Source organism: Silene latifolia, chromosome 9 (genome assembly GCF_048544455.1).
Source record: "Silene latifolia isolate original U9 population chromosome 9, ASM4854445v1, whole genome shotgun sequence".
Lineage (NCBI taxonomy): Eukaryota > Viridiplantae > Streptophyta > Magnoliopsida > Caryophyllales > Caryophyllaceae > Silene > Silene latifolia.
In genome coordinates, this window is record NC_133534.1 from 220,694,324 (window position 1) to 220,828,846 (window position 134,523).

The following is a 134,523-nucleotide window of genomic DNA, read 5'->3' on the forward strand; positions in this document are numbered from 1 at the left end:
TTTCTTATTGCAACACATGAGACACGTCTATGCCCTAACATAGCATTGATGACCAAAACTATGCAAAAATTGCATAAACCCAACTCAAATAGGAAAAATTTGATAAAACTCCTCTTATTTCAACAAATGGTAACGTCTACACCGTAACAATGGCTCGATTTTCAAAGCCATGCAAAAAATGTGTAAACCCGACTCATCTTTGGAAAAACATCAGTTTGCCCTTTTTATTTAGCAACGGCTTTTTCTACCCCATTTAATGATGAGGAGGGGTGTTGCTTGCCTTTTTCTTTCCCTTATAACATATATACAACACGACTCACTATTTTTTTGATTTTTTTTATAACATTTTCACTTTTCTATTTTTTTTTTCCAAAACCACTTATTTAACTACAACGCCAAATTCACATCAAATTCCGATCCATGTGGACGTGCATGTCATCCACCATCACGACCCAAATCACCTCCTACAACACAACTACAAAAACCGACCAATTCTTGATTAAGGAAGGGTGGTTATGGGAATGTAGCTATTTCGGTGGGTTTGCCAAATGAAAAGGCTAAGCTCAAAGGGGGTGAATCAAAAAGGGAAACGATGTAGGGGAGAAAACAAGGCTATTTGGCTATGTGAGGTTCATAAAAAATGATTTTTGCTTCATATCATGTGCACAAAAATGTAATGCAATTTCACGGTCTAAGGACGATGCGACACACTTATGCGTAATAATGTGACACGCCTCGCGAGGAGACCTACTCTCGAACCTAGATGAGGGCGGGGTATGAATGTACCCACCCTAGGAGACTCTACCCTTACTTTTGAGTAGCTAAGTCGAGCCTAAAGTCTAGTCTACGGCCCTTGTTCTCACAAGATCGGTCCAAACTCATTGGTCAAGCCCGCCTCCCTCGGCTAACTAAGAGGCCACGGGTGCGAGTCACGAGGAGGGGAAAGGCACAATTGGACACAATAGTTCATCATGGGGGTACTTGGTTCCCTTCCTTGACCATGTTCTTTCTCAAAAATTTATATACAAACTCAATGCAACATGAAGGAAAAAACAACACATATTTACATGTGAACAAATGCAAGCAAGAAAAGGGAATAAACATAAGGTAAACATGCAACAATTTGAACTAATCCTAGCAGCACATCAACACCAACAATCCACAAGTTCCCCAAGGGAACATCCAAGGCACAAAATCTCATTCTCCTTCATATATACAAGATACAAAAAGAAAGAACGGAAAAGGAGTAAGAGATTAGAACGAGTTTACCAAGCGACTTCTAGCTCCTTTTTGCCTCAAATGGTCGATGTCTATGCCAAAGGTTAGCCAAACATATATATACAATGCAATATTTTTGAATTTTTCAGAAATTTTTCACTTTTTAGGCATTTTATCAAAATTATAAGCATTTACAAATATAAACAAATATTCACAAGAGTGGATATTTCCCTCCCCACACTTGAAATGTACATTGTCCTCAATGGACAAAAGCATAGGGAGTGAATACGAAAAAGAAAGGAACATATTTTTGAATTTTTGAATTTTCAAAAGAAAAATAACATATTTTTTTGGGATTTTTTGTTTTTGAAAAATTAAAAAGACATATTTTTGTTGATTTTTAATATATGAATTTCCTCCCCACACTTATTTATTTACATTACTTCCAAATGGAAATAAATGTGTGGAGGAAATTAAAATGAAAAGACATGTTTTTGGGTTTTTCTCATATTTTTTTTAGGCCCTCCCCACACTTATTTATAGACATGGGAGGGCAATGTAGTGAAATAAATTAACATGTTTTTGGTTGGTTTTAGTCATTTTTCAAATTTTTAGTTGGTTTTTATTTTGAAAATGCAATGCATGCTCTATTCTATATGCTATATTTAAATGACAATGCAAGGTATACTAAGTGAATGCAATGTATAAATGTGACAATATATTACATAATTGAAATCTAATGCAATCCTATATGAATGCAACTAAGTGAATTTCTAACTAGATGCATGCGAGAAATGAAACGTGAATGAGGGAATTTGGATTAAGGGAAGAGGTATACTTGTCAATTTGGATTGAAAGGGAGGGAGTGGAGACCTCATTACTAGGCTCTACTCATACTCTTCATCACCATCACCATCATCATTGCCATCATCATCACCATCATCATGACTCACCCCGAATTCGGACTCACGGATGAAATCGTCCGTGTTCAAAGGGGCATCCGAGCCAAACTCACTCATCCCCGAGCTCATGCCGACGAACATCCCCTTGTTTCCTCCGGCACCACTAGAACCTCCCTCAGTGAAGATGGAAGGGGCACCCCCGAACCACCTCGTGTCCTGCCCCTCCCCTTGAGTGGAAGGCGGGGTGGGGAAAACCGGGGCACTAAAATAGTCGGGCTGCAAATTAATGTCGCCGTAAACAATCCTCCCATCGTCCGGATGTCCGCCATCCGGGAATAAATAGTAAGAAGGGTGAAGGCCGGAGGGATGCTTGTATTGGTGCCTCATCATGTCATCATAAACCGGGAATTGACCAAGGGAATGGTCGTAGTAAATCCGGTCAAGTCTTTGTTGAAGCCCATGCCGCTCACTTGCGGCGGTTGCCATAGTAATCTTCATTTCCTCCATGAAGGAAATGAGGTCGTCATGGAGAGGGGGTGGTTGTTGTGGTTGGTGACTAGAGGACCCCTCCCCTTGTTGGAAGGGCCCGGCAACGAAAGGAGTAGACGGTGTGGCATACCGCAAGGTAGACCTTGCGGGAATGATAGGTCGGCCACGAGTATACCAAAGATTTGGGTTTTGTTGTTGGGGAATTGAGGGGTCTTCAAGGTTTTCAATTTCAAGCAAATAGTGCTCCGAGTTAGGCACCACTTTCATCTTGTCGGGGTTAGGAAGAGGGATAAAATTTCGGTCAACTCCGTCCACCCGAATTTGCCAATAGTCAAGGCCATCATCCGGGTTGGTCTTCAACCAATTGAGGTTGTGGTGGATATAATTCTTGAAAAACATCGTATCACCAATCATATATCGCATACCACTCAAGTTGACCCTCCTATTGAGCCTCTTTAGCAAATGGGTGATTAGTCCACCCACGACAATTGCCGTCGAAGAAGCCGGAGAGTTGCTAAGTCTTTGCAATGTAAGGGCCAAGTGGTGGGCAATGTCGATTTTGAAGGTAGTGGGGTTGGAACGAAGGTAAGAGCCGAGAATTTCCAATTCCTCCGTTCGGAAATTGTGATTTTCCTCACGGCCAAAAACAGTCCACCCCATAAACCGATGCCAAATCCGAATAGCCGCATTATGGACAGTGTTAGCGGCTCTCTTGACCCCCGGAACATCATCTAAACCCGTAATGGCCTTCCATAAGGCCCCATGGTCAAAGGTCTCGGGTGCCTTATGTGGAGGGCTTGTGTCAAGCCCGAAATGGGAAGCAAAGGTCGGGAGGGTCAAGGAGTAGTCCTTGTTCATCAATCGGAAATGCAAAAAGGCTACCTTTTGGGATTGACGATGCTTGTCAATACGAAGGGAGCTCAAAAACTCCCATGTTAGACGGGCATAGGTTTTCTCATGTATCCCGTACATCATTTTCATTCCTACCCCATCAAACAATTCAAGAGTAACTTGGTCTAGCCCTAACTCCCGCATGGATTGTCTATCAATAAATCGGGTTGGGGCAATGGGGCGTTTCTTGAATAAAACAAATTTACCTTTCATGGTGATTGAAGTGAATTGGACATCCGGGAAGTCGGGATCGGTGCTCATGTCGCTAGCCTCCGCCACCATTTCGGCTTGTTGAAGGGCCAAATCTCCCTTTCTCACTCTTTTCTTTGGGGCCATTTTGTTGTTTTGATGGTGGGTGAAGGGTTAGGAAGGAGGTTGTGGTGGTTGTTGGTGGTAGGGAGGTGGTAGGGGGTGGTGAGAGTGGTTGTAGGTGAGATTGAAGGAGGGGGATTGGGGTTAAGAGTGAGAGAAGAGGGAAGGAAAGATGTCGAAAAATGAGATGAAATGGGTGCTTTTTCGTGTAAATTAGAGCATCAGGGGGTTCCCAGCCGGTCAGAAGACCGGCCGCTGGTCACCCGGCTGGGAAAACAGGCTCTTTTTTTAAATTTACAGAAGACTCCCAGCCGGTCAGAAGACCGGCCGCCGGTCACCCGGCTGGGAGGTCACCCATTCTCCAAATTCGTCATATATGCGTCCCCAGCCGGTGGACCGGCTGCCGGCTGGGACTTCCCCTCCAAGTCAATTTGAAACAATTCCCATTATACGCATTCCCAGCCAGTGGGCCGGCTGCCGGCCAGCCGGCTGGGACAACTTTCCCTTGTCAAATTGAAGGATTTTCCTAATAAACGAGTTCCCAGCCGGTGGACCGGCTGCCGGGCTGCCGGCTGGGACAACTCATCCTTCAAAATGTCACATTTTAATTGAAGTTACAGGAACTTCCCAGCCGGTCAAAGGACCGGCTGCCGGTCACCCGGCTGGGAATACGTTCCATCACATTTTCTCCAATATGCCCCTATTCCATATCCCTTCATCTATTGGCCTCGACTTCCGTGTTTTCGACTTTCAAAACCGACTCATGACATCGGATAAAGGCCAATAGATGGTAAAACGCTTGTTCATCATACAAAATCCCAAATTCTTCAACAATTGTAACCGACATCAATCAAAATGACAAGTATCATCCGTCCAAAATTCCTCATTTTCTACCTAAATGCATGATATTTACATAATTGCATGGGTTGCCTCCCATGTAGCGCCCTTGTTTTATTTCATAGGCTCGACGGAGTCATGAATCACAATCAATTATGTGGAAGATGGGTATTGATGGAGCTTACATTCTTCATGATAGGGGTTCCGGCAATGTAATGCTTGAGCCTTTGCCCGTTTACTTTGAAAGCTTGATCTCCATCGGATATTTCAATTGCCCCATGGGGAAAAACTCGGACCACGGTGAAAGGTCCCGACCACTTCGACTTAAGCTTCCCCGCAAATAACTTGAACCGCGAGTTAAAGAGGAGAACCAACTCTCCCACCTCGAATTCTCTTCTCAAAATTTTCTTGTCATGAAACTTCTTAGTCTTCTCTTTGTAAATCCTTGAGCTCTCATAAGCCTCAAGTCTAAATTCTTCTAACTTATTGAGGTCAAAAAATCTTTTTTCTCCGGCACTCTTCAAGTCAAAGTTGAGAAGTCGGATTGCCCAATGTGCCTTGTGCTCCAACTCTACCGGCAAGTGGCAAGGCTTTCCGTACACCAACCGGAACGGTGAAGTTCCTATCGGTGTTTTGAAAGCGGTCCGGTAAGCCCATAATGCATCGTTAAGCTTAGTTGACCAATCCTTCCTTGACCGGCTCACGGTCTTCTCAAGAATCATCTTAATCTCACGGTTTGAGATTTCGGCTTGGCCGTTTGCTTGTGGGTGGTAGGAAAGACTACGCCTATGTTGCACCCCATGTTTCCTTAGAAGAGCATCAAGAGTCCTTTCCCGAAAATGAGTCCCACGATCACTAATCACAATTCTTGGGACCCCAAACCTTGGAAATATGATAGTTTCCATGGGTTTTGTCACCGACTTTGCATCACAAGTTTCCGTTGGGATAGCTTCAACCCATTTGCTCACATAATCCACCGCAACAAGTATGTACTCATATCCATTGGATGATGGAAAAGGACCTTGATAGTCAATTCCCCATACATCAAACAACTCAACCTCTAGAATGTAGTTCATTGGAATCTCGTGCCTCCTTGAAATATTGCCGCTTCGTTGACACTTATCACACCCCTTGACGTAGGTTGCCACATCATGAAATAGGGAAGGCCAACAGAAGCCGCATTGGAGCACCCTTACGGCGGTCTTTCTTGAAATACCATGCCCTCCACTTGGCATATCATGGCAATGTGAAATTATCGGCTTCACCTCTTCACTTGGAACGCACCTCCGAATTATCCCATCCGCACAAGATTTGTATAAACAAGGCTCATCCCAAAAATATTGCCTTAGATCATGAAAGAATTTCTTCTTCTTATGTGAGTCATAATCATATGGGATTATCCCGGAGACCAAATAATTCACTATATCCGCATACCACGGTGCTTCACCCAAACTTAGGGACAACAAGTGGTCATCGGGCAAGTGATAATTGATAGGAAGCCCATTGTCTACATTGAGGTTGATTAGCCGGGATAAATGGTCGGCCACCACATTTTCAACTCCTTTCTTATCCCTAATTTCCATGTCAAACTCTTGGAGAAGTAATATCCACCTAATCAACCGAGGTTTGGACTCTTTCTTGATGAGCAAGTGTCTCAAAGCAACATGATCGGTGAACACTATAACCTTAGCTCCCACCAAGTAGGTCCGGAACTTCTCCATAGCAAATACCACGGCCAAGAGATCCTTTTCCGTTGTTGAGTAATTTGTTTGAGCATCATCAAGAGTTTTGCCTGCATAATGAATTGCATGCACCTTTCCATCCTTCCTTTGGCCTAAAACCGCGCCCAAGGCATGATCGCTCGAATCGCACATTAACTCAAACGGCAAGCTCCAATCCGGAGGTTGTATGATTGGAGCACTTGTCAAAGCTTCTTTCAACCTATTAAAAGCATCAAGACATCGGTTAGAGAACACAAAAGGAGTATCTTTGGCTAACAACTCTGTCAAAGGTCTCGCAATCTTGGAGAAATCCTTGATGAAGCGGCGGTAAAAACCCGCATGTCCAAGGAAACTTCTCACCCCCTTGACATTGGTGGGAGGTGGGAGACTAGCAATGACCTCTATCTTAGCCTTATCAACTTCTATTCCACGGTTGGACACTATGTGTCCCAACACAACACCTTCTTGTACCATGAAGTGGCACTTCTCCCAATTAAGCACAAGGTGAGACTCTTGACACTTGGTCAAAATTTTCTCCAAATTTGTCAAACAACCTTCAAAACTTTTCCCAACTACCGAGAAATCATCCATGAAAACTTCCATTTCTTTTTCAACAAAATCGGAGAAAATTGACATCATAGCTCTTTGAAAGGTAGATGGAGCATTACATAGCCCAAATGGCATCCTCCTATATGCATAGGTGCCGAATGGGCAAGTAAAGGTGGTCTTTTCTTGGTCACTTGGATGGATAGGGATTTGGAAAAATCCCGAATAGCCATCCAAGAAGCAAAAATAGTTGTGTTGAGCTAATCTTTCTAGCATTTGATCCATGAACGGTAAGGGAAAGTGATCCTTCCGGGTGGATTTGTTCAACTTCCTATAGTCCACACACATTCTCCACCCGGTTACCGTCCTTGTAGGAATCAATTCATTCTTGTCATTTCGCACTACCGTCATCCCTCCTTTTTTGGGAACTACATGAACCGGGCTTACCCACCTACTATCCGAAATAGGATAGATAATGCCGGCGTCAAGTAGCTTAAGGACCTCTTTCCTTACAACCTCTTTCATTATGGGATTAAGCCTTCTTTGTGCCTCAATTGAGGATGCATCCTCATTTTCAAGTAAAATTTTGTGAGTGCACAAAGAGGGACTAATCCCCTTGAGGTCACCAATAGTGTACCCAAGGACACCCTTGAACCTTTTGAGCAAAGAAATTAGTTTTGAGGTTTGGGTGTCATCAAGTGCACTATTGATGATGACGGGAAAAGTGGAATTATCACCTAGAAATTCATATTTCAAAGAAGAGGGAAGAGGTTTAAGTTCAACCGTAGGAGGAGGCGTGGAACTCTCCTCCTTCTTACCGACTTCCAACACTTCAAACTTGGGAGCTTGTTCATGAATCGGAGCCGAATCCAACATCCATACATATGCAAGAGTCTCAACATCTTTGTCATCGACCTCATACCCACTAACAAGACAAGTCTCCAAAGGATCCATAGAGGAAGCTTTTGGGTCATGCTCCTCCATGGGATTCTCAATAATGTCTACAATGCAACAAGTGTCACCTAGAGATGGAGCTTCCATGGACTTGTGGAGTTCAAATTCCACTCTATCTTCACCCACTTGCAAAGATAGCTTGCCACTCTTTACATCGATCATAGCTCCGCCGGTGGCAAGACAACGTCGCCCCAAAATAATAGGCACATTGTAATCCTCGGGCATATCCATAACAAAGAAATCACATGGTATGACAAGCTTCCCAACAACCAAGGGTACATCTTCAATCACAACAATGGGAAATTTAACCGACCGATCGGCTAGTTGAAGTGAAACTCTAGTAGGTTTCAAATCTTCCAAATCAAGCCTCTTGAATATTGAAAGTGGCATGAGGCTCACACTAGCCCCCAAGTCACACAATGCTCTTTTAATAGCCACCCCTTGGATATAAAAAGGAATAGAGAAGCTACCCGGATCTTCTAGCTTGTTTGGAAGCTTGTTGGTGTGAGTAAGAATAGCACTACATTCCTTAGAGAGGTTGATGGTTTGCACCTCTCTATTCTTCTTCATCAAAGTGACAAGTTCCTTAAGAAACTTGCCATAAGATGGAATTTCGGTAATCATATCAAGGAAAGGGATAGTGACATTCATCCCCTTTAAGATCTCAACAAACTTCTCATATTTCTTTTCAAGCCTAGGCCTTGCAAGCCTTTGTGGAAAGGGTACCGGTGCTACATACTCCCTTGGTGGTGGAGTACATTCTTTGGCCTTAGTTGCAATAGGCTCATCTTGCTTTGGAGGGTCAACCATCTCCACCCCCTTAGACTTCTCCACCATAATCTCATCTTCTTCCACAACTTCAACCGGGTGCTCTTTCACTACTTCACTAGACACCCTCTTGTGGGGAAATATCCGTATAAAACCCCTTAAAAATAAGGACTATAACATAATTTATCATGTGATTAATGGTCATAAACGAAAAACAAGAGAAACGATAAAAGAATAAGAATCAACCTCGGGTCCTGTGTAAAATCGGCCTAAGAACAGAAATCAACGCAGATTTCCTCCTAATCGTTGCACCCAAGATCGTCTGAGACTATGCCCCTTGTGCTAGAAATTGCTCTCTGATTGCCTTGCAATATTGAGAGAGCTTTTGTGAGTTTTCTGATGTGAGATCTAGAATTTCAGAGAAAAAGACTCCAAAACCCTAATTTTTCTTCAACTGAGAAGGATTTTTTTTATCAAAAGGAGAGAAGGACTCTCCTTTTGTTCTATTCGGTCGACCGACCAGTTACTAAGGGAGGGAGTGGGCTTTCCACTTTCTCCTTATTTAACTCGTGGTCCGACTCGTTTTGCTAAATGTATATGACGGGTTTTAATTATAAATCGTCATCCGTTATCGGATATTAAAATATCGACTAGTAACATGAATCAGTCGACATATTAATACTTGTCCGACAATGACAATATTGTATAATTAATTAATTCAATATACATTAATTAAATATAACCGTTTATATTCAATTTACGAATTAACCGCTTAATTCACCTTAGCCAATATTATTTAATCCGTATTAAATAATTATCTCAACATCGCGTTTGACTAATTATTAGTCAAGAACTCCGACTAACCGCTTAGTCATATTAGGCATCAACATGATTGTATTTTCATACCGTCACATCTCTCAAACGTATCCTATAGGTGTGACTTTTAGGGACCAGTTGATCACCGCCATCTGTATGACAATAATGTCAAACTTATCTAGCAAGCCAACCGTTATTGATAAACGTGGACCAACTGATAATAATACAAAAGTATACCCTTTTGATCCTTTTAGAGATTTATATGTCATTGCACTAACTGTGGAGGACACCAGCCCCAACAAGCTCCCACTTGTCCGTACAAGTGTACGTGCAATAACGTTATCCGCACTAATCGGAGGACACGGCTCAACAAACTCCCACTTGTCCGTACAAGTGTATGTGCGATAACCGATTCTCATATCCATTAAAAATTTCTCCCACTCAATGTAAAACAATTTGCAGATCCGTATCCGCAAAGGTCGTATTTACAATCGATCTGTATCAAGAGTGGTTTCCCCGACTAGAGAGTAACTTAATTGATAAAACGAATCCGTATTCGAGCATGGCCATGCATTTCAGTTACAACTCCTCGAGTGGCCCTGAGAAAATCGAGTACCTGATAAAGGCTGAATATTTCCTTCAACTCGACTCCTGCCGATCTAAGCACGGTATGAAATGACCCAAAAAAATCTACTTGTCCCCCTGTTACGGATGACCGTGAGAAAGAAACCAAAGTCACCCAAAATCTGCATTAATCTCAAGAGACAGTCGATAGTCAAAAGAATCGACTCTTAGGATCACCATGGAGGTCCAATCCACGACCTGGCACCGAATGTTATAAAACATTTAGGACTCCACGTCGTTGTCACAATTGTGTCCTACGAGATATCCGTATAACTCGCCTCTGTGATTGGTCAGTCAACCGTTTGACTTATGGCTCGTTTGAACCCACCATCAACCAACGTCACAAAATAATTGCCAGAGTTATCAGCCCACGTGGGCAATTAAGGACCGAAATATAATGTTTGTTCAGTTCACTTTGTGGTGTTCAAAATTGTCGTACAATTCCACATGAAAAACAAAATATATAAATATCAAAACGATGATGTCGTATAGAGTACACGAGAAAATGAATCTAATCCATAAAAGAGTACTACAACTCAGGAACACGTTTAATTCCCATGGAATTAACATGCCCTTCATGCTTATCTTGTCGTAATGGTTTAGTGAGAGGATCTGCTATATTATCATCTCAGAGCAATCTTTTCTATCACTACCTCCTTTTGCTCCACGTAATCTCGGATTAGATGAGCTTTCCGTTGTACATGTCTAGACTTGTTGCTAGACTTAGGCTCCTTAGCCTGGAAGATGGCACCTCTATTGTCACAATAGATGGTGATCGGGTCATTCGAACTAGGCACTACCGATAGTCCTTGTAAGAATTGACGCATCCATATCGCTTCCTTTGCGGCTTCGTGAAGCGGCATAGTACTCGGACTCGGTCGTAGAATCTCTTTGTAACACTTTGTTTGGAACTCTTCCGGTGATTGCAGCGTGTAGATACCTCATTTCGCACCTCCCGCAAAACCACCGGTGATGATTGGGCCGCATGTTTGATACGCGGAACGATTTGTGACAGATTCGTAAGATTGTCGTTAAGTGATTGCTCAAATATTAATGTCTACCTCTTAGTTGTCATCTACGTCCCGATACGGTCGTTTTTGTGATAATTAGAGTACATTTGAGTCCAGGGCCTAAAACCGTCTCCATTTTTCGATAACCGTTAAAATCCCGAGTCGAATGTTGGAATGTTCCGGATATTTCTATTCCATATTTCATAAATTTTATCTTTTAGTAAACAATTTCCTGTAATATTCATATAAGATATTAAGGAAAATCGAATTATTTCCGTCCTACCATAACTCAAACACGGAGATCTTTCTTCTGCAGGAGGAAACCACTTGGGAACAGACGCAGCGGGTCTTTGCGCCTCTTCCAAGAGACGCATGTGGGCTGCTGCGCCTCTTCCCGTGCCCTTTCTCGCATGTTTCTCGTATCTTTTTCATATCTTTCCGAGATTCACTTCCAAAGAGTCTCCGAAACCCTAATTCCTTCACGTGATTAGTATAAATAGGAGCCTTCGCTCCTCATATTTCTCACGCGAGTGTCCACCCTTCTCTTCTCCCTTTGCATTCTAGACTTTGTTCTTACTTTTCGGCGTCTACGTGCTTGAACTTTCGACCACGTAAGCTCCGATCCTTCTGATTACCAGCCTCCCCATTGCATGACCGACCAATTTGACCAACTACACTAATAATCAACTTAATTAATTTAATCGTTTTCCTCTTACGAGGGCACTTTCTTTTGCATTCGCGTCGAGCATCACTAATCGATATCTTAGTCCTTCTCGTTTCGTCAACATGTAAGTCTGAGGGTGTAATCTCTCTCTTTTATTTATTGTATTTATTTTTGTAATCATCGTTGTAAGGTTTACGTCGAAAATACCATTAAAACCGATTTCTAAAACCGTGCTTTAAAACCTCTTTTTACGGATTTCCAGTAGATAACCGTCGAGAAAGGACGCAAAGAATCGCCGCGCCTCTTGAAGGAGCGCGATTCCGCCGCCTCTTCGTGAGGCCGCCGCATTCTCGCTTCCTTTCTTCTTCGTTCGTCCTATGTTGTTCATCAAATCCTTTTATTTGTTTCGTTTGTTTGTTAATTATAGCATATGATTCACATGTATATTTGCTATTCATCATTAACATGTTTAATTCGTCATAAATCCGACTTAAATCCCTAATAATAAAATATTTGCGGGTTTTCGTCATTAGATTCAATTCCGGGTTGTAGAGATTCAATTTGCTCATATTGAGTTTCTGGAATTCGTCTTTGATATAGTTTTATCTGTTTATTCATACGATCGTCGCGTATTCGTCATTAATCCATTGTATTTAACTTAGTTAATTGATTTAATTTGTTGGACTCATTAATATTTTTCACTTCTGTCATTATTCCATCTTATATTAATTCGTTTGCATCCGTCTCACTCATGCTTTACTGCTTTCATGACCCATTCATATGTTAAATAACATGCTAATCACTTCCATCCGAGTAAATATCATCAATCGATCATTAAATTCACCAATTAACATTAACGGCTTGCGATTACGGCTTCACGACTTAATCGAGCCACGGAACAGACGCAGCGTCTGCTGCGCCTATTCAAAGGACGCACTATTCGCTGCTTTGTTCTCGGCCGAGTTAATCTCGAACTCCGTTACGCTTTGACGTAGTTTAATTAGTTTACGCATTAATCTACTATTATCCGTAATATCACGCTAATTCCTGTTCGTTAATTTATTTGATTCTTTCTTTTATTCTTTTTCTCAAATTATCCGTTTTAGAGGTATTTTCGACATAAATCGCCTAATCCGTTGTAATTAATGTAATTTTCATTATTGTAATTTATAATTATTGTATTTCTTTTATTGCTTGTATGTTTTCACATGTAAATGAGCATTAAATCCAACCTCGACATTAATTGTTTGCTAATTAATTGTTAACCGACTTAGTCTAATTCTCACATGCTAGGATTAAAACTTGGATGTTGCATTGCATGCATACAATCGACGATATATCAAGTACGAATAACTTCCCTAATCATTAGTAGAGGCCGCTATCGAGGCGGGTGGGATTAGGTGTTCGATCAAAAGAGCTTCCTAATACGTACCCAAACCCCTTACTCCAGATCTCCGTGAGCACCCGTGTTTATTGGCATCCACGAGAGTCATTCTAGACATAGAATGCTAAGGGTAACGATTGCTTAGTGTTCATGTCTTTACTTTGTGTCTTGACATGACACGAGGTATTCGAACGGTTCCAATTTCCCATAAAAATTGGTGGCGACTCCATACAAAAATGCAAACGCTTGTTTCTCTTTTCCTACCCAAGCACCCCGTGGGCGCCCGCTGTCCCACGTTTGGCGACTCATTTGGGGATAATACACTTACGTGTAGCAAGGGTGAAACTTGAACAAGGTTAGGGAATAGTTTGTACAAGACAATTGTCGGTTTTCATAACTCGGTCTTCCTAGACCGTTTTATTCGGCCTTCCTAGGCCCAACCCAACCCATTCGACCAATCGTCCCGTCTAAACGGTCCTAATTCTTATTTGGGCCTAAGGATGGATAGCGATTGACGTCATCCATACCATGATGCTTACTCTTGTTTGTATCAAGGGCCTTCACTACTTGAGGAAATGGACTAGGAATCGGCCTTACTCTTGTTTGGCACGAGACTCTCCACAGACTTCGGGTTTGATGGTTCGGTATGGCAACCCACCTTTTAAACCAAGTCCCTTTTAAATGCACTTAGCATCCCGTTATAATGCTTGTATAAGTATGTATACCTTACGTGATCACCATTTCTAAACAAAACTATGACAATTTTTTCAAAAAAATCAAAACCCATTTTTTAAGCAAAATTTCGAAATGGGCTCTTAATTAGCGCAAAATCCGGTCAAAACTCTGTCCGTTTGTCGTGTCAAAATTCGGGTCACAAGCCCATTTCAAAACCTCACTTCGAGTCCACTCCTACAACTACACTATAGTTGACTAGGACACACATTTTCAAAGACCTTGTCTTTCTTCAAAACTCACTCGACACAAGTGGCACACACCCACTTCACGAGTCAAAGCATTTCTTCTTTTAGCAGCAAGTGTGTTAGAATGGTCGATCGTGTTTTGATTCGTCGCCGGTCTCTTATCCAGTTTTCAAGATGCCCGGATCAAGTGATGAAATGAACTTCAACCAACTTCAAAATGGTAATTATCGAATCCTAGCCGCGCTAGCCCAAATGCAAGCTACCCAAGAACAAACCTATGACCGCCTTGAGCTCATCGAAGGCCGTATCTATGCCGTAGAGGGAAGGTTGCCTCCTCTTGAAGATGAAGTACTACGTAACTCCGATGATGAATCTAGGGATGAGAATCCTCCCATAGGGATGATTTGTAGGCTGAGAAAAGACTCCAATACCTAGAGGAGCAATTGATGTACCTTAAGGGTGATGACATTTATAGGGAGAACAATCGCAAGTATGAGGCCGTCAATTCCAAATTGCCAACTAACTTTAGTATGACGGATATCCCTAAGTTCAAGGGACACGAGAACCCTTTGAACCACATCCGTGCCTTCAAGGATTACATGTCTATCAAAGGCATCAAACCCGAGATGTTCTTAAGGATCTTTCCTTCATCTCTTGATACCATCCCGAGACAATGGTTCTACTCTTTAGATCACAAGAAGGTCGCTACTTGGGAAGATGCCGCAATCGAGTTCTCTAAGCAATATGCGGATAATGCCGAGATCCAAGTCAACATGCGTACTCTAGAGGTTCTTACCCAAAATGACAAAGAAGGATTCACCGACTTCCTAAGTAGGTTGAGGAAAACTAGCACTCAACTAGTTGAACGCCCGGATGAGGCTACTCTTGTGGAAAAGTTTGTGGATAATCTCAAGCCCATCTATGCCAATCATTTGAGATATCAAAACATCAAGACTTTCAAGGACTTGACTGTACTAGGAACAAGGATTGAAGATGACATCCGTAAAGGACTCTTGTCCAAAACGGTAGGTCGAGGATATCAAGGGTCCACAAGTTGTTCATACGGCTCTACTAGCAAGACCGATGAAGTTAACCTTCTCGAGCCATCCAAGAAAACTACTCCACCAAGGAAATTCACAAACCTTGGGGACACTTACTCCAACGCTCTAAAAAGGTTAATGAAGCAAGGTAAACTCCAACCCATTGGACCTACTCCCGAACCCGAGAGGAAATCCAAGTTTTGGGACGAGAATTCGTACTGTGAATACCATAGGGGCAAAGGGCACGACACAGAAAAATGTTACAAGTTGAAAAACGTGCTTCAAGACATGATTGAAGATGGTCGATTGCCAATACCACCGGGAGGTAAGCCCAACAACACTCAGAATCCTCTTGGAGTTCTAGTGATCACAAGTGATGAATCTACCTTAGATTGCTCACACCTCATTTCTCCCATCGAAAATGAAATTCATGCAATCGAGAATGAAGGGCTCTACTCTACCATCTCCCCTGCCATTTCCGACTTCATCACATGGGAAAGGAGTGTAGATAGACAAGTTTGGGAATTAGAAAATGTGGTGACGACTCTACGAGATCCCAACGTAATACCCGAAGAACATGTGCCACTAATCTTCTCTCAAAACGCCACTATGCAAGAAATAATCACCGTGGTTGATAAACTAGTCGATCAAATCATACGACTAGAAGATGATATCATGAGAATGAGGGAACTAGCTGCAGTCAATGGGGTTTGGGCCGATGATGATGAGGACGAGTATCTCATTGAAAACTCCCTAGTCAAGGAAATAGTCCAAAATGGTGAAGACCAAGATGTGGATCACCTAACTCGTTCGGGTCGCCCATATCAAAGCACTACTCAAAATGGTCCAACCAACGTCATCACACCAAATGACAACGAAGATGACTCCACTGATCATTTTCTCAAGCAACTACAGAAAACAAAGGCTGGTCTTTCAGTCTGGCAATTAATAGCAAGCTCATTGCCACATCGCCAAGCTTTATTGCAAGCTCTAGCCAAGCTAAATGTGGCACATAACTCCACTCCTGAAGATGTAGTCAACTTGGTCTTCCAAGAATCACCGAAGCTAAGTAATCCCATTACTTTCTCAGACGAAGATTTGCCACCCTTTGGCGCTAGTCACAACCTTGCTCTATACATCACTGTCATTTGTCTAAAGAAGAATGTGCCAATGACCTTGGTGGATGATGGTTCATGATCAACGTCATACCCTCAAAACGGCATACAAGCTAGGCATGAAAGAGTCGGATTGGACCCCTACCAATCAAGGTGTGCGTGCATATGACGGTACGCGACGAAAAGTAGTAGGACTTGCTAACCTAACCATAGCCACAGGGCCAATCGAACGAAAGGTTAACTTCCAAATAGTGGACATTGAAGCTTCATTCAACATACTTCTGGGAAGGCCATGGATTCACGCTTCCAAAGCGGTAACATCCACCCTTCATCAAAAGATCAAGATCCCACTAAATGGCAAAGTAGTGACGATCACTTCGTCACCCATCAAGGCAATAATCGAAAAACAATCAAACAATCAAGTCCTTGCAGATCCCGTCTACGAACTTGGGGGCTTCCAAAGTGTGAGCGTCATAGAAAGTGAGTTGGCACCCTTATACTATAATCCCTACTCTAACTTGGTGGTCAACCACATACTCAAATCCCAGGGATACTTCCCTGGAATGCCCTTGAACCCTATTCGGAAGAATACCTTCGCACCATACAAGGAAGACAACTCAACAAGGATACCACTTGGGCTAGGGTACAAACCTACAAAAGAGGAGGTTCTCGAAATGCTTGCCCAAGTCCAAAACCGCAAGCATGTAGGAGTCCAAATGAGGCCCTATCTCCCCACTTTAAATGGGTACTTTGTTCAAGAAGGAAGTCTAGAACTCTTTCACGGATTTCCCGAGCCTTGGCATTATCTCGAGAGGAAGTTAGCCGGAATCGAGATCTTTCACGATTTCTACTTCATCCCTCCAGAAACAGTTCCTACCGTCAAGCACCTTGCTTGGACGAACAAGCTATTAGCCTATTGTTTGGAGAAGATCGATTCGTTAGAGCCGCGCAGGATGAGATCATTACCATGATACTTCAAGACGATCGCTTCAACCCCACCGCGTTGATCACAGAAACCAACACAAAACAGCAGAAAGGATGGAGAAAATCTATCAAATGGACCAACAATCAAGGAAGACTCTTCAAGCTCACCACTGGAGAAGGAGAGATGTTCAAAGGAGAACCAGAAGACGATGAGTTTGAGTCGGAGTCGGAGTCAGAGTCGGAGTCTAGAGAATTCATTAGAGAGTCTACTCCTGTCGTCATCCCCACTCCCTTCGTTTCTCCTAGCATAGCCTCGAGTAGTCACAGTAGTTCGGGAAATGCCCCAACCACTGTCCCTTTGCCGCCACTAACCATGGATCAGTTGGCTTCTTTGTTTCAACTTTACTCATATTTTAATATGAATAAATCGGTTCGCTTACTCTTTGTGTTATCTTGAGTGCAATTTCATTTACGATGATACCGAGGATGACCAAGACCCGGACTAATCAAAATACCTCCCTACGTAGCCAAAGAAATACTACAGGAAGGGGAAGGGGGACCAAGAATAGAAGACACCGAACCCATCAATGTAGGAACCGAACTAGAACCCCAAGAACTTAGGATAGGGACTACCCTGAGCTCTACCGAAAGGGCCGATTTCATAGATCTCCTAAATGAATTCAAAGATGTTTTCGCTTGGTCCTACAAAGATATGCCAGGGATCGACAGGGATATCGCTGAACATAGGATTCCGATTAAGCCGGGTTTCAAACCTGTGAAACAGAAGCTTCGACGAATGAGAACGGAATGGGCTCTAAAGATTAAGGAAGAAGTTGACAAGCAATTCAAAGCCGGGTTCATCAAAGTTTCCGAGTATTCTGACTGGGTAGCTAACATAGTACCCGTACCCAAAAAGGATGGGAGAATCCGCGTTTGCGTTGACTTTAGGGACTTAAACAAAGCAAGTCCAAAAGACGATTTCCCTCTACCTCACATCGACATATTGGTGGACAATACTGCAGACCACGCATTGCTGTCCTTCATGGATGGGTATGCGGGTTATAACCAGACCAAGATGGCCATGGAAGATATGCATAAGACCGCATTTGTCACCCAATGGGGAACCTACTGCTATACGGTAATGCCGTTCGGATTGATCAACGCCGGAGCTACATACCAACGCACCGCAACTACACTCTTACATGACATGATGCACAAAGAAGTTGAGGTATATGTAGACGACATGATTGTCAAATCCAAGGAAAGAGAAGGGCATATTGCGAACCCTCGCAAGTTCTTCGCACGGCTACAAAAGTACAACATGAGACTCAATCCTCAGAAATGCACATTCGGGGTAACATCTGGCAAACTCCTGGGATATGTCGTTAGTCAAAGAGGTATAGAAATAGATCCTTCCAAAATCAAAGCTCTGATCGAAATGCCACAACCTCAAACAGAAAAAGAAGTCAGAGGATTCCTAGGAAAGGTGCAATATATAAGTCGATTCATATCGAAACTTACGATGATTTGTGAGCCTATCTTCAAGAAACTCAAGAAAACAGACCACACCATGTGGGATGACGATTGTCAAAAAGCGTTCGATCGAATCAAGGAGATATTGGCTAAACCACCAGTGCTCATGCCACCACAACGAGATCAACCTCTTGGTTTATATCTCACAAGAATCAAACAATGACCATGAGTGCCATGCTGGCTCAAACTGTAGGAAGTGAAGAAAGAGCTATCTACTATCTTAGTAAGAAGTTCTTGGACTACGAGTGCAAATACTCGCAACTCGAAAAGACATGCCTCGCTCTTGTGTGGGCAACGAAGAAGCTACGCCATTACATGCTTAGCTACTCCGTCAAAATATACTCCAAAATGGATCCAGTCAAATACCTTTTCGAGAAACCCGTCCTCAACGGACGTCTAGCAAGATGGACCCTGATGCTCTCAGAATTCGACCTCAAATACGTGCCACTGAAAGTTATAAAAGGTCGCGCCGTCGCCGAATTCTTCGCAGAGAATCCCATCAATGACGCGCAAACAATAGATACTTGGTCATTTCCAGACGAGGATATACTCCAAACTGACATAGACTCCTGGGACCTGTACTTTGATGGAGCATCAAACTTAAGAGGATTTGGAATAGGGGTGTTGCTCATTTCTCCTGAAGGTGAGCATACACCGATCGCTGTCAAACTCGACTTCGAGGTGACAAACAATGCCGCAGAATACGAAGCTTGTCTCATTGGACTACAAGCGGCAGTGAGCTTAGGCATTAAAAACCTCCGAGTACATGGGGATTCATCACTGATCATCAACCAAGTTACAGGATCTTGGAAAATCCGAAGCGAAAGCCTCGCACCTTATCAGGCTAGAATAGACCAAGTCGCTCAATTCTTTGATCACGTAACCTACCTACACCTACCTCGGGAGGAAAATCAATTTGCAGACGCTCTTGCGAAACTTGCATCATTGATTAATATGCCAGATCACATGGTGGAAATGCCTTTGTGCATCGAACGACGGTCAGAGCCGGCTTATGTCCACCAAATCACCGATGAAGAGGAAATCACACAGGAACCATGGTTCCAAGCAATCCTGAATTTTAAGCTCAATGGTACATACCCACCAGATATGGACAAGAGGGGACAACGTGCTATACGCCTACTAGCTTCCCAATACATCCTCATGCAGGGAGAGTTATACAAAAGAACACCTCTTGGTGTAGTCCTACGTTGCCTCGATCATTCACAGGCACGAAAGGTGATGGAAGAAGTCCACGACGGAGAATGCGGTCCTCACATGAGTGGGCCTATGATGGCAAAGAAAATCACACGTTTGGGATACTATTGGACCACAATGGAATCCGATTGCATCAAATACGTAAGACATTGCCACAATTGCCAAATCTTCGGAAATGTGCAACATGTCCCTCCTTCATTACTCTATACAATGACATCTCCTTGGCCATTTTCTGCATGGGGAATTGACATAATCGGGAAGATAACCCCAGCCGGAACAGGAGATCACTATTTCATTCTAGTAGCAATCGACTATTTTACCAAATGGGTAGAAGCGGCTTCCTACACTGGTCTTACAGCTAAAAATGTGGCAAAGTTCATACAAAACAACATCATCTGTCGGTATGGATGCCCACATGAGATCATTAGCGATAATGGATCACATTTCCAAGCTGAGACCGAGCAATTGCTAGCCAAATACAAGATTAAGCATCACCACTCTTCGCCCTATAGACCACAGACTAACGGCGCGGTAGAGGCGGCAAACAAGAATGTTGTCACAATTCTCAAGAAAATGATCGACAACTATAGAGATTGGCCAAGCAAGATACCCTTTGCTTTATGGGGGTATCGTACATCTGTTAGGACGCCCACTGGGGCTACTCCTTTCTATTTGACCTACGACATGGAAGCCGTACAACCGGTCGAGCTAGAGATACCATCCTTGCGTATTTTACTCGAAAGTCAAATCCCATAAGCCGATTGGAAGAGGGATAGGTATGAAGAACTCATCCTCCTGGATGAACGTAGGCTACGCGCCTTGCATAATGTCCAAACATATCAAGCACGTATCAAACGGGCTTTCAACAAAAGAGTTAGGCCAAGGAACATCAAAGAAGGAGACTTAGTGCTCAAATCGGTTAGAGCTCTCTTACCAGTTGACCCACGGGGAAAATTCAAACCTAATTGGTCCGGACCATTTCTAGTCAAATCCATACTCCCAGGGGGTGCGGTAAGAATCACAGACCTAGACGGGAATGAATTTTCAAACCCAACAAACCTTGACCAACTGAAACGATACTATGCCTAGAATAGGAACAAAAAAAAAACGCGCCTCGCGTAACCCCACGTGTCGCTCTTGTGGCTCTAAATAAACGGCCCCTGGCCAAGCTGAAATAAGCTAAATGTCACTATGCTCTTGCATTTTGACAAATTTGTCATCCTCATATCATCAAATAAACTAAATTCGCACCTTCAGAGTAAGCAAAAGCTCATGCTTCTTTTCTAAGTTCATTACAAGCTCTTGCTCAGAACAATTATTCTTTTACATTTACTCGAACTACGCGCAAGGGTTTGATTTCGCTTTTTTAAGTGAATACGTAGGCAATCCTTCACGGGATTCAACCCATCATATCTAAAATGTAAATAGAAGGACATTTGCATTGCAATTGAAATTCAACAAGAATAATAAAAAGAAAATCACAACGGTTTCATAACCATTTAACCTTTTTTTTTTTCATTCATTTTTTTAATAATAATAGTACGCTACATAAAAAAAATAGAATAGGCTAGGATTCTAAAAACCCCACCTTTTTTATTACAACAATAATAATAGTAATCAAATAATAAATAAAGACTCGGGCTATTCCTCCATCTTCCCCTTGCCCTTGTCATTCTTGTCATACTTCTTGTCACGACCTCGAGCCGGACGCTCTTGCGCCACTTCAGACCTAATCACCAACGCTCTTTCTCGAGGCCTAGCTTTTCCATTTTTGCCAATCACCATTTCCGCGACAGGAGTAGTCTTCGGTTTCTTCGACGGATGAACAACTTGAAACCCGGCTTCTTCTTCTCCCTCTGTCAGATGGTTCTCCTTCTCTTTCTCTCCCTCACGCACCTTGTAGTCGATGGGCTCGCGCTTCCTCAATTTCTCGCGCTCTTCCGGAGTAGTAGCCTTTCTCCATCTCAGATAAGAATCCGACACCCATAAAGCATTGGCGGAGAAATTCAAGAACCACATGTTTCTTTGGGCCCATTTCATAGCCCACTCTCTTCGGCTCTCTGTAGTAAGCGCCATAGCAGTCTGCGGGACGGTATCAAGCCTAGGGATCGTCTGTTTCAGCCCAACTTGTCTCATCAGCCTCTCCGGGAAGATGCACACCATAAACTCCAATCCGGGAATGCGCACGGACCTAGTGGGATCCAAAGAAGACACTCCAGTGACGGACTTAAGGTGCCACCATGGCACGACCCACCTGATCAACGGGCCATCATCACTCTTCAGCTTGTTCTTCCAATAATCACAGACCCGGATGAAGTCCACCATGTACAACCGCGTCCTTATCGCAATCGAACGAGCATGATAGGAAAGCGCATGAACTGGGGGCTCGATCAATCGGAGCCGTTCCATAAGCCAAACCTACCAAAAGCAGTGTATTAGACATCAAAAAAAAAAAAAAAAAAAAAAAAAAAAAAAAAAAACCACAAAAAAGAAAAACAGCAAAAAAGAAGAAGAAGAAAAAAAAAGATGTCTTTTACCTGCAGAATGACGGGACTCCCCAAGAATGGCAGATCACGGTTGGATTTCCTATTATCCAAGCCCAAAATAATCTCTCCTAAGCATAAGCAAGCCGGGCTCCTGCGCAGCTCCATCTGCTCAACAAGGCCCAGAAGACGGGGATCACCTCTCAAGTCTTCATCAACATGCCCTTGGAAGACATATACATGCAACAAGCAAAAGCCAAACGCCCTCCGCCTAGCAACATGAGAAACGGTGGGGTCGGCCCTGTTGATGAATCGATCTATGAAGTCCAACATTCTCACACCTTTTGAGGTAACTAGACGGTCCACCTCAAGTCTAGTCAATCCGAGCAAATCTCTAAATTTGCTTTTGTACCCTTGAGAAGTGGAAGGAATGGCAGGCAAATGTTCGGGGTCCCATCCACCAATAGAAGCGATTTCTTCAGGAAAGGGGCAAATATCACCCCCGGGGAACACAAAAACATGGTAGTTCGGGTCCCAGTAGTCAAGGCAAGCATCCAAGAACGGTTTCACAACCTTGATGAGTTTCAAACTCAACAACGATCCAAAATTATAAGAGCCCATATCATGCTTCTCCATATTTGAAAACTCGTTGGTCCATTCCTTCAAGCGGATCTCCAAAGTATTCATGATGAAATTTTTTTGTGTTGTTTTGAGAATTTTATGTAAATAGACGAAGAAGAGACGAAAGATTTGTGTGAATAAAAGCTCTATCGACGTTTCTATTTATACTAATTGCTGTTTCCAAAAATCCGTCAGAATAGAACAGCTTGGGAACAGGCGCAGCACCTGCTGCGCCTCTTCAAAGGGACGCAGCTCATGCTGCGCCCCTTCCTCAGTTTCACTTCTGTGATTTCCCGCGTGGGATCTTTCCTAATTCCGTGACGAATAATTTCCTATTCCTACGGGTTATTATTTTGGTTAATACGGGAAGATTACCATATTTCAAGTTCCCTAATTCCGCGGGCACGCATTTCGAGACGACGTCGACATTTCGCCATTTTACCACATGTGCACATTTTCATTTTTAGGAAATAAATTTCATTTTCATTTTTTTTATTATTATTAATTTCATTTTCATTTTAGGAAATAATTTTCATTTTAATTTCAACTTGTATATATTGATTTCTATTTTTTAATTTCATTTCTACATTTCTAACTTATAAATTTCCTTTTTTCTTTTTTTTTTAGGGGGTAACCCTTCCTACCGTCCGGTCATTTTCGGCAAAATTTTTGCATTCTTTTGAGTCTCTCATTTTGCGCTAATCAAGGCCATATGTATATACAAATGTATGTTTTGCATGTTTTCTATGTAATTTTTGACAGCATGACGGCGTAAACCGTCATCTACCAAACCTGTTCGAAACTAACCTGCAGGTACAAGCAACACGATCCAACAGCAAAGGCGCTCAGGCCATCGTATATATACCAAATGAAGGAAATGTACAACAAACTGGGGGCTCGAGCCCCAAACAAAGTCCAAAATGTTCAAAATCAGTATACAAGTGTGCAAAATACGACAAAAGCTACACAAAACTACTGCTGGGCGCCCTCCAACTCTGCAACTCTCGCCACAAGAACGGCGATCTCGGCGTCCCGAACCTCGAGCTCCCTCAACAAGCGAGCCGTCTCCTCCCGTGACTGGGCTAACTCTCGCTCCAGCCCGCGGTCACCCTGTAAACAATAAATTGGCTCATGTCAATCGATTCGAGCAAAATTAGAAAAGTCAAAAATCAAAAATGAAATAGGCGTAAGGTTCATACCTGACGACCCCGACCGCCGACAAGTGCCTCGACGGCAGTAGCTCGCAGCCGGTTGGCCACCCTCCACAACGCCACAAACCGAGACGGCGCAACCTGTATTTTCAAAAAGAAATTCTCAACAATTGAACGAACTCAATCAAATGTGTTCTTACACAAAGGTTATACAAGTTTGAGCTCACCCTCCGAATCAGATGCTGCCAGTCATCCAGGCCAGCATCCGTCACAGCCACGTCAAAATCACGCAGCTCGGAGATCATCGTCCTCCCGGTCGCGTCAGTGTACTCGAGGGTCTCGGGGTACTCTGGGGGCTCGATGCTCGCCGCCTCGACCTCCTGCAAAGACAAATGATTCTCACTAATCGATGATCTTTCATCACGATTCTCAAAAAAAAAATCAAAACAAAATAAAAGATACTCACCACTACCGGCCAGTACGCCAACCTCCCGTAAAGGAACGCCGAGTAGTCCTCGCTAAGGAGAAGAAGGTCGTCACCACTGGCACCAGCCAGGTCCGCCTCCCTCTCAGCCTCAGAAGGCTCCCTGAACATCGTCCTGGGAGGATCGACGGGAACCGTCAACACGTCCCGCGAGCACTGACGAGCCAAACGCCGCCCAAGTACCACACAGACCCATCGACGTCCTCAACGGCCGGCTCGAGCTCCTAGGTCGAAGGACCTCAGCCACAAAAGGAGGCGCTCCAGCATACTCCGCCCAAGGTCTGGGCACCCACTATGACAAGGTAAAACAAGGATCATTCCCATGATCAACTAAAAGCGAATATAAGAAGCACGAGCAAATATAAGTGTGATACTCACGCTACTCAGCTGAAGAGCGTTCACGTCCCGCCGGTAGACGTTGTGAGAAGAACGCTTGCTCTTCGTTCGGCACATCACCCAATCCCTCACCACGGGATAGGCCCTCTCCAACGGCTCCGTCCTCTTGGGCGCGAGGCTCGGAAAGTAGGAGTACACCCACGCCTACAAAAGCAAAATAATCAATGACGATCTTTCGTGATTTGATAAAGAAAAGGAATTTACTTTGGTCCAAAGAAAGGTTCATACCTCCAGCAAGAGTCCAGGTCCGACAGCACTAGGAGAAGTCCCCTTCTCAATCAACTCCGGACGAACCATGGCCCTCAGGAAGCGGATGAGGACCGCAAAACCAGAAATGACCCGGCCCCAACGTCCTAGGGAACTCGGGTCGAAAGGAAGGGAAGAAGCTTCGTCGACGACCTCTCGCCCTTGTCTCCGAGGTAAATCGAAGACGGGAACCACCAAAGCCACGACGAGCCCTCGCTTAGCAGACGGGGAGGAGGAGCCGTCTCCCTCCCATCAATCATCACCGGCGCACGGGGTCTTCCCCGCAAAGTAGTCTCGAACATAAGAACGGGTATCAAACCCAAGATCAGAATGTGACCTTCGGCGACAAGTTCCACCGATCAATCTCCTCGCCTCGGCCGAGTCCGCCCTCATGGCAGTCTCCGGCCACACCACCTCCTCGGTCCCACACGGCAGACCAGAAATCATGTCGTAGTCCTGTTGGAATATGTGTCCTCCGACAATAATGCGATCACAACTGTTGATCATGATGATCACATGTTTAAATCTCATTATATGGAATACAATTGGGAAGTAATATTGTTACTGTCAACTGGTCAACATATATCGGTAATGATTGGCTGACTAGAGTTTGACATTACTGTCGTGTGACGGTGGTGATCAGTTGACCCCCTAGGTCATACCTAAAATGCAATACTCTTAATTGATTATTTAATTAATCGTATAATGTTGCGAGTTAATTAAATTACTTGAAAATTGACGGACGATTTTGGAAGTAAAATTTACGTATCATATTGAAATGTGATTAAATAAGATACGGTCTGAGTAATTGAATTGTATCATTACTCGGATGAAATAATTGTTTAATATAACAATTAAATTGAATGAATTGTTATAAATACAATCAGTTGTAATTTATAAATGGTAAAATATTTTGGCACAAGTAATTATAAAATTACTAAGTCGATTTTTGTATGTGACGTATTTTTATTAATACGTTGATTTTTAATATGTTAAAAATACATAACAAATTTATATCACATATGACATGTGACATATTGACAATTGACAAAAATAATATGGAATCCATATTATTTAGTGGGCCGAAAATTAGAGGGTTGTTGAGCTAATTATATGTTGATTGTAATTAGTGGAAGGCATGATGATTGCACTAGTCACTAGCCATGCAAGCCTATTGTTCATTGTGAAGAACAATTTTTCCATGCATTGGCTCCCCTAAAGCTCTCCTCTTACACGGTTTTGGGGAAGAAAAACCATCATTGTTTTTCTATAATTTTTACCTAATAATATACTAAGTGTAGTGTATTATTCATTCATTCTATCTATCATCCAAAATACAATTTTAGAGAGAATAAAAAATCCTCCTCTCTTTCTCTCTAAAAACCGAAATATTCAAAGTGTTAAAAATATTTTGGTTCAATTTTCTACTTGATTAATATTACACTAGTATTTGTAATATTAATTAATTTAAGAGAAAGCCTTGGGTATAAAGCTTAGGGAGAGATCTTACACTTAGATCTTGTTCATCCATAAGGGAAAGCTCAAGATCAAAAGAGAAAGGTGATCTCTTTTGTGCCCTAATAACCGAAAATCACCAATGTAAGGACATGATTTCTCCTCTATTTTATTATTGTTTGCATGCATAAAATCCGTATTTAATTTTATGACAAATTAATTTAGACATATGTGAGTATGTTAGTATGTATATGAATCTACATTTCCTTCAATCGGTATCAAGAGCCACGGTTGTTTGCATGCAAATCGGTTAAAAGTTTTTCCGAGTTATAAGAATAACAAATAAAACTTGTAAAATTTGTGTTATTATGATATACCACGAAATTAAACCATGCATGTTAATATTTCTGGTCCTAAAATGTTTTAGGATATTTTGGTTAATTTTTCGGATTTTTATTGTTCATAATTCACAATAATGGCATTTAAATGTGATTTTATGAGTAAAAATGTCATTTTTGGTCTAAAAATAGCTATACTTTGAATTTTCACTTGGTTTTTGGATATGTTTTCACATATATTATTTTGAGATAACCTGTAAATTTTCATAATTTTTGGACTTGTTATGCTCGAAAAATGAATTTTTCATTATTAAATTCGGATTTAGGTGAAAATAGGTTAATATGAGTTAAATTTCGAATCTGGTCATAGAAAATTAATATGTTGTCACATGAAATTTTACAAGATGTGTGTAAAATAATTGGCTATAAAGAAGTCTTTTTGCATGATTTATGAATTTTTGAAGAAAAATAGCATAAATAGTGACATTATTAGTGGAAAATTAATAAAACATGATCTATGACTTAGGAAAAACGTGTAATGTTGCATTTTATTATATTTTTCAGATATAAAATTGAAAAGTTAATAAAAATAATTTTTTCCATGTTTTTATGATTATTTTATTAAAAATCAATAAACCGCAACATTGTTTTTCGGGTAAATTTTCGAAATTTTTAACCTAAGATTTTGAACATTATGAGTGTCATGGAATTTTTTCCAGAATGTTCATGAGTTTAAATTTCAAATTTTGAATTTATTTGAAATTTTGTGATTTATTTGAGGTTTAATAGCTTATTTTGTAATTTTTGGTCCATTTATGAACAATTTTATAAAATATGGGTTAATTATGGTCAAATTATTAGTGAAGACTATATTTTGAGTCCTAAGAGGTTAGGGTAATTAACTTATGCATAAATATGAGTTTATGCATTTTTGTGATTATAAAATGTTGAAATCACGCAAATCCGTAAAAACCGAGTAATATACGATATTGGCTAATTAAAGGCGATTTAGCATAAATTGAGCATGTTCATACATAATATAATGCTGCATTTTCTTTATGATTGTCATAATTTTAATTTATGTAATTTTTGAATTATGTAATTTTACTTAGTATGGCCTTAAATTTTAATTGGTATTTCCCGAAATGTATGGGAATACCGATTCGGTTGTAATTTTTATTGTGATCTCGTATCACCGTTTTGTAATTTAATAGATTTATTTTATTTTAGTTACAAATGTATAATAGGAAATTATGTAATTTATTATGTAATTTTATTCATTAGGAGTTCCCAAAGACGGATTTCTTCAAGAATGGCGATACATAAAGACGGTGTTACTTCGAGATGCGTGCCACAACCGAAGTTCAAGGGACCAATGGAGTTGGTTTCCGAATATGTAATAGTTAAATAGTTTTTCTATTTTAGGAAAGGCCATACTAGGATTTATTTATTTTTATGCTTGCATTTTATTTTATGTCACATGCATCGCTAAATCGCCATAACTAAAACATGCATTTTATCTTATCGAGTTAATCGACCGTGTCAAATATAATTATCGTAGTTCACCGCTTTAGTTCACTTAAAACGTGATAGATAATAATTTGACATGACCTCTCGCTAAAACAATTAATTGAGACATAGCCTTACCAAAGAGTAGAAACCATGAAAACCTATTTCGTGGGGGAGTGCACTCGGCCACACCGGGTACAAACCTTGTTACGTAGGGGAAGTGGGTGATAAATGTCTATCCACCGAATTCATGTTGATGAGGGTTTCATCGGCCACACCGTGCCCAAGTTAATGTGGGTTTGGATCATGGACACATTTATTCGAAATTTGGATTGAACTCAACAAAAGTTTTTCGATAAGGGTTTTATCGGCCACACCGTCCCCTTGTTGAATGTGTTTTGGGCTATAGATAAATGTTAATGTAATATTATCGACCAAGAGTTCTAAAAGTAGAATCGATTAAAACGTTAATCCACCGAGTTATATTGATGAGGGTTTCATCGGCCACACCGTGCCCAAATTGATATGAATTTGGGTCTTGGAATCATTTATCTAGTTGGGTAGAGGTCACTAGAAAAATGCATGAAACTTGTTTAAATCATACATTTTTACGAGTATTATTAAAACGACAATTGTTTTACTCCTTATATTTTGTTTTGTAGACCACTTCTTTTTCATAACAAATGGCAACATCAACACCAACTCCTAATGCTACACCACTCGCTAGTTCGTCTTGGCTCCGATCCTTTATGGATCGATGTAAACTTGAAAAGAATGGGTCAAATTTCTCCGAATGGGATGCCCAACTCAAATTAGCCGCCGAAGGTGACGACAAGCTTCGTTACCTTACCGAGGCCTCTCCACCCGAACCCTCCACTAGGTCCACCGCGGCCACTAGGGAAGCATATGAGGCTTACCAAAAGGAGTCTGCCGCAATGAAAAATGTCTTAATATTTGCGATGGAGGCGGACCTCCAAAGGAGAGCCTTCAAAATGGGCAATGCTAATGAGATTTACTCCAAACTTGTGACCATGTTTTCACAAACTCCGCGGATCGTCCAATATGAGGCGGCGCGGCATTCTTTGATCTCGACTTCAAAGAGGGCCAAAAGGTTAGCCCTAATGTGCTCAAACTCATGGAGCTTGTCGAGACCTTGAAAATTCAAAAGGTTGAGATCCCCAAAGAACTCATCGTAGATAGGATTCTACACTCCTTGTCCAAAGTCAAGGCATATGTGCAATTCCGGGTGAATTTCAACATGCAAGACAAGGATGTGTCTCTTGAGGAGTTGCACAAGTTACTTGTGCAAGCCGAGAGGGACATGGGGTTAAATGTGAACCCTCCCAAGGATGTGCTTAACATGAGCACAAAGAGTAAGGGGAAGTTCAAGAAGAGTGGAAGGAAGGGTAAAAAGCAAGCTCCCACATTCACCAAAGCTAAGTCTTGTGAAGCTAGCACCTCCAAAGTCAAGAAGGGTCCTCTTGATAAATGCCATTATTGTAATGGCATGGGTCATTGGAAAAGAAATTGTTCCAAATACCTTGGTGATATCAAAGCTGGAAAGATCACTCCAGTAGGTAAATGACTAACCTTCTTTTATGTTTCTAAATTCAACTATGGTATTATGATGCAAAGTTGTGATAATGTATCTCCCTTTTATTGTAAATAGGGCCTCCACCAAGCAAAGACAAGGGAAAAGAAAAACAAGCATGAGAAACCATGGAGAAGCTAAGGATAGCTTTTATGGAGCTTTGTTTTTCATTGTCTTATTTTAAGTAATGTTTTGGATTTTAGAACTTTAAGTTTCCGTGTTCGACATGGAAAAGTATTTTGGATAATGGTTTGTATTTTGGATGATGGTGACTTGGTTTGCAACCCGAGTCACCCGTTTTTATCATTTATCCTTTATGTTCTAAAATTTCATCTATAAATGCTTGCGTTTTGAAACATAAGATTATTCACTTAAAGGTGATCTAATAGACAATTATAATGACGGGTTTCATTATATGTCCACATGCTTAAGGCTTGTGTATGATCATTTATAAAGTGATTTCGAGTCTATGAACTCTCTTAAAGGTGTGTCAATCACCAAGTACACATATGAAAACAATAACTATTAGTCTATCTATGAGATAGTTCTCCTTATACTTCAACATCATTAATTTGTGTCTCATATACTATCTTTGAATGTTTAGTGTATTTATTCTAAAGATAGAGTGGGAGAAAAATGAGGACACGACACACAAGGCAAGATAAAATTGTGTACTTGTGTAAATGAAGATCTATGCAAAAGAAAATGATTTGAATGAAGGTGTATCTATTTACATAGTATGCCGAATAGATTAGATCTATGGTTTCAAGTTAATTCTATAGGACTAAAGAGACCAAGTGTAGTAAACATAAAAGAATATTCTCAAGACAACTACACGAGGAGACCAAAAGAAAGTTTTGGAAGAAAAATGACTAATGTAAAGTCTTAACAAGCTTTTGACTAAGTTTATGAAACATTTGACCAATAGTTTCAACCTTGAGATTTACTTAAGAGCCTAAATGAATTAAAGTAACATCCTAGTAATAAGCGACATTTATGACTAGAGGTTACAAGATTTGATATACCGATATCCTCAATTGCTAAAAGTTAAACCATACAAATGTCATTGCTTAACCTCCCTATGAAATGGTTAAATCTCCTTCCAAAAGGGTATTTGCGAAGGACGTATTCTAGATATTGTTTATACTTGAATAATGACATTGCTACACATCATTATGACATGAGTGTGTTGGAGATTTAAAATCTTCCGAAAGGTTAAGATGAGACCACTTCAAAATAGGTATTTTGAAGGGATATGATGGGAACATATATGGTTCTATCTAAGTAACTTGGCAAATGCAATTCCTTATAAATTCCGATTGAGAAGTCGATTTCGAAACATGTGGAATTGAGTGGGAGTTAGGAAATTCTCATGTGATGACATGGAATTTAGTGGGAGCTATCATCCTTTGAATGTTTACAACTCATCACTCATTAAAGAATGACGAGCTAATACCTTCTTTCATAAAGAAGCTTTTGAGTTTTCAATTCTGGATGAAAATGGACAATGATGGATCCAATTACATCAAGGGATGTTGGATTAGTATTAAGAGATACACATCGTATCAACATTCACATAGGTTATTCATGTAGATGAAAATGGAATTGCCATTAGCAGTCATGGTCGTTCATTGAACCTATGAACGGTTGATCTCATGATTATTAGTAACTAATGTTTCCGCCATTAGAATAATCATGTACATGTCCAATTATGAATCATATGCATAAGAGCATGATGATGGATGGTAAGCCATAATAGAAACGTCATGTATTCTCAAGAAGAATCCGATGAGCGATTTCGGTGTTTGACGGAATACTCCATTATGTGATAAGAAGTTGCACATATTGTAGAAAATCCGAGCACATATGAGGATTTATGAGAATCCCAATTCTTTCAAGCCTTGAAAGAGAAATGAGAAGTTTTGAAAGATGCTTGGTTGAATAAGAGGTTATTCAAAAATAATCTTTCCTAGTTAAGCTAGGACTTGTGAGAAGTGCTAAGCTAAATAATCTTGTCAATTGTTACAAGATTCTACAAAACATATACCTAGTGCATTGTGTGTGGATGAAATACTTGATCAGTACAAGTTATATTATTCATCACAAATTCGTTCGTTATGTGATAGTCGATAAGAAAGTTCTTTCAAGTTAAAGAACCGAAACCAAGGTCGGGAACCTTGATGTGTACTTGGTGAGATTCATGCTATGAGAGAGAACATGAATGTGAAGGAAATTGCAAGTGCAAGAAGTTTGAACACATGGACACATGGGATGTTAAACTTCTATTGCAATCAATAAGTGTTTACACTGACAATATACATCACAAGGTTGTAATATGATATTGACTACCCGAGTGTGATGTCGACATTTGTCGTTTGAGTTATTATTAACTCACCTTGTACATTGTTATATCCAAACGGGTTGTGAAGACAATTGAACCCCGTTAAAGTGAACATGGATTAACATTGTTTTTGCCCATAGTTACTTATATGAGGTGACGTCTCGAAGTGACTAGAGTGTGATGCGATTGATGCCAAGTTCAAGTGCCATAGAGTCATGTGAGATGACTAGTCGATCACATAGGCAGACTGTTAGGAACATTTTGTCGGGCCTAATGACCGCTTATAGAGTTCTGGCCAATTTATATAGCCTGGTCGTGGCGAGAGCTACTATAGTATTCAAATGAGTCGATTCTTTTGACTAAAGACTATTCTCCTAAGATGGCACGGTTTCAGATTAACTTTGATTTGTGTTACTACGACCTTCGTAAATGGGGTCAAATGGGCATATTTTGGGTTATGATGGTGTGGCTAGTCGAAGGGAATGAGTGCGATAGGAATTGTCCACCCCTAGTCGGGGTTATAACAATATCTCGGGGCCACTCGAGGAGTAATGAACTGGAAATGCGTGGCCACGCTCGGAAAGTATCTATGATAGATAAGTCCGGTCAATCGCTTATTCTCCGGATCGAGGAAACCACTCTCGATGTGATCACTTGCAAGTACGACCTGAAAGACACCTTGCATTGAGTGGGAGATAGTAATAGGACAAGAGAATTGGTGACGCACACTTGTCGAGGACAAGTGGGAGATTGTTGGAATATGTGTCCTCCGACAATAATGCGATCACAATCGTTGATCATGATGATCACATGTTTAAATCTCATTATATGGAATACAATTGGGAAGTAATATTGTTCGTCAATGGTCAACATATATCGGTAATGATTGGTCGACTAGAGTTTGACATTACCGTCGTGTGACGGTGGTGATCAGTTGACCCCTAGGTCATACCTAAAGGGCAATACTCTTAATTGATTATTTAATTAATCGTATAATGTTGCGAGTTAATTAAATTACTTGAAAATTGACGGACGATTTTGGAAGTAAAATTTACGTATCATATTGAAATGTGATTAAATAAGATACGGTCTGAGTAATTGAATTGTATCATTACTCGGATGAAATAATTGTTTAATATAACAATTAAATTGAATGAATTGTTATAAATACAATCAGTTGTAATTTATAAATGGTAAAATATTTTGGCACAAGTAATTATAAAATTACTAAGTCGATTTTTGTATGTGACGTATTTTTATTAATACGTTGATTTTTAATATGTTAAAAATACATAACAAATTTATATCACATATGACATGTGACATATTGACAATTGACAAAAATAATATGGAATCCATATTATTTAGTGGGCCGAAAATTAGAGGGTTGTTGAGCTAATTATATGTTGATTGTAATTAGTGGAAGGCATGATGATTGCACTAGTCACTAGCCATGCAAGCCTATTGTTCATTGTGAAGAACAATTTTTCCATGCATTGGCTCCCCTAAAGCTCTCCTCTTACACGGTTTTGGGGAAGAAAAACCATCATTATTTTTCTATAATTTTTACCTAATAATATACTAAGTGTAGTGTATTATTCATTCATTCTATCTATCATCCAAAATACAATTTTAGAGAGAATAAAAAATCCTCCTCTCTTTCTCTCTAAAAACCGAAATATTCAAAGTGTTAAAAATATTTTGGTTCAATTTTCTACTTGATTAATATTATACTAGTATTTGTAATATTAATTAATTTAAGAGAAAGCCTTGGGTATAAAGCTTAGGGAGAGATCTTACACTTAGATCTTGTTCATCCATAAGGGAAAGCTCAAGATCAAAAGAGAAAGGTGATCTCTTTTGTGCCCTAATAACCGAAAATCACCAATGTAAGGACATGATTTCTCCTCTATTTTATTATTGTTTGCATGCATAAAATCCGTATTTAATTTTATGACAAATTAATTTAGACATATGTGAGTATGTTAGTATGTATATGAATCTACATTTCCTTCAAGTCCTCCAGAGTGACTCCCACCTCACCAAAAGGCATGTGAAATGTGGAAGTCGTATCCCAGAATCGGTCCAAGAAAGCACGGACCAGGCTAACGTTAGCCCGCAACTTCCTCTTCGCGATATCCCTCCAAACCTGAACCAAAGGACCGAACGCTCCGCGCTCGATCATAGCCCTTTCCTCCGCCGACAGCCGCTCGTAGTGCTCCATCGCTCTCGTGTAACCCGAGAACGACCTGATGTTCCCGGCCTCCTATTATGATTTAAAACAAAGCTATCTTTAGTTTTTGAATGAAATTTGAAAGAAATTTGGATAAAGAATGAAAGAGGATGGGTAATGAGTAGTGAATTCCTATTTACCAGACTCTTCACCGTCCTGTAGGACAGGTGACCCTCTGCAGCCCACACCAGGTGCCCGCTCTCCCAAGTCTCCCACGCGGAGCCCTCTCACCGACGACCTCCTCGTCCGACGTTGGTCTGCCTCGGGGCCTCCTCCTCCTCAACGGCCTCCTCCTCGTGAAGCTGCCCCCAGCAGCCATCACCGCGGTGCTGAAGGCTCGCTCTAAAGCCTCTTCGACAAAGAGCAGCGTCGATCTCTATGGGAGCTCTCCCAGAAGTAGAAGCCTCATCACCTGCAACATTAAAGCAAATTCAGGCCGCGTCACATGACGACAAGCCTTGGTTAAGGGATTTTCGAGCCTTCAACGCCCTGAAACCGCTCTTTTCTCGCCATCCTTGGCCATATTCCCACCTACCCGATCACTCATGTGGTAAATTGAGACAAGTCAAGCCTAATTCGAAGCCTAGTTCCGGGTTCGAGTCGAAATTTCGACAGCATTTCGCTATAATGGCGATTATGCCCTAAAAAGTGCCCTGAAAAAGCCGTCACAAACCAAAATTCCGAGATGGTAGGAAGTTTACCCATCATCCAAGGATCCCAAATATCAAGTTTCATCGCAAATGGGCAATCCTAAGGCTATTTTCGAAGCAATTTACGGTTTAGCTGTAAAACCGTCTCAAAATTCACTCAAAGGCTCAAAGCTTGATGAAAATTCGAAACAAATACATGGTTATGTTCCTAATATTACCTACTATCTGTTTCTAATGTCAATTTGACAAGGCAAATTCATTTGGGGGAAAAGCCCCAAATTTTCGATCGAATGGGTCATAAACCCTAGATTTTTCGGCTCAAAATTGGACAAATATAGACGATTAATGCAAGATTGAGACACATACCTCGATTAGTCATGTTTAATGCGAGCTTTCGGATCGAACCTTGGCGGAAATGGTGAATATTTGAGAGAGAAATGAGTGATTTGTGTTTCGAACAAATGAATACAAAGCCTCCTGATTTTCGCGTTTTTACGCAGGAAAATCAATTTGGGGAATAGACGCAGCAGGCGCTGCGCCTCTTCCAAGAGACGCAGCTCTTGCTGCGCCTCTTCCTTTTGTTCCCTCCATGCGGATTTTCAAAAATTCGTTATGAGTTCGTTATTTGTGGGCCCATCTTTGGTGCGCCTCTTCCCCGATGTTTTTTTATTCTTTTGGTCCGTTTGGCGATTTTCTCTCGTTCCGGCCCGCATTTCTAAGCCCGCAGCAAACTGTCACACGTTATTTATTCCGTCCAAGACCTTTTGCTTGTCGCAACGAATATTTATTCCTTCACAAAATTCGACACACCTTCATTATGTCTCCAGCGAGAGTAAGCGGATACACTTTCCCTCTCATGACAAGAAGAATAAACTCCCAATCATGTCTCCAGCGAGAGTAAGCGGACGTACTGTCCCTCTCAAGACGTGAGGATTGACATCTACCTAAGCAGATTTCCCCTCAGCAGTTCCCGCATGTGTCCTGCTACTCGCAATTATTTCCCGAAGACTCCCCAAACAGTTTTCTCCTCAGCAGTTCCCGCCTGTGTCCTACTACTCGCAATATTTCTTGTTTCCCCGCGGAGTGCGACAAAGGTGTCGTCCTCCAGAAGTTCCCAAACCAATAGAGTTCTTATACCCAAGCTTTAGTTATCTTTAAGTTGAACTTACTCTAGGCCTCCTTCCCGTCAATGCTTTCCTTTAGGGTCCCACACCCTAGTACCAATCCTTACTTATCTTTTAGGTCTTACCCTTAGCTCCTACGCACCGCCGGAAGCATCTCGAGAAGAAGTCTCAGGTATGGTCTCTTCTTATGGCTGGCGAGCCTCCTTACGTAGTCTAATGGACTTTAAACGACCCTCCCCGATAGTCGACAGACTCTAAAATGTTCCCGACGACAGTCCTTGGTTGACCCCTTGAGCCGCCTCGCGTCGCCATAGTCGTCAGGTTGTAATCTTCGATTGACCTGATGGCTATACTTTGACTTTCGCCTTGTCCAAGCCTCGGTCAAAGTGGGGCTCAGAGATACCTCATTTCGCACCTCCCGCAAACCACCCGGTGATGATTGGGCCACATGTTTGGTACGCGGAACGATTTGTGATGATTCGTAATATTGTCGTCAAGTGATTGCTCAAATATTAATGTCTACCTCTTAGTTGTCATCTACGTCCCGATACGGTCGTTTTGACAGTAATTAGAGTACATTCGGAGTCCGGGCCTAAAACCGTCTCCATTTTCTGATAACCGTTAAAATCCCGAGTCAGAATGTTCTGGAATGTTCCGGATATTTCTATTCCATATTTCATAAATTTTATCTTTTAGTAAACAATTTCCCGTAATATTCATATAAGATATTAAGGAAAATCGAATTATTTCTGTCCTACCATAACTCAAACACGGAGATCTTTCTTCTGCAGGAGAAAACCACTTGGGAACAGACGCAGCAGGTGTTGTGCCTCTTCCAAGAGACGCAGTGGCTGATGCGCCTCTTCCCAGGCCCTTTTCTGCATGTTTCTCGTATCTTTTTCATATCTTTCCGAGATTCACTTCCAAAGAGTCTCCGAAACCCTAATTCCTTCACGTGATTAGTATAAATAGGAGCCTTCGCTCCTCATATTTCTCACGCGAGTGTCCTCCCTTCTCTTCTCCCTTTGCATTCTAGACTTTGTTCTTACTTTTCGGCGTCTACGTGCTTGAACTTTCGACCACGTAAGCTCGGATCCTTCTGAGTACCAGCCTCCCCGTTGCATGACCGACCAATTTGACCAACTACACTAATAATCAACTTAATTAATTTAATCGTTTTCCTCTTACGAGGGCACTTTCTTTTGCATTCGCGTCGAGCATCACTAACCGATATCTTAGTCCTTCTCGTTTCGTCAACATGTAAGTCTGAGGGTGTAATCTCTCTCTTTTATTTATTGTATTTATTTTTGTAATCATCGTTGTAAGGTTTACGTCGAAAATACCATTAAAACCGATTTCTAAAACCGTGCTTTAAAACCTCTTTTTACGGATTTCCAGTAGATAACCGTCGAGAAAGGACGCAGCAACTGTTGCGCCTCTTCGAAGGAGCGCAGTTCCTGCTGCGCCTCTTCGTGAGGCTGCCGCAGTTCCTGCTTCCTTTCTTCTTCGTTCGTCCTCTGTTGTTCGTCAAATCCTTTTATTTGTTTCGTTTGTTTGTTAATTCTAGCATATGATTCACATGTATATTTGCTATTCATCATTAACATGTTTAGTCATAAATCCGACTTAAATCCCTAATAATCCAATATTTGCGGGTTTTCGTCATTAGATTCAATTCCGGGTTGTAGAGATTCAATTTGCTCGTATTGAGTTTCTGGAATTCGTCTTTGATATAGTTTTCATCTGTTTATTCATACGATCGTCGCGTATTCGTCATTAATCCATTGTATTTAACTTAGTTAATTGATTTAATTTGTTGGACTCATTAATATTTTTCACTTCTGTCATTATTCCATCTTATATTAATTCGTTTGCATCCGTCTCACTCATGCTTTACTGCTTTCATGACCCATTCATATGTTAAATAACATGCTAATCACTTCCATCCGAGTAAATATCATCAATCGATCATTAAATTCACCAATTAACATTAACGGCTTGCGATTACGGCTTCACAACCAGAACTGAGCCACGGAAGCAGACGCGCGGCGTCTCACGCGCTTATTCAAAGGACGCACTCTGCTGCGCGCTGTTCTCGGCCGAGTTCGTCTCTCAACTCCATTTCTGCCTTGACGTAGTTTAATTAGTTTACGCATTAATCTACTATTATCCGTAATATCACGCTAATTCCTGTTCGTTAATTTATTTGATTCTTTCTTTTATTCTTTTTCTCAAATTATCCGTTTTAGAAATATTTTCGACATAAATCGCCTAATCCGTTGTAATTAATGTAATTTTCATTATTGTAATTTATAATTATTGTATTTCTTTTATTGCTTGTATGTTTTCACATGTAAATGAGCATTAAATCCAACCTCGACATTAATTGTTTGCTAATTAATTGTTAACTGACTTAGTCTAATTCTCACATGCTAGGATTAAAACTTGGATGTTGCATTGCATGCATACAATCGACGATATATCAAGTACGAATAACTTCCCTAATCATTAGTAGAGGCCGCTATCGAGGCGGGCGGGATTAGGTGTTCGATCAAAAGAGCTTCCTAATACGTACCCTCACCCCTTACTCCAGATCTCCGTGAGCACCCGTGTTCATTGGCATCCACGAGAGTCATTCTAGACATAGAATGCTAAGGGTAACGATTGCTTAGTGTTCATGTCTTTACTTTGTGTCTTGACATGACACGAGGTATTCGAACGGTTCCAATTTCCCATAAAAATTGGTGGCGACTCCATACAAAAATGCAAACGCTTGTTTCTCTTTTCCTACCCAAGCGCCCCCGTGGGCGGCCCGCTGTCCACACAGTGCCATTAAGAGTAAAAACGAATCCAGACTGAGATTTCGAGTCATCTCGATCCGTTTGGAAGCTAGCATCTCACAGAATCGGTTGCGCATAGCTTTTGATCGCCTCCATAAGTCAATGCCCAATCTTTAGTCCTCCGTAGGTACTTAAGAATGTTCTTGTGACCATCCAATGTGATTCACCCGGATGTTGGAATCGACTCGTCATACTCAATGCATATGCCACGTCCGGACGTGTGCATATCATGGCATACATGATTGATCCTATAGCCGAAGCATAAGGAATCCGGGTCATGCGCTCTATCTCTTCCGGTGTCTCGGTGCCCGAGACTTGCTCAAATGCACCCCCGGAGCCATAGGAAGAAACCCCTTTTTGGAGTTAGTCATGCTGAATCTCTCTAGAATCTTGTCTATATAAGACTCCTGACTTAGATATAACATCCAACGTGATCTATCTCGATAGATACGGATGCCCAAAATTCTTTGTGCCTGACCCAGATCTTTCATCTGGAAATGGTTCTTCAACCATACTTTTACCGAAGTTAAGAGAGGTATGTCATTCCCAATCGGAGTATGTCATCAACATACAATATTAGGAAGACAATCTTGCTCCCACTCGACTTGATATATAGACATGGTTCCTCGACCGATCGAGTAAATCCATTCTCTTTTATCACTTGGTCGAAACGATGATTCCAACTCCGAGAAGCTTGCTTAAGTCCATAAATGGAACGCTTAAGCTTGCACACTTTCTTAGGATGTTCGGGATCGATGAAACCTTCGGGTTGTACCATGTACAACTCTTCCTCCAAATAACCGTTTAAGAAGGCGGTTTTCACATCCATCCGCCAAATTTCATAGTCATGAAAAGCGGCAATCGCTAAGATAATCCGAATGGAACGCGGCATGACTACGGGTGCAAAAATTTCATCGTAGGGCAAACCTGGCACTTGGGTGAAACCTTTAGCAACTAGTCGTGCTTTATAGATATCTTGTTGACCTTCCACAGAATGCTTTATCTTGTAAAGCCATTTGCATTGAAGGGGACGAACCTTAGCAGGTAAGTCAACAAGATCCCATACGTTGTTCTCATACATGGAGTCTATCTCGGATTGCATGGCCTCAAGCCATAGCTTTGAGTCGGAACTAGTCATGGCACCTTTATAGGTTGCGGGTTCACTACTCGTTAAGAGCAGAATGTCATCTATGTCATGTTCCTCGACCATACCTATGTATCTGTCCAGAGGAATAGAGACTCTACCCGACCTCCTAGGTTCCTCAGAATACTAACCGCAGCCGGGATTGAAGGAACTGGTTCCTCCAATGGTTGCTCGGCATTTGGTTCTGGAATCTCCCGATTCGAAGGTTCTATTACTCCTCGCGTTCTCGAGAAACTCCTTCTCTAAGAATGTCGCACTAGCCGCAACAAATACACGTTGTTCGGTTGGCGAATAGAAGTAATGACCAAATGTTCCTTTAGGATAACCTATAAAGTACGTCTTGACCGATCGCGGGCCGAGCTTATCCTCGTGTCTCCACTTGACATAAGCCTCGCAACCCCAAACCCGTATAAAGGACAAGTTAGGGACCGTTCCCTTCCATAGTTCATATGGAGTCTTGTCAACGGCTTTAGACGGACTTCGATTTAAGTATTAGAGCAGTGACAGTAAGAGCATAACCCCATAATGAATCGTGCAATACGGTGTGACTCATCATGGATCGAACCATATCAAGTAGTGTTCGATTTATCCGTTCGGACACACCATTCAACTGAGGTGTTCCAGGTGGAGTTAACTGCAAGACAATCCCACAGTCCTTAAGGTGTTGATCAAACTCGTGTGAAAGATACTCGCCACCACGATCTGATCGTAGTGTTTTAATCTTTCTACCCAGTTGGTTTCAGACCGATTCTCGGTATTCTTTGAATTTCTCAAAGGACTCACTTTTATGCTTCATTAAGTAGACATAGCCATATCTACTTAAATCGTCCGTGAAAGTGATGAAATACCTATAGCCTTCTCGTGCGGTGATTGACATAGGTCCACACACATCCGTATGTGTGAGTCCTAATAGGTCAGCAGCGCGCATTCCAACACCTTTGAAGGAAATTCGAGTCATCTTACCAATGAGACATGATTCACACGTGCCAAATGATTCAAAATCAAAGGCCGAGATAGCTCCATTCTGTATGAGCTGTTTAACGCGTTTCTCATTAATGTGTCCCATACGGCAGTGCCATAGATAAGTTTAATCTTTGTTACCAACCTTTAACTTCTTATTCATTACGTGCAATATTTCGGTGGTCTGATCTAAAACATAAATTCCATTCATGGAGACTGCCTTGCCATAAATCATATCGTGTAACGAGAAAACACAGCTATTATTCTCTATTACAAATGAAAAACCAAGTTTGTCAAGTGCATAAACTGAAATAATGTTTTTAGATAGACTGGGTACATAATAGCAATTATATAAAAATAACTCAAATCCGCTAGGAAGCCGGATCACATATGTTCCCCTCGAGACGGCAGCCACTCGTGCTCCATTCCCCACACGCAGGTCCACCTCACCCTTTACGAGGGGTTCGATGTTTCGGAGCCCCCGCACATGATTGCACTGAGATGAGAACCACAACCAAGTATCTAGTACCCAAGTTCCGTAACTTGCGTGGTTAATCTCAATCATATGAATAAAAGAAGAAGAAGTAGACATACCAACAGAGTAACGCGACCGCTTTTATGTCCTCACGGTATATTGTGACATGTACGCCTCCAATGCCCAGTCTTGTGGCAATGATGGCATTCCATGTTACCGTCCTTGCTCTTTGTCGCGCCTAGTGAGGTGCTCGACTCACCAGGCCCACTCTTACCCGATCCCGACTTCTTAAACTTGCCTTACCCTCGCTAGGTCTCGCCCGAGCTTTGCCCTTACCCTTGCCCTTGTTTGACACAACGAGAACATCCCGTTTCAGGCTCCCACTAAACTTCATGTCCTTCTCGGTCTGTACGAGAAGGGAGTGTAGTGCATGAGGACTTTTCTTCAAATCATTCATATAGTAATTGGCTCTAAAGAGCGCAAAACCATCGTGGAGTGAATGAAGCATGCGGTCAATCACAATGTTCTCACTGATCTTACAATCAAGTGCCTCTAGTTTCTCGACATTCTCAATCATGCTAAGAATGTGTGGGCTAACCGGTTGGCCCTTCTGGAGTTTCGCCTCAAAGAAGCGCCAGGTGTGCTCATAGGTCACGATTCTCGGTGCTTTCGAGAATTCCTTAGTGAGCGTGGTGAAAATCTTGTTTGCACCTTGGGCTATGAAGCGTTTCTGCAAATTGGATTCCATTGCAAAAATGAGTACGTTCTTTATCGCACCCGCTTCCATGACGAAATCGCTATACGTGGCGATCTCGTTAGCTCCAGCCGTGGGGCCGGGGTTTGGCGGGATGGGCTCTATCGATATTTGAGCTTCCGTCAAGCAACGGCAGCATTCCGTAATGCCGCCTCCCGGTCCGCGAAGTTTGATCCATCATTCTTGATCGAGTAGACCGATTCATCCGATTCATGAAGATCGAAGCCAGGACTCACGGTCCAATGTGGCACTTGGCATTGGGTCATCCGTACGGCCAGCCATTTTGTTATTAGCAGTTTAAATGATCGTGTTCTTCACTGAAAAAGAAGGAAAAACAAAACGAAATAAGCAACTCATCGAGGTGATTTAAGTCTATTTAAAATTCATTTTAACGTGTAGACTCATTGCACTTGTATAATCGATCTACCTCAAGAATTATACAAATGATCCCAAGACTCAATTTCCGTAAATTGATAAGCCAACTGTTTGGCTAGTTCTACCGTTAGAACTCTTGGTCGATAGATTTCCGTAAATCCTATCTTTAGTCCACCATAATCACAGGATCGTACGAGTGACCATAGTGTTGAGAAAAAATAGGTCAATCAGTTCCAACTTACCCGACGTAGAAGGGGTCATATTATGCCTACCGACGAAGAAGGGATTCATTGGAGTTTGACCTATAAAGACTATTCTCAATTTTTGGTTATACGAGGAAGATCCCATCAACTTAGTTTTAATTCATTTTAAGTGAACGAAAATCTAGCATTACGTGAATGAATTAACTTAGGTGATGGCTTATTAAGATCGTGTGACATCTGTATGTCATAGAAAACTAACGCGTAACCTCTATATGAGTCAGTTTTCATGCAAGTATTAGGTGGTTTGGTTTTAGGCGGAATATGATGCAAACTATCGTTACGATGAAAAACATAAAAAAAAATGCAAAACGTAAATAAAAGTCCTATGTGGCCTATCCTAGCAAAATTAACATAATACAACTTTGGAATCCACCGTTGGACCCGAGAAGCTTGTCTTGATGTTCCATCTTGGTCCATGCAGCGGGAGTGAGCATCCGATCTCCATCTTTGGTCTTCTCAAAATTACAATTTAAAATTTACATTCTAAAAAAACTGTAATTACAAGGAAAAATCCAAAACGGAGATGCGAGATCTCAAAATACAACCAAGACCGTGTTCCATCATTACGGTAACACGTTCTACTAAGGTCACACTAAGTTACAACCGTTTGTAAAATTAAATACGTAATAAAAACATTCATGGCATTCAAAAGTAACGATAAATAAAAGATGCATCAACTAAAACAAAATTTATTCGTGACATAATTCCGTAATTATGTTAAATTTATCCGAACCACCTTTTAACGATTAAAATTATGTGACAAAACCGCTTTTATCCACTTAATCTTAATCCATTACAATTCGTTACTTTAAACCGCTTTAAAATAACTAAATGGTACATGTGTGAACCGTTTCACAATCAAGCGAGTGTACAGAATCCGTATAATGTACATTTTATGCCCAAAAGAAAAATTAAAACACAAAAAAATTAATTTTTCAGCGCTGCCAAAACACATTTCCTCGATCGAGACACTAAAGTCCTCGATCGAAGAACAAAAATGCTCGATCGGCTGATACTGCCAGTCGATCGAGTGGACTTTTAAAAGTAACGTTGTTCGATCGAGTACGAGGACTTCTCGATCGAACAGTTAGAGTTTTAAAAATGGACGATCAAGTACTGCGAGTACTCGATTGAGTAAAACAACACAGAATAGCTCTCGATCGAGTAGTATTACGCTCGATCGAGAGCAAAACAATTCTGAAACATTAAAACCCTCGTGAAATCGATTTGACAAAATAAAACCAATTGCAATTTTGACCTAATTCGCATAAAATTAAATCTACAATTGACAAAACCTTAACATATTGCTATAATGACCGTTTATAATAACAATATGCAAAAACAAATCGAAAACAAAACCAATCGATCGAGACACTACAGTCCTCGATCGACTGATCAGATCGGTCGAAAGACTGTTTACAACAGCACAGAAAATCAGACGTGAACAACATATCACGGTTTTCAAGGCAAAATTATCGATTCAAATCGTTTTATGAAAATCACGATGAAAAATTTACGTGGCCTCGCTCTGATACCACTTGTGGAGAAATATCCGTATAAAACCCCTTAAAAATAAGGACTATAACGTAATTTATCATGTGATTAATGGTCATAAACGAAAAATAAGAGAAACGATAAAAGAATAAGAATCAACCTCGGGTCCTGTGTAAAATCGGCCTAAGAACAGAAATCAACGCAGATTTCCTCCTAATCGTTGCACCCAAGATCGTCTGAGACTATGCCCCTTGTGCTAGAAATTGCTCTCTGATTGCCTTGCAATATTGAGAGAGCTTTTGTGAGTTTTCTGATGTGAGATCTAGAATTTCAGAGAAAAAGACTCCAAAACCCTAATTTTTCTTCAACTGAGAAGGATTTTTTTTATCAAAAGGAGAGAAGAACTCTCCTTTTGTTCTATTCGGTCGACCGACTGGTTACTAAGGGAAGGAGTGGGCTTTCCACTTTCTCCTTATTTAAGTCGTGGTCCAACTCGTTTTGCTAAATGTATATGACGGGTTTTAATTATAAATCGTCATCCGTTATCGGATATTAAAATATCGACTAGTAACATGAATCAGTCGACATATTAATACTTGTCCGACAATGACAATATTGTATAATTAATTAATTCAATATACATTAATTAAATATAACCGTTTATATTCAATTTACGAATTAACCGCTTAATTCACCTTAGCCAGTATTATTTAATCCGTATTAAATAATTATCTCAACATCGCGTTTGACTAATTATTAGTCAGTAACTCCGACTAACCGCTTAGTCATATTAGGCATCAACATGACTGTATTTTCATACCGTCACATCTCTCAAACGTATCCTATAGGTGTGACTTTTAGGGACCAGTTGATCACCGCCATCTGTATGACAATAACGTCAAACTTATCTAGCAAGCCAAGCGTTATTGATAAACGTGGACTAACTGATAATAATACAAAAGTATACCCTTTTGATCCTTTTAGAGATTTATATGTCATTGCACTAACTGTGGAGGACACCAGCCCCAACAAGCTCCCACTTGTCCGTACAAGTGTACGTGCAAAAACGTTATCCGCACTAACTGGAGGACACCGGCTCCAACACCTCTTCCTCTTCCATTTAGGAGATTTCTCAACCTCTTCCAATTGCTTCCCACTCCTCAAAAATACCGCATTCACCTCCCTTGGGTTAATCGTATTACCCGGAAACTTCCCCGGATTTTGAGCCAATTGACTCAATTGTTGGGAAATTTGGGCTACATGAGTTTCCGTAGCCTTTTGGGATGCTCGTATTTCATCATTAACCCGGTTTTGTGCGGTAATGTGGTTATCAAGCTTTGAGTCGGATTTTTGATTTGCAATAACCAATTGTTCAAAGGCTTGTTCCCAAAATGGTTTTGTTGGGGTTTGGAAGTTTTGGTTTTGTTGTTGGAAATTTTGGTTTTGTTGTTGATTGAAGTTTTGTCCCTTGAAACCCCCAAATGGTTGTTGGTGTTGGGTGACAAATTGTTTCCCTTGGAAACCGGGTGGAATTTGTCTTTGGAATTGAGAGTTTTGATTGAACCTTTGTTGTTGTTGAGGTTGGGAAGTGGTTGGATTTTGAATGTTTTGTGAAGTATAGGATAAGAAAGGGTGAGTTCTTTTTCCATTGACAAATTGGTTGTTGTTACTATTGTTGAACCCTTGCCTTGCACTTGAGGATTCCCAAATTCCATTTGCTTGCTCATAGCATTCCTCTTGGAGGGGTGAAATCAAAGGACACCCAATGGGAGTATGCCCTTGTTCTCCACACAACTCACAAGATAAGACTTGTCTCATATCGGAGCTTGGTGGTTTTGAATTTAGCAAAGCAACTTGTTGGGTGAGTTCATCTAGCATACCCTTAACCTCCACATTCAAAACCGAATTAGAATCTTTGCTCTTGCCCTTTCTCATTTGCCTATCACTTCCCCATTCCATAGTTCTTGAGGCCATCTCCTCAATTAGTTCCTTTGCCGCTTTATGCCCCAAAATGTCTAAGGCACCTTTCCCCGATCCCGCATCCAATGAAAGCCTAAGGTCTTGAGTCAACCCTTTGTAAAAATTGTTCACTAGCTCGGCCTCGGAGATGCCATGGTGAGGGCATAACCGTTGGAGCTTCTTATACCGTTCCCATGCCTCATATAAGGTCTCATCCTCTTCTTGAGTAAAGCTTTGTAGTTCACTCTTGACTTTGGCCGTTCTTGATGGTGGGAAATATTTGTTTAAAAATGCCGAAGCCAACTCATCCCATGTTTTGAAGGAATCCGGGTCACAATTCTTCAACCAATCCTTGGCCGAACCCCTAAGAGAACGGGGGAACAACCTAAGGCGAACCGCGTCATCGGAGACTCCATTTGACTTGTACATATCACAATTTTCAAGGAAATCATTTAGATGATCATTTGGGTTCTCCAAAGAACCTCCTCCAAATTGGTTGTCTTGAACAAGGTTGAGCAATGCATTTTTAATCTCAAAGTTATTAGCTTGAATTCGTGGCCTTTGGATGCTTGGATTGACTATGTGCTTAGGAGTCATAGTCTCTCATATCGGAACCGGATCACCCATGGTGTTAGGTTCTTCTTCTAAAACCCCAAAAGGATTTTCAAACACTTCGGTAGCTTCTTGGTGATTAACTTCTTCAATAGGTGGTGTATCAAGTAAACCCCTTCTTCTTAATGAATTAAGTCTTCTTGCCGTGGCTTCAATTTCGCGGTCATGTTGATATGTTGGTTGACCTCTTCTTCGTCGCCTACTCATGCAAAAGACCTAAGCACTTGAAAGAAAGGATTAGTAACAAAGGACTTAGTCTAAACTAGAACAAAAACGATTAATATCAAGCCGTACTCCCCGGCAACGGCGCCAAAAACTTGATGGTATCAAGTTATACCTCGCAAGTGCACGATTTTATCGTTGTACACTCTAGAGGGTCGATCCCACAAGGAGTAAGGGTGATTACTAATTGTCTATATTCTTGAGCTTAGCTAAGTCGATATAAAACAAGAGGGTGGTAACAAACTAGCACTAAACTAACAAATTTAAAGACTATAAACTAGACAAGATAAGAACAAGCTAAAAGATAAAGGATAGATCAAATAAAGAGAAGGGCTAGAACTCGGTTCGACCATGAATATGAGTAATTCCACATACTAATCGTCTCGGCTAAACAAAAGGGGTAGGTAGGTAAGGGGGAGATGGCTCTAATTCGCCTAAGACCTTCCTCTCGGGTTCGAAATAGAACACTAGCTACCCCGACTAACCCCCCTCTCGGGTTCGAAAGCCGGTATCCCTAACTCAAAACCCGACAACCCCAAGAACATGCATTTTCCCAAGGAGGTCAAGTAAATGGTCAAGGTCATTAAACCCTCATCGTATTCCGGGTCATCCCACTCCCTCTCTCGAGGGTCGATTTCAAACACTAATCTAGAGGCACCCTCCCTCGGTTCTCCCTTTCGGTCTCAACCTTAGTCGGTGACAAGGGTCGGTTCCCAAATATCCAACTAACGACCTAACCAACTCTCGTTGGTGGGCAAGGGTCAAAAGTCGACAATACCCAAGGACCAAACCTTAAACATGCAATTCCTCTAAACTACCCTCACCAATTTCCCTCAACTAATTAGCCTTAGTGATAATTAATTAGTGAAATTACCCATACCGAGTCAAACCGAGTCCTAGAAGGAGACTACTCACTAATCATGTTGTTAAAGGCAAAATAAACAATAAAGATGGAGTCTTTAAACATAAACATGGGTGGAAGATGAATTCTACTTCTAAACATGCAACAACCCAACAATAATTATGAAGAAAGGTGATTTAATCTAATAACAAGGTTTAGTAAACTAAAAGACACAATCTTTAACCCAATCCACTCAAAGATTGAATCTTTGAGTGTAAATAACAAGGATGAGCAAAAGAAAGAGAATCAAAGAGAAGATGAACAATGAAAAGATGAACAATGGTGAAAACAAGAACAATCGAACAACAAAGATGCAAATTTAACATAAACAATCAAACAAACTTGAAGGAAAAACAAATGTAAACAAATGAAAATAGGGAGAGAAATAATACCAATCAAATAGCAAGAAAGGAATTAGGATAGAAAAATAAAGAAGGAGGAACCTTCAATCTTCTTACAACCCAACTCCAATTACTAATTAATTGAAGAACTTGTCTAATTAAGGAATGATTAACTAAAAGATTAACAAGGTTTGAAGCTTTGAAAGGGAAATAAATTCAGATCTGGGAATGTGTGTACAAATGGTTAAGGGAGGGGGTATATATAGTTTCCACCAAGATTAGGGTAGGATTCGAAATGGGCTTCAAAACACGACTTTGCACTCCCGGTCGGTCAACCGGCCGCCGGTCCTCTGGCCGGCTGGGAGGTTCCTGGAAGTTGAATTAACATTTTGAAGTCATCAGGTATGCTTGGCCGGTCAACCGGCTGCCGGTCCCTGACCGGCTGGGGCACCTTTGACTTGGAACTTGACTTTTAGCCTTTGGGGGAACTCCCAGCCGGCTGGCCGGCTGCCGGTCTTTTGACCGGTTGGGAGATTCCTGTATCTTTCTTCAAAAATTTGTGTTTTCAGCTTGAACGTTCTCCCAGCCGGCTGGCCGGCTGCCGGGCCACCGGCTGGGAATACCTCTTTGCTTGGTTTCAGCTTCAGTTTTATATATCTGCACTCCCAGCCGGCTGCCGGCCTACCGGCTGGGGATGCTTCCTCAGCTTCATTTCCTTCTACTTCCAATGCATAGCCAAGTCAACCCGTCTTCCTTGCTTCGTTTCACCCGTTCCCGCCTCAATTTCTGCAAGTAGGCCAAAATGTCATAGTAAAGGGAATCGGGACACAAAACACGAGAAAGGACGGTCAAAACCGACTCAAATGGAGTCGGTTGGCATGAAAATAGAGGGGAAAAAGGCGTAAATGGATCCTATATCATACGCAATTGAAGGGATTTGTTTGCTTGCTTGAGGACAAGCAAGAGGTTAGCTTGGGGGAGTTTGATGTGTTTAATTTATATATGATTTCTCTCTCTATTTTAGCTCGGGTTTATTTGATTATTTTACTTTTATAAGTGTATTTTTGAGCTAATTCCGTGTTCTAGGTGTTTTGGTTGTATTCGTTGCATTTTGTAGGAAATGAAGCATTCAGTAGCTTTTTCCCGTCAAATTAGCAATCACCAAAGTTCACGAGGCTAATGGAAGCAAGACTTGACCATAGAGGGGTGTTTTGGGACAAATTGGAAATCCCGAGCTTGAACAAACCAACTTTGGTTGGTATACAAGTGAAGAAGTGAAGCCCAAATAAAGTTAGGAGCAAGCTTAGGATTCTCTATTGCAATTAGTCGAGGAAATTAAGAAGTATTAAGGTGGGTTCTTAGGATTCCTTATGCTAATTAATCGAGACTTTAAGAGAAAACTTGGATTCCCACGATCCCGATCGGGATGACCCCTATTTATGACATTTACGTTTTGCACCTCTAAATCTTATTCAAGGGGTGTTGGATCCGTCATTTAGGACACACTTTTACACTTCACGACACAATTTTTCAGTTATTAGAATAGTTTGAGATCTCATTTTTAGCTTTCTTTAGTTGTTACAAATATTTCCTTTAAGCATTTGAAGTTATAATACAAGTTGCATTTCAAGTTATTTGGGTTTTATCTTGTTCTTCATCTCCACATTCCATTTCCATCGTTTCGGTAATCTTATTTCTAGTACTCGTTTTGTTAATTTCCCTTATCATTTTCATTACTGTTAGTTCGTTAATTCATCATTTGCTAATCGTTATTCCGCCTATTTGATTATTTTGTTATTATCATTATAATCATGTTTATTATATCATATGTTATTAGCTTAGTTTTTAATATGTGTGAGTAGTTCATTAGTCTAGGGATTAGAAGGGCCATGCATAAATAGTAATTACAATCGTTGAAATAGGATGTGTGGACGTGGGCCCACGGGGTCGCTTGGGAACAAGCGTTTGCATTTGTGGAGTCGCCACCAAATTATTGTGGAAAATTAGAAACCGTTCGAATACCTCGTGTCATGTCAAGACACAAAGTAATGACATAGACACTAAGAACTCGTCACCCTTAGCATTCTATGTCTAGAATGACTCTCGTGGATGCCAATCAACACGGATGTTCACAGAGATCTGGAATAAGGGGTGAGGGTACGTATTAGGAAGCTCTTTTGATCGAACACCTAATCCCGCCCGTCTCGACAGCGGCCTCTACTAATGATTAGGGAAAATAATTTATATTTGATATGTCGTCGATATATGCATGCAATGCAACATCCAATAAATTAATCCTAACATGTGAGAATTAACTAAGTCGGTGAACACATAATTAATACTCATTAAAGTCGAATTAGAGTTTAGATTAATTACATGTGAAAACAAGTAAATAAATCATCCATAACAAATACAATAAATAATAAAATTTATAATAAATGAAATAATACAATAAATTACAACGGGTTCATTGATTTACGTCGAAAATATATTTAAAACGGATAATTTGAGAAAAAGAAAGGAAAATAAATTAGGTTAGAAAATAAACATATTAGTAGTGATAATACGATTAATAGTTGATTAATACGTAAACTAATAAACTAGGTCAAAGCAACAACGGAAGTTCAGAGACAGAACTCAACCCGGAACAGGCGCAGCAGAGCTGCGTCCTTTGGAAGAGGCGCAGTGGTCACTGCGTCTGTTCCTGAGGTGAGTTCTGACTGTGAAGCCGGAACTGCATATGCATGGACTAAAACGGGAAGACAGACCAACACCAAAACCACTCAGAACAATGAGACAACAATCCAATAGGCGGGGGGAGGGGCGAGGGGCGAGGGAGATGGGAACGCCATATCAGATGGTCTGACCCATAAACATAGAACACATCAAAGGACCTCACTAAGATTCGATCGTGAAGCCTAGGGAGGTGGGGGAAGGGGTGGGGGAAACACCTCGCTAGTTGCATGCACGGACAAAGGAAAACCAAGAAGATGATCCCTTCCCGAGACGCATGCTTGGAGACTGACAATCCAGGAAGACGAGGACAAAGGGAGTGATTGGAAGGCAAACTCACACTCCGATCAAACTTTAAAACAAGAAAATCGATCACAGAATCAAGGTGAAAGCCGGAAAATTCCAGATTAGAGCAATTAAATCATAAAAACTGGGTAAAATTAGTTAAAATGAGATATGAAAATAGTGGTCATCGGAGATAGGCCACATGACGACCCAAACTCCGGCGACCTGAGCAGGTATACTTAGGGATCAGTGGGAGGAAGGTTGAGAATGGTGGGACAAGTTATATATTTTGGGTTTTTTTAGAGAGAAGTTGGAGAAATTTTTGTATAGAGAGAAGTAGATTTATAAATAAATAAATATATATCAGAGTCTATTTTAGACTGCGTTAAAGTGCAGTACCATACATCCGATGTACTACTACCAATTTTATTGTTTTTGAGCATTATATTAAAGTTTTTGATTTTTTTTTAAAATTACTCCCTCCTATTCTAAATAACTCTCCCTATTTCCATTTTCGTCTATTCACAATACTCTCCCTATTTTCTTATTTTGCAAACATTTATATTTATTTTAATTACCTCACCCCACAACAATATCCCCACAATACTCATACTTTATCTTATTTTAATCACTTTACCCCACAACAATCCTTATTTTAATCATTTTACCTCATAACAATACTTATTTTAATCACATAATACCTTCCCTCTCTCCAATCTCATACCCCACTCCAATACTTTATCATATAATATTCCCCTCCCTTAATTCTCGTGTCCTCCATAAAAGGAGAGAGTTATGTAGAATAGGAGGGAGTATGAGTTTTACAATAAAGTTTTTGAGTTCATTTAGTTAAAAATAAAACTCAAAAAATTACAACAAAACTCAAAAACATTACATATAAGTCTAGTTAAATTTGAGTTTTGACGGGAAAAAAAAATTAAAATCTAACTTATAAATTATAATAAACTCATAAAAAATACACAAATACTCAAAAACAAATAAAATTTGAGGTCATAAGCTCAGAAAAAATACACATATGCTCAACAACAAATAAATCTGATATATGTTCCTTTTTCTCTTGGTTTCATTGATAACTTGGGAATGCATCTTCATTGTGTGGCAAATATAATGTGATTTTTGTTAAGAAGTAGAGTATTACCTAAGCATGTATGAATTATATGATGAGGCTTATTAGTTATTAATACCATGCTAACACAATTAGTACTATGATATCGATATTTGATGGCGTGCATGCTCGGATTAAATGGTAAATCATACTACTAAATCTCTCATTAACCTGGGCGAAATTTAACCTTTATAAGAAGACACTTGTATTGTTCAATCCAATAACGTTATCTTTAAAATCCCATGGGAAGCGATCATTCGAAGGCGCCACGAGAAAAACGACCACCACCACACGATTCATTCTCCATCCTCCAAGAAAGATGGTGCGACTCCATTTTCGGGGGACAACAACCCACCAGAGGGCGGTTAGGCGAGTTTGTAGCTGATACAAGGGGAACAGCCGCATGTCGGAATACACATCTCTCAAATGACTTGAGCTTTTTTGGTGAACGAGCAACGGCATGTCGGAATACACATTTCTCAAATGACTTCAGCTTTTTAAATGAAAGAGCAGCCGCATGTCCGAATACACGTCTCTCCAATGACCTTAGCTTTTTTAATGAAAGTGCATCACATCGCTCAAATGACCTCGGCTTTTGTAACGAAGGCATGCACCAAACTTTTGTTAATTCAATGGTATCACATCATAGACGATTACATGATAGTCTTCCAAAACAACATATGAGACGTCCTACCCAGAGACAACCCACGGTTATGCGTGGTAAGCAGTCACAAATGATCAATAGGGGCAAAGTGACAGAGACGGAGTGCACAATATGTCAAGAAATGGTGAAGAAAGGTGTTGCAGTAAAAGCGTTAAGTTGCGGTCATGTGTTTCATACCAGTTGTATTGAACCTTGGCTTGCTGAGAAGAATACATGCCCTATGTGCCGCACTTGGGTGACTAATAATTGTTGAATTATTCAACATTAGAAAATTGCACAAATTTCTGGTTGTGTTTGACAGTAACTTTTCAGTTAATAAGCAAGAGTATAATAAACTTCAACTGCTTTTGCTTTGCGTCTTTAGAGTCTATGCAACATTGTTTTTTTTTTTTTCCAAAAGGGAATTTATGCAAGCTACTACAATAACATAAAATTCAGCAGCTTCATCATTGAATAATTTCATAACAAGGATCAGACGATCTTACAATAAGTGGGTGATGTTATCTTAATTTACCTGCACTTCTATTTTCATTAGCCTTGTAAAGGCCATAATTATGGAAAAACACTACTGCAACGATCTACTTACTACCAACACAACTACTTACTGCGAGAACACAACTTAACAACGGACTAATTGCTTTCTCAGGGCAGAATTTTGTTGCAAAAACCGATACTATAGTCCAGGCATTCACCAGCAAGCTCTTCAACTACCAGCCACCGCCAGATTTATCATCCCCACCACGATCTCCACCTCCCCAGCCCTTCCCGCCGCCACTGGTTCCACCACCTCCGCTGCCACCATCTCCCCATCCCCCACTCCCACTACCACTACCCAATCCACCTCCGTCATTGTTTTTGTTACCCCAGCTGCCACCACCACCACTACCTCCTTTACTACCACTATCTCCCCAACCCACGCTGGCACTGGTTCCACTTCCACCTCCTCCACTATTGATATTACCCAAAATGCTGTTGCCGCCACCCCCAACATCACTACCTCCGCTGCTACCACTAGCTCCCCAACCTCCACTGCCATTACCTGTTCCACCTGGACCTCCTGCATTGCTTTTGTTACCCCAACTTCCACCCCCACTACCTCCCGAATCCCCACTGCCACTACCAGTTTCACCAAATCCTGCATTGTTCTTATTACTCCAACTGCCATTACCACCACCACCGCCTCCACTGCCATTACCTCCCCAACCCTTACCACCACTACTGGTTCCGCCTCCATCACCCTTCTTATCACCCCAACTACTGCCACCACCCCTCCCACTATCCCCCCAACCCCCACCGCCATTACCAGTCCCACCTCCACTCCTATTACCCCAACTGCCACCACCACTAGCACTGCCTTCTCCACTGCCACGAGTTCCCCAACCCCCACCGCCACTAGAGATTCCACCCCCTCCGCCTTCTGCACTGTTTTTATTACCACCATCACCATTACCTCCGCCGCCTCCCCCAGCTCCCCATCCTCCACCACTGCCACCACTTTTCCAACTGGTATTCCCTTCTTTGTTATCAGCGCTCCACTTTGAACCACCATACCCAGAATCTTGCTGATCAGGATAGCCACTATCTCTGTCACCACCACTGTATGAGTCTCTTCCACGTCCACGCCCACGTCCGCGCCCGCGTCCGCGCCCACGCCCACCATCATATTGACCTTCAAGAAAAAAAAATGTCAGTCATGTATCAAGCACAAGAAATAAACAACAAAGCAATCATTATTGAAGCATCAACTGAATTTATGCTTCATTTTCTAGGGGTGGAAATTTGTTGAGAATGTGTTTGTCCCTAAACTATGATCAGCCCATATTTGATATTTCCAACATCTAAAAGAGTTAATCAAGAGTTGGAAATTAAAAGGAAAACCAATGTTGTTATTACCCCACCTTCAGCATCGTTGCTAGTACCCCAACTTCCAGCACCATTACCTCCTTTGCTGCTGCTATCTCCCCAACCCCCACCTCCACCTCCACCACCGTTTTTATTACCCCAACTGCCACCACCTCCGCCGCTACTAGCTCCCCAACCACTACCGGTTCCACCATCTCCACCTTGTGCATTGTTTTTATTTCCCCAACTATCACCCCCACCGCCGCTGCTACCAATGCCCCAACCCCCACCGCCGCCACTAGTTCCACCGCCACCACCCCTCCAACTTGTATTCCCCTCTTTGTTATCGGAGTTCCACTTCGAACCACCATAGCCAGAATCTTGCTGATCAGGATAGCCACTATCTCTGTCACCACCACTGTGTGAGTCTCTTCCACGTCCACGTCCACGTCCGCGTCCGCGCCCGCGCCCACCTTCATATTGACCTTCAAGTAAAGAGATGTCAAACATGTATCACACACAAGAATGAAAAACAAAGAAACCATGCATTATGGAAGCATCAACTGATATATGCTTCATCCTCCCAAAAAAGAAACCGGGGTGGAGAATTATTAAGAGTGCTTTTGTCCCTAAACTATAGTCAGACCATATTTCCAACATCTAAGAGAATTCTGAAAACCAAAAGTATGAACTGATGTAATCTAATGCCTCAGAAAGTAAAAAAGAAAACCAGTGTTGTTATTACCCCACCTTCAGCATTGTTGTTAGTACCCCAACTGCCACCGCTGCTAGCTCCCCAACCCCCACCGGTTCCCCCTCCATCTCCTCCACCGTTTTTATTACCCCAACTGCCACCACCACCACTACCACCTCCTCCACTGCTACTAGCTCCCCACCCCCCACCGCCACCCTCAGCATTGTTGTTAGTACCCCAACTGCCACCGCTGCTAGCTCCCCAACCCCCACCGGTTCCCCCTCCATCTCCTCCACCGTTTTTATTACCCCAACTGCCACCACCACCACTACCACCTCCTCCACTGCTACTAGTTCCCCACCCCCCACCGCCACTACCTGTTCCACCACCTTCACCTTCTGCATTGTTTTTCTTACCCCAAGTATCACCACCGCCGCCGCCAGAACCCCAACCCGCACTGCCACCACTAGTTCCACCTCCACCGCTTCCCCAACTGGTATTCCCTTCTTTGTTATCAGAGCTCCACTTTGAACCACCATAGCCAGAATCTTGTTGATCAGAATAGCCACCATCTCTGTCACCACCATTATTGGAGTCTCTTCCGCGACCACGACCGCGACCGCGTCCACGACCACGCCCACGTCCACCTTCATATTGACCTTGGGGAAAAAAAGAGATGTTAATTGCGTTTCAAACACAATACTGAACAACAAAGCAATCATAATAGAAACAGCAACTGAATAAATGTTTTTATTTCTCTTAACAAAGGAGACCGGGGGTGGAGAATTGTTAAGAGTGCTTTTATCCCCAAACAATTGTCAGTCCATATTTCCAATACCTAAGGGGGCATTTGGTTTGGCAAAGGGAAAGGGAATGGAATCACCAAAGGGAAACAAGGGGTAAGGAATCAAATTCCCTTTGATTAAAAACATTGTTTGGTTTAAAACTCAATAGAAAGCTTTAGTGCATAAGCCCATCCCAACCCACCCAGTGCCTCCACTCCCATCACAAAAATTACCAAAACCAACCACGTTGGCTCTCGTTCCTCAGACCTCAGGCCACCCAACTTGCACCATCCTCGGCTCCCATCCCCACCCTTGAAACACCTTTCCCCACCCCCTAAAAGGCTAAAACACCATATATGAAGTCAATTCCGAGTTGTTTGGTTCGCCGGCAGTATGAAGGTCTATGGTCGGATAGATGGTGATGAGCAGTGTTCTGGAGATGGTGGTGCATGGAGTTCGGTAAGTAGAGTACTTAAAAATTCAGTAGGTGGTGGGGATGGGCTGATGGAGGTGTCGCCGGCATCGGTTGTGGGTTGTCGGCGTGTATGGTAGTAGAAGGGCAGCAATGCTGCGCTTTATGTGGTCGCAGCAGGTGTCGGAGTGGGATAGCGACAATGATGGTGGTGCGTATGTTAGGAGGTGATATGGATGAATGGGGAAAGGGAATGGATGTACAGGGATTGGGGGGTAAGGGAAAGATTGATTTCCTTAAACAAACACTAACAAAGGGAACCCTTTCCTTTCCTTACACTCCCAATCTCCCATACCAAACGCCCCCTAAAAGAATTCTGAAATACGAAGTATGAACTGATGTAAGAATCTAATGCCTGGGAAAGTAAAAGGAAAAACAGTGTTGTTACCCCCACCTTCAGCATTGTTGTTAGTACCCCAACTGCCACCGCCACTACCTCCTTTGCTGCCGCTATCTCCCCAACCCCCACCGGTTCCACCTCCATCTCCTCCACCGTTGTTATTACCCCAACTGCCACCACCACCACTACCTCCTCCGCTGCTACTTGCTCCCCACACCCCACCGCCACTACCTGTTCCACCACCTTCACCTTCTGCATTGTTTTTCTTACCCCAACTGTTACCACTGCCGCCACCGCCACCACCAGCTCCCCAACCCCCACTGCCACCACTGGTTCCACCTCCACCGCTTCCCCAACTTGTATTCCCTTCTTTGTTATCAGAGCTCCACTTTGAACCACCATAGCCAGAATCTTGTTGATTAGAATAGCCACCATCTCTGTCATCACCATTATTGGAGTCTCTTCCGCGACCGCGACCGCGTCCGCGACCACGCCCACGTCCACGTCCACCTTCATATTGATCTTGGGGAAAAAAAGAGATGTCAATTGTGTTTCAAACACAATACCGAACAAAGCAATCATTATAGAAGCAGCAAGTTAATAAATATTTTTATGTTCCAAGTTCTAACAAAGGAGACCAGGGATGGAGAATTGTTAAGAGTGATGGATAGTCAGTCCATATTTCCAATACCTAAAAGAATTATGAAATCCACAGTATAAACTATAAAACTATGAACTGATGTAAGAATCTAACGCCTCGGAAAGTAAAAAGAACAGTGTTGTTACCCCACCTTCAGCATTGTTGTTAGTACCCCAACTGCCACCGCCACTACCTCCTTTACTGCCGCTATCTCCCCAACCCCCACCGGTTCCACCTCCATCTCCTCCACCGTTGTTATTACCCCAACTGCCACCACCACCACTACCTCCTCCGCTGCTACTAGCTCCCCACCCCCCACCGCCACTACCGGTTCCACCGCCTTCACCTTCCGCATTGTTTTTCTTACTCCAACTGTCACCCCCACCACCGCCGCCACCATCGCCAGCTCCCCAACCCCCACCGCCACCACTAGTTCCACCTCCACCGCTTCCCCAGCTGGTATTCCCTTCTTTGTTATCAGAGCTCCACTTTGAACCACCATAGCCAGAATCTTGTTGATCAGAATAGCCACCATCTCTGTCACCACCATTATTAGAATCTCTTCCACGTCCGCGTCCGCGTCCACGCCCGCGTCCGCGCCCACGTCCACCTTCATATTGACCTTGAGGGAAAATAGAGATGTCAGTTGTGTTTCAAACACAATACTAGCAACAAAGCAATCATTATGGAAGCAGCAACTGAATAAATGTTTTTTATCTTCTAAAAATGAGACCCGGTGTGGAGAATTACTGAGACCGCTTGTCCCTGAATTATGGTCAGTGCATATTTCCAACATCTAAAAGGGTTCTGAAATCCATAGTATGAACTGATGTTGAAATCTAATGGCACCGAAAGTAAAAGGATAACGAATGTTCACAGGTTTATCAAACCATTCGTTAGTCGTGAAAGTAAAAGCAAAGCAAATGCATCTATCTACAAAGAAATTAGAAAGAAATCCAGAGAAAGTCAGTCATACTTAATCCACGGTGATTACCTGTCCTACCCCCACCATCATTACCACCAGAGCCACTCCATCCACCAGATGCCGCAGCTGACTGTGACTCATGGATGGGATCATTAATGTGCTGTTGAAAATATGCCATTAGCCTATTAACATCCTCAAATATCTGTTTGCGGAATTTTAATCCCTTGGGGTATAGACCAATATACTCATGATGCGGATTGGAACTTCGTATGTACGTGAGAATAAGAGCACCAGGATGCTCGTGAGAAATCCCAAAGGAATAAGCAATCTTCATTGGGTTTTCCAATTTTTCAGCCCTAAGGATCTCATCAATTTCTGCTTTTGTCCCCATCTTGAATTTCCGATAATTCAGAACTGCCTTCAGATGTCCAACTAATGGATCGACGTAACGATGCATAACCTGCAAACCCATAAGCAAATGTAACGAGACCACTTCACAGTAAAAATCCAGTCCTTATTGAAGAAAAACAACGTGCAAGAATATTCCATCATCGCCAGCTATTCAACAAAAATGAGATGCATCATCTCCAGAGGGAGACGTGAGAAGAATTGATTGCCATAAATACACAATACAAACCTCATCCAAATCTTCGAAAGTGTCCTCTCCAATTTTCAGAGTTTTCCCAATGCGAAGCAAGCTTGCGATATCTTTGTGGTCTTTCCCGCCCTCAAGTATATCCTTGTGAGCATATACACCATCATGGATCTTAAGAGTTAGTGTCAAATAAGATGGGCCTCGAGAACTTGGGCGAATCAGGCTCTCGCCAGGATCCTTGCCGGCTAAAAACTGTACATCGAGCAAGTGGAGGGTGATAAGCACTAGCAATGAAACTAAAAAAGGGATACATTTAGATTTGATTCCATATGCAGAATTACTGTCCCAAAAGCAAATAACATAAAAATGGACAACTTAACAGCCATATCTGAAAGTGCATCTTAAAATTGAACATGAACATCAGAACATCTTTATAAAGAACTTGGAAAGATAATCAAGTGGTCGATTGAATGGCAAACACTTTATTTTGTAACCCAGATATCCGAAACGGCAAACCAACAGAAAATGGGAGGGGTCAACCATATAAAAGTTCGTTATATGCATTTCTACCTCCATTGCTTCATCAGCTGTGATATTCCGAAAGTGAGGATGAACAATCATCCTTGACTTGAAATGTTTCCTTGCAAGCTCCTTCTCTCTACGAGCCTTTTCTTGCTCACTTCGTAAGCTGCTCTGGTCTTCATGATAGTAAGGATCCAGGGTTTCTGTACTTTGTTGCCTCTTTCTCATATCCTGCTCTCTGCAGGTTAGAAACACCTGATATCTGTCTTTCAGGATTGACTTGATTTTACAAGTAAGAACATCCCCTTCGTGCAACTTCTCAGTCAAATCAGAATCCCCACAATCATCCGAATAGTCTTCCCTAGTGAGCATACCAGATAATCCTAATTCAATGGAGCAAATTGCCCTCTGTGCTTGCACCCTGCGAACAGTAGCTTTGACAATACGCCCTTCACCAAGACTACCATCATTTTCACCAGAAATCAAATGAAACTCATCATCTTGGCTAAGCTCTTCATATGGCTTACGCCAGTCTTGAAACCCTTGAATCATCTCCAGTTTTATGCCATGCAAGGTCTCAATCTTAGACATGCGATCAGAATCTTTAGCATATTCATCAACACTAAAAGATACTAGAGCACTTGGTCTGTCCCTAAGATTTTCAATTGTCATCTCAAATGCATCATCATCATCTTCCAGATTGTCATCACCAGCAATTGCCTTGTATATGTCTTTTGCCATTTCTTGTGCGAGAGAATAGGACTCCGGATGTATTCTTGTATCATCCAAGATATCAACAAATTGGTTGGCACTAACAGCTGAACCACTGCGTCTAATACGCAAGAAACCGGCAGCGCTAATGAATACCTGTCTTCCAAGTCCATGACTAGTCAGCAAGTCTTTTCGTGTCACAATTGCCCCGGCCCTGACCAATGACCTATGTAAGGAAGCTGCTTTCCTGGGCCCAAGACCCGAGATGAATTTCAGTGGGGCAAACAGCCATTCATGATTTGCAGCCAAATTTAGATCAAGGCCCACCTGATTAGTAACATCAACCATTATCTGTTCCACCATCTCATATTTCTCATCAGCATTCAGAAAGATCTCAAGAGGACTAAATTTCCATGACAAAATTTCCTTTTCTGTACCACAAAGTGCAGCAACCATAGCTAATGGATTCTGAATATAGCGTCCCAAAGCAACTGCTCTTTTCACAATGCCTGAGAAAAAATAATAAATAGGTGACTCCAACTTATGAAGAGTAAAACAAAAAGTAGTTCACATTATCGATCTGCTATATATACCTTGCTGACCAGGGATCTGTTCAGACGATGCATGAGAATTTTCATATACACGAGGCAAAGATTCATCTCCATAGAGAACACTCAGCCCGTCCATGTCATGACCCATATCTCTAGGATTTTCTTCAACCATCTTAAAAACAATCTAAGAGAAGATAAGTATGAAACAGGTTAGTGAAAATTACCCAGCTAACAAAAACAGAACAATCAATCAATTGATAGTAATATTTTCATCACTAGACATTGCAGACAGCTTCATTTTTCATGGATCACAAAAGCATGAAGTTACCTAGCAAACCTAACAATATCCTTAGCTTTAACACAAGAGCAACAATATAAACACAACAAAGCCTTCTTATATGATTTGACATAGGACGATATCATCAATGTGAGGTGGTAAAACAAGAAGAAGAAAAAACACCAGTAAATCACATCAAGATTGGCTGACAAAATGATTGTCAACAAAGGAAAGCGAAGGACAAAGAACATATTGACCAAATGTGAAGAAAAGAACCAAGGTAACGAAAACCCAAAAAGAAAAGTAGTTGAAAAATAATGGGAAAGATAACAAATAAGAAATTCAAGTGAACCAAAAAAAATTAAACAAATATGTCACTAGCCATTGAACAAGGTATCAAGCAACGACCCCCATCAACCTTTTTACCTCCTTATCTCCAAGACTCCAACCATAACTCTTTAGTTTCCAACCTTCACATATTTAATCCACCCAATATCTAGCGCCTTCTTGTCCCACATAGAAATGTCATCTTCCTTTCTTTAATACTGGTGCCTTTTGCATCCCTTCTACCTTGTATATACCGTTTATACTTCCTCCATTTCATGGTTTTCTTCCCATTTACTTTTTCATGGTCTCCACTGCGCCACTTTGACCATATATATTTGTATTATATATTAGGAGTTTTTTTTATTAGTGTATTATTTTGTGAAAGCTTTTTCCTTAATATAAATGTAAATATTTTAGTATCATATCATAATATATTTTAATGTATTGACGATCCAAGTATTGCAACTTTGACCTCTAAAAGCAAATGGGAAGAAAATCATGAAATGGAGGGAGTAAAATTTATTGCCCCTACATTTCTAGGTTATAACATTCTTGCTTTGCTCACCTACTTGTTCCACCAACAGTTCCAAAGGTGGCATGCTTCCTACAAATTTTCCTACAATTATATTAATATCCATGCTACTGAACAAAATACAGGTTATGGCCATATTAGCTAAGCATTTACGTTGTTTTTTCCGTTAACTTTCACCACTTGATCATAGAATCTACTCATGGCCTTCGCTACCTAGAAAATAATCTGCCAGGAAGCCAAGTCTCATGTCTGACAGATATCCATGTTACTCTCACTAGGGATCACCTTCTAATCCCTTCAGCTCTGACAGTAATCCTTACTAATTAGATTCGATGTGACTGGTAATAATTCTACTCCTATATACACCAAGGGTGTCATTTTTTGGGTGAAAAAGCCATACACCCATGCGAAATTTTGGACACCACTTTGTGCTTTATTCTTCTTCCAAATTGAGTGCCCTCAGAACCACCTTGACTAGAGCTCCCATGTCGAATGAGATCATAGCCAAACACGCAATAAGTTAGGAAAAAAATAATTAGTCATCATTTCACAAGCCTTACATATAAAAACCTCAAAGAATTCTAAGACAATGAAATGCCAAAAAGCCATTCCGTCAAATGAAAGCAAAATAGATCTCCAACCCTTCCATAGTTCCATGCGACTGGCTATGGTGGATACAAAAGAAATTTTTTTCTGGTGGGCCCTTTTAAGGATGTTAAAAAACATAACTTGGTTATTTTTAGTTCAAAGAGCACCCAAATGGACAAAAATACATAAGAAAATAACCAGACACCAAATAATGTACATCTGCTCTATGAACTATTGGACTGTTTATAACATTCAAAGACCGTGTAATCATACTTAGACAACAAGGCATAAATGGCAAGGAGAAGCACTAACTAATCTTCCCAATCTACATACTCCTTAGAACTAGGTCACAATTTTACAAGCAGTTAAGCAAAACATACCTCATAAATATTTTCCTTCAGCCTGGTGCAGGAAAAGTTCGTAGCACCCAAGACCACCACCTCAGGTTGGTGTTCTGTCATAAACCTCAAAAGATTTTGCTGGTCATGTTTTTTACGCTGCTGATCAGTGACATTTTGAGACTTCAAGCTTATCGATCCAGCCTCTAGTACATCAACGATCTCTCCAAATGTATCCAACATCACAAACGTGGTTGTTGGTTTTCCTGGGCCCCAACAACAAGCCATGACCCTTGGAGCCACCTCACCATCTGACCTAATCTCACTCTCCTTGCGCCGATATGGAGCCACAGATACTTTATCCCACAACCGTTTGCCATATTCCATTAGCAACCAGTTCTTTGACCTGCTGGTCAACAGCAATCTTGCTTCCTTTTCAAGTGCAGGCAGTATAATTTTTAAAATAGCATCTTCTAATATTAGCTTCCTCTGTTCATCCCACAGTTGATTAGAGCTGCTCTTACCACAGCTAAGGTACTTCTCCTGAGAGTCGGTCATCAATTTACTAAGGATTTCATCTGGCAGTTTTATAGTGACTTGCAGAAGCTTTTCTGCTTCTGCCTTTTGTATAAGGAGCCATTGTGCATCCTCGAATTTGTTCAATGGTTTGTTGCGTAACCATTTCACACCTGCAAACTGATGGAAAACATCTATGACAGTGTTCCCATTAGTTGTAGGACATGTTGACACCACCGCATTGTCAAAGTATACACTCCGAAAATGTTTTTTCACACGAGGCTCGCAACTTATCTCAACTGCTACCTGAAATAGTCACAATCTAATTAAAATACAGCAGAAAGTGAAATTCAGTAAGACACATACAAATTTTTCAAATACATACCATGTGCCTTGCACCTTTTAACACACTTTGAGGTGAGTCAAACTCAGCACAGGTAAAATTTGAAGCCACTTCTTCTGGTGTTTCCTTCAAATCATCTGATTCATCCCCTTTCTGTAGGTTAAAAATATAGTCAAAGGAGCGTAACCAAAATCCAAATGACATATTTACCAATAATGAAACTCACCGTTGCAACTAAAGAGATCTGCAATCCAAACTGCTCAGAACTACAGCCAAACTTGCTGGCAACCTCCCATAAACCAGCTTTATTGCACACACCATAATGGGATTTTCGCTTCGGTATTTTAAATTTCCCCTCATCCACTCCGGCCTCACCAGGAGAAAAATGCAAATTAAACTTTGAGTCAACATCATCAACTTCTCTTTCAGATTCTGCTTGATCCAGCATATCAACAATTGACACAAAGAGTTGCTTGTTCAAACTGAGTCTAGTGTCATCATATATTCTGCGAGATTCTTCCTCAAACCTCTTATTGTAGTAGGCCAAAAGAGCGTTCTTTCGCTTTTGAAGAAGAAGCCATTTTGTATCCAACTCTCGGACAGCCCAAAGCACCTGCAGAACCAATTTTTAAATTTACTCCAGCATGATAAATGCGTAAGAACTACAATAATAGGGTATATTTACAAATTGCATATTACCTTGTGCCACTTCAAAGAAGGTTTCTCACGATTAACATAATCACCCGTTTCAGGGTCCTTCAATAAACTCGAAATGTTTTCCTTGCGGTACATAGCAATGAAAGGGAGCTACAAGACCAAAACGACAAGGGTAAGCCATCAACTGATACAAGAAGAAACTAAAGTACAGAAAAGCCACTACTCACATCAAGCTTCTGAACATGAATGAAGTTCAGAAAATTGCTAATATGATCCTCCAACTCTTCAATCTCTTGTTCCCCAAGCGCAGGCATCTTAACAAGTACAGCAGATTCCAGCTGCTTCCTAATCCATGTGGCCTCTGCTTTAATGTCACCAACATCTAAGGAAGGAGGACCAGTACTCCTTTCAGACATCTGTCAAATAAGAAAGAACAGGTTTCATGCAATTTGGTGGTTGGAAAGGAATCTGAATCAAAAATAATGACCTCATTAAACAAGGTTAAAGCAAGTTCACGGATGCAAGTATGTAACTAACCTGGATTCTCTCTGGTATATCATTTTCCCTGATTTGATCATCAGTCTCGGTCATATATTTCTTTATGAGGAGTGACGGCTCAAACTCATCTTCAAGCCTTCTTTCACCAGTCTCATCGTATCTCCTACCTCGGTCACGGTTTTCTCGCCGCTGATTAAGAAGATCCTCAACATCTCCAAAGATCTCATGGGCTTCCTGAATACCAGATGATGAAACTCCAGTTGCTTGTCCAGACTTCTTAACAATCTGGCGCCTAAATGTCACTCAGTGAAAGTCAAACACAATACGGTCAAAGACAAATACAGGCAATAAAAAGTACTCCCTTGGTCCCAACCATTTGTTTACCTTTGATTAAAATACTCCTCACAAAGAGAAATAAATGATTGAGATGGAGGGGTAGAAAATAATCTCATACCTCACGGAGGGGCCCGTCTCGTCTATATCTTCCACAATAAAATCTGCCATATCATCCTCATCATCCATATTGCCATCATCCTCATCATCATCACAAAACCCAGAATGCTCCACCTCAGGTTCCCCTTTGACTTTCTTCAATCTCTTAAACTTGTTTTCCTGTTAAAATCCAAAACCACATTCAGCAGGAGGGGGAAAACAGAGAGAGGTGAAGATACATACTGCATTACCCATCCAAATGGTAAAGTACAACACAATAAAACTTGCACTCACAGCTTCACGTGAAACAGGAATATTGGCTTCCTGGAGTAGTAATAAATCATCCTCGTCAAGTTGAAAATCCCTGAAATGAGTTAAAGAAGCTTTTGAGTGATTAGTAGAGATTTAATAAAATATTGGAAGTAAACATTCACTGAGAATCAACAACTTCTTTCTCTTCTTCTTTTTACGCCTCGCTCCATCATCAGCCCTATCTTCTACAGGATCTTCTTCATCCTCTTCATCCACATCGTCAACAATAAAATCATCCTTCTCATACTCATCCAGTCCTGCCAGAAAAAACTTAAGAACGTTGTCTCAACTCAAAGAATTTGGAGTCAACAACATACAATGATAAACAATACATCAAAGCTCGATCAAAAATAACACCAAAGGTTCCGTAAAATGCATTACCAAAACATTAAAGAAACATATATCACCTTTGTACAGGCATCATCATATATGCTTGAAAGAACGCTCAAATCACTCTCCAACACTACCATTATCATTTTCACAATGAAGCTTACAGCAACATCGGTTCCAGATAAATGCAATACGAAAAAAAGTACTTGCATGCATCAGTGCATCACCTATACTTTGAATGCTCCCTCTAACAAAAGTTATACCACATTGAAATATAAGAAAGTTTTCACCTTGCCACTCAATTCATGGGAATTCGAGCGTCACAGTCATTTTCCATCACAAATTCTTCAAAAAAAAAACATAAAACATAAACAAACACCAAGAAAATCAAAACACCACAAAAACTAATCATAATAAACCGAAAAGGCGACAACTTGGAATTCATCAAAACGTACAAAAGAAAAACCCAAAAAAAACAAGGGAAATAAACATACCGTCTTCATCATCGTCCTCTCGCTCAACATCTTGGTCCTCAAAATCAGCTGTAAATAATAATACAAAAATAAAATATGCGGATTATTCGTATAATCGAAGAATGCAATTTAGTAGGGTTTTGACAAGGGCGAAAAACATGCAAAAAAGGGGGAAATAGATGGAAAATGCGGAAATGTATTACCTTCATCTTCGGAAACTACAGCTTTTCTGGCCATTGTTAGTGCGGTAGGGTTACAGAAAGAAACCCTAGAAAATGAGTGGGGAAAATGAGGAAATTGATCGAAATTAAGGAGAGAAGTGAGAGAGTACAGGTTTGAGAAATGCAAGAGAGAAGGTGAGTGAGAACTAATATAGAGTGGAGCAGCAAACAATGTGTGTTTTCGCCTTTTCAGGTTTCATTTTTTCTTTTCCTTGTTTTATTCACCTACGGACGGACAAAGGATGGTTTGTGAATAAACAAACCTAATTGCTCTTTTACAAACACGTATTCGTCATTTTAGAGTGACGTATACCATTTCGTCTTACATATGATCCAAATAGAGGAGAGAGGGAAGCACATGAGGGTACCCTCACCTTATCCGGTTATCCCCTATCCATTTTGTAAGTGGCATTATCCGTCACGTGTTCCGACCCGTCTTCAGCAAGACTAATTATTGCTCTTTTATAGTCAAAAACTTTACTCTTATCTAACCATAATTTTTCTATATCCTATCCTTCTAAAAAATAAGAAAATTAAATTCCTTCTTTACTCTTCCTTCTAAAATTAATCAAATTTTAAACAAATTAATCAATTATAGATTTCTAGTTCAATTCATAATTCTAACTTCATTGACTGTGCATCAATTTTTTTTTTTTTACCAAATTAAGATGATTAAATTAAATTAGGGTTTATGAAATTAGGGATTATGAAGATTGAGGTTTATGGGGAGGATTGAGTGTAATACCCAGTTTTATCGAGAGTGATAAAAGACCTTCGGGAATGGTGAGAGGACCCTTGGGCTTGACGAGAGTGTTACTCGTGAGTAGAGTAGTAAGTGGTGTTAGATCGAGTGCATAGGACTCAACCGAGTATGAGTGAAAGGCCCATTGGTCTTGACGAGAGTGTTACTCGTGAGGGCTTACTTGGATTGAGGGTAAACGAGGGGGAATGAGTAGGGGAGTGATATGTGAGGTGCATTTTTCATGTTTAGTATGAGAGTAACTATTCACCTCCCGAATCTATTACCCCCACGAAAGGGTAATACATTACCACCCTCCCCACTGGGTAATGACTAAGGGAGTAAAACATCTCATCGGTAATCATTACTCTTATATGTCAAACCTATTGTCAAAGAACTCATTACCCCTGTAATTAATTTCCCCAGTAATTATCACCCAAATTAAATTTACCCCCTGATTATTCCATGGATTCCAGGCAAGCCCTCAGTAGAGTAGTGAGTGGTATTAGATCGAGTGCATAGGACTCAGCCGAGTATGAGTGATACTCGACCGAGTAGGTGGCACTCAGCCGAGTATAGGTTATACTCGACCGAGTGTACGGACACACTCGACAGAGTGGAGTGGTTCAGCAGACGTTATAAATAAGAAGTCGGGATTTGTTTGCAGCCAACCCTTTCATTTCTCTCCCCCCTCTCTCTAAAAACCTAAAATCACAACCAGATCTCTTGAAACCTTTCCTAGCCTCCTTCAATGGTGTTGAGCATGGAATTGAAGATCTTGCACTTTTTCCCCACCTATGTTGACCCAACTCATCTTGTAAGTCAAAATTTCACCTTTTCTTTTTTCTTTTAGTCAAACCCTAATAATTCGGGGTTTTGTGAATTTATTAATTAGCTAATTATAATTAGTATTATAGGTAATTAAGGGTTAATAATAAAGAGGTTTCACTTATTATAAAGATTATAGAAGGTATTGTAATGGTAATTAATTGTTATATTTATGTAGGGAGTGATGTGTAGAAGACGGATTCGTACTTGTCTCGAGTTGCTTACGAAGTTTGCTAAAAGGTAGGGTTTTCCCTACTCGGCTTCGATAATATGTGTGATAATTGTTGGTAGTCTCATATTATTGTTGTAATTGCATTATAGTGGATAATTGTCATTAGTCTAACATTATTATTGGAATTGCATTATAACATGATAATGAGTAATGGTACCTTAAAGCATTGGAGTAATTGTCGATACACATGTCCATGGCATACTTGGCATATTATGATGCATATTGGTTATATGTGATTATGGTGGTGGAGTTGTGGTCGTGTTGTGGAGTTGAAGAGACGTAGGGCGGTTCAGGACACCGTCTTACACTTGGGCTAGTAACACTCACCAGCTCGATCAAGTGACTCAAAACAGAAGTTACACTAAACTCCCAACAACACTCGACCAACAACACTCGGGCTAGTAACACTCACTCGTTTGATTGCCTCACCATACTCGACCGAGTGACACTGTGAAGAAATATGGAGTATTACAATGGTTGTGTGGGACATCCTACGATGATGTGAAACACTTTATTTCCAATTTTGTTTTTTGAAAAAAAAAATAACAGTTTTAGGTAGAGGTGAGCAAACCCGTATAACATCGGCTATATGGTTTTAAAAACCACGAAATTCTTTATACAGATCCGATACGGTTTAACCATACATACGGTTTTCGGGTACCCGAAAAAACCGTGTATCCAGAGACCAGAATCCGTATATACATATCCGGTTTGTTTGTTTAGTGGTCAATTCATTTTGGGATTCTCCTGTATCTCCTCCGCCCTAACCCAACTTCATCCCCCACCTCACCCCATCACCATCCCCAAACTTACCCACCAAGGCCAGCACCCACCACGATTTGTCAGCCACCTTCAAAGACCAACCATCTCCGACAAGTTGGATCATTATGACACCCACCTGCACCTACCTCTTGTGACTCACGTCCCACAACATATGTGAAGAAGGTATTGGTGGTTGTCGGAAGCAACAGAGGAGGACGCGCGCGAAAAAGATGGATGTGGTAGTAGGAGGAAGTAGATGTAGGTCAAAGCTTTGACTAAATCTTGATTAAGAAGGTTGGTTGGTGGTGGTGGGATAAGGTAGGTGTTTGAGGCTGAGTTGGATGTAGTCGCTAAGGCTATGTTTTGATTGAGTGATTTGGAGGAAAAAGAAAGGGAGGGGGAATAAGGGATTTAAAATCCTTTGTTGGATAGGAAATGAGGGTGGAGGGAAATTGACCTCCTCCAAGCCTAATCAAAATCTTTCTACAATAGGTAAGATTTGGAGAAACACCCACATCCCATTCCCCATCTCCTTCCCTTCTCTCCCTTTCCCTTCCCTCCTTCCCCTTCCTCTCCCTTTTCCTCCACTTTTGTTATCCACACCCATCCTAAGGGTAAGGGTGTTGAAGGTGGGCTGGGCCTGAAAGGTGGTGGCTATGAATGGTTATGGGAGATGTTGGCCGGCGCTGGACTGGTCTGAGAAAGTATGACGGAGTTTTTGTAATTTCGGAAACTAGTAAGAATAAGTTGATAAAAAAATAGCAAAAACTTATTAGAAAAGGAACGTGGAAAGTAAAACTTTGCATTTTTTTAAAATAAAGAAAAAGATTTAAACCGTGTTAAAAACCGTACATATACTTTAATTTTGCCGGACCCAGATACAGTACATTTTTAACGTATACCAAAAATTCATATCGTGTATACGAAATTTATGTATTTCAAACTGTATATCGTATTATATTCGTATTATATAATTATATTGTACTCCATCCAAGTTTTTTTAATCTTCCCTTTCTCTAATATATGCGAGGAGTATTTTATTAAAAGGGTAAGATTTTAACCTACTCCTATGTAGGTGGGTCTGAGGTTTATCCAGTGAGCTAAAAATAGAGCTCCAGCGGCTACCACAATAAACGCAAATTATTGTTTCAAATGGTCACTGCGTCTAAAGTACGGAATATAACCACAATAGTACTACTACTTTTATAGTTTATGATAACATGTTTTTCCAATAGTGATCACATTTAGGTGTAAAATAGTCAAAATCCCGTTTTATTATTTCTGACCAAAATAGCCCGTCTGAAACAAAACCAACCTGCACAATAAAATAACATTGTTTATTTGATCATCTGAAAAATAACCGTGTTGATACCAAATACATTCAACAAACTACGCAAAACAAGCATAATAAATCAACCATAACACAAAAAACAAATCATTCAAGAGAAGAATCAATATTGTTGACAGAACGGGAAAAGACGAGAATATCGTCAAGATTCCTAGTAGTGTTACTCTCCTTATCGTCGCTTACGACCGCCTCGTGAATAAGCTGCTTAACGGTGGAATCTAATGCCCCTACGGTGATTTGAGCCTTTGCTTTGTCGTCAACACTTCCTCCTTTCGCCATTGTCTTATCCTTTCTCTCTTTAGTCGCCTCCATATATCTTGTGTTTGTCAATTTAAGGTGCTACTCAACTCCAACTCCTAGCTCCTACACTATTGCTTTTATATGGCAATTAATTAATACGGAGTATAAGATAAGATGTATTTCCTCAAAAAAGGATGATATGGCAATACAAAGGCTTGCTACGTGTTGTAAAGGCCTAGTCATAGCTTTACGTGTTAAGCAATTGTATGATCACAAATTCTCATTATAGACGGACACTATCCGTCTATACGTATAGACGGATACCATTTCTCCTCACAAAATGCCCATTTGCCATAAAGTGGGAAGCACATGGGGGGTGCCCCACCTTGTCCCCTTACCCATTTTATTAGAGGTCTTTACCCGTCAATACGCCCCACCCGTCTATACCAAGACCTATTGTTGTATGATTAATGATCCTTTTTCATTTCCGGAAAAGAAATATAGCTTATTACATTTTTAATGGTTCAGATTTAATTCTGAATTAACCGAGTGGTTGTAAATAAACTAAAAAAGAAAAGGTTAACGAGTGAAAATATACTCCCTCCAATTCACAATAAACCTCCCTATTTCCTTTTTCGGTTATTCACAATAACCTCCCTATTTCATTTTTTGGTAAGTGTTTATGTGGTCCAAATTTAATTATATGGTGGGTAGTGTATTTGTGTGGTCCAAATTTAATTATATGGTGGGGTAATGTGTTTTCTTAATTTTTGTGACAAAATGAAATTAGAGGTTTATTGTGAATTGGAGGGAGTATAATACTCCTTATAGACAAAAAAAGAAAGGAAAATGGTCTTCTTCCTAGTTGTGTGTACCTTGTTCATCTGTGCAAAATGAGACCGAACAAAATCTCGCCCATTAGTACAACTTACAAAGTACTCCCTCCTATTCTAGATAAACCTCCCTATTTATGAGGGGCACTAAAATTAAGGAGATGGATTAAAATAAGGTAAAGTATTGTAGTGGGGTTTGGTAATTGGAGAGAGGGAAGGTAATGTGGGGTATTATTGTGGGTGGGGTGATTAAAATAAGTATTGTTGTGTGGTAAGTTGATTAAAATAAGTATTGTTGTGGGGTGAGGTGGGGTATTGTTGTGGGGGTAATGTGATTAAAATAAGTATAAAACTTTACTAAATAAGGAAATAGGGAAGGTATTGTGAATAGATGAAAAAGGAAAGAGGGAAGTTTATGTAGAATAGGAGGGAGTATTAAATTATCGTTTTTGCTAAATCCCATGTATTAAACTAGTTTTTAACCCGTGAAATTCACGGGTCTGCTTTTAACCTTTTAAATTTATATATTTAATTATAACTAACATATATAATGATTTGGTTTAGGGTAAATTGATAACTTATACCTACTATAAAACATTTTTTTTTTCAAATCTTATACCTAAGATAAGACTCTTTCAAAACTTATACAGAAAATCCTCATTTTCTTTATACTAAATAACGAATCTCAAATAAAGACATGAATTGACGGTTTTATCCTTAGTAATTCACCCATTACCACCCTTCCCCCAAAAAATTAATCCTTAATCTCTAACATCTACCACATCCACTTAACAGCCATCACAACGACCCACCTCATCTCCCTGACATCACCACCACCACTACTAAACTATAACCACAATTGCCCTCCCGTCGGCGGGTCGTCCTAAGGGCACCCCCTGAAAAACTCACATATAATTCACAACCTAGAAAACCCAAATCTACCCCACCCACCTACACACAAAACCGTGCAAATTGACAACCCCCACCGCCATCGTAGCACCGTCACAACCCTCCCATATTGCGTATGGAAGAAATGAGCATTTTCGATATAAGTTTTGAAAGGAAATTAGTAAGAGCCATCAAATATTGTGATCTTTTATAAATTAAAAAACATAATAAAGACTTAACCAATAGATGTTAAGTCACTATTCAAAAAGTCTGAAAGTTGAGTTAAAACTTAAATTTAATTTAATTTACTTAAGAGATACCCCTCTGTCCAAGTAAATAATTTACACCTATTTTATTCTGTGAGAGAAAAATAAAGTAGGTGTAAATTATCAATTATTGACGGGGACAGAGAGAATATACATATATGAAAACATATAAGTAAATACACAAAATAAATGAGGTGATAAATAATTTGTACAAAAGAAAAAAAAATGAAAATTAGCAAAGAAAAGAAACCCACACATAAAAAAGGAAGAGGCACACAATGGATGGAACAAACGTTTAACATAAGAAAAGTGAAGAGAGTGATTTTCGGTATAAGTAATTTATATTGGTATTTGAGAAGCGTTTTTGTTTAAGGGAATTAGTTGGGATTTTAGGATAATCTTCCATGATTTTACCATGTAACATTAATTTTGGAAGGAATCGCCATGATTTTATTTTGTTACATTTTGAACATGGAATATTCTATTTTAATTCCATATGTCATATTCTGTTTTCTTTACTCTAACTACTCTAATATCATGACACGTCATACCGAGAGAAAAATTTGAGACGCCATGTCAGTGAATTGGCAACTGCATTAGAGAAATATATGATTCTACGTACTTTGTCCTATTATCCCACTCCTACCCTTCCTCTTAAAAGAATGAAGAAATCTCTCATTTCACTCAAAACTGGTTATTCGTTAATAATTTTACCATTATAGATCTTAATTCGACATATCACAAGTAATGAAATGATTTAGTCCAATTTATCAACAATTTTATCCATACACTCGGTTTTTAATCGATTGATTAATTTTTTATATAAAAAAGGCTTTTACAATTAGGGATTTTTTTTTGGCGATTCGTCGTTGGTGGTCGTCGGTTTGGTTGAGCCGGATGGTTGTTGGTCTGGACGGGTTCGGGTGGTCGTCGAAGATGTAGTCCGGTGCGGTGGCTACCGATTCTGACGGTTAGTGTAAGGCAGTTGGTGAAAGGATGTTCGGCCGTCGACGCGGGGTGAGGGAGCGGGCATGTGGTGGTTCGCGTCGAGAAGAGCAGGGGGTAGGTGTTGCTAGGGGTGGTAGGGAGCGGGGAAGTGATGGACGGTTGGAGGGGAGGGGTAGTCGGGAGAAGAAGGAGATGGGGATGGAGAATTGTTACATATGGGTTTATTTTATTTTTTTGGTTTTTGTTTGTCTCTCTTTCTCTCTAGGTAAGGTGAGAAATGGGGGGAGGGGGTTTATTTTGGAATAAGGCGGAAAAAAGCGCGGTATTTAGTGAAATTGTGCGCGGGATTTAACAACTCCCAATTATTGAAATATATTTGAAATTATTCTTATAAAAATTAGAATTAGAAAGTGTAAGGTTCATATACCTATTATTAGACTCTTCTAATAGTGAACTAATTAACTTCTTGATTTGTGTTCTTTAGATCTAGTGCATGCATAACAAAATAAGAGGTTAAATAAGAAAACAATGTCCCTTACATCGTTATATTCGGATTTGTGGGCACAAGTAACATTAATTTTGGAAGGAATCGCCATGATTTTATTTTGTTTCATTTTGAACATGGAATATTCTATTTTAATTCCATATGTCATATTCTGTTTTCTTTACTCTAACTACTCTAATATCATGACACGTCATACCGAGAGAAAAATTTGAGATGCCATGTCAGCGAATTGGCAACTGCATTAGAGAAATATATGATTCTACGTACTTTGTCCTATTATTCCACTCCTACCCTTCCTCTTAAAAGAATGAAGAAATCTCTCCTTTCACTCAAAACTGGTTATTCGTTAATAATTTTACCATTATAGATCTTAATTCGACATATCACCAGTAATGAAATGATTTAGTCCAATTTATCAATAATTTTATCCATACACTCAGTTTTTAATCGATTGATTAATTTTTTATATAAAAAAGGCTTTTACAATTAGGGATTTTTTTTTGGCGATTCGTCGTTGGTGGTCGTCGGTTTGGTTGAGCCGGATGGTTGTTGGTATGGACGGGGTCGGGTGGTCGTCGAAGATGTAGTCCGGTGCGGTGGCTACCGATTCGACGGTTAGTTAGTGTAGGGCGAGTTGGTGAAAGGATGTTCGGCCGTCGTCGCGGGGTGAGGAGCGGGCAAGTGGTGGTTCGCGTCGGGAAGAGCAGGGGGTAGGTGTTGCTAGGGGTGGTAGGGAGCGGGGAAGTGATGGACGGTTGGAGGGGAGGGGTAGTCAGGAGAAGAAGGAGATGGGGATGGAGAATTGTTACATATGGGTTTATTTTATTTTTTTGGTTTTTGTTTGTCCCTCTTTCTCTCTAGGTAAGGTGATAAATGGGGGGAGGGGGTTTATTTTGGAATAAGGCGGAAAAAAGCGCGGTATTTAGTGAAATTGTGCGCGGGATTTAACAACTCCCAATTATTGAAATATATTTGAAATTATTCTTATAAAAATTAGAATTAGAAAGTGTAAGGTTCATATACCTATTATTAGACTCTTCTAATAGTGAACTAATTAACTTCTTGATTTGTGTTCTTTAGATCTAGTGCATGCATAACAAAATAAGAGGTTAAATAAGAAAACAATGTCCCTTACATCGTTATATTCGGATTTGTGGGCACAAGTAACATTAATTTTGGAAGGAATCGCCATGATTTTATTTTGAATCATTTTGAACATGGAATATTCTATTTTAATTCCATATGTCATATTCTGTTTTCTTTACTCTAACTACTCTAATATCATGACACGTCATACCGAGAGAAAAATTTGAGATGCCATGTCAGCGAATTGGCAACTGCATTAGAGAAATATATGATTCTACGTACTTTGTCCTATTATTCCACTCCTACCCTTCCTCTTAAAAGAATGAAGAAATCTCTCCTTTCACTCAAAACTGGTTATTCGTTAATAATTTTACCATTATAGATCTTAATTCGACATATCACAAGTAATGAAATGATTTAGTCCAATTTATCAATAATTTTATCCATACACTCAGTTTTTAATCGATTGATTAATTTTTTATATAAAAAAGGCTTTTACAATTAGGGATTTTTTTTTGGCGATTCGTTGTTGGTGGTCGTCGGTTTGGTTGAGCCGGATGGTTGTTGGTCTGGACGGGGTCGGGTGGTCGTCGAAGATGTAGTCCGGTGCGGTGGCTACCGATTCTGACGGTTAGTGTAGGGCAGTTGGTGAAAGGATGTTCGGCCGTCGACGCGGGGTGAGGGAGCGGGCAAGTGGTGGTTCGCGTCGGGAAGAGCAGGGGGTAGGTGTTGCTAGGGGTGGTAGGGAGCGGGGAAGTGATGGACGGTTGGAGGGGAGGGGTAGTCAGGAGAAGAAGGAGATGGGGATGGAGAATTGTTACATATGGGTTTATTTTATTTTTTTGGTTTTTGTTTGTCCCTCTTTCTCTCTAGGTAAGGTGATAAATGGGGGGAGGGGGTTTATTTTGGAATAAGGCGGAAAAAAGCGCGGTATTTAGTGAAATTGTGCGCGGGATTTAACAACTCTCAATTATTGAAATATATTTGAAATTATTCTTATAAAAATTAGAATTAGAAAGTGTAAGGTTCATATACCTATTATTAGACTCTTCTAATAGTGAACTAATTAACTTCTTGATTTGTGTTCTTTAGATCTATTGCATGCATAACAAAATAAGAGGTTAAATAAGAAAACAATGTCCCTTACATCGTTATATTCAGAATTATCTACCGTAGATACCTTCCGAGCGTGGCCACGCATTTTCAGTTCACTACTCCTCGAGTGGCCTTGAGATTTCAAACAACCTTGACAAGGGGATGTACAATTTCTATCGCACTATTCCCTTTGTTCAGCCACAGCTCATCCCAAATATACCCATTTGACCTCAGTTACGACAGTCGTAGAGCATAAATCAAAGCCAATCAGAAATTTGTGCCAACTTGGGCGAATAGTCTCTAGTCAAAAGAATCGACTCATAAGAATACTATATCAGCTCTTGCCACGACCAAGCTTTATGAATTACCAGAACTTTATAAGCGGTCACTGCCCGACAGAGTGTCCCATACAGTCTGCCTATGTGATCGACTAGTCATCCCATATGACTCTATGACACTTGAACTTGCCATCAATCGCATCACACTCTAGTTACTTCGAGACGTCACCCCCTTCAAGTAACCAGAGGCATATACTATGTCAATCCAGTTCACTTTAATGGGGTTCAATTTGTCTCAACAACCCATTTGGATATAATAGAGTAATGGGTGAGTTTAATAAAACTCAAACGATAAATGCGATTATCATATATGAATAGTCAATACACTATTACTACTTCATATCTTATAATCTTTAGTGTACCTTTTACACTTGTTGAAATGCAATAAAAGTTTGGCAAGTGGATATACCATATATCCATAAATTCCAACTTTATTAGTTGTTATTTCCTTCTATTCAATGTTATTTCTAATAACATGAATTTTATCTAAGTATATGTCTAGTCTTCTAACTAGACTTGGCCTCTTTAACTTGAAAGATACTCCCACTGTTATCACATAACTTGTGATAAAGTCATTTGCGGAGGGATTCACTCTTATTCCCTATGTTGACCACTTTATCACAATTCACTTAGATTCCTTTTGCAGAATTTGCAATGGTCGAAACTAAAACACTTTTCCAGTCTCTTCCTCCTAAGTCAATAAAAATAGTCTAGGATTTCGATAAATCCCTTTCGGTTTGGAAACTGAAGTTTGTGCAACCCTTTAACACACAACTTAGTTTATCATCCAAACATATGAACGAATCCTCAATTCTTCTCAAGAATCTCAAAGGATGTTCTTTAAGGCTTTCACAAGACCATCTTATGAATTAACTTGTTATTGACTTATTATGCTCCAAGCATATGATTCATCACGGCGTGTACATTTAATAGCATACATGATCGTTCTAATGGCGGAAACATTAGCAATCGATTTCATGTGATCAACAACTTAATAGGTTCAGTGAACGACTATGACTCTCTCATAGCAATTCCACTTTCATCAACATGAATAACCTATTCAACCTTGTTAATATTAAACAGATATGAAAGATCTTATCACCATAAGACTCTCGATTCTATGCCAATATTCTCTCACATAGCTTCAGAAATCTAGAATACATCGCACCTTTTCCTAGTCTCCCAATCACTCTTTCACAGAAGAGAGAATTGGTACATTATTCTCAATAAGTAATACTCCCTCCTATTCCGAATAACTGTCCCATTTGTCATTTCCGTCTATTCACATAACTGTCCCATTTGCCATATTTGGACATGTTTTTTGACTTTCCTACCCTTGGCTCTTTTCTTTATTTACCACCCAACCACCCCTAAACCATCATATTCAATAGTTTTCATTATTTAACTCATATATTCTTACCCCTATACAATACTTTTCATTATTTTAACTCCATTTCTTAATTTTCGTGCCATTATCCAAATGGGACAGTTATTCGGAATAGGAGGGAGTATGTTATAAACATATAAGACATAAGAAAAATAATATTGGCTCTCACTTAACTTCATGTATATGATTCTTCAACAATGTGAATGAAATCATTCTCAATTATCACATGAACAAAAAATATAATCCTTTAATGCTTGCTTAAGACCATTTTGGGATCACTTAACAAAGCTACGCATAGTATGTTAGAATTTTTATATCTTTATCTAAGGTTTTGTGTTCCATACACATCCTTTTCTAAATTCCCATTTTAGAAAAGCGAATTTTTAGTATCATTTGTCATTCTTCATCAAAATGAAATGTGACGATTCCTAACATAATTTATCTTGATCAACATCTTCATGTCAATCTATGCATTTAGGTACTCTAAAATTCTATTTACTTTTAAGGAGACCCTCGCCTTAAAGTAAATCTACTCTTGAGTTACAATTTTTGGATTGTAATGTTATGGCTCGTTTGTAACAAGGTCGATTTGGGACAAGGTCATAATACCATTACTTTTGAATAGCAATATTTTAACAATAAGACATGTGTGCTACACTCCCACTCTATCTTTATAGATTATAATTCCATTACTTTCAAAAAGTAACACATTAACTATAAGACATATTTGTAACGATCTAATCTACTCCCACTCTATCTCTTAGAAATACATTTATCTTCTTAAGAGATAGCTTTGTGAGTTACAAACATATATGGTGCGGTATTAGATTTTTTTTTAGACTGTCGTATTTGCACATAAAAGACCAGCTCTATCATGGCAGTTTGATTCATGTCATATACGAGTCTGGTCCATGTCATATGTTAAATAGACTCTCTATTTTAGGTATCTCCTCGGTTGACCATTCGTTTTTAATAACGTGTCCGTTTTAGATTGCAAATTCCAAAAATTGAGTTCGATAACTCAAACCGACTCATATTAGTTTGATCTTATGGGTAGTGACACTAGGTCATAATCCATATTTAATAAATCAAATTCATTACTTAGATCTTTGCCACTACGATCGGATCGTAATGCTTTAGTACTTTGTTCAATTGGTTCTCTACTTCATTTAGAAATTCTTCAATTTATCAAATGCTTCACTTTTATATTAGATTAAGTAAACATACCCATATATACTTAAATCATCGGTAAAAGTGACTAAGTAGTCATAATTTCTCCTTTGCGGTGATGCTCATTAGACCACATACATCGGCATGTATTAGTCCCAACAAATTACTTGCTTGTGTCCCTTTACCACTAAAAGGAGTACGAATCATATTGCAAAGGAGACAAGATTCGCATATTCCATATGATTGAAAATCAAATGGTTCAATAAATCTAGTCAACACTAGCTTTTTAATGCGTTTCTTATTGATGGGACCTAATCGACAATATCAAATGTATAAAACATCTGGATTACTTGTTTGAGTCTTTTGGATCGTATTGTGTAGATATCTTTGCTTGATTTGGAAGTGTCTAAAACATGTATATCATTAAGATAAGTGACTTGGCTCACAGCCATGTTTATTTTCAACAAAATACAACGATTGTTTTTGATGGCGAAATATGAATCCTTCCATGTCTAACATGAAATAATGTTTTAGACAAAATGGGTACATAATCACCATTATGTAGATGCAATTTAAAAATACTTAGCTAAGGCAATCACAAGGGTTTCCTTTGAAATGGCGGCTACTCTAGTTCCATTTGCGAATTGGAGATCCATGTTACCCTCGCTAAGTGCTTCCACACTACTTAACTCTAACTGGAGTGATAAGTCCAGCTTTGATATCTCCTAAATACTTGGGGCAATTTCACTTCCAATGGCCCATGACATTACAATAATGACATTCTTCGTAAGATTGGGCACCCTTCTTGGTCTTGGTTGTGGTAGTCTCAATCCATTTCCAATTCATTATTATGTTTGGATTTCTCACCCATCTTTGCCTTCCCTTTAATTATACCATTACTCCTTTCAGTTGCAAGAACATTCTTGCTAGAACTCCCACTGAATTTCTCCTTGTTTCTCCAAACAAGGATGCCTTGGGATTAGTGAGATTTTCTTCACAAGATTCTCTTACCAAAGAGGTAGGCATTAATATTGGAATGGGAGGTGTGGAAGTGGTAATGTAGCAAAGATTTCCATCCTGACCAATGCCAAAGCATAATTCTCTAATCGTATCATTGTCATACTCGGAGCACTTTTTATCGAATGATTGGAGCCATGAATTAATGGTGATTGGTGTAAGAGTATTAGATGAATCCATTGCGTATAAATAACTACAAAAATGGAAATGAAGGAAATAATTAACATCTATCGTTTTAATAATACTTGTAAACATTTTAAACAAGTTTTAAGCATTTATATAGTGACCTCTACCCAACTATTATAAATGATCCCGAGATCCAAATTCATATCAATTCGGGCACGGTGAGCCGATTCATCCCTTATCAATATAATTCGGTGGATTAACTCTTTAATCGATTCTACTTCTAGAATTCTCGGTCGATAAAATTACTTTAATATTTATCTTTAGCCCGGAACACATGCGACTACGGTCACGAATACTTCCGTTGAGCTCAATCCAAATTTTGATGTAATAACATTTTATTACCCACTTACCCAACGTAAAAAGTTTAGCACCCCGGTGAGCCGAGCCTACTTCCTTATGAAATTGGGACTCATGGTTTCTATTATTTGGTAAGGCCAATTCTCAATTATTATTTAATGAGAGGTCTTGTCAATTTATTATCTATCACGTTTTAAGTGAACTAAAGTGGTGAACTACATAATTATAATTGACACGGTCGGTGACTCGATATGATATGCATGTGTTGTTATGGCGATTTGGCAATGCATGCAACATATTAAAATAAATGCAAAGCAATAATAATAAATTCCTAGTATGGCCTTCCTAAAATATAAAATCAAATAATCTATTACATATTCGGAAACCAACTCCTTCGATCCCTTGAATATTCAAGTGACACGCCTCCCAAGAACACCATCTTCGTCGGAACGTCTTTCCGAATGGCACCGTCTTTGAAGAAATCCCATGATTACAAATAATAATAAAAATACAAAGCTATTCCTATTATACATTTGTAATATGAAAAACTAGTAAAAATAAAAGTGATACGAGATCACATTAAATTACAACCGTGTCAATATTCCCTTTCATTACGGGTAATATCGATTAAAACTAAGGCCATACTAAGATAAAATTACATAATTCAAAATTATATAAATAAAAAGACATTCAACAATTTAAATATGCAGAATTATAATATGTATCTATCATGCCAAATTATGTGCCAAATCGCCCTATTTAACTTATATCAATTATATAACCCGGTTTTATGGAAATGCGTGATAATAACTTATTAAAATCACAAATCAATACTTAAATCAAATTTAAGCTCAAGTTAATTATCCTAACACTCCTAGGACTCAAAAATTAGTCATCACTCAATTGTTGACAATAATTCAACTTGATTTAATTTTATCCTCATTTTTTACCTTAAAATCATAACATTTATGAAATAAATCCAAATTAAATTACAATAATTTCAAAATTTGAATTTTAAAATTTTTGAACATTCTGGAATATTTCCATGACACTCATAATATCAAAAATCATGGTTAAAATTTTCGAATTAATTCCGAGAAAATATTGTTGCAATTTATCGGTTTTATCTCACAAAATATCTAAAGTATAGAAAAATTAATCCAATTAATTTTAGAATTTTATATATGATAAGTGTGATATTTATTCAACCTACAATAATTTTCTCATGCCATGTAATTCGTTTTAGCCATTTATGCTAAAATAGTCATTATTTATGTCATTTTTACTCTAAAAATTCATACATCATGCAAAATGAAATTATTTCATTTCAAAATTTACATACAGAGTGTAAATCATGCAGGTGATAACATACTAAAATCTCATGGCCCAATTCGAAGTTTAACTATATTTAACCATTTTACCTCTTTTTAATCCATTTTTATCTCATAAAAATCATAAATCATGCAATATTAATCAAATTAATACGAGATTTTACATAAAATAAGTAAAATATGCATGTGAGGTCATATAAAAGTTTCAAGGTCAGAAACTAAGTTTAACCATTTTTAGTCATTTAACCTCCATTTATGCCATTTTTGTCTCATAAAAATCATAAATAATGAAATATTAATCACATTAATATGAAATTTTACATAAAATACATAAAATATTCATGTGAGGTCATACTAAAAAAATCACGGCCAGTAGTTAGATTTAACTATTTTTAGTGAATAAAAGTTTATTTTACTCATAAAAATGTAATAAAATCACTAAAAATCATTAAAATGAGCAATAAATTACTATAAATCATACAAATGACCTAAAAACATTTTAGGACCAGAATATATAACATGCATCATGATTTCGTGAATTACTCTTATAAATCACAAATTTTTAGTTTTATATGTTAACATTTTAACTCAGAAAAACAATAATCGGTTATGCATGCAACATCCTATGCTCTGATACCAATTGTAAGGTTCATATACCTATTATTAGACTCTTCTAATAAGGAACTAATTAACTTCTTAATTTGTGTTCTTTAGATCTAGTGCATGCATAACAAAATAATAGGTTAAATAAGAAAACAATGTCCCTTACATCGTTATATTCGGATTTGTGGGCACAAGTTAGATCTCCTACCTTCACTTGTTCTTGAACTATGATGAGTATTAGGATAATCCCTCAAAATCTCAATGTAGAGATCTTCCTCTTGATTGCACCCAAGATTAGCCCTTATCACTACTAAATAATATTTACTAGATATTTATTTAGTAGTTTACCTTAAAATTGATTACTAATACTCATATATTACATTAACAATATTAGTAATATCATTGAACAATTTAGATTATCATTTCTCAAGTTTTAGAGAAAGATGAACTATGTGAGAGAGGTGTATGCATGTGAATAAAAGGAATATGTATAAGTTGAATGAATAGAGAAAAATCCTCTAATGTAAAGGAGGGTGTACCGGTTTTGGGAGGATGGAAGACCAATGTATGGTATTTTACTTTTTCCTTTTGTTCTTATCTAAACCTTAGGCATGTAAGGCTAGGTAAGTAGTGTCATAATGATGTTATTTTAGCTTATTAAAATAAATCATCCACCATCCTCTAAACCCTCTACATTTCGGTCCATATACATAAAATGGACTACCATTTTATTTTGTCAATTTGTCATTTGTTAAACAATATGTCATATGTAGTATCTTACATGTTATTAATTAATTTAATGCATATTTATCAAATAAATATCATTTTATAAATTAATTAAATTACATACAACAAATTGACTAGTGATTCTTGATCACATAAATAAAATGGGTCATATAATTATAATTCACAACATATTGCAATTATAATTAACCATTCATTCTTATCTCAATTGTTTCACAAACAATAATCGATTTTAGTAATAAAGTATTTTTATTACTAAAATAAATCTTATTTAATCCCATTACAATAAGAAATAAATATTCTCTCTCACAAATGAATTGTTCAATTTTAAGGAATTGATTAACTTATATCGTCATACAGTTAATCAACTTTACTGATTAGGGCATCATCCTTTATGTGTGACCTTAAGGGATCAACTGATCACCACCGTCAAACGACAGTAATGTCTAACTCTAGTAAGCTGATCATTACTGATAAATGTTGATCAGTTGACTATATAAATGAATCATCCCTTACGTATTCTTAATATGATATTTAAACATGTGATCGCACTATTATTGAGGACACATACTCCAACAGAAAGCGCGGTAATTTAGGATGAACTTTGAATAAATAAACTAAAAAGAAGATAATAAAATTAGGAGGAAGGGAATATAGAGTAATATCTACTTACCTAGTGAATTGTTATCTATTTTATTTTGTAAGAAGATTGAAAAAAAAATATCAAAATTGACCAACAAAATAAAGAAAGCGAGTTTACTTGCACATACTGACCCACTTGTCTAATACTTATCCAAAATAAAAATAGATAACAAATAAATAATATTTCGTACTCCTTAAAATAGAAATAGATAAGAACTCAATGGGAGAGAGTAAATACTTGAAATGTCCTAAAAAAGTGGGATAAAAATCATTGTCAAACCTTGAGAGTAGAGTTGTTCATGGGCCGTCCCGTCCATTGAACCCGGTCCATCCCACCCGCTAAAAAAATGGGTACGAATAAGGCATTTTAAAAAAATTGCAAAGGCCCGACCCATTAACCCATCCTAAACCCGGTAACCCGCTTGTCCCCGGGCCAAAAAAATTAACGTGAGCCCGGCCCATATTGTAATATTATCCTTTTCTGGTCCTTGAGTACTCGGTCGAGTGGGCAGTACTTGATCAAGTATGTGTCTTGTACGTTTTAGGCAGGCTACTGCCTTGGGTGTACTCGGCCGAGTTAGGTGACACTCGGTCGAGTAGAGCGTACTCGGTCGAGTGGCCGGTCTGGAGTCGTTTTATCGAGAGGTTTTGATTAGAATGATTAAGGAGTATATATTAAACGCTTTCGTCGTTATTAACATTTCATAATCATTTTTACAACCTAATTCACTCCTTAATCACTCTAATCAACTATCAAGCAAGGATCTATCATTTCGGTGTTCGTATTTCGTAGTTCGCGCGTCTATCAGTTTGTAAGTCCTAGATTTCTACCTTTTTTCTTTAAGTCGATTTTGTTGCAAACTCTAGATTGGGTTGGTCTTTGGGAAATGGTTAATTAGTGATGGTTGTGATTAGTATTGTTTGTTTATCATTGTTAGGTGACGATTTCGTAGAGGAGCAGTTCTAGCTCGCTTGATTGTTATTTTTCGCATTTGCGGATAAGGTAAGGTTTCCCTACCAGTCCTTTGTATGATTGTTTTCCATTGATGTGATGATTGTATGATTTCTATTGTGATAGTATTAAGGTGACTTGGTATTGTTGGCATTATTGGTGTTGATTGTGAAATCATTGTCGAGAGATGGTCTTCACCCCCATGTTTGCCCCTTGTGGCTCCCCTCACAAGGGAGATGTGCACATTAATGATCTGAGATCGCTCGTTGCGATGAGCAGGGCTTAGGTGGCAAGGCTGCGGTCTTCCACTGGCGGTGTAGGTACCTGTTGCGATGGGTTACCTAGGGGTGCAATTCAGATAATGTACTTGAAGGTTGGAGATGGTATTGTTACAGGATTGAATTGGATGGTTTATTGTTGTTTTTGTAATGTTTTATTGTGCAGTTGACTGGCCCCTTTTCATTGTTGCAAAACCTGCGGTGATCCATTGGGGGATGGTGAGCAGATGTCTAGCATGTTTTGGTTGATTGAGCTTATCGCGGGATGGATGGGAGGATCGCCGAGTCTAGCTAGCTTCCGCTGCTGTGTCAACATTAGATGATCACTTTTTATTGGATTTGTATTTTTAGTTTTGGATTTTTGGTAATTTGGTTTGTAATCGACTAAACATCTATTTACTTTAACTTAACGTTTTTTTATGGTCTATTTGATATACCTTGCCTTGGGCAACCGAGATGATAACACTTCCATTTGCTAAGGTAGGCCTTGGTAGATAAGAGGTGTTACACATATCCAGCCCAAGCCCGCATATGACCACCTCTACTTGAGAGGTAGTGAAAAAGTTAAAACAAATATATAAATATCGGAAGACAAGGGGTCAAGGACGATGCAAGTCATGCAACAATAAACTCTTGAAATCCAAAGAAACAACACAAATTGAATAGAATGTTCAATGTTGTTGAGAAAATTTTTACACTTAGCTTTATGTTAATTACGATAGTGTAGTTGTTTTTTCATGGACAAAGATTACTCTTTTATGAATTTCAATACTTTACACTCCCTAAAAAAAAAAAAATAAACAAACTCACCCTAATTGCCCTCCTCAAAAATTTATCAAATCCGTCAAATTATTTAATCATGGAGGCTAATTCTCATGTTGATCAAGTAATAATTATAATTTATTAACCCTGTTATATCAAATTAGGGAGATTAAATTAATTAAGATTAATAAAATTAGGGTTTGAATAAATTATCGTAATTGAAAAGTACATGTCGGTACGGGAAAATTGGTTCAATTATCATTTCTCTTCAACTGTACTACGTACCTTGCCAATTCAATCTTATTACTCTTTCCAGAAATTAGAATCAATTTACACTTTTTATGTTTGTCTTTTGCACTTTTTTTTATTAGGTAAGAAAACTAGGTTGATCCTCTAGGGTTAGGACCAACCTATCTCATCCTTTCAAATGAGGGAGGTAAGTTGAAGCCATCGGCTATCAAACCACCTCGAAAGAGTTGGACATGAATGTCTAATAGAAGCCATGAAGTCAGCAACCTTGTTGGCTTCACGAAAGCAATGTTTAATTATCACTTCATCGAAAAAATGAAGGTCTAATTTCACATCCTTGATAATACTAGAAATTTCCCAAGGAATTTGCCAAGTACCTCGAATCGAGTTAATAACACATAAATTATCACCCTCCACAATTAAATTTGAGATTCCTAAGTATTTAACTGCTAAAATACCTTCTTTTAAGGCGAAAGCTTCCGCAACAAGAATACTATTGGATCCGCACTTTTTTGCTCCCAACAAAACGACTTTAGCATTGTGACCTCTTATAGAATATACTAATGCGGCTTTATTACCTTCTATTCTCGATCCGTCAAAATTTAGTTTTGGGAAACCGTTTCTATGTTTTTCCCACCAAATTTCTTCCTTACTAGAGTTGTTTCTAGCCGACTCTTCTATCTCGGGATTGTTGAGATCCTTAAATCTAGTCACATTCCAGGTCTTAGTGCTATTATTACATAAAGTAATAAGTTTGATGATACTTAAGTTAACATTATTAAAAATAATATCATTTCTATGAAAGCATGCATTCCACCAAATAAAAATAATTTTAATGAAATCATCTTTTGGAATTAAATCTTTGAGATAATTAAGTTTCGTTAGAAAATTTTGACTTGTAATATTATCATATTTTGACAAAAACTCGTTGAAACTAATAATGTTCAGGTCTTGGATGTCAGACCTAATCAAGGGACATTCGTAAAAGAAATGATCTTTGTTTTTAATAAGATTGTTGCACAGAACACAATGAGGTGGGACATCAATATGACTCTTGAGAAGTCTACTTTTCGTTGGAAGGCCGTCAACACAGGCTTTCCAAAGAAAAAATTTCAATTTTGGAGGAATATTCAATTTCCAAATCTACTGAAATTCACATTTGTCAAGAGCTTGATTGAACAAACCTTGCGCTAACCAAGTTGCTATTTTGGTAGAGAAATTTCCATCTACGGACAACCCCCAAATGAGGGTATCTGGAATATCATTATGTGGCAGTTGAATGTTAGTAATCTGATTAACAATATCGTTATTCACTAAGCTGGACAATTTACAAACATCTCATTATTTGTCAGAAGTTATGAAATCTTTAACCAAAAGATTAGGATCACGGTTACTATCATCATCAACCATACTACTTGTAAGTGGGTGTGAAAAAACCCAATTATCAGACCAAAACTTAATGTTGCTACCATTACCTACTTGCCATCTTAGTCCTTTTCTAAAGAGATTTCGAAGACTCATAAGCTTACGCCATTGCCAAGAAGATACTGAGTTTGGCTTATGGTCAAAAAGTGAACAATTTCTCAAATATTTTTTAGTTATCACTTTGACCCATATATTTTCCTTATCCATAAGAATTTTCCATAAGAGTTTCATTTGGAGAGCTTTGTTAGCTGCTTCTCAGACGTTTTTATTCCTAGTCCACCCAAAGATTTCGGTAAACAAACTTTTTGCCAACCAATTAAATTAGGGGATCGTTGAGAAGGATTCTTGTTCCAGAGAAAATCTCTATTAATCTTGTCCAATCTTTTATGGATTGACGAGGGAAGAAGGAAGTTTTGCATTTGAAAAGTTCCTTTTGAGGCTAAATTTGCATTGATCAGAACTAGTCTACCTGCTTGTGATAAAGAATTCGTTTTCCATTTTGACTAGTCTTTTGCACTTTGCTACTACGGAGTATTGTTTTCACCTCTTTCTTCAATGTTTACGCCTTTCTTTGCTGAATTGTCAAAAAATTGTCCGGTGCAATAGAGTATCAGTTATATTGTTTGCAGCGGTACATTTCGGTGGATTAAAGGCAATATTATTCCGGTGGTTTGGGTGTTACGGTGGCTAGTCCGACTGGTATTTGGTTGGAGTGAGTAGTTGGGAGATTTATTGGATTGAAATGATGAAATCAAAGGGAAAATAGGGGTGTAGAAATGATAGGGTATAACGGTCATTCATATTCATAATTGAGGAAATCATGTCCATGAAAAAATATAACCCTTACCATAGTGAATAATAATGAAAGCAAAAATATAAATAAAAAACACAAGAATATTTTGATAAAGCGAAAAATTTAAAGAATTAAAAATTGTGGGATTAGGGATCCAACTCTTCCATTATAAATTTGTAATAATCTCTCTCCATCCAGGTTAATAGTTTAATTCCATTTTTTTTTTACTACCTAATGTTTTTCTTAGGTAATAGAGATATATCGTAATGAAAATAACAATTTTCTCAAAAATCATGAAGTAAAACAAAATTTCAGTTTTTATAATTTAAAAGTATTATATTTTTACATTTAAAATTATAAATTCTTATTTTTGTTTTTAAAAATAAAAATAAAACGCAAGTTATTTAAGTTTTTCAAGTATGAGAAAATGAATTTCTCGTGAGGTTTTGACAAGGGGCTTAATTTTACATTTTTAGAACTCATGGGGTCTAATTAGTACAATCCAAATTTGAAGGGTTTAATTTCACGGTTAGCCAAAGTAATGAGGCTAGATTACCACTTTAAGTGCATTAAAACATTTGAAATATCTTATACTCCCTCCTATTCATTCATTTTGTCCCTCTTTCCTTATCAAAGCTAGTCGGATTTTTGTCCCTCTTTCCTTTTTTGGTAACTTTTGTGTGGTCCAAATTTAATTACATGTGGGGTAGAGTGGAATAGAGTGTTTTGTGTGGTCCAAAATCATTTTCTTAATTTTTGTGCAAAATAGAAGGGGGACAAAATGAATAAATAGGAGGGAGTATTCACTTTGATGTGATAATTCCCCCAACTAAAGAGAGAATAACTCAACAAATTTCAGATATTTTCTTGTCAAAAAGAGAGTGCATTTAACCTATGCAAGCATCACACATTCATACTTGCTCCGATCGAAGTAAAACCACCCAAAAGAAATCAAGGATCTTAAAGAAGCTGAAGTAGCAAGATTTCATCACAAATCTTAGCAAATATATGTCTATATCTATATATACGTTTCCTTGATGACGAAACTATAAGCAGACTAGCTTGAGAATGTGAGCGAGCATCGTAGTCGTAGAGGTGCGCTTTCGATTCGCCATTCTTTTAAACATTTGGTCACACACTTCATAGACAAAGCAGCGGCGTCCGGGGGCTGTGGAAACTGTTGCACAAGAGAGAAGAGAAAAATAAATTCACCTGCATTTTTAATCAAACTACATTTCTAGTATTGCGGATTATTAAGGTGTGGGGGTTTAGATGTCGAATTCACGAACAATCATAGTAAGTAGGGTGTCTTATAGCAAAGACAGTAAGATTTGCATTCAGAACTCCACAACCTGTGGCCTGTGGGGTCTAATTAGACAATTCCGTCATACCTGCAACATGTTCTTCTATGAACTGATCCAGCTCTCCACCAGTTGACAGCCGAGTCTTGAGTTCATTACAAGATGTCATTGTTAGGCCAATGCTAACATTGTGTAAGCATCAAAATAAGAAAATGGTAGAAAGAAAAAAAAGGAGGAAAAACTCACCACAAAAACCTTAGTCTTATCGTTAAGATCGGTAGCAATATAATCCATCAGAGTCCTCAACTCAATTGCCTCTTCTCCAGCAAGACAGCCTAAAGAGTAAAGGCACAAACAATCTTTAAAGACCATCACACGACAAAAGGGGGGGAAAAAGGATTCAGAGGAATAAGAAGCACTTGTATTTGCTTGGTAATGGACCATTTGATTTTGAGTCAATCGATGTCCACTTTGAGCATTGATTTCATTAAATGCAAGTAGACTTTGTCATGTTTCATTTACCAAATCAAAATCGATCAAACCGACAATTGTTTGATCACCAAAGTCAAATGAGAACAAAATAAATTGGATGGAAAGAGTATTATGTACTTTATAAGTGTCTTGAATCTTGATTGAATTATTTAGCTTGCATTGTGCAATATAAAAAAGATGGGCCTACAAAACTTTAGTAGACTCACCTATGATATGGGCAACACCCGAAAAGTTAGCCATCACTTGTGCTATATCACCTACTCGGCTCCATCTGTCATCATCGTTGTTGCTACTAAACATAGCAGGTAACATGTCTTGAAGCCTCTCTTCGATACAGTGACCCAAAATTCAGCTGCTTTTGGGATGATTTTAAACCATCCTTCAGCTGGGAACTTGACATAAACAGCTTCGATATTACCGTCACTATTAAGGGGGCTCCCGAAAACTTCCTTCAGAACCTGTTACAAGATTTAGTCCATATTTAACTTTAGTAGTTAACTTATTCTTTGACAGTTCTTTTCTCCAAGTATGAGTTAGTACTACGACATAAAAATCGTCATTTTTATTTATCAAAACAATGATTATTATATTACTGTTTCTAAAAAGTCCCGACAATTTCATATTTTCAGATACAAATTTGGCACCATTTGACCATCATCTCATATACAAAACATTCAAGGAAACCAACTGAAATAGTTAAATAAGTTAGTACAGGAAGGTTTAAACACTAACAGTCCGTAGAAAGCAAAGATAGTTATGAGGGGGACACCGATTGCAGGATAACTCGCAAATCGACAGAGTAAACAATTAAACATACACAAGCATAGTTCATACTACAAGATCAAATGAATAGACAAAAAAAATGGCCCAACTAAAAAACCAATGGCAGGATATGGCAGAATCTCCATTATATTCCTCTGACTGTGATCCTCTTTCATGAAAGCATTCAGTGACAACTGACAACTATATGGTTGTGGGAGTAAAAAGGCAAACATATTTGAGCTATGGGCGGCTGGGCGCGGAATCAAAAATACAAAAGTTCACACAACAACGTTCGGGGTAGTAGCCCAAGTAAAAAAAACCAATGGCATGAGCTAGTGTCTCTAAGATATGTGACCTGCGCTCTTTATAGTCCCTCACTGCTACACTTGTAAAATAGCTAGCCAAACAATTTACTGAGCATATACATACTATAGAAGTCAAGGAAGGTATGTTGTTGGATATGATAGTATCCTGAAGTATTATATGTGATACAAATAATAAACCTTACCCCAGGGATGTCATCCTCTTGGAGATTTGGTAGCTCTTCGATGATTAAGATTACTGGATGAGCTCGACTGACCTTCAAAGTGAGAATAGTAAGGTAAGATATTTTGAACAATGTGGGAATAGCTCTAGTCATATTTGTTCAAATTATATAGCGTTGTTTAAGTTAATGAACAAAATAAAGTAGGAGCGGGATGCATCAAATAAAGTAATACACATCTTACCTTTATGTTACACAACTTATTGCAAACTTCATGAATCAATGGCCTCCAAGGACCACTGGATACTGAAACGATAGAGCGAGCAGGTCAAACAAGGATTAAAGGTGAATACGCAAATTCAACCTCACACAGAGGCAAAGTTCCCATTCTTTAGAGTAGTGGTTGTAAAGGAGCTTTGTTCGACACTCAAACACATACGTTAGATAACTAGTAGAGTAATTCTAGACATACCTGCAACGTGTTCTTCGATGAATTCATCCAGTTCTCCACCACAGCATATCCGAGTCTACACAATTGAGATATGCAAATGTAAATTCTAGAGCTAAGATGATGCGATTAAACACATGCCAAGTAGGAAAAGGGACAAGCTTACCACAAATGCATAAGTTTGATTGCAACTCACAGAGGTTGAAATATAATCGGACAAAGCCCTCAAACCCATGGCTTCTTCACCGGCCAAACAGCCTGATCTCACACAAATTAGGAGAAGTGTCGAAAAATTAAAACAGTCTTGATGATGGGCAGCAAAATGGCATAAGAAAACGAACCTACAACACGGGTATCAGGTGGAAAATTAGTCATGACCTGCACCATATCTGGTACCAGGCACCAAGTTTCATGATCGAGTCTTTGTCCAAAGATTGAAGGTAGAACATTTTGAAGCTCCTCTTGTGTCACATTGACCCAAAAAATCACCGCTTTTAGGTTAATTTTGAACCACCCTTTAACCGGGAAATTGACATATACCTCTCCAATTTTGCCATTCCGAAAAGAGGACTCTGAAAAGTTGTTTGAAACTCGTGGCATGCGTAAATACAATCAAAACATTACATTGAGGCATCCTCCATACCAAAGGGAAATTTTCATATTGATGCGCTGTCCAACACCATTAATACCTCAAGGGCTCTCGCAAATGGCGGGATAAAGGGGGCTATTATATGCAATTTTGTTAAGTTGTGTATATGAATTGTAGTCTTACTTACAGGGCCATAGACAGTAGCGTAATTCTGAGGGTGGACAGCAAGCACAGGATAAGTCTGTTGAACCAAATGTGAAGATTACATTAGAAAACACACATGTTTGTTACCAAAACTGATTAATTAACAAACCCAGACACTTGTTATCGAAATTGACTAGAAAACTGATCCAGGATAAGTCTTAGTGTCTTACTTTGATAGTTGATTGGGTTTCAATCGTAAGCTTAAAATTTAGATGGAATTTCAAAGCCGCAACGGGGTTTCGAGCAAAGGGTGTATTTGCATATTAAACCATTGATGAACATAATTTAAATGACATACACATACCTCATCATGGATCTATCATCTATGCACATAATTTTGACAAATTACATCAGAAACCCTAGTAAGTTTGATAAATATTTCATCCTCCCAGCTTCAAGGATACAAGAATGAAATTAAAAGGTAACAATATATACGGAAGATGATAAATCTATGTAACGAGTATCAAAATCCATGGATTTTTGCAAATATTTGCAGAAACCAATTGGTGTTTGGGACCCATGGCAGTAACAGATTTTGACAAACTAGCGTTTTGAACCATTATATATTTATATGTCACGAGTCACGAGTCACGAGTCACGAGTCATCTCACATCGGGTTTGAGTTGGGACAAATAAGGTTTGATTAACCTCAGGTTGGACCAAAAAAAGTCCTTTCAAAAAATACTCCCATAAGAAATTGATTAATACAAGTATACGAACCGTATCAAGAAAACCCGATGCCTTGGCAACGTGACGGATTTTGATGACGAGTATACTACTAAAGGTTTATGGGCATCCAAAAGGGTAATGTCAAGAATCATTAGTAAATATAGTGACGAGTAATTATTATTGACAATAACGCAAAATCAGCAGGGAATAATTATGTTACTCGTTCGTTGATTATTTTGTTACCATTATTCATTAACATCGTCATGGCTCATATATAGTAAGCATGAATACATGATACGTAACATAGAAGCACAGCAAAATGTCGAAATTTTCGATCAATTACATCATAAAGAAAATCCGAAGCTTGTATTGTAAATAATAATGTCATAATCTTGAAAAAAACAAAACTAGTTTAAAATAATGGGAAAAGCATTAAAGGTAAAAGAGAGCGTCACCCCAGGAAGATCATCTTGTTGATGATTTGGTAAGTTTTCAATCATGAAAATGAAAGGACGAGGAGCTGCAGAAATATCCACATTATTATTGTTATTGTTGAGTCTCTCCGCCATTTTCAACTGCTAGAGTAGACACTAGAGAGATGAAAAATGCAACAAATGTGTATACAATTGTATCAACTGATTATGGAATAATATTGGAGTATCAGTATATAAGTTGGCTACAATTAAACGGTTTTCATCATTACCAAGAATTTGTTAGTTATAGTCCTTATAGGTCAACACCATGTAGCTCTACGCTTCCATTTTATACAAATTTGTTACATTTTGTATTCTCATTGTTTCTTCTCCTCTCCATTTCTTTTTACAATTGGTCTCCCTTGTGACGGGTTACCATTTGTGGCGGATATTTTGTGAGTTAAAATGGTAACAAAATGGGTTAGTGGAGAAAGGGGACCACATGAATAGTGTTGCAGAGAGAGAAAAAGTGGGTACTTTGTGAGGTAAAATGGTATCCGTCACTCAAGAGTGACGGATATGTGCCGTCACAAACAAGAATTTGTGTTCTTTTTATTTCGTGACTATATTTTATTTCGGGAAAATTTATCAATTAATTGTTTAACTAGTTTTGTACCCGCGAAAATCGCGGACTTGTTCTATTTGTCCCATTTATTTGCTTTTTTTGACGTCCATCTTTAACTAAAATATAAAATATTTGTTTTTATCGCGAATAAGCTATAAACCAAACATTTGTAAATATTTACTTCTTTTACATTATTTTTCATGATCATAGTAATATAGATAGAAGTTTTAATTTGAATTTTATTTCTATATTTTAATACATGTTAATATTATTCATGAATATTTTGTAGTCAACAATTTATTGTAGCTAATTTTATAACTATAAATGTTTGTTTAAATTTTTTACAAATTTGTTATTTTTATGTATTTATGATGTACGTCATAAATAATTAAGCTAAAAACGGCTGCGTCGTTAGGTCGATAAAGAAAGCACTCCAAGATCGTGGTTACATATCTAATAGGTTTTTTAAGAAAGTTAAATAGATACTATTAATTTAACACTTCCTCAAAATATATACTTTTATCAAAAATATATATGTAAAATAGAGAATCTCGCCGATGATGAATGGTGATGCTTTGTAAGCCAACTAAAAGAGTAAAAAATATATTTTCGTTTTTCACATTTTGATCCAAACAGTTAATCTCCACTTTTTAATAGACTCCTCACAATCAATAATCTGCAAATTGAGATAGTTAAAATTAAAGTTAAAATTAAAATTAAATAAGCATCATCTTAATTACAAAATTAACTATACAACTTATTAAACGTTTAAAATTTTAAAATCTTAAAAGATAGAAATATGGAGTCTTTTAAGAAGACTATGAATGTTTGAATCACATGCACATATACATCTTATTTTTCACATTTTAATGAGTGTGCTAATTACAATATTTAAGATGGTTTTGAAATAAATCAAAAGTAACAATATGAGAAATTGTGAAGTTTTATAATCCAAGTTATTGGATTTTTCATTTACCACATATAAGACCTTTTAGCTACTATCTTTATTACTAATGAGGAATTATATGGATAAATTTTATGATTTAAAATTTAAATAATGAGAGTAAATTCTTAATTTATTTTTGTAATTTAGTACATAATCTTATGATTTCCACTAAAAAATATTATTAGTAGCTTTATAATCCAAATTATTAAACTTTTTTATTTACTACATATAAGACATTTTAACTACTATCTCTATGGTTAATGAAGAGTTAGATGGACAAATTGTACGATTTAAATGATGAGAGTAAATTGTTAATTAATTTTTATAATTTAAATCATAATCGGTATTATGATTTCCATCAAAAAAATATTAGTAAATCTTATGAATAATTTTAATAAATAAGTCTGATGTAGCCTTAATATTAACCAATATAAAAATGACATGTGAATTAAAATTAGATGTTTTAAGTAGCCTTTTAACTATATTGTATTTTTTTTTTTTTTTTACAAAAACAGAGTTATAAAAAAACAATTTACTAAGATCCTCTAAATTCGAATTAAAACTAAAAATATTTTGTTTTTATATCAAGTGAGACAATTACGTATCAAATAAGTTTTAATATCATTAGAACATGGTTCAAGGACGGATATCAAGTTTTTGTTCAACTAAATCCTTCTGTTGCCTACACATTTCCCATGTAGTTTTTTTTAACACACTATGTTAATATTATGAGAAGACAAAGAAAGCATCACCTACAAAAATAGAATAAGAAACAAACATACATTTAACGATAATTTAATTAATCTTGTAAGAAGGTTTACATAAAGATAGTATAAAATAAATCTACCACAAAGCGATATTAGTGGATAAATTACAAAAAACTGTGCATTTTACAATAAGCTTATATAAATTACACAAATAAAACTCGTAGAACATACCTTATATATAACGTAATTAACTGCACAATCCAACTTTGCAATAATAAGAAAATTGTACCATTCCATCTGCAAAAATAAATCAAGGCGAGAATACAAATTGACATCAATAAAAGTTATTTAAACAATACAAAATAAAACACAAAACTTATGTATGATATAACTTTATTTTTTTCACAAATGCAAATGATTAATAAAAATTATATGCAATGGAAAGTTTCAATAACATATGAATATGCCAAAAGGATAGAAAAAGAGGGTAAAAAATAAAAGTACTTATTTTAAAGACTTTACTTATATTATCTTAGCATCAAATAAGGAGTTAAACTTTAGGGGGAGAAAGGAATCATCAAAAAGGAAAAGGAAGAGCTAAAGAGAAAATGAAGAGTTAGAGATGAATAATGGGTCATAAACGTGATAATAAGTATTCTATCTTAATTCTATGAATGAATATTATTAATTAGTCACATATTATCAAATGAAAGTTTCTTAGTGATTCTACGCTGTCGCATATCTTATACATATGCTCAAGGTAGCCTTTTTATATTATTGTATAGATATGACATGTAGATTATGGTAATTTAGCATGCCTTTAAGTTAGATATATAGATTTTGTATTTAGATTATAGAGTTATTGATTTTACATACATAAATATATAGCAAGGAGAAATATAATGTAAAAGGTTTGCATGAGAGTGGTTTATAAATTATCTTATGAAATTATATTTATAGATTATTATTATTAAATCCACTTTGCATGAGAGTGATTTAAAAATTATCCTATGAAATTAAAATTATCTAAATTTAGTTTTTTACCATTAATATGAGAGTAACTTTTAAATGTGGAATTGATAATATTTTTTTTCATGTGCACTACTATGCTAGTATTCCCACGTAGACTATATTTTGCCACGTCACAATTAATTGTTGTCATGTCACATTTGTCTACGTGGCGTTTAATGTCTAACCTTTTAATAATATTTATTTATAGATGGAGAAATAAAAAATAATGATTTTAATTCGTTTTATTAGAGAAAATAGAAGGAAATGGAGAGGAAAGAACACATACTCTAAATACTTGAAACAAACCATAATTTCTATACAATCTAATTAAAAGGATACCTAGAACAATAATTTTAGATGTGACATGACAAATTTTAATTTATTACTCTCTCCGTCCAATAACTAAATGACAAGTGGAACAAATTGAATAAGAATGATCAAATTACTCATCAAGTTCATTCTTAAAATAGAAAAGACAACAAATGACTGAGACACCCAAAAATGGAAAAGGGCAACAAATGACCGGGACAGAGGGAGTATTATATAACATTAATTTAATTCACTTATTTTCCTCCAAAAATCCATCCATCCGGCCTCCATTAACTTGAAACTTAATTAAATCAAAATACTTTTTCTACAATAAAAATAAAAATATGCATTAACAATAAGTTATTAATTTCAAGATATTTCATGCATACGGAGTATTATTATATGTATTCGGAATAAAAAAATGGATACAAAAGAAATTAAGAACGAAAAAGAATAAATTATGTTAAAAACAAGAATAATTTTGTATTATCACTCATCCTTAATTCCCCATTGGTCATGTGAAATGTGCTTTGAAGACCAAACATTTCATCCGCTCTCGTTTTATTGTGCTTTGAAAACCAATATAGTTGAACTTCATATAAATTTTGGATCTTAAAGGTGCTACATTCCTACTTAAGCCTAAACTCTTTAGTTTGTTTGCATGTTGATTTCTCCTTATTATTCATAGTTTTTATAGTATAAAGCTACAAAATTAAAAATTTAATTTTTAGTTTATGCATTAAATAAAAAAACTTAACCTTCATAGTTATGAGGTCAAATAACCAACTCCGGTTGTTTCCTTACTAATCTCTTAATTACGTGATTAGTATTTGTAATCAGCTTATAAGATGATTAATTTGCTTACATGTATTTTTTTATTGACAATATGACATATAGGTAGTACGTATATATGTACTTGAATTGAACAAGCTAATATGAAATGTGTTGTACATTCATTAAAGTAGTTTGATTTACATTGTCAAGTCAAGTTCGTCCAATTTTAAGATTTCGACAGATTTGCACTGCAGCATGTGATTAGTCACAACTCACAATAAGTGTCTGGTTTGAAACGTGATGTAGAATATTCGGTTATCCTACAGAGAAATTAAATACAATGGAAAATGTATTTTTACGATTTGATATTGAATCGACAGAAGGGTGACAAAAAAACACTAAGTTTAGTGTCAAATATTGTTATCTTCTTTAATTTCAAGTTAACATAATTGTATCACGATCAAAAACATAGTTGTTGCATTTAGTTAAAGCAACAGGAAGTAGAAGACATGTATGATTTCAGCAGAACAAAGTAGTTGAGAGCATTCAAGTTGTTTCAATGTAATTTTGATATATTGAGTTGAGTTTGCACGAGATGCACAGACAAGTACATATATCCCTGGACTCTTGCTTGGGGGACCAGTGGACAAAGCAAGGAGCTTGAACCAAAGGACAAACCTAGGACTAAAAGTAGTTGACTCTATACAATTTACAACCACTACTTTATGAGCAAAAGTAATAATAAATTAAGTAGGATATTTTGTATGATCTTTTCTACACTCCCCCTCAAGATGTGAGTGGAAGCCAGCTGAAACTCCCATCTTGGATAGTAAATAGTTATGTTGAGAGACAGTGCAGGACTTAGTAAGTACATCTGCGACTTGATCTTTAGTGTTGACATAGGATGTGGTTAGAAGACCTTGTTGTATCTTCTCGCAAATAAAATGACAGTCTACCTCAATGTGTTTAGTTCGTTCATGGTACACTGGGTTTGCTGCAATTGCAAGAGCAGCCCGATTATCACATTTGAGGTGTGCTGGACCAAAATGCTGTAATCCCAGATCCTGCAGTAACTGAAACAACCAGGTGACCTCACATGTGGTCATAGCTATAGCCCTATACTCAGCTTCAGCTGATGAACGAGAGACCAAAGTCTGTTTCTTGGATTTCCAAGAGATGGGAGAATTCCCAAGGAGGACACAGAACCCTGTGATTGACCTTCTGCTAAAAGCACAAGAAGCCCAGTCTGAATCACAGTATGCTGTTAGTTGAGCGGCAGAGTTGCTGGCAAAGAGAACACCCTGACCAGGAGCAGATTTTAGATACCTCAGAACCCTCTTGGCAGCTTGCATATGATCAGAGGTGGGGTTCTAAAGGAATTGGCTCAGAAGGTCATGTAAACTTCTTCTACTAGATCTCCGTGAAGAAAAGCATTAGCCACGTCCATTTGACAAGTTGACCAATTATTCATAGACACAATAGCCAAGAGTGCTCTCACTGTTGACATTTTGGCCACTAGGGCAAACGTTTCATCATAGTTTATTCCAGGCATTTGCCTGAAACCCTGAACAACAAGTCTAGCCTTGTGTCTCTCCACAGATCCATCAGGATTATGCTTGGTTTTAAAGATCCATTTACAGCCAATGGCTTTTCTCCCCTTTGGGAGCTGTATGAGAGTCCATGTGTTGTTATCATGGAGAGCTTGCAGTTCAAGATTCATGGCTTGGACCCACTTGTGTTCTTGGACAGCTTCTTGGAATGTTGCAGGGTCAGGACAACTAATCTCAGTTGTGGCATGACCTGCAAAGGGTGCATTCAGATGTAGTTACACCACATTTGCAATGCTGGTAGGAGCCATGACAGGGTTGTTAATGATGTAGTCCTTGGCCCATTCTGGTGCTCTTCTGTCTCTGCTTGGTCTGGTGTTAGTGACCTGAGGTTCAATTTCAGGAGCATCAGGATGTGTGTCATGATCAGTTGCGGAAGGAGTGTTGAGTTGAGTTTTAGAACTGAGATAATCAAGAGGAGCTGAGGTTTCAACCATGTTTGAAGGGATTTGAGGTTGGTATTCATCTGTTTGCAGGGTTGGAATAAATTGAGAGAAATTCTTGATCTTCCAAGGAAAAACTGCTTCAAAGAATTTCACATCCCTAGAGACAAAGACAGTCTTCTTGATGATGTCATAAACCCTATATCCTTTTTGGGACAGTGGATATCCAAGGAATACACAGGGAATGCCTCTGGGTAAGAACTTATCCTTGTCTCTTGTAGGGTTGTGTACCATTGTGAGGCAACCAAATACTTTCATCGTCTCATAATTTGGAGCTTTCTTTAGTAGAACTTCATAGGGAGACTTGTTGTTCAGTATAACAGTAGGTAGTCTATTTATTATATAGGCTGCAGTTAGGACACAGTCACCTCAGAAGGACAATAGGAGTCCTGAACTGAATCTTATGGCTTTGCTTATCTCAAGGAGATGCCTATGTTTCCTTTCAACAATCCCATTTTGCTGTGGAGTATCAATGCAACTGGTCTGTTGCCAAATTCCTTTGGACAATATGAACTTTTTGTTGTCCCCTTCTATGAGTTCAAGAGCATTATCATATCTTAAGACTTTGATACTTTTATCAAATTGTTTCTTGGTGAATTTGTAGAACTGAACTAGTAGAGGAGCTACTTCAGACTTGTGTTTCATAAGATAGACCCAAGTGGCCCTAGAATGATCATCAGCAAGAGTTAGAAAATACTTATGTTTATTCCTGGTTTCCTTTATGTAAGGTCCCCATACATCAACATGAATAAGGTCAAATATGGCAGCGGCTTTGTCCTTTATTATGGGAAATAGAAGTCTAGTTTGTTTTGCCATTGAACATGTGATACAAATTTGCCTAGATTTTTGTTTGACAAGATGTGAAATGCTAGAGATGTGCTGCAATTTGTCATCAGCAGCATGTCCTAGTCTTAGGTGTCAAACATCATGAGATTTATCATTAATAGAGGGTAAAGTAGTACAATTGTCATCAGGTGCATTACAAGGATTGAAAATTATGCCACCTGAAGACTGACCTTGATCCAAGTCTAGACTAGGAAGAGTAACATTACATGAAACAGGATTGTGAATCCTGACTAAACCATTAGCAGACTTAGGGTGTGGTTTAGTAACTTTATTTAGTAAATAATAAACACCCTTGTTTCCTCTTCCAAGCCCCCTAATCTTCCTGGTATGAGAGCCCTGTATAACACACAGATTTTCATAAAAAACCACATAGCAGTGTTCATCCCTTGTTAATCTTTGAACAAACAACAGATTATGTCTGAAAGCAGGTACAAAGCACACATTATTTAGAATGATTCCATTATCAAATTTGTATGTCCCTATGTGGGAGACAGTAGTTGTTTCTCCATTTGGCAAGTTTATCTTTGGTTTGTTTTTTAGTTCCCTTTTATTTTCAAGTGAGTTTAGATTAGATATCATATGATCTGATGCTCCAGAGTCTACTATCCATTCATGAGTGGATTTGGTTACATGGTTACAGGTCAAAGGAGTCATACCTGCAAAGTTTACCTCCATCTCATCCTCAGTTTCTGGATAGTTTCTAGTCCCTTTCCCTTTCTGGCTGTTCATCAATTGCTCAAACTGTTGAGTGGTTAAAGTGATAGATCCACGCATTCCTTCATCACCCACTACAATATTTGCTGTCCTCCCATGCCTGGGATGTGAGTGTTGTTTTCCCTTATGCATTCCTGCTTTGTACCCTTTGCTGCCAGACCCTTGTTGAGCTGCTCTGAGTTTATAAGATTGAGATTTCTCTGGGAACCTTTTTGAAACTGGGTGATCATCAGGATACCCAATTATTTTCCAGCACTTTTCCTTGATATGGCCCTTTCTTGGGCAGATTGGACAGGTAGGTGTTATCTCAGGTTTCTTTTGTTCACCATAAAAAGCCAAGTTGTCACTTTCCACCTTCTCAAGGCACTTGTAGTTCCTCCTTTGTGCCTCCTCATGTTGGAAGATAGCAGCAGCTTCATCCACATAGGGAAGAGGGGACATCATCAACACATGGCTCCTCATGGTAGCATAAGAATGATTCAGGCCATTCAAGAACTGAAAGAGTTTTCTTTCATCTTGCTCCTTGTGCTGAGCAGTTAGCCAGGTATTGATCTCAGCTGTGACTTGGGTCACAGGTGGCCAGTCAGTCATGATTTCAAGACTTTGCCACAATATTCTGAGTTCAGTGAAGTACTCACTGATGGACTTGTCTCCCTGAGTGAGATCATCCAGATATTTATTTAGCTTGAATTTCCTAGCACCATTGCTGACAAAGAACTGGGTTTGCAAGTAATCCCAGATTTCCTTTGCTATTTTGACATACATTACAGATCTCTTGATCTGTTTCTCAACATTGTGCATGATCCAAGTGATTAGGAGGGAGTTGCAGGTGTCCCAAGCAGCTTCCTTCAGAGGATCATTCACATGCCTTTTTACCACTCCAGTTGTAACACCCCGGTCCAAACCGGGTCGGGAGCGGTTACTTATGATAGCTCACCAGGCTGTGTACATGACCCACAGATCAACACGGGTCCTTTATAGCGCATTTTGTCCTCACTCATGCGCATCCCGGAAACCTTCCCAGGAGGTCACTCATCCTAAGACTACTCCCAGCCAAGCACGCTTAACTTTGGAGTTCTTTCGCATGGATGACCATAAAAGAAAGTGCACTTTGTTGATATGAGTAGTACTTCTAATCCATTTAAGCACTAGTCATTTAAGCACTGGACCTCTTCAATTACCATGGGGTATTACACCAGTCAGGAATCCTAGCTTCCTCTTGGTGTAGATGGCAATTTCCATCTGCCTCTTCCATTCCAGGTAGTTTTCAATACCAGAAAGCTTGGTATCAACTACCACAGGATGGGTACTCTCAGCTAGGTGAAGGTAAAGAGGATCAGTGGGATCCATGACAAATGGGGCATTGGACGAAGTTGGAGTTGTGTTGGTGGTATTTGTTTCAGTTGCACTAGTTGTTAGTGTAGTGTTGTTGAGACTCATCATTTTTTGTATGAAGAAATCTGTGTAAGAATAAAAATTGAAGAGAGGATGGTTGTGTGTTTTTGCTTGAAGTAAGCAGATCTTTAAATAGGTAAAGATTCGTACATAGTTGGTTGAACCTCAGTAAATGCTCGTCCTTAGTATGGTTATCAGTCTCCTCATTCCTGAGGCTCTGATACCATGTTGCATTTAGTTAAAGCCACATGAAGTAGAAGACACGTATGATTTCAGCAGAACAAAGTAGTTGAGAGCATTCAAGTTGTTTCAATGTGATTTTGATATATTGAGTTGAGTTTGCACGAGATGCACAGACAAGTACATATATCCCTGGACTCTTGCTTGGGGGACCAGTGGACAAAGCAAGGAGCTTGAACCAAAGGACAAACCTAGGACTAAAAGTAGTTGACTCTATACAATTTACAACCAGGCCACTACTTTATGAGCAAAAGTAATAATAAATTAAGTAGGATCTTTTGTATGATCTTTTCTACAATAGTCAAATGTCACAAAGTGGTAGTTCATGTCAGTCCACACTGCATTACATAGTGAATTATCTTGAACTAGACATAGTAAAATTGATCGAATAATAGACATAAACTAGAAGCCAACAAAGCAATTTGTATATATATAGTTCATATGGACTCGAGTTGTTTCGACACATGACTATCAACAGGTCGGACTTCGGAGCTTTGATAGATCAAAACTCGATCCCTTTTAATAGACTAATTTCTAAACTTGAACAAACTCAAAAATATCTTATCCCGTCAAAAATATGTTATACTTCTCTTGAGATCTTTTCAATTGTATCTAATGGGTCATCCTTTACTTTTCTCACATCTTTTGAAGTAAAAGCTAGATACTATAATCAACATAGTATAAAAGCCAAGTCTTTTTCAAGGCTTCCCCATTGGCTGAAAAATTTCAAAAATTTGGCACCATGTGAGACCCACAACATTTTATATACCATTTAATTATCCTCTTTCCTCTCCTATCCTCCACTCAATTCTTATTTGATTAATTTTATTCAAATGTCTATTCTTAATTTCTTAATACTTAATTGTTCTTAAATTCAGTAATTAATGAATATAGAGATTATATTCACTGATTCATATCGACGATGAGAGGTTAATTAATAATATCTAAAATCTAAAATTTACAAAATTTACGAAATTAAATTAAATCTAAAGACGTAAAAATTACAGAATACCAAAAATTACAATAAGAGTCCAAAAATTATAGTTGTGACCATCTTCACTTCTATTTTCTCCATAGGCGAACAATGTTGACGATATTTGCTTTATCATTAAGACAACGAAAGCAAAACAATAGTCAACATACTTTACCCCGAATGATAACAAACTAAGCTATCGAACCTTTATAATAATAAATTTATAATTAAGGCACAATAAAATCTTAGACTGGTCACACAACCCATTCATCATCGATATACGTTTATGTCCACACTTGTATCAATATCAGAATCAGAACATTACAATAATATCAGAATCAGCACATTAATTTAATGTGGTTCACCGTATAGGCATGCACATCTATCCCCACTAAACTAAAAGAATAAGGATTGCTAAAGTTTTCCCGCTCAGTTGATTGATAAAAAACTGGGCCCCGATTGAAAATTTTCTTTTATTGATTGACACATAATTAATAAAGAGGCAATTAGGAAATAAGAAATCTTTGTACGTACATAAAATATTATATTATAAGAAATCTTTGTACGGACTTATCGTCTATTCAATTAACACGATTAATTTTATATCACAATTCTCAATGTCCAATTAAGTAGTTCCACATTACATTCATGTGGTATTACGTCTACTTACCCTGTTACTCATATAATATCTTAATTTATATAAAAATAGATATTAAAATGTTGTTATGCTTCTGATCAAACTAGATGAATTATAATTAAGATGGAAAATTTTTGCGTGTCAGTGTTAGCAATAAAAATATCAACATGTTTCATACTAATGACTAATGAAGTTACACTTATGCATAACCTTAAATAATTAATCTTAAACGCACCCATGATTTTCACGGGTAGAAAAACTAGTTTATGATATTAATAAAATAATATAGATGTCATAATATTAGCATATTAAATAGTAAATAATAGATATTTATGGGTATGAATTTATAGTCGTAATATTAACACTATGAACTTCGGGTCATAGTGTACTTATCAAAATTGTCACTTGTACCAATAAATAATTTTCCTTTCTCATATCAAATTTCGAGCATATATGAGTCTCAAATGACTTTTCATGAGATATTTCTTTTATGAGATATTGTCATTTCTTTCAATGAACAAATCCTGGCTCAATAAGGCCACACCATTAAGCTCAGTTAAGGCTTCTTTTGTTGGCTCATCAAATGCCACATTATAAGGCTCAACTAAGACCGCAATATTAGGCTTATCATAATGTTGTATTCTCGATCTCTGCTACAGACAAAGTCTTTAAGAAATTTCACATTCACTTCAAGGAATGGATCAAATTTCATATCTCATTATAAAAAAGAAATAAAACAGGCGACCGATTTTGGGGACTGAAATCAGTAGCAAAACTCAGTTTAGCGACTGACCTCAGTCGCCAAATACCAGTCGCAGACCTTGGTCGCTTTTTCTGATTTTAGCGACCAAAGTCGGTCGCTAAATTTAGCGACTTCAATATCAGTCGCTAAATGAGGAAATTAGCGACGGCCATGGTAGTCGCCATTTTGGCGACCGACATGAGGTAGTCGCCAAATTAGCGACTGAATATCGGTCGCTAATTTGTTTTTTCAGTCGCTATTTTGGCTGACCCAGCCAAAATCAGGGAGGTTCTTTAGCGACTGATTTGCGGTCGCAAAACGACAAATCAGTCGCTAATGCTACTGACTATTTTCGTGGCTTTTTTCGTTTTCATTGCTAGCCAAATATTTACAACCTGCATACAAACCGAAGTTCAACAACGCCATATATCCCAAACTTCAACACACACAACACCATACATTTCAAATTTCAACCCAACACCACACATTTAACACATACATTTCCCAAAATTCATTTCATATATTGAAAATGAAAGGTTTACAAGCTAACATATTCTAAAGTTCAAGTCTTACATGCTAAATTAAACTTACTTAACTATTGGGAGGCCAACACCGGCTCCACTCCCCCCTCCTGGACCATGCGAATCCATAGTATCGTAGTCGGGTCTAGGTCCGAGGTTACAACTTTGCCACCAATTCTCAAACATTGTCATTTTTTCCTTCATTTGGTGGAGTTGTTCATCACGTACTTTGTCACGTTCATCATGTAGGGAAATATCCGTAAAATTCCCTTAAATTTTAGGACTATAACGTAAGTTTAACATGCGATTTATGGTCATAAACGAAAAACAATAGAGAAACGATAAAGAACAAGAATCAACCTCAGGTCCTTTGTAAATACGGCCTAAGAACAGAAATCAATATAGATTTCCTCCTAATCGTTGCACCCAAGACCGTCTGAGACTATGCCCCTTGTGCTAGAAAGTATTCTCTAATTGCCTTGCAATATTGAGAGAGGTTTTGTGAGGTTTTCGATGTGAGATCTAGGTTTCAGAGAGAATGCCTCCAAAAACCTAATTTTTGTGCAAATGAATATGCTTAGGTCAAAAGGAGAGAAAGCTCTCCTTTTGTTTGTTTCGGCCTAAACCGTGAGCCTCATGGGGAAGTGGGCTTTCACTTCCTCCTTATTTTAACTCGTGGTCCGACTCGAAAATGCTAAAATGTATATGACGGGATTTTATTATAAATCGTCATCGGTTATCGGTTAGTAAAATATCAACTAGTAACATGACTCAGTCGATATATTAATACTTGTCCGACAAAGACAATATTGTATAATTAATTCAATATACATCAATTAAATATAATCGTTTATATTCAATTTACGAATTAACCGCTTAATTCGTCTTAGCCATTATTATTTAATCCGTATTAAATAATTATCTCAACATCGCGTTTGACTAGTTATTAGTCAATAACTTCGACTAACTGCTTAGTCATATTAGGCATCAACATGACTGTATTTTCATACTGTCACATCTCTCAAACGTATCCTATAGGTGTGACTTTTAGGGACCAGTTGATCACCGCCATCAGTATGACAATAACGTCAAACTTATCTAGCAAGCCAACCGTTATTGATAAACGTGGACCAACTGATAATAATACAAAAGTATACCCTTTGATCCTTTTAGAGATTTAAATGTTATTGCACTAACTGTAGAGGACACCAGCCCCAACACATCACGCTCTCTTAGTTGAGTTTGAAGTTGACTAATAACTCCCGGTTGATATGTGTTGCTGGGAATTGTTGAAGTTGACTAATCAATATCTATCTATATTAATAAAGGAAGCTTTTTTCGAGCGATTATAGAGAGTCCAACGTTTACGAACCACCTCTGGGTACAAAATATAGAATAAAATAACAATATTGATTATCCTATTAAGATCTTACGTACTACACAATACACATTGATAGCAAATACAAAAGGATTATATGAGAGCATATATTCTACCACAACTACTCCACGTTTTTATATCCTTCGTGAGGAATTTTACATGAGAGCATGTATTCTACCACAACTACTCCACGTTTTCATATCCTTAGTGAGGAATTTTACTTTTGATAGAAATCAAACTATTAGCATGTATATTATCTCATATACTATCGTGTGTTTCAATTGGACTATTACTCCGTACTTTGTATTTAATAATAGATGGAATAGCATTGTGATGAATGATTTAATATTTAGTTTACAAATCCTAAACCAACTCAAGTGATACATCTTCCTAAGTATAAATATGGTCTTTCTAGACTCCCTTCCTCCCGCCCATAACTATTGATTTGTTTTGATCTTCTAGCTAGATTATTTTGTCTTCCATGTTATAGTTGTTTCTACTATTAATATAAACAGATTGTTATGCATACATGTCGATATCATCAGTTTGGGATCGATGTCTATTTATTATGCATTTGGTTGTATTTAGTTTTCATAGTCTCATGTATGCTTAAAGTGTGAATCATACTAATTAATTTCTCCTTATTATGGACAGACGGTTGTGCGGAGTGCAGCGGGTGATGAATAGAGTAAAATATAAATAGAAAAGGTATGTATTATGTTTGACGGAGTAGTATGAGCAATTTATTCAAGAGACACTTTCAATATTATGTATTTGGAAGTGTTTTGGAAGGCACAACTTTCCAGCAATATTAGAAAGTCCGATGTTTATAAGCTTTTACAACCAATATTAGAAGACCTATCTATACAAAGTCATATTGTGTAACTCAAAACTTTAAAATCTTTCTACGATTTTCAACAACAATTCATTGAAAGCGCCTTTCCACCTGATGAGAATTTTTCAGTTAGTTATTATCCCTTGAAAAATAACCTAGGCGCAAAGTATTGTGTATCAACAATTAACATCTATCTATTGTGAAATTTAACCAAAATTTGGCATTAATCTTTCTGAAAGGTTTTCTTTTCATGTATCGTTCTAAGCCACTACAAAGTTCCAAAGAATCCAAACTACGTCAAAGTACGTACAATGCATATGTTTTTGTTTTGAGACAAATCCTCATTTAATACGACACTACCCATTTTAATTTTAATGGGTCAAGTATCATATCCATTTGCGTATATATGACAACAAAAATTTTACCATCCTCCCGGAGGACGGTACTCCTCACACACAAACACAATATTGTTATTGCATAGGAGTTATTTTCTTCATATTGTTTAGCACAAAAACTTTAGAGAGACGGTACGTAATTAATTCATGTTTTAGTAGTTTAGTTTGGAAAAGAACTTATCTAAACTTGGAAATTGTACTTTAATGTTATTTTCTTCATGTTGTTAGTACGGAATAATAGTTTAGTGGGGAAAAAACCTAGCTAGGTTCAAACATTAACCAGATTTATGTTTCGTAAAACAGAATTTTAAAAAATAAAAAAGGTCACAAATCAAAAGCTAAAAAGATAAAATTCTGATGATATAAGATAAGATTATAAAATAAAAATGAAATATTCGCATAATTTAAGACGATAATATCTGTTTTAAGTTTAAAACGGGTCAAGTATGCCCATGTAGGAAGAATAGAGAAATATAAAATGTATAAACAAAGAAACAAAATATTTATCTTATATGCCAATGTGAGATGGTATTTAACCCGTTTATCCGTCTTAAGAAAGACTAGCTTGATAAGAAATATTTATTTGACAATTTTTATTAACTTGAAAAACTCATAAGAAAATACAATTCCTAAACATTTGTGTTGGTTAAACCGTACAAATATCATACTTTTAGAAAAGTGTTTTACTGGACTAACGTCCAACTTTAATGAATGATTTTTTAAGCTTCAACATTAAAACACTTATTGGTCATTTATAGTAAAATAAAACATTAATAAATTACTGATAGCAAAATTAAATGACAAGTATTTAAAGAGTCGAACAAATACAATTTATCATTGATAGTAGCACACTCTCAAATGGAAGTTATATACACGACTGGACGTATTGTTCGGAGAGTGTTCTTCATGTTATACGTCGAAGGCTTAGAAGTTTAATCTGGAAGGAGCTAATAGAAAAATCTTAAGTGTCTTCTTAAAGTTTGGAAGTACACCTATAATTGTTGTGTTGTTTTTTTATCCAGTCATTCTGATTGAATTCCATTAACCGAACAATACCTTGCTCTGTAAACGTAGTCTTAAATATTTGAGTGTTGTTAGTGAAATATACTAGGGTGCCTAATTTAGTCATTTTGGAGCTGTAAAAATAATTACTGCATAGTATTAGTCTTAATTATCGAGTGTTTTAAATGAATTAGAAATGTATTCGGATGAGCAACTTAATCAATTCAACTTGGAGTTCGCATCGAGCCTCTTTGTAGACGGGAGTTGGCATTTGTGGTGGTTATTTTATAACTTGGTGTTCAACAGTGGTTCAAAAGACAGAATATTACAACTGGCCCGTGCATCGCACGGGCATTAAATCTAGTATCTATATTAATAAAAGAAGTTTTTTTCGAGCGATTATAGAGAGTCCAAGTTTCGCGAACTGCCTAAAATAATTATTTAGTGAAAATATATTTAAAGATAATTATAAAAGATATAAAATTAATTAGGTGATATATAGTTGTATAGATAAATTTTATATGAATACCACCCAAACACAACTTCTAACGTGAATAAAAAATTGTTGTTAAGACGTAGTAGTATTCAAGATGGATTTGTGTACTTGCATAATTCCTCTATAAATGATGAAAACAATCCTCCGTAGAATTATTATTAGATCTAGATTTATTGCTTACTGCTTTAATTTTCTTTAATATTTCGTATTCAGATTGTTTGTTAATGCTAATTTTTAATCCGAAGTGTTTTTTTATAGATCATATTCTTCAATAGTATTGCATATAGATGGATATAACATTGAGCTAGATTTACTCCAGACAGCATATATAAATAAGGTATCGTGTTATTTCGAACTCGATTTGCTAAATACATGGTCACATTCCTCTAATAACCTTACGTTTTGAGAATTTTTTTTCACTTATTGCCTAATGTGTATGTTTAATTTTATTCCAGTAAATAATATAATTTTAGAAGTTTATGTACTCTGTAATATGTTCACTATTGGTGATGGTAGAAAGAGTTGTTATAGCTTATGTCGAAGGATGTCAATAATCCCAACATTCATTATTTTTTAACATGGAAGTTCTTGGTGCAGGTTTATATATGGTTGTTCAAGAAAAGATCCATGTCCGTCTAATCTTCATTATGGAGTATTTTTTTTTTCTTTTTTTAGAAAGTTTTTTTTTTTGGGAAAATGTAAGTAGTTTCATTAATAAACCAAGAACCGAAGTACATATTACATCATCATCATTTTAACTACCCTGCAACTAACTCAACAATACAGGATATAATCAACCCATTGCATTACTCTACTATTCTTACATTTAAGTTCAACATTCTGCAACCTACGAATACTCCCCTGCTTCACAACCTGTCCAAGTCTTTCTGGTCTTTGTAAATATCCCTCAAGTCTGCAAGTATTGCGTACAGACCAGAGCACATACATACTGCAAGCTAATATAACTGCTACAATCTTCTTCCTGCACAAAGAGGACTGTCTCCACTCAGTCCACCACTGGATGCAGTCCTTTTGTGGCAAATCAACCATACACCAGGCACTCACAGCTTGTATGCATTTCAAGCTGTAACTGCATTCAAAGAAAAGGTGTTGGTGACTCTCCTCCTGCACACCACAAAGATAGCAGAGATTCTGGTTGATCACTCCCATAGTAACCAATCTGTCCTGAGTTAGGAGTCTCCTACGAGCCACTAACCAACACAAAACCCCATGCTTGGGCACAATCCACTTATTGAGTATCCATGGATACCAAGGAACCTTCTCACATTCAGGCTTGAGCCAATTATAACCACCTTTAATACTATAAACAGAAACAGAGGGGAAAATCAACTGTTGGAGCCTGTCCTTTACCTGACAGATCTTCCTCCAAGCCCAACTGCTACCAATTCCTGGTTTGTAATCCTGCCAATGATGTTGCTTAATATAAATGGCATGGACCCACCGAACCCACAAATGATCCTCCTTGTTTGCCACCCACCAGGCATATTTCCCAATGGCTGCAATGTTCCAGCATTGTAAATCTTTAAAGCATAAGCCTCCCTGTTTCACGGGTTTACAAATGTGTTCCCAAGCAACAAGGGAAGGGCTTTCCTTCATCTCATTTCCATGCCAAAGGAATTTCCTGCAAATGACCTCAATCTTCTTTATGACTGTCTTAGGCAGAATAAAAATGCGAGCCCAATAGCTATGAAGAGTGGATAAGACAGCTTTAATGAGCACTGTCCTGCCTGCATAGGACAACTTTCTAGCCCCCAGACGTCTCACCCTTTCCACAACCTTATCCACCAAACACTGACAGTCAAGAACAGATAGTCTCTTTGGGGAAACACATACCCCTAAATATTTAAAAGGTACTGTGTCCCTTTTCATGCCAGACATGGATTCAATCTCATTAATCAACTGACTGTCCATGCCATTGCAGTAAAAACTAGACTTACTCATGTTCATCACTAGTCCTGTAGCTTTAGAAAAATAATCAAAAGCTTGGAAAAGTAACTGGATAGATTGTTTGTCCCCTTTGCAGAACAAGATTAAGTCATCAGCAAAACATAAGTGGGAGAGCTTGATCCTATTGCATAAAGGATGATACTGGAACTTCTCATGTTGCTGAACCACCATTAAAATTCTACTCAAATACTCCAGGCAAAGAGTAAACAAAAGAGGAGATAGGGGGTCTCCTTGTCTGAGGCCTCTCTTCCCCTTAAAGAACCCAAAATTTTCTCCATTAAGTGATAAAGTGAAGGTAGGGGTAGTCACACACTGCATTAAGAGCTTCTGAAACTGAGGAGGGAACCCCAATGCCTTGGTCATTGCATCCAAAAAGCTCCACTCTACAGAATCATACGCCTTTTGCAAATCAAGCTTCATAAGGATTCTGGGAGAGCAAGCTTTCCTCTTGTAAAGTTTAATTAAATCTTGACAAATCAGAATATTGCCAACAATATCCCTTTCTTTGACAAAAGCACTCTGTGAAGGACTCACTATTTTAGGTAATATCTGACTCAGTCTATTGCATATTACCTTAGATAAACACTTATAGACAGTATTATAGCAGGCTATTGGCCTGAACTGTTGAACTGTCTCAGGCAAGTCAACCTTTGGGATCAAAGTTATTGTGGTAGCATTACATTGCTTCAGCAATTTTCCAGAGTGAAACACATCCTTAATTGCAGCACAAATGTCAGGTCCTACAATACTCCAGTTATCCTTGAAAAATTGACTGCTATACCCATCAGGTCCTGGAGCTTTGTTACCAGGTATATCAAACATGGCTGTTCTTATTTCATCATCAGTAATAGGAACAACCAGACTATCACACTGCTCCTTTGAGAGGCAACTACCATACTGAACTATTTTCTTACTGATCTGATTAACTTCAACTGAAGTGCCCAGAAGAGAAATGTAGTAGGCATGGAAAGCCTTCTGAATTTCATCAGGGGTAGTACATAAAGTATTATTTACATCCCTGATCTGGTACACTCTATTTTTAGTTCTCTTCCTTCTAATACAAGCATGAAAAAAGGCAGTGTTATCATCCCCCATCTTCAACCAATCACATTTAGCTTTCTGTTTCAAATAGCTATCTCTTGCCTTAATCAAACCCTCCAAATCTTTTGCACACTCCCTCTCAGAAGTACACAAATCAGTGTTTAGAGGATCATGGATCAGCATTTCCTGAAATTCTTTTAATGCAATCTCAGCAACATGAGTCAAATTTTCAATGTCTGCAAACTGACTCTTATTCAACCGCTTTAAGTCATTTCAAGGCTTTTAACTTCTTAACTACTTGATACATTGCAGTGCCTTGGACTTTCCTTTGCCATCCATTATGAATGATGCTACCATAATCAAGAGCTAAAGACCACATGTTAAAATACTTAAAAGGGGCCCTCCTGCCATAAACCTCCTCCTCAAGCTTTACCAGAGCAGGACAATGGTCAAACATCCCCTCTGGTAAAAAGTGCACATAACTATTAGGGAACTTGATAGTCCATTCATCATTAACTAGCATTCTATCAATTCTGCTATAGATCTTAGTCCCAGTCTCATGTTTATTCGTCCAGGTAAAGAAAGCTCCTCTAGCCCCTAAATCGGCCAACTCACAATCTTGTACCACCTGTAATAGTGGCCTCATCTCAGCATTCGTTATTGGAGCTCCTCCAATTATTTCATTACCATCAAGAACAGTATTAAAATCACCCCCAACAAGCCAGGGACCATTAACAGTAGAATAAAAATGTCTTAGACTACTCCATAAAGGCTCCCTTTCAGCAGCTTTATTCAGGCCATAAACTACAGTAAACCAAAACTTCATTTTCCTTGCTTTGTCAGTGACAAGAGTATGGATACATTGCACAGACACATCCAAAATATCCACCTCAAATAACTGAGGATCCCAAATAACCCATATTCTGCCACCTTTATGTAAACTATAATTGGTACATATAGCCCAATCATCACATAAATTGCATCTAACTTTATTCCAATTTTTATTACTAATCTTTGTTTCTAAAAGGCCAAATAATCCCACTTTATTATAATGAAGGAATTTTTTTATTTCTTTTTGTTTGTTAGGATTATTTAGACCTCGAATGTTCCAAACTCCATAGCTACCCATTATCAGAGGTTGTCCTGCTTGTCCCCCCTTTATCCACAGTGCAGTGCTCAATCAACCCCAACCTAGACTTCTGCAAAGAGTTTGAGAGGTTCTTCATAAAAGAGACTCCCCCAGAGGCAAAGGACCTGCGTCCACCAGTCTCAGTTCTCAGCAGTTTGGTTAAAAACCTTCTAGGAATAGAGTTTTCAACCACAGGTGTCTTGGCCACCATTACCGGAGTTAAAACAATATCAGGAGAGGTCTTCTTCTGTTTCCTCTTCTCCTGAACATGTGTAGGAACCACTGTCTCCACAACAGGTTTTGGCTGCCTTGTCACATGACCCTTAGGTCTCCAAACTTTCTTTGCTACTGGTTTTTTTCCAACCTTCCTGCAATTTTCAGTCAAGTGACCCAAACCCTTGCAGGCTGTACATGAGAGAGGGAGCCAATCATACACAATCTTAAGAGTTTGAGTCTCACCATTCTCGTCCTGGAAATTAATAACTTCAGGGAAATCTTGCCCAATATCCACTTCAATCATGATATGGGCAAACCCTAGGAAATTTTTATGAAGGGTGGCTTCATCACAACGAATGAATTTTCCAACCACCTCACATAATTTCTTAAGACATCCCATCCCCCAGTATTTCACATCCAGTCCATGAATTTTCATCCAGATTGGTATTCTCTTCACATCATGCTTAATCAACTTCATCTCAGGTGTCCACTCTTTAATAATAACAGGCTTATTATCAAAGAGCAGATGACCATTCCCCAATAAAAATTGCTGCTGTTCTTTCGTGTTAAACCTAGCGAGAAATATACCGTTCGGCATAAACGAGATTTTATCCACTCCCTGAGCCTGCCATACTCTCCGTACAAACCCAGTCAGAACAGAGCTTGGTGGGTTTGCACCTAGTACGTAACAAACAACAGCAGTGGACCAAAAAGAGATCTCACCAGCAACATCATCTTTAGTAATCCTTACCATAGGAGTAGTCACCGGAGTAACCACAGGAACAGCTACAACTTCCTCCTCAGGATCAGACAGCTCTTCGTCCCCTTCGATGATTGAGTGCAAGTCAGCTTCCAATTCCTGAGACGAAAACTGCAATTGTCGTTGTGATTTCCCTTTATTAGAAGAATTCAGACGAAAATCAACATGTTTTTGTGAATTTTGTGTATTTTTTTTATTAGAAATTGGTGTTTTCGGATTATTTTTGGTTGATTTCCTTGTTCTAGGCATTGCTTGAAAGAAAAGCAACTAAAATCTTAACCGTTTCTCTCTCTAACTTTCTCTCTCAACATTTTGTTCTACTTTTTTTTTAGGAAGTTTAGTATGGTGTTTCCCTGTTTGTAGCTTCAATTTGTTGGTGGGCTTTCTTCAGCTCCAAATCTATCATACTTCCATAATAATTATGTACGTACCCCACGCAACTCCGTATTATGCTCAATAGTTATTATCTCCCATTGCATTACATACGTACTTTACAATTACTACCTTAGTCAAACACTCAAACTAAGGATTAAGGACTCCTCAATGATCAATTTTAGTCATAATAGGATTCATACTATTATTAGTGTGTATATATATTGATTTTTAGCAGCCAAAACTCCAAATTTGAGATTCTTTTTCGGTTTTCCTTTCCTCGGGATTTTTGTTCATGTGAACACAATTTTATATTAGTGTAATTCTATGTGTTATTACTCCATACATTGTTTATGTATAATTAAGTTCTCATAATCTCATCATCTAACGTTAAAATTTTGTTGTTAGGGTGTGCAGATTACTTGAGGAGATGAACGCGGGGCGGAGAATGAGAATATGCAGTTACAACACTGTCGCTTAGTAATTTATACCATCCCAGTAAATTATAGTGTGGTGACATCTTTAGATTTTGACAATTGCTAAAGTTTGGAATATGTAAGACAAAATTTGTACCGTACTCTTTTTAACGGATGTGTGTATATATATATACTAGTATTGGTGCCCGGCTTCGTCCGGGCTACCTCTACTTACCATTAAATTTTTTTTTTCATTAAATAAAATTACTTAAAGTTGCATAACTCATAAATTTATTATTAATATAGTTTTCTATGACATATCCTAAAATTACGATGAATAAATTTTGAGACAAATTCATTACTCCCGCTATTAATATTTTACTCTTATTCATGAAACAATAGTAATAAGTTTTCTCTAATTACCCGTAATCATTCTTACTTTCACCACTCCCGCCGTAATTATTGTTACTGTCACTACTACCGCGTTAATATTGATAATTTCACTACTCCCGCCGTAATTATTGTTACTGTCACTATTGCCGCATTAATATTGATTATTTCACTACTCCCGTTATTGTTTCTACCACCTCCACTAATCTCGCTAATAATATTGTTACTTTTACTATTCAAATGAGTGATTACTATCATATAACTATATCCAATGTTACTACAATTATTTTCTTTACTGACGAAATTACTTTTACTACTTATACATTAATTCAAATCGAAAGAATTATGCAATATTATACATTATGGAATGTAACTTGAGTCCATTTTTGAAATAATGGTCAAAAATAAAATATTTGTCGTTTTGGGTCGGTTTTGAAAATATTTGTCAAAATGGTGTCCACGTAGGCTCGGGATTTCTGGACCTAAAACACGCCACTACCAATGGCGTGTTTATAATGAGTACGGAAAGAAACTTCATTAAAAAATGGACTAAAACAAACACGCCATTGGGAATGGCGGGTTTCGGAGTGGAAACACGCCACCCCTAATGGCGTGTCTTTTTAATTTTTTTTTTTTTTTTTTTTTTTTTTTTTTTTTTTTTTTTTTTTTTAAAGTTTAGTCAGTTGCGGAAAAAAATTATTGTAAAGACACGCCACTACTAATGGCGTGTTTCCTTCACAAAACACGCCATTAGTAGTGGCGTGTTTCAGGTCTAGAAATCCCGAGCCTACGTGGACACCATTTTGACAAATATTTTCAAAACCGACCCAAAACGACAAATATTTTATTTTTGACCATTATTTCAAAAATGGATTCATGTAACTTGAATTATTTATAACCTACTTATATTATATTTTTGTATGTTAAATAATTAACATCTCTATCAATCTAATAAACTATAAAGTTTAATAAAATTACATAGATTTTAAATTTAATATATAATTTATGATGATAATAATTAATATCATAAGTGTGCATGTTTATACTAATTAATTATTTTATTTGAAGGAAATTGACCATCTTCTAGTCTTCTATAAATATTTAGGAAAATTACCATACAACTTAATTAATTATTTTATTTTAAGGAAATTGACCATGTTTAGGAAAATTACCAAGCTTCTATATAATTTAATTTTAACCCAAACTATATAATATTTGCATTGAGATCCCTTAATCGGGTCCATCACACGGTGGTATCGATTTAAAACTATATAGTATAATTAATTTGTATAACTTTCTTTAATTACATTAAAGTCCATTGATTTCTGGATTTAATATATAGTATTGATATATATATATATATATATATATATATATATATATATATATATATATAATTTGAATTTTGTTACTATACTAAAATTCTTTTTACCTATCATCGAGTTTTGCAAGGTTATCATATATTGGCATGCATGGAGATTGATCGCAACGAACCAACTTTGTTTTATAGTTGCATACAAATAAAAAAAATTCTGAAATTATACAAAAAGATTTTAATTAAAGTAGAAGAAAATAATTGGGTCAATATAAGTTTCTTTCTTGAATTTTGTATATCTATTTGTGGCAGAATCAACAATGCAGCGAAATATTTCGATCTCTCGTGTTAAAAGTTGGGATGTAGAGCAATGAGTTCTAGTTTTGTAAAACAATATAAGAATTTATATAATATTCTGATTATACTAGAGATACTTTTGCAAGTTCCTTCCTATGAGAGTCAATAGGGGATTTTTTAAGGGTTCCTTTGTATATTAGAGTTTAAAGTTTAGATGTTGGTAGGAGTCGTTAGATTTAAATATTATTAGTTGATTTCATACGACTGGTATTTTGCGGATCTTGGCAATCACAAATTTAGGTTTGTATGATCTACGTTGTATTAATTAGTACTTCCTTCCGTCCGATTCATTTGTTTAACTTTAATTAAATTAAAAATACTTCTCACAAATATATAAAAAGGTAAATAAATGAATGAGACAAAGAGAGAATATAATTTTAAACATAAATTATAGAGTAAGACGATCTCACATGTGAGACGGTTCAATTTATAAAAAAGAAAAAAAATCATTCATTTACACTGTCTTACGATATAGCCACAGATTTTTAAATTTTTAAAGAGAGGAATTTTTGTTATTCCATTATCACAGACAAACTCTGCTTTCGAGTGGGGAGATAGGTTTACAAATATACAATTCAACAAGAGAGTGTGGATCGTACTAGTTCGAAATTTGTGAAATTTGGACAAGATATTATAAATATATGTTATGTTTATTACACTATTTCCCCCGTTTAATTATTTTTTGCTATTGATTAGAACATTTCTTATAAAAATTATAAAAAATAATCAAATGATAGAGACAAAAGAAACATAACAATTGTAATATCTTACTAAAAGAAACAATTGTAATATCGTTTATTTCTTAGTTTCTTTAAATAAATAAAGAAGAGATGTAATAAGTGATCTATTAATAACGGTCGTTGATCAGGGGAGGGTATTACAAGGGATTGAAATAATACAACGTGTATGTGTTGTAAAGTGAAAAATATGATAGATGAAATTTCAAGTATATAAAAAGAGTGAAAGAAAATTAAATAAGACGGTCTTATAAGTGAAACCTACTAATTAAACACATGGTTTGATAATGAAGATAATCGATAGAGCTTATACATAAAATGTATTAGGACATAGTTCAATCAACATGGGATCAATGTTTGAATTGAGTCTTTTCACGAGTAAAATTGAAAATTTGTAGTACATTGATTTTCTATATGTGATATTCATTAGCCATTTATATTGCCAAATGAAGTTTTTTCCGAATGATTTTAGAGAGTCCAACTTCCAGAACTGCTAAATATTAATTAATTAAAAGTTTCATATGATATTATTATCTCACCCTATAATCTACCAAAAGTTTCATATAATATTATTTTTCGAATGATTTTTAGAGAGTCTTGAAACTCTCCCGTCTTAAACTTATGACCGTAAAGATTCATATAATATTATTATCAATTTATATTATAAATCTAAATTTTCTTAAATTTATAAGTACCGCGATTATTGTCGATTCATAAATCATAAGATATTATAAATAGGTCCGTGCATCGCACAGGTCCGTGCATCGCACGGGCATTAAATCTAGTATATATATACAAAAGAGGCTTTTTTCAGGCAATTCTAGAGACTCCAACTTTTAAAATTACCTAATTAATTTTTATTTAAAATAATATTATTTATAATTATCCCAATATTTATGCAAATTCTATCTACATACGATTTTATTAATTTTTATTTAAAATAATTTTATGTATAGTTAGTTATCCCCAATATTTGTGCAAATTCTATCTAATATTTGTGCAAATTCTATTTAATAGAGTTTTATAAGTTATGTACCAGTGAAAAATCATAAACTTATATAGCTATATATACCATCAAAAAATGGAAGAAACATGGGTAGGAATCTTTGAATTTAGCAACCGGTATTAGTAAATCTTTCCTATATTTAGGGTAAGATGCTTTGCTAGCAAGCCAGAGGGATTGTACAGACGACGCCAAAATTTTTTCATGAGAGAGGCCTTGCCCTAACAATAATACAAATTTTATGCCAAGGCCATCCCTATCCTTAGGGACATGTATATAATCCTGAGAAAGCCAGTGAATAGATCTTCGTGCCATGTCTTTGGGCTACCAGAAAGCAACAATCAAAGAGTCTATTTTCTGACAGATACCAAGGGAAATAGGGATAGCAGCCATAAGATGCATGGTTAATCGAACCAAGCAGGATGGAGTCTCTTTTACATATGCTGACTTTGTTTATACTCGTACGTGAGTTGGTATTACAATGAGGGGATGAGTTATTCATTTGCACATCACGTGAGTTTCTTTAGAGATGGCTATTAAACCATTGATGAATAAGAGATTGTGGTTTGTGCTCTTAGTTCCATATTAAATATTAACTGCGTTTGCTCGTGAAGGTAAGACCAAGCGGTAATTCGAGTCGTCATCTTGTTATATAGAAGTACAATAGTTTTTTTTAAAGAGAGCAATAACCTGATTAAGAGGTAGAAGGTCATTTAGTCTAATTTGAGAAGATCGTAGTTAAAAGTGGGTTTATTATGAGTTAAAACGTTGTTCGGATTATTACGAGAATAGCAGCTATAGATTGGATTATTCATATGAAATAACTCTTGAAGTGATAACTGTTACTGCCCATGTCCTTCGTGGCCTTGATTCCACCCGCTACCGTGCCATAAAAGAAACTGTCGAAGCCCGTGACACACCAATCTCATTTGCTGCTCTGCACGAAAAGCTCATCAATTTCGAGCTTAAACATCCCGAACTATCCTCTACCACACCTCTGCCAACCACTGCTTTTGCTGCTCATTACCGCCCAAACCAGCAGCGGTATACCCCTCGTCCCTCGTCCCCTATCCTGCCTTCACCTGATGCCTCCAACCAGCCCAAAGAAGTCATCACATGTCAATATTGCGGGTACAAAGGACACACTCTCCTTAACTGCCACAACTTCAAGAAAAATAACCCATCTTTTACTCTCACACCATACACTCGTCCAAATCGCTATTCCAATCCCCGACCCCAGGCGCATACCGCCACCGCCTCGTCCTCTGCCTCTGACCCATGGCTCGTTGATAGTGGTGCGACGAACCATATCACCAATGACCTGTCTAATCTCGCTCTCCATCAACCCTATGATGGCCCCGACGATGTGGTGATTGGTGATGGCTCGTCTCTTCTTATCTCCAATATAGGTTCTTTTCATATTTCCTCTAATTCTCAATCTCTTCATTTTCGTAATGTCTTGCATGTTCCTTCAATTTCTCGCAATATTTTATCCGTCTCACAATTTTGTCTTGATAACAATGCTATTATCGAATTCTTATCCTCTACTTTTGTATTCAAGGCAATCTCGACGGGCCGGATTCTGCTCCACGGAACCCTTGAGCGTGGTATCTATGTCTGGAACCCGTCCTCTTCTCAAGCCCTTATAGCCACCTCGTCCTCCGCAGCCTTGTTATGGCACCATCGGCTTGGTCATCCAGCCTCTCCTATTTTTTCCTTTATTAAGAACAATTTTAATTTGCCCATTTCTCATTCAAGTTTTGATTACTGTAATGCTTGCAAGATTAATAAATGTCACAAATTGCCCTTTCCGCTTCTACATTAAAATCTACCGCTCCATTAGAATTAATATTTTCCGATGTTTGGTCATCCCCGACATATTCTCATGATGGTTTTAAATATTATGTTCTTTTTGTTGACCATTACACGAAATATACATGGCTATATCCGCTTAAAAATAAGTCCGACACATTTAATGTATTTACTCAATTTAAAGCTCTAGTAGAAAAGTTCTTCAATCGTCCCATTGTTCAAATGTTCTCAGACAATGGCGGCGAATACGTTAAGCTCACGCCCTCCCTCCTCCAACACGGCATCTCTCATCTTACCTCACCGCCTCATACTCCCGAACATAATGGTTATGCGGAACGACGTCACCGACATATTGTCGAAACTGGTCTTTTCTTGCTCACCCATGCGCATATACCCATTCACTATTGGCCTCACGCCCTCAACACAGCTGTTCACCTTATTAATCGTCTCCCAACTTCTACTCTTCAAAATGACTCACCTTACTCTCGCTTATTCAATTCTCAACCCAACTACAATAAACTTCGTGCATTCGGTTGTCTATATTATCCCTGGCTTCGACCTTATACCTCTAATAAGCTCGAGCCCAAGTCAATTGCCTGCGTTTTTCTTGGCTATTCAAAGACTCAAAGTGCCTATCACTGTCTTGATCCGGTTACCAAACGCATCTATACCTCTCGCCATGTTACCTTCGTTGAAACGGAATTTCCGTTTCCTCGTCTCACATCTAAACCCCAACCTGAATCCGTCCTATCTCCTGATGATTGGTGCACTCCATCAATTGTCTTCCTTCCCGCCTCCACCAACACGCCCTCTAAGACTCCTTCTTCAGCTTTCACTCGCACCTCTCCTTCCTCTGACCAGCCCACACCCTCATGTCCCCTCTCCTCTTCTTCCTCTCCCGCTGCCACTCCCTCTGACCAGACCACACCCTCCATGCCCAACCCCTCCACTGCCCCTGAATCCACTACAACCCAACCCGTTTCTACTTCCCAACCCAGACCTGGCCGTGTTATCACTCGCCTGTCCAACAACATTCGCAAACCTAATCCCCGATATGCCAAACTTGCCATCACCACTACCCCGCATTCCCTTCCCACCAATGCCAAACAGGCTCTTGCCTCACCCCAATGGCGTGCTGCCATGATCGAGGAGTACAACGCTCTCATTCGAAACAATACATGGACCTTTGTTCCCGCCTCTGAAGCTCACAATATTGTTGGGTGCAAATGGGTATTCCGTGTGAAGTACAATCCTGACAATACCATTCAAAAGTACAAAGCTCATTTAGTCGCGAAAGGGTTTCATCAACAACTTGGCGTTGACTACACTGACACGTTTAGCCCGGTTGTAAAACCCGTCACAATTCGCTTACTTCTATCCCTTGCTCTTAGTCAAGGATGGTCTCTTCGACAACTCGATATTAATAATGCATTCTTACAAGGTACACTTCATGAAACTGTTTACATGTCCCAACCACCCGCCTTTGTTAATGACGACACCTCTACTCACGTGTGCCGGCTGCAAAAGGCAATCTATGGCCTCAAACAAGCCCCGCGTGCGTGGTACAATGAGCTCAAAAAGTATCTTCTTCAATTTGGTTTCACTGCCTCCCTCTCTGACCCCTCTCTTTTTATTTACACCAAACAATCCAATGTTTTATATGCTCTTGTCTACGTCGATGATATCATTATCACCGGACCGTCTCACTCTTTTCTCACTACTTTTGTCACACAATTTGCCACTCGTTTTTCCTTAAAAGACCTCGGCTCTCTCTTACTTTCTTGGCATAGAGGTAACTCCCAATCACAAAGGCTTTCTCTTGTCTCAAACCAAGTACATACACGACCTTTTACTTCGTTATGACATGCTCAATAGCAAGCCGTCAAATACACCCATGGTTCCGCACCCTCCTCTCACGGTTGACACCAACACTCCGCCCTGTGATGTCTCTACATACCGCTCGGCTGTTGGAAGTTTACAATATCTAGCTCTCACTCGGCCGGATATATCCTTTGCTGTAAATATGTTAACTCAATTCATGCAAAAACCTCAACTTCATCACTGGCTTGCACTTAAAAGGTTGCTTCGTTATCTTCATGGCACCATGACTCTTGGCATTCAGTTACATCGCCATAATCCCCTCCAACTTCATGCTTTTAGTGATGCGGATTGGAGCGGCGACAAAGATTGCTATGTCTCAACCTCAGGCTACCTCGTTTACCTTGGCAAAAATCCCATTGCCTGGGCTTCTAAGAAACAAAAAACGCTAGCATTATCGTCTACTGAGGCTGAATTTCGAGCCGTCGCACATACCACGTATGAACTTCTATGAGTTAAGTCTCTTCTTCATGAGCTTGGTTTGAAATTCACGTCTCTTCCTACAGTGTATTTTGATAATCTTAGTGCAACTCATTATTCGGCAAATCCCGTCTTTCACTCTCGCATGAAACATGTGTCCCTTGCTTTTCATTTTGTTCGCGAACAAGTACAATCCGGCTCTCTTCGTGTGACTCATATAAATGGTGATGATCAACTTGCCTATGCGCTTACTAAACAATTACCACGTCCCCGGTTTGATTTTCTGATATCCAAGATCGGACTTTTCAACGGACAGTCCGTCTTGCGGGGGAATGTTACGAAACCAAATAATACGGAACTTCAGTCAAAGGAAAGCTAACAACCTTTATTCTTGTTATCTCTTATCACTAACAAATAGCTTGTATATCTCATAATTAGTTTAGACTTTATCTTTTAGTCTAGATTTTTATTCCTTCATTGTAGCAACAAATAGCTTGTATTTAGGAACCATCTTATGTATATAAACCAAGCAATTGTACGTAAAACATATCAATACAAATTACAATTTTTCATTCACAGTATTCTTCATTCTTATAATAACCTCCGAACAAAGTCACAAATAGGATTATACATCAAGTTGTACCATAAGCATGTACAACCAAAATATAAGAATCCGAGCTTATATGTATATTTTCTAAGCTAATTTAAAGTTCTTAATGTACCATCTTCTATTGTAACAGTGTAACATTGTGTGAAATTTGTGAAGTGGATGCATATATAATACATAAAAACTTTACAAAATCTCCTATAAGACGGTCTCTTCAGTAGGACTCCTGAGAGATGGTCTCTCATTAACTTAGGAGAGACGACCCATTTAGATAGCAAATAGTATCAAATCCTTACAATGAGTATACAGGTGAATTTTTTTTCAAAAAAGGAAAGTATCTTCCTAAAACCATATCTCACGTTTTATGCAACTTAAAATCAGGAAGTTTTATACTCTCTTCTTAAAATTAATTTCTCTCTCTACCATTGAAACGTAAGAAATTGGAATAGCGTATGTAGTCTCTATAAAAGATTGTCTAAAAAACAACTCTTAATAATACTCAAAAGCCACTGTTACCCACTTGCAGTTTTGAGGAGTTTATATTGTATAATGAGGTGATAACAATCGTTAGGTAAGTATTTGGGTGATAAGCAAAGCATTCAATGAAAGTTTCATTTACTATAACTATATGGTGTTTTGCATATGGATAACTAACTTAATTTACAAATTACTAAATTATATTCCATTAAAAAAAATTTATCTATAAATTTGAAAAGTGAAAACTTAAAGGATAAAACTTTAAAATAATTTGTAATTATCCTCTTATTCTAACAAATTGTAATTCCTATTCCTAGAATCCTTACGTAAACGTACTTCTTAATCTTATATAAAATTAATAAGATAATTTTTTAAAAAGAAAGAAACTTTATTGAAAGGTGTTCAAATTAATTAATAAGATAGGAAGATTTATACGGAGTACTTTATTTGAGTAATTGAAATACAATTTTTACGTATAATTCAAAATGATATTAAAAGGTCTAAACAATTAGAGGAAAGAATTTGAAACCCGTGCAACGCACGGGCACAAAATCTAGTAACTAATAATAATAAGACGGTTTCACTTAGCTTAGTAATAATAATAATAATAATAATAATAATAATAATAATAATAATAATAATAATAATAATTATTATTATTATTATTATTATTATTATTATTATTATTATGCGCAGCTTTCATTATAATAAAAACAAAATGTTTACATGAAATTAGTGGGGAGCCGAGAGACAATCTGGGCTCCCACACCCTTAGCAATAGTAAAGCTAATACGAGTAAAAATGTAAGCGGCTACCCGAGCCCCAAAGATCCCGAGATACCGAGAATTTTCGGATCCGCTTGAGCAAGGCAACAAAGATCCGAACTCAACTCCCGAGTGAAGAGAAAGAGAAAGGTAGGAAACCATAACCCGCTACCGCGCACAAATCCCCATACTTAGCACACTTTTGAGCAAAGATCGGGCGACAACCCGCCCGCACAAAATCGCCAACCCGTCCGAGTCAAAGGTGAAGAACCTGTCGGTCGACGCCACATCACGCCCCCGTCCCAAGAATAAAGCAATAAATCCGCAGGACGAAGAGAGCCACCATGCCCATCAACCAAACCAATATCAACCTCCTTCCCGCAGTAAATACCGGATCTATAGCAGATGTCGAAGAGAGTGTCCGGACAAGGTTATGCCGATGTTTAACGCCCACAAGACAAAGACAAGAAACAGCGTGGTCCCCAAAAACATCCCCAAAGAAAAACCCGAGAGCAAGCAGGGACGGGGCCTAGATACCGAGAATAACGGAACACCAGGACGATACCCCAAAGACACTACGGTAAGTCCTCCCGTTCATAGTCCGCCCCAACCCCGAGATAGGAACCGCACGCAACCAATCGAGGAGTGAGAACCCGCCGAGATCGCCATAGAGCGATCCGGCGAGGTGTCAAAGAAAAAAGACTACGAGGCAAGAGCAACCGTCGTGAAATAAATGTCGCCAATTTCTTCATAAGTTTGGGGCAGCAATTTCACTAGGGCGACCTAATATATCGAACCTCGTAGTTGCGGTAAAAACCGTGCGGCATCATCAAAAGCGGGGCCGGCGGCTACAACACGAGAAGGGCCGAGGAGCTTAGCCCGCAAAACCAGACCGCAAGCGGGACGCAATAAAAGCATAGAACAAAACATCTCCGGCCGCATAAACACCAAGGCCACCCAGATGAAAAGGGAAAGTAGCAAGGCGCCACCGCAATCCCCAAAACCCGCCCGACGCGGTGACAATACGTTCAAGCTAGAACGCAGAGCGGCATCAAAAGGAAGATGGACAGACCCAAAAACACTAGGGGAGCAAGTACGAAGAGAGAAGTAAAGCTTAGATATACCAAAGACAAGCTCGAAGAAGAAGCAACTCACATGCGGGTCCTCAATCCTCGCAACCAAGTCCATCACTCAATGGTCTTAGTTACTCTCGCCGCCACAATCTCACTTTGCTAAAACCAGGACAAATCTTGACAGGTCCTCCCAAAATCGTAACACCGCGCAATGGCCGAGAAATAGAAGTGGGGAAAACCCCGGAAGCCGGCTCCGTGGATCCTCATGTGCCAAAAGACCTCCGTCTTGGAGACATTTAGGTGTAAACCAAAACGAGGGCCATCCAACCTAATCAAGTCCAACACCTTCCCCACCTCCAAAGTATCTCCCACAATGGTGCCATCATCTAAGTACCATGCCAGCAAAGTGAGGTCAAAAGTGTCCCGGATCTTGCAAACCAAGGGATGCAAAACCAACGCGAAAAGCAAAGGCCCCAACGGATCACCCCGTGAACACCCCGACAAGACCACAAGCAAAGTGCTCCCCATAAAAAAGGCGGCCGGCCTGGAATAACAAAACTCCACCCAACGGAAAGAGCCGGGCACCGATGTCGGACCTCCTGAAGCATGGTCGAACGGTCAACAAGGTTGAACGATTCTCGAAATCAACCAAAGCAACATGGAAAGCCCCACTGTTCCCCCGAGCCTCAATGAGCCGATTCAAGGCATGCAAGATAGCCTCTCCTCCACCGGACACACCCACCCCGAACCGAAGCCCATCAAAATAAGAAGATAAAGACGGGCCAACCATAGAAGCACCAACCTTAGAGACAAGCCGTCTCCGGCACCGCATCGACGAAAGAATAGGACTAACTCCACCACCCGGTTTAACGAGTGGTGTGAGAGGAGCGCTGGCAATGTACTCACCTGCAGGAAGAGGGCACCGACCCTCAAGAAAAAGATTAACCACCCTAGCAATAGAAGTGATCAAATCATCGGAGATAGCCCAGCGGCGCCACTCAAAAAAATCCATAAGGTCGAGCACGAAAACCATCCCTCCCACAAGAAGTACCACGAGGGAAGCTCCGAATCATATCCAAGACCACCGCGGAAGAGGCAACCAGAGGATGATGATCCCCAGACAGAGGAGGCAATGAAGGAGGCGGGGCGACATGATGCTTCTCACGCAGGGCCACGAGAGTGGCATCGGAGTAGGGGGCGACCCCAGAGGAAGAAAGCACTCGTACAAATGCCAGCAGATAATGGCCATCGATATCTTCCGCCGGCATTGGCGGAGGTTAAGGTCACTCAACTCGAGATCCTCATCCACAGAAAAAGAAGAAGGACCCTCATCAAAGCACTCCTCAGAATAACCGCAAACCCCTGTGTGTCCCCCAAGCAAGAATAGCCCTGGCAATACTCTCCTCCTGATGCTGACGCCGAATAGCAGACCGACACTCATGATTACTCCGAGGAGCGAAAGTCCTGAGCAAACAAAGAGGTAAAGCAAGCAAACGAACCCAGCGGGAGAGATCACTAGGGGCATCAAACACCGCATCCAAGGCCCCTTTCAAAGCCCGAGCAAACCCAAGACGGCACTTAGGAGGAATAGATTTCACAGTGCGAAGGCCCAAAGACAGCAAACGATCCAACGAAGATATAGACCACTGAACGAGCTCCACACTATCATCAGAAGAAACCGAAGTAGAAGGAGCCAAAGGTCTCGGAATACCATGAATATGGAAGGTGTAAATGCCATCAACACACTCCGGATGCTCCACAATATCACCCCGATTATGCCGACATCTAGCACCAAGAGTATGGGTCATAAAACACACCCCACACAACCAAAACCCCATCCGTCTCAAAGAACTCTCGGCATTGGAATAAACAGTCAAACTATTAGAAAGAGTCTGCCGCGTGAGGTCCAACGCCCCGTCATGACAATGTCGGTCCTGCAAATGTTTCTTCCAAGCTGCCTTAGTAAGGCCCTTACCGAAACCATCCCGACACCCATGAAGACCCGAAAAAGGACAATGGTACCGTACAAGCTCGGGCATTAAAGGACAGAAACCCAACACCCTTCCTCGCGCAAGACGGTAAAGAACAGCCTAGGGCGACCAACACACCAACCACCCAAAAATGGCTGACAAAAGCCCTAGAAGAACCGCACTTTCCGAGCCCCAACAACCAACACCACTACACCCACACGCACCAAAGCCTAGGATGCAGCGGCTGATCACAACCGGGGAACCACCAGACCACCGCCACAAAAACAGAAAAACAACGAGAAACAAAACCCGAAACCGAAAACAGCGAGAAACAAAAAGGTAAAGAAAAAGGAAACACTCACCAGGCAGGGGCAGCGCCGTCGAACCACCACAGCAATGGCGGTGACTTGAGGTCGGAAAGCCAAAGGGTGGTGGCGCAGGACAAACAATGATCGCAGAAATGGCGACAATGCCGCCTGAGAAAACGAAAACGCTGCACCCGCAACTCAGAAAACCACCGTGAAACAACCACAACTCCTTCCCCTGACCGGCGACGTGAGGTCCAAATGGTCGACGTGGGGTGGATGGCGGCAGTCAACGGCGGAGGAGAGCACAACCGATGCCCTAGAGGAGAAAACCGAACACCTCCTGACGACACAAAAACCGCAATAACAACCCACCTGAACCCTAACGTGAACCCTAATGCCGACGTGAAGAAGGGCCGGCGTGGGGCGGCGATCTGGTGGTGAAGAAACGCGGCAGTGAAGCAGACGGTTGACGGCAGCGAGATCACCTGATGATCGCCTCTCCTCTCTCTCTCACTAACCTAATAATATTATTATTATTATTATTATTATTATTATTATTTTTATTTTTATTTTTATTATTATTATTATTATTATTATTATTATTATTATTATTATTATTATTATTATTATTATTATTATTATTATTATTATTATTATTATTATTATTATTATTATTATTATTATTATTATTATTATTATTATTATTATTATTATTATTATTATTATTATTATTATTATTATTATTATTATTGTCCGGGACACTCTTTTCGACATCTCCTATAGATCGGTATTCTCATGCGGGAAGGAGGTTGATATCGGTTTGGTTGATGGGCATGGTGGCTCTCTTCGTCCTGCGGATTTATTGCTTTATTCTTGGGACACGGGGCGTGATGTGTGCGTCGACCGACGGGTTCTTCACCTTTGACTCGATCGGGTTGATGATTTTTTTTTGGGCGGGTTGTCGCCGATGTCTTTGCTTTCGGCGAAAGTGTGCTAAGTATGGGGATTTGTGCGCGATAGCGGGTTATGACTTCCTTCCTTTCTCTTTCTCTTCACTTGGGGAGTTGGGTTCGGATGCTGTTGCCTTGCTCAAGCGGGTCCAGAAATTCTCGGTATCTCAGGATGCGGGGGCTCGGGTGGCCGCTTACATTTTTACTAGACTTAGCTTTGCCATTGCTAAGGGTGTGGGAGCCCAGATTGTCTCTCGGCTCCCCACCAATTTCATGTAAACTTCTATTTTTATTTTAATGAAAGCTGCGCGCATCTTATAATAAAAAAAAAAAAAAAAAATAATAATAATAATAATAATAATAATAAGATGTTTCCACTTAGTTTAATACTAATAATATTAAGACGGTTTCACTTAGCTTAATAATAATAATAATAAAGACGGTTCCACTTAGCTACCCAACACCAAACACCACCCACGACCCACCCAAGGCCACCCCACGACCCACCACGGCCCACCTTCACCACGGCCGCCAACCCGCCACCCACAACCCTAAACCTAAACACAAACCCCCTTAATCATTCCCTTTTAATTCAAACACAAATTAAACTAAAATCTAACTATAAATTAATCTAACCTACTAACTACAAATGAATCTAACAAACTAACTACAAATTAATCCAACTAACTACAAATTAATCTAACAAATTAAACTGAAATTAAACAAAAAAAACTAACCTAATTAAATAGGAGTGGTGGAGGCGGTGAGGACGGTGGCGACGGCTAGAATAGGTGGTGAAGGCGGCGGGAGTGGTGGTGTCGTCGTCATCGGGATCGCCTCTCCCTTTTTTTTCGAAATAAAGTAAAGCAGGAGAGAGGGGAAGAAGTAATGCGGGTGTCTATAAAGCAATTTAGCGACCGACGTCAGTCGCTAAATCTGATAGTCGGTCGCTAAATAAGATGCCTTTTTCAAAAAAAGCAGTCGCCAAACTAGCGACTGATTTCAGTCGCTAAATCTGATATCAGTCGCCAAATTGGCGACTACTCAGATCAGTCGGTAAAATTATGTCGCCTGTTTTAGTTTTTCATGTAGTGTTATACTGTTCAACTTCAGGTGAGCAAAAATCAAGTCGCAAATAAATTTGCCTTTCATAAAGACCGCTTTAAATTGAACAGTGGTTCATATACTCATAGACATGGACTTCTGACCACTTACACTTATACAATATGAATATATTGTACTGATTAGACGGTGTTAAATTATTACACACCTTTCAAACTTTGAATTTCAGGCCAAAGTTATAATATGGACATATCTTTCATCTTTGTAAAATAAATCTTTTGGAATTTCAAATCCAAATTTATATAATATGTTCTTTTTCAAAAAAAATTTCACCACATATATGAAACTACGTTCAAAATATGTAATTTTACAAGGCTGATAATATTCTTATATATACACCCCCACATAAGACCGTCAAATAAACATTAATATTTATAAACCACTATGTTGCTTACAACTTACAAGTTCACGATTAAATTAATTAACATGATATTTAATAAATTAAGTAATTAAGTAAATAATATAAATAGCCAAACTCATTAACAATGTGAACCAAACCCAATGATAAATTCTATAGCATACATAATACGAGTAATATATGTGAAGTTGTTAACCCATCAAACAATACTTTGTACATCATTAACAATGCAATTGACAAATATGTAAATATACGTGAACTAGTTAAATAATGTTGGGACGGAAGGCGGTGAATTGGGGAGAGCTTATAATGGGCTAAAATAGTTACGTACTCTTGCTCGCTTATCTAATTAAAAGCTAGATAGAAAATCAACAATGAATAGAGGGTTAGAGCGTTAGAGCGAATACCGGAAACATACCTTAATTAGCGAAATAAAATAATAAAATTTGATATGAACCTTCAGAATATCAGATCTAATTGATGGTGGGTAAAGACTAGAGACTCGTGCTGATAACGCGTTGTGAAAAGAGAATTGTAGAGAGAATATAAGGAGAGACAGAAATATATATTATTTCATTATGAGGGGTATATATACAAATACAATGAGAGTAGAGTTTCTATAAGATAATACATTCAAAGATTACTAAATTATCATTATCATACTGTATAATCTTAGAAGTAGTTAATTGCAATCGTAATTTTCCTAATTTATAGCTAATCAAGGAAAACTATGTTACGTAATCAAGTTAAGTGCTGTTTGACCATGTTTTACAAGCGCTTCTACAATTGAAAAAACAGAAGTTAGGCCAAACACTATAATTTAGGAGAGTTTAAATTATTTAAAAAAAAGTTAAAAACTGAAACACGCACGAAAATTGGCACCCAAAAGCAGATTCTACTTATGTTAATTCTATTAATTTTTTTGTTTAGGAGAATTTAAATGGTTCATCAATAAACGAAGCAAAAAAAGCGAGATAAAGATAGCTAGGCCAAACACATCAAAATTATAAGAAACTGTTTTTTTATAAAAGTTTGGCCAAACACTCCAATTTTTTTCAAGAAGCAACTGGTAAAGAAACTATTTCTAAAAAGTAAAAGTCATTTTAAAAAAGCATAGCCAAAAACCACCTTAATTAACTACCTTGGAAAAATTTTAATGATTTAAGCAACGTGTATTTTGCTTCTATTTCTATTAAATTACTCCGTATAAAATATAAAAGGGTTATTTAATGAGAATACTCTAAACTATTAAGGTGCTTTTCAAAATACTCCAAACTATATTTTAACTACTATTATATCCAACTATTATACCATTTCTCTTCTAATAGAATTGCCCCTATATTGACCTGTAACAACAGGTAATAGCAAACGCGGGACCCGCCTTCCAGTGGCGTTTCTCATGGGGGTGCAGGGGGTTCATCTGCACCCCCTTTTCCCAAAAATAATTACAATTTTGTTTAGTGTAGGAGCATATAAATTATGTGAGTCTAGTGGTTGTTAAGACTATTTTTTAATTAGAAGTCATGGGTTCAATTCTTGTATTGAACAATTTTTATCCAATACCATATCACCATACATTTTGTCCAACTAAACAAAATTTTATT

General features: G+C 38.5%; 3 protein-coding genes and 1 non-coding gene across 5 annotated transcripts; 1 reads left to right on the top strand and 3 right to left on the bottom strand.

The window, feature by feature from the left end:
• Positions 1–4,798: 4,798 nt before the first annotated feature.
• On the bottom strand, positions 4,799–47,366 carry LOC141602249 (uncharacterized). The gene is made up of 3 exons (XM_074422553.1): positions 46,957–47,366; positions 7,263–8,795; positions 4,799–6,590 (listed from the first exon to the last, which is right to left on the bottom strand). The coding sequence occupies exons 1-3, from the start codon at positions 47,364–47,366 to the stop codon at positions 4,799–4,801; spliced, it is 3,735 nt and encodes a 1,244-aa protein (XP_074278654.1).
• On the top strand, positions 46,918–47,024 carry LOC141603370 (small nucleolar RNA R71). The gene has a single exon (XR_012525250.1). It is a non-coding gene; the product is annotated as a small nucleolar RNA R71 (small nucleolar RNA).
• Positions 47,367–54,076: 6,710 nt separating the features above from the next.
• On the bottom strand, positions 54,077–67,759 carry LOC141600415 (transcription elongation factor SPT6-like). Of its 2 annotated transcripts, XM_074420650.1 has the most exons (20): positions 67,557–67,747; positions 67,375–67,422; positions 66,687–66,807; positions 66,533–66,602; positions 66,261–66,418; positions 65,846–66,098; positions 65,536–65,724; positions 65,351–65,458; positions 64,878–65,264; positions 64,694–64,804; positions 63,835–64,614; positions 61,773–61,914; positions 60,517–61,688; positions 59,989–60,198; positions 59,421–59,811; positions 58,578–59,048; positions 57,841–58,308; positions 56,246–56,848; positions 55,552–55,980; positions 54,077–55,322 (listed from the first exon to the last, which is right to left on the bottom strand). In XM_074420650.1, exons 1-20 carry the CDS (start codon positions 67,588–67,590, stop codon positions 54,361–54,363), a joined length of 7,107 nt encoding a protein of 2,368 aa, XP_074276751.1. In that variant the 5' UTR covers positions 67,591–67,747; the 3' UTR covers positions 54,077–54,360. The 2 variants fall into 2 exon arrangements, with proteins under 2 accessions (XP_074276751.1, XP_074276752.1); XM_074420651.1 differs by lacking the exon at positions 56,246–56,848 and having other exon boundaries at positions 67,557–67,759.
• A 22,997-nt stretch (positions 67,760–90,756) lies between these two features.
• On the bottom strand, positions 90,757–93,416 carry LOC141598513 (uncharacterized). The gene is made up of 8 exons (XM_074418192.1): positions 93,347–93,416; positions 93,172–93,263; positions 93,030–93,084; positions 92,802–92,863; positions 92,582–92,653; positions 91,518–91,769; positions 91,066–91,154; positions 90,757–90,964 (listed from the first exon to the last, which is right to left on the bottom strand). Exons 1-6 carry the CDS (start codon positions 93,390–93,392, stop codon positions 91,569–91,571), a joined length of 528 nt encoding a protein of 175 aa, XP_074274293.1. The 5' UTR covers positions 93,393–93,416; the 3' UTR covers positions 90,757–90,964; positions 91,066–91,154; positions 91,518–91,568.
• Between the last annotated feature and the right edge of the window lie 41,107 nt (positions 93,417–134,523).

Bases quoted from the DNA above. Each gene is read 5' to 3' on its own strand.
- LOC141602249 (XM_074422553.1), bottom strand. From the start codon at position 47,366: ATGACTCCTAAGCACATAGTCAATCCAAGCATCCAAAGGCCACGAATT. The intron at 8,796-46,956 runs GTATAAGAAGCT...CTTATTTTTAAG, and splicing joins TTATATGAGGCATGGGAACG to GGGTTTTATACGGATATTTC. The intron at 6,591-7,262 runs GTGTGTGGACTA...TGCTTTTAATAG, and splicing joins ACGGTAACCGGGTGGAGAAT to GTTGAAAGAAGCTTTGACAA.
- LOC141598513 (XM_074418192.1), bottom strand. From the start codon at position 93,392: ATGGTGCAGGTCATGACTAATTTTCCACCTGATACCCGTGTTGTAG. The intron at 93,085-93,171 runs GTAAGCTTGTCC...TCAATTGTGTAG, and splicing joins ATCAAACTTATGCATTTGTG to ACTCGGATATGCTGTGGTGG. The intron at 91,770-92,581 runs GTAAGGTTTATT...ATCTTGTAACAG, and splicing joins AAGAGGATGACATCCCTGGG to GTTCTGAAGGAAGTTTTCGG.
- LOC141600415 (XM_074420650.1), bottom strand. From the start codon at position 67,590: ATGGCCAGAAAAGCTGTAGTTTCCGAAGATGAAG. The intron at 65,265-65,350 runs GTAATATGCAAT...TTGGTTCTGCAG, and splicing joins CTTCTTTGAAGTGGCACAAG to GTGCTTTGGGCTGTCCGAGA. The intron at 55,323-55,551 runs GTGGGGTAATAA...TTTTTCTTGAAG, and splicing joins TACTAGCAACGATGCTGAAG to GTCAATATGATGGTGGGCGT.